Source organism: Lepidochelys kempii, chromosome 19 (assembly GCF_965140265.1).
Source record: "Lepidochelys kempii isolate rLepKem1 chromosome 19, rLepKem1.hap2, whole genome shotgun sequence".
NCBI lineage: Eukaryota > Metazoa > Chordata > Testudines > Cheloniidae > Lepidochelys > Lepidochelys kempii.
In genome coordinates this window covers 3,517,560-3,624,514 of record NC_133274.1, presented here as the reverse complement: position 1 = coordinate 3,624,514, position 106,955 = coordinate 3,517,560, and the positions used below count along the sequence as shown (strand labels likewise).

General features: G+C 43.4%; 1 protein-coding gene and 1 long non-coding RNA gene across 4 annotated transcripts; one reads left to right on the top strand and one right to left on the bottom strand.

Moving 5' to 3' along the window:
• Positions 1–17,336: 17,336 nt before the first annotated feature.
• Positions 17,337–42,228, bottom strand: PSMB2 (proteasome 20S subunit beta 2). Of its 2 annotated transcripts, none has more exons than XM_073317978.1 (6): positions 42,146–42,228; positions 36,216–36,338; positions 33,761–33,831; positions 21,877–22,039; positions 20,010–20,059; positions 17,337–17,568 (listed from the first exon to the last, which is right to left on the bottom strand). In XM_073317978.1, the coding sequence occupies exons 2-6, from the start codon at positions 36,325–36,327 to the stop codon at positions 17,461–17,463; spliced, it is 504 nt and encodes a 167-aa protein (XP_073174079.1). In that variant the 5' UTR covers positions 36,328–36,338; positions 42,146–42,228; the 3' UTR covers positions 17,337–17,460. The 2 variants fall into 2 exon arrangements, with proteins under 2 accessions (XP_073174079.1, XP_073174078.1); XM_073317977.1 differs by lacking the exon at positions 42,146–42,228 and adding an exon at positions 41,765–41,990.
• LOC140900541 (uncharacterized) lies at positions 42,074–87,321 on the top strand. 2 transcript variants are annotated; one of them, XR_012155659.1, is made up of 3 exons: positions 42,074–43,791; positions 46,798–46,965; positions 87,304–87,321. It is a non-coding gene; the product is annotated as an uncharacterized lncRNA (long non-coding RNA). The 2 variants fall into 2 exon arrangements; XR_012155658.1 differs by lacking the exon at positions 87,304–87,321 and adding an exon at positions 56,908–57,226.
• The last annotated feature ends 19,634 nt before the right edge of the window (positions 87,322–106,955 follow it).

The window sequence follows — 106,955 nt, the reverse complement described above, 5'->3', positions numbered from 1 at the left end:
TCAGGAGACAAAGACCATTGTGAAATTCAGACTGGAATTGGGGTTCAGATTTTACACACACACTTGCCAAGTTCTAGGGTGTTCAGATCTGGAGTTTTGGCTCAGGTGTCTTGGTTCGGGCCTTTGTCTGCTTTATAGATATAGTTTTCCCTTAGGAATATAGCAGAGGCTGATGGAAAGTGTAGAGAAACCCTCAAATGATCGCAACATAAACATCCTTAAAAGGGAGACGTTTGGCAATTTAAAAGGAAACGTGAATTTTTTTATATTGAAATCCTCTAGGGATGGGCCCAAACTGGAGCCATTTTTCCAAATCATCATCCCTCCAAAACGTTCAGCATTCACATCAAATGGAAACTGGTGGAGAAACAGCACTGAGTTTGTAGTTTGCAAAACTAATCCCTAAACGACAATGCTCTGCAAAACCAAAAGAGTCCTGACTTTGCTACATTGGTGGCATCATCTTGCCCACATTAAGAGAGAGACTTCAGAACAGGGAATATACAAGAACTGGTTGGGGATATGGGAGGCATATCTGCTCCATGGCATCAGAACAATATGACATGGATGCTGATATATAATTATAATCTATAAACATGCAAAGGTGAGTATAGGGGGATTGAGAAGTCATTTCATAGTCATAGTCATACAGATGTTGCTTGCGTGAATAGGCCACTCTGCATATACCAACTAATTCTGGTGAGTGTTCTTGAAATGCAACAGAGAGAGACATGAGACAGCATGAACATCAGGTTATAACGTACAGTAATTATTCAATTTGTCAAGGAGAAAAACTACCTCCTCTACTGTTTTCCCCTTTGGGCTGCTGCTAAGTCCCTTGAAAGTTTCATGAGCCAAAGCCTAGCTCCCTAATGTCTCGGCTGGGAACTGCTTCTTTGTAAAGTGTGTGGGAGGTTGTGGGCTCTGCCCCAGACTTCCTGGCTGCTTTTGCATAAATCACATAAAGTCTGGTTGTCAGAAGCACCCAGACCTACATTTTCAAAAGGGACTAGTGATTTTGGGTGCCCAGCTTGATACCTAAAAAGAGCCTAGTTTATAGAAGGCAGGTGTAGGCACAGTCTTCACATACGGCTCCTAAGATGGCCTCAAGTTGGGCACACAGAAATGGAGGCACCTAAAATCAGTAACCACTTGTGAAAAGTCAGGCCTGAGTCCCGCAACTGCAGCAGAAATCAATGGGAGAGGCAGGCGCTCAACGCCTCTGAAAAATCTGATTTCTAATATTGCTGTGCTTTAGTGGCACAGCAGGAACCTGGGTGTAATAATACCTCTCAGCCTCTTCGGGGGTGAAGATAAGCCCATAAATACTTGGTGATGGGGCCATATAAATATCTAGATATACAGAAAATACTGTTTTAACTCATTGATCTCCACAGAACAGAGAAAGATTAGTCACATGCCTCTCCCTTATGCTATTAAACCTTAAACAAAAATCAAGGTATTCACCCCAAAACATGTGACAGTTAGGTGCTTATTGTTGGCTTCTCTCTTTCTGCTTCACACCATCTGCATGTCTTTCCCAGGCAAGTGCAGCAAATCAGAGCAATCCAAAAGATCAGTGTTGGCCAGGAGGGTGCTTTTTATTCAGTATCTCATTAGTGCTAGAATTCACCTGCCAGGACCCCTGTCCTGTAGGGACCCCCAGTTATTTTCTCCACCTTCCCATCCTCAGAAGCCATGAGGGTCCTTTCCACAATCCAGGACCTCCCCTTGTATAAATTCCCACACTGACTACATATATCATCGTGGGGAAATATGTGACATTACTGTTGGCAAAGTATATTTCAAAACAGATTGTCTCATGATTTCTACCCGTTATGGGACACTGGAATTTCAATCTAAAATGTTGTTTGAATTAATTTTGTACAAACAACAAATCTAGAGAAACCACAAGACAGTCCCTGACATGAAACGCAAAAGTGACCTGTAGACTAAGACTCTAAGTTCCCTAATACTGAGATATCTCACGGGTTAACTATGGTTAACACTGAACTGCAACTCTGTATTTTATCATTAACATAAAGAAGAGGCTGTAGTTATGTGCTGCTATTCTGCATGCCTTTGAACAGAATGAATAATTCACCTTAATAGGATACCTTAAAAATGACAGGATGGTAATCTCTCTCTGTAGTACACCAACACAATAAATAGACTTTTGCAAGTTGCTGACTTGTGTCTGGTGCGTCCTTTCATTTATGACAGAGTCTTTGAAGTTCCAATGTAACAGATAGAGCATAAAGGAGTCAGACAATCAATAATCAATGGGAGTGTTTCTGTTGACTTTAATGGGATTTGAATCAGATGAGGGGGAGGGGAAGGGAATCCATGTAGTGAAATTGCAGGACCAAAATCTCCTTCCAGTGGTAACAAAATAATCAAATATAACCAATATGCTCAGGGGAAAAGTAAGTGGAGGAAGTAGCCTAGACAGCATAATGTCCTAGACAGAGTCCCACCCCAATTTTATTTGTTCCTGACCCAGATTTTCGGAGAACCAAACTTGAAGAATTCATCCTTTACTACACAGGATCAGAACTCTTTGCGGGAGTTTAGTTAGATTTAATAGATTTTAAGGCCAGGATGGACCATTATGATCATCTAGTTTGACTTCCTATATAACACAAACATCATCACTTGGGCCACCAGGGACTCTTGGTGCTGTAACTGAGAATAATATCTTTAAACCAACCGTTAGACTTTATCCCTCACTATTAGGGCATCCCCCACATTTGAACCGACAGCCTCTAGCACAGAAAGAGCCAGTGAGCCACTTAGTGGTACACAGACATCCAACCAGAGTGGAGGTGTTCAATGAAGCTGATAGCTCCTTACCGTAAACTGAGCCTAAGCATATTTATTCTGATGCCTCCAGGATATGTTTCTGTTTGATCTTTTCTTGCAAGCAGGAGTTTGAAGACATATCCTGGAATATAGAAGTGTTCCCTTAAAAATGACGTTCAGTTTAGCAGCATAGGGCATAGCAGACATCATATAAAAAGGCCGGTTTGAATGCAGATAACTATCCACTCCCTTTTGATGGTAGGACTGAGGTCAGATGAGATCAAAGTATTGCTCCAAATCAAACACTGGAGTGTGCCAAGATGTGTTTTGATCTCATGTCCCTCTTACTAAAACCCTATAGGATGGATCTGTGTAGATGGGATTTTCTTGGGTATCTAGTCCTATTTTGTTAGCATACCGTCTACTGCACAGTCTGAAACTGACTTGGGAATCTTCAAGAGGCAAAGTTTTCTTGTCAAGACTCAGTGGTCTAGTGACCCATATTCTGCAAACTAATAGAATGGCTTCTCTCCCAATTTTTTCCCATGTCCAAAATTCCAGCTGCTGTGTGTGCTCCTGCTCATTATTCCATGCATATTAGATTAGACTTCAGCCAATTCTATTGCAGCACCTCCACTTAATTTAAAACTTCCCCTTCTCAAATTTATGCCTTAAAGGGTGAATCACCCCCACTGCTAATGGCTTGCCAATGGCCAAATTCCTCACCTAAGTCCCATGTTATGGACATCATTAAGGTTCAGTGACGCGTTATGCCTTCCGCTGGTTCTCTGCATAGGGGTGAATTTCAACCTAACTCAGGAAGAAGCATTTCTAAAAAGTTGCAGTGGACTTTCATCATGTTGAGAAGTAGTCAGCTTTAGTTTCTTTATGGGCTGCTTTGTGCCAAGTGTCTCAAGCAACTTTGATAAATGTCAATACAGCTATGCTGATTTACACCAGGGGAGAAAATGGCCCACCGTATCTTCATGTTTTCTTGACCAAAATGCAAAAATCATGCATGGATCTCCAAAGGGTCAGGAAGCAAAAGTTTCAACAAGATTCATTAATATTTTTAAATGGCTTTTGTAGGAGATTACACTCAGAGAAGACTGTCAGGTGAAAACTGATGGCTTCCAGTACTTAACTCTCTCTTGGGGGTGTCCAGATAAAATAGTCTTGGTTTATTTGAGGATGCTTTCTCTATTAGCTGGTGCTGGAGACTGAATCTGGGCTCTGAAAAATCCTGTTGTCCCATCTATCTCCATCCTCCAAGGCAAAGAAAATTCTGCAGCCAGAACTCAGCTCGCAACTTGATGATGGACAAGAAGGACCAGGATCCAGCTCACTCTCAAGTAGTCACGTGAATGTTTCCAGGGCTAGCAGTATGACTACTAGGCCAGTCTGAGCTAGAGGCACAGGGAGCAGATTCTGTACGTTGAATAAGAAAATGTCTATTATGGCCATATCAGCCCTTCATAATGCTTAGTGGTCGTGGTGTGGGAGCAGACTAGCCATGGTGTAACCCACACCCTGCTATCCCCTTTAAATACAAGTTTTATGTGAAGTATTCCACAAACACTTTTTTGAGATGCCTAGGACATTTCTGGCTGTACTTTCTTGTTTTCGCATGGTGGAAGGTGCCAGGTTGCTTAACAGGAAGAGCTGCCACTAGAAATCTTGGAGGCCTTATTAATTCTGAAAGCTAAGTGGAACTGCAAACAGAAGTCATTGCTGTATTTCCTGGGCAGATTATATCATCCTCAGATGACTTCTCTCTTTTTATTTATTTGGCTATGTTTGCATCTGAGCATGCAGAAAATATCTAATATAGATATATAAACCACACAAAAGGAGCATTTCCTCTTTGCATTTGAAATATGTTCAGCTAAGCTGTCAATATGGTCAATTTCTCTGCAGAGCAACTTATTTTTTAGTGATTATTTATTCATACTCCAGTAGTACCTAGAGGTCTCAGCTGAGATTGGGGCCCCATTGTGTTAGGTGCTGTACAAGTACACAATAAGAGATAGTCCTTCCCTGAAAACTTGTAGTCTAAATAGACAACACAAAGGAAGGATTATTATCCACATATTACAGCTGGAAGCACTAGTTCCTGTTAAGATAGAATGTTTCAATTCATTGCTGATCCCTAATCATCAAAGAAATATTTATGCTTTTAAACCGTCTAATTCTGATAATCTGTACATGGGCAAATGACGAGTCTGATGAGTTGGCTGACAGCAGAGGCTGTTTCAGGAGAATGAGTTATAGCCCTGTGTAACTGAACTTGGAACCTTTGTGTTCCAATAAAATACTTGCTAACAGATACTATTTATCCACAAGAAATATTTTAATTTAGGCTGATTTTCACCTTCACTGTCAGTATAAAACTCAAAACCCTGCTGTTGTGACAAATAACACTGTAGAGCAGAGATTCTCAAACTGTGATGCATGGATCACTAGTGAAACAGGCTTCAAGCAGGTGATAAATGGGTTGGTTTAAGAATAATATCAAAATAAGAATCTATTGTATTGACACTGGCTCAAATTATGAAGGTGATACACTCAGTCCTTCTGAGCTGCTGGTGTAGTATGCTAGGCCTTAAATATGAGAAATACTGCTATAGCTGATTCAAGTGGAAGGGATAGTTACACAGCTCATTTAATTTTCTTGGCTTTTTTTTGCATTTTGGACAATGAACACAGAATGGGCACTTTTATTTCCCAGTTCTGCTCAGTATCATTGTTTTGGTTCTCCCAGGGCTGCTGCTGTGATGGAGTTTCCAGCAGCAGAAGGGAATGTTTTAATTCAAGCCTACCCCTCCATCCAGGTTTCCATTTCATTCCCCTTCCACACCTCCCCAAAAAACATCCCCATAATGAACACAGACCTCACTGCTTCTTGCGAACTCTTCCATCATAGGTTGCCTTTAGCAGGACATAGGAATTGCCAGAGTAGATCAGACCAGCCATCCATCTAGCTCAGTAAACTCTCTCTGACCAGTGCTGCCAGAGTTTCTTAAGCCAGAAGCCCATCTGAGATTTACAGTACCCTCCCTGACTCCAGGGCAGCCTCTGGACAGTGTGGCTAGCCCCATTATGTTTGAGGCTCGAACCCTCTTATGAGAGCAGGGTGGGTAAGTTCCAAATCACAGAATGAGTAGCCAGCTTCCCCTGCAGGCAGGTAGGGTGGGGGTGGGGGGAGAGGAGGCATGGAAAGGGGAAAATGTCACAGAAATCACAATCCATCTGCTACCCCCACAGCAGGAATCCCATGTATATTACTCATGGTAGATCTTCTATAATGCATTGGGGATGAGAAAAAAAAAGAAAAGAAAATGTTTCCTGCACGGGCATGGAGATGTCCATTCTTATTTAAGAGAAGTCACCAATCACACCCTCTTTGAATCTGCTGAGCTACAGAAGCATTTGAGCTTCAGACCAGCAAGGAAAATAGTGCAGTTTGATTTTGTCCAATTTTTCCCCCTGTTAACACCATGCACCTTGTTTAATAAGCGAGTACTGCTCTGGGATAGAAGAAAGCCATCTTTTTCACAACTTTTGAACATAAAGGGCCTTTTGGTTTCGCTCTCTGAAGTTTTTAGAACCAACCTAGAAACCAAAAAAGAAAACCATATAGCTTTATAGTTCCTAAATACACGAGAAGAGGTTAAACTCAAGTCTTTCACCAGCTTACATAAACATTTCAGAGCTGAAGCCAAGCTGACCCCTGGCAGCGTTCTCACAGCCAGCTTTCTTGGTGTTCCAATGAAGCATAGACAACAAATACAAAGGTAAATACTAATAGAAAAATGTAAGTATCAGATGCACTCAGACCAAAACTCTAAGTGAGATGGTTTGGATAAACTTCTTTATGTTTTTCTTGCATGGAGAGTGTAAAACACATGTGATTTACAAAGAAAACAATTGTAACTGGATTTTTAAAGGGGCAAAATCATATATATATTTTAAAAAGGATGAATTGTAAAGCAAAATTTAAGAAAATAGATTTTGAACTTTATTAATTCTTTATGAGGAACAAATAAATGGATCAGACTCCTGGTCCAACTTGTCCTGTATCCTAACTTTGACTGTGCTCACTACCAGAAGCTTCAGAAAATGGTGCAAGAAACCCCACCATTGACAAGTGTGGAATTATTTACCATATGAGAAGTTTCTTCCTAACATCCATGAGTTAGAGGTTCATTTAAGCTAACTGGGGATAGTCTCATTACACACATAAATGTCCAATCCTTTTTTTTTTTTGACAAAAACTTTGTTATAATGATTTCTTCTGGAAAGGACCTTCATAGAGGTGCTAGATCTTCTTAATGAAGCAGCTGCAAAACATTTGTTAATATTAGCAAGACACTGTTTTTCCTAACCAGGTTCTCAGAAAGAGCTGAACCATTTTAGCTGAAAGTTTCCCCCCATCTCCCATTCTCCTTCCCCCAAAATTTAGCCTGAGGCAGATACCCAGGATGGAAAATTTCATCCCAAACCCTTAAAGCCCAGCAACGTTGCAAGCAACTGAAAACAGGGTCTAAGAGCGAAAAGAAGGGGATAGCACTGCCTAGCATTAAGATTACCAGCTCCACCTATAATTAGGACCCTACCAAATTCACGGTCCATTTTGGTCAATTTCACAGTCATAGGATTTTAAAATAATAAATATCATGATTTCAGCTCTTTAAATCTGAAATTGCACGGTGTTGTAATTGTCGCATCCTGCCCCAAAAAACAGTGGTGGGGCGGGGGTGGGGGGTGTCCCCACAAGCTGATTTTAGGAGGGTCGGAGTACTGCTACCCTTTACTTCTGTGCTGCTGCTGGCAGGACACTGCCTTCAGCACTGCGCACCTGCCCAACCTAGCTCTTAAGGCAGCGCAGAAGGATGGCAATACCGCAACCCCCCTAAAATAACCCTGCGACCCCCCTGCAACTCCCTTTTGGATCAGGACCCCCAATTTGAGGAACGCTGGTCTCCCCCGTGAAGTCTGTATCGTACAGGGTAAAAGCACACCAGAAACCAGATTTTACGGTCGGTGACACGTTTTTCACAGCCGTGAATTTGGTAGGGCCCTACCTCTAATCATCACCGACTTGGCTTGGTAATTTTTCACTGTAGCTGAGCTAGCTGGTGCAGAAGCTGCCACTGAGTACATGAGACACATCATGTTGGAATTCTTGATTCAGAAATCCTTTTACCATTCATCTTTACCAGAGTGGTTACATTTGACGCCTGCCAATGCCACCCAGCCTTCTCTGAGATCATTAAGGTTGGCTCCCTTTTTATTGCTTTGCTGCCAACGTTTGTATATTAATTTTGAATTTTCCAATTAGGTCACTAATTCTTCAACAGTTCCTGGGGTTTCTTGCCATATGCTGCTGCTCACTTACCTCCTGTTCAGCACATAGGCCCTGCAACCTTCTCCCTGAAATCCATTGCAAGGGAGTGATTATTGCAGCAAATGACCCAGGCCACAGGGCTACAGCCCAACTCTAGAATCTCTATCCTAGTCAGATCCATAGAGCGATGTCAGCGTTCCCCCATGGCCTTGTCCCTTTGTTTGCAATGTGGAGTATATCCTCAAAAAAACAAACTCTTCTCCTTTCTGTCTTCATCTCAAACCTTGATGCTGTCATTTCTGAGATGCTTCCAGATACACTGTGTACAATTGTACGAGCAGCCTTACCTGGAAAAACATAAATCACCACATTCCACACTTTCCGTAGCACCAAAAACTCCATCCGCTTGTTTTACATCCACAAGACAAAAAGAAAAGGAGGACTTGTGGCATCTTAGAGACTAACAAATTTATTTGAGCATAAGCTTTCGTGAGCTACAGCTCACTTCATCGGATGCACGCAGTGGAAAATACAGTAGGGGGATTTTATATACACAGAGAACATGAAACAACGGGTGTTACCATACAGACTGTAACGAAAGCACCATTACACATTCACACAGGAGTTCTCTACTTGGTCAAATGAAGGCTTTAATTTGGTTATGAAACAGAGCTGAGGTCCAGTTTACAGCACAAAACTGTAGCTATGGTCCTGCTCCTGCAATGGGACTCCATAAGGTTCTGCTTATGTGGATCCACCAGCATTTGTAACCATGTTGCAATCAGGTTCCCTGATATGGTTGAATTTGCCATGTAGGCAGGGCTACATCAAAGGTTCAGTTCCAGAAGTGACCAAGTTCTAGACGTGTCTTCCTTTCCTCACGCCTCTTTCGACCACCACAATTTAAGTCCAATGTAAATCCCCCCATCCCCAACTCTATTACGCACAAAATCTGTAGGTTTAGCATCATCTGAGATATTTTAGGATTAAGGCCATTCTTCACTGCTGTCTGGCCATTACTTCTATATAATAGCCTGATGCTATTCAGAGGTTCCCTTCCAGTAGCTCTGTAACAGGGTGGGGCATGGATCCTCGATCTCTTCTGGTTGGAATATAGGAGATCTGTTTGGAATCGTGACATCGTACTTAAGATAATTCTACTGACTGTTCCTGCTTTTAGAGGCTTGGGTTAGGGGCTTTGTTTTGAGCCAGTTGCCTCTGTGTAATGAGACGGCCGTTTTGGTCCAGTGGTCTAAGTACAGGCCTGGTAGCCAGGAACTCTTGATCTCAGCTCTGAAAATGACTCCCTTTGTTGAATCACTTAGGGAAACTGAGGCTGAGAAACTCGCTGTAAAATGAGGATAATTCTTACCCACCTCACGGGCCAACTTAATGTTTGCAAAAAATCAAGAGAATTACTTGAGAATTACTGACGAGAAAAAACATTAATTCCCAACTATTATTTGGCAATAGATTATTACAGACAGGGCCTTGGATGTCAGACTGAATTCCTGAGAACCACAGATCATCTGTACAAGGTCTTCTATAGATGGAGAGGCAAGTGCAAGTGGCTAGGTGGGGCATGTGTCTGATATCACCACCTCCTGTGGAACGCAACAGGCTTGCTTGCACACAGGTTCTTCTTGCAGGCTGAGCTAGTGAAGCCAAAGTCAAAAGCTCTGACAGAATGGAAGTGGCATATGTTAAATTTCAAGTGAAACACCTTTAGCAACAGGAGACCAAAGCATCAGTCAAGCCCACCAGTGCTTAATGCTGCTGTGATATCATACTGTCCATATCCCTGTTAAAACCCTAATAAGAGATGGCAGATGACAAACGATAGGGCAGGATTTTTTTTTAAATTTGACTAGTTATAGAAATAATATCCGGATATCTTATATAAATGAGACCATTACATAGTTACAACTGATATTCAACTTGTATGTTAAACATGGACTGCTGATTTTACTTCTGTTTGAAAGTCTCTGCTCTATTTGTCAATCAGAATAGCAAAGTGCACACTGTAAGGGTCCTGATTGTGATCTTCCTTGCACTTGTTTTACAACAGTGTAATGCTACTGCCTGCAACGAGTTACTCCTGTTTGACACCAGAGGGACAGCAGAATCAGGACTTAAATTCCATAACATAAATCAGATCTCACATTTTATTTCCATTTAATAAAGCGTGCCAGCTACAGAGGAAGGTTCTTTGCTCAATATTTATTACCATTGAGGCTGCTTTGGGAAGGGTGCTACAGGATCGCCAATCAGCAATCTGAAACGTTTTATCTCGTTTCACTGACCTTTCTAGAAACATCTCTGCATCCTCCCCCAAAACATCATTTAATTACTGTACTTTTTGCAGCATTAATCCAGTGATATATAGGGAATATCCCACCACCTCCCGCAGCAAACATGCAGTAGGAGAGGAGCTGTTTTTCTTCTCAGATCACCGCGGTCACAAAAGTCTGCGCTACATCAGGATGCCAGCCCTCCCACAGCCAATTACTCGCTGGAGACCTCAAGACCAGTGCAGAACTAGTGCTTCCCCCAAGTGACTCTCCCTGCCTCCCCTAGCAAGAGTCTGGAGATGCCACCTCTGCCATTGGACTCAAGCCTGCCACATGGCAGCCTGTTCTGTGCTCCGGGGCAGGGAGAAATGTGACTGAAAAAAATAACGCAAAGGAAATTTTCGAAGTACAAAACTGCATTTTTCTATTTAAAACCAATTAAGAGGCAAACCTGAATCACTTCCATTTGTAACTTTTCATTTTCCATTCCAATAGGATGGTGCCTGTGCTTTCTCCAGGAACCAATGCTGCCCATGCCTTTCCTTCTTTATCAAAGTGTCCAATCCTGCAAAATGCTACGCATTCCTAACACTGGCTGGGTACTCATCAGAATCAAACCCTAACCTATTCCTAACCATTTAATTATGCACCCACCATTATGGTGTTCATGTGCCAGATTTATAATACAAAACTACATCTGATCAGAGGGAACATTAGGACAGCAGCACAATTTGGCAATGGCCAAACGAGGCCTTTAAAACTATAGATTTTTGCAGATCTGAGTTGTTTAGTTGGGCTGCAAAACAGGAGAAGAGGAAGATACAGGACCCAAACAAATGAACCTACAACAGCCTTCATCCAGAAACTAAGAGGAGTTTCTTCCAGACCACCTCATAGATGGACCCAAGTTGTAATGTTCAGTATGTCCGGACCATCCCATTATAGTTAAGAATCAGCCCAATCTCCCACCACGTTTAGGGTTGCTCAGAGTCAGGGTGTATTTTAGTTCCACCGCTATGCAGAAATAGATTTAGCACAGTGTGCTTTTTAAACTGATGCTAATCTTTAATGGTATAATACTTTACTGAAGGAAAAGTACCTACTCATAATTCCAAAACAGATCCTTCTAAAACACTCCTTTCCCCTCACCCTTCATAAACAGTAAAGGGTTTTCTATGCTACTTCCACAGCTGTCTTGAGTTAGACTACATGAATAAGCTTATTGGATAACTACCTAATGGCACATTAGCACGGAACCAAAACCCTTAAAATGTCACTTTACATTTTCAAGATGACTAACTGTTTTAATTGTTAACACAGTCCACAGAGGGTCATCAGGATGCAGTGATTCAAACCTAAACTAGTCAGGAGAACAGAGCAGAAAGAGGAATAGGATTTTCTTTATTTCATCATTCACTTTTCCATTAAAAAAAAAAAGTCTGCTGAAGTGACTAAAGCCTCAGTTTAGTTTGACTGGTGCTCATATGTGAATTTCCTGAGCTTAGTTACTGTTGATTACACTGACTGATAAGGACACATGGAACCTCAGTGTACGGTTAAACCCTTGTAGAAAGAGGGAATTAAGGATGACATTTTGAAAATTAAACTTATTTTTACGACTATATTGAAATGTACTCCCCAGTCACACACCAGACATCACGTGTAATAATACGACTGCACTGATGTAGCACTTTTCACTCCCTACATCTCAAAACATTTTACAAAGGGGAGTTTTATCTCCATGCTGCAGCTAGGGAAACTGCTGCACAGAGAGCTGGAGCATCTTGCCCCAAGTCACAAAGTCTGTGGCAAAACAAGCAGCAGAACACACCTGCCCTAGCTCCAGATCCTACCTAGCAGCATATTGCACTGCCTTCTGTTAGCACTTTACCGAAAGTAGTCTTCATTTTGTTTTCAAGAAACTGAAGTGACCGAACAAACCTAGCTGTGTGCATTTGAGAGATGCTATTGCCATTCTTTACCCTTGTTTTCTACACCTTTGAAACTAATTGCTGATGGTTCCATTGTGTACCAGACATTCTGGGATCTCTCAGTATACATTCCAGTATTTTACTAGGGATCCAAGTTGGACAGTAATTACCAGGATCACTCTTTTCCTTTCATGAGGACTGGCACCAAAATCCCTTTATTACAATACCTCCCAAATTCTCTTGGACTTTGATCAGATTGTTCCAGATTCCCTTATACAGGTCAGCTGATTTGTATACAGTAAACCTCAGAGTTACTAACAGAGTTACAAGCTGACTGGTCAACCACACACCTCATTTGGAACTGGAAATATACAATCAGGCAGCAGCAGAGACAAAAAAAGCAAATATAGTACAGTGCTGTGTTAAATGTAAACTACTAAAAAATAAAGGGAAAGTTTAAAAAAGAAAATGTGACAAGATCAGGAAACTGTTTCTGTGCTTGTTTCATTTAAATTAAGATGGTTAAAAGCAGCATTTTTCTTCTGCATAGTGAAGCTTCAAAGCTGTATTAAGTCAATGTTCAGTTGTAAACTTTTAAAAAAAAAATTAAAAAAAAAGTTTAGTTCAGAGTTCTGAACATTTCAGAGTTGCAAACAACCTCCTTTCCCGAAGTGTTCGGAACTCTGAGGTCCTATTGTATATGCTGCTGTTGATAGTGGATCCTTGTCTACTCTTAATGTGCAGCTAAAAAGCATGTTCTCACTACCTGCAGGCACGGGTGTTTGAACTGTGAACCCACCGTATTTAACAAGCTAGACGGAGTAAACACTTGGATAGGACAGGCCGACAGAAAACTTGCATGAAGTGCCTTGGTGACGCCTTTAGTGGTGCTCTCGCCTCGGCATCAGTAATCAGCTTGATGTCTGTGCACAGAAGACTGAGCAGCCACATTATTTTCAATGATAATGTACAGCTAGCTCTATTATTTACCCTAGTTTTGCTTAGGTAAGAATCTTCTTTATCGCATGTCCTAAGCTATTGTGTGTTCACTGGGCACTGAGCAACTGCCATACCCCATTCCACATGCACAAATCTATTACCCAGGAAGGGCTCCCAATGATTTTCCAGGCAGTAAAATGGTCCTAAGGCCATATCAACATTACAGACTTCCTCTACATGGGTCAGGGTGTAATCTCTGACTCGCATAACTGTGCTAGAAGCAGCTCCTAGAGTGGATAGTTTACACTGGCAAAGCTACACTTTTGCAAGTACATCTTATTCCCACCCCCTTGAGTGAAATAAACGATATGATCAAAAGCAGCTTTGGCAGTATAATCTGTATCCACACTAGGAGCGCTCTGCTGGAATAGCGTATCTGTATACATATCCCAAGCACTCAGTGTAGACATGGCCTGAGGCACAGATTCAGTTCCCTTGTAAACTGATCTTAAGGCAAACTCTAGCCCCACAAAGAGATGAGCTGGTGCACTGATCTGTTACATGCACACAGTCCTCAGGAAAAGACCATCTTTAAACAGGAAATCTAAAATGAGAAGAGTGCCTTGTTAACTCTTTAGGCCCTGAGGCTTTGGTAATAAAACATATGGTCAGGATTATTAGCCAAAGCAAAGCAAACAGCTCAATGTAGATGTTCCAATAACTTAGAAATACTTTAACCTGGGTCACAGCATTATAATTTCTCTTTATATCAAACTTTTTGTTTTTAATGGAAACCATTTTATTCTGCAATAGTTTAATTCCTTCAAAGAATATATCTGATGAAAATTAGACCTGTGTTGTTAGATTTAGATCTCTCAGCAGGATTTCTGAAGTTTAGGATCGAGGACATTTTTTATAAATGAAGTTTCATGGGCTTTGGAGTAAAGTTGACACAATATTTATATTCAAAAAGACAAAGTTCTCCCCCACCCCCTTCAGCACACAACTGGGGTGGGAAATCTGACTTCCATCTACTCTGACCAATTTGCAACTCGAAATTTGCTAAGCCCATCAAGAGATTTACAGCTGCAGCATTCATATAAATCTAAAAACAATCCAGCAGATCTTTAAAAAGACCTTTGGATACATTATTTTAATGAAAGAAATTTCAATTTGCTTTAGAAATCGAGTCATACGTATGGAAACTGGAAATAAGTGTAGGTAAAATCAGCTGCTTAAATTTACTTGGTGCAATTCTCCTTGGAACATTGAACACAGGGCTTGTTCAATGAGAGGTTTATTATAATAGGACTTGGTTATCACTTGGTTCTAGGAGATTAAATATTAGGGCTGGCCTTCAGATAGGTGGCAATGACTTGTTAAATGCTACATCACTGTACGAAAAATATCCAGCAAAAAGTAGGACTCTTCCTCTCCTTCAAAGTACGAGTCCTTAAAAAAAATGTAAAACTAAGATCCCCCCAAGAAGGACAAAATGCTTTATTACAGTCGAAGGAGCATTTTAAAAATTTCTGCAGATTCTTTGTTCAATTGCTTTGTGGGTAATGGAAGTCCGTATTTATTCCTGGAGGTTGCTGCTCTGTTGGCTCTTGATGCAACTCCTTGTATCCCTCAGTCAGTGGGGATTCAAAGCTTGGTCCCTGCCCTCAGGCGAAACATATGTTCCACTCTAACCTGACTCCACCAAGGCTGTTTGGAATGGAATAATTGTTTTATGTTTATTAATCACCTGCGTGCAGATGGGTGCCAGTAATAAATAAAAAACAAAAAGAAAAAAACCCCAACAAAACACAAGGCAGATCCTTTGCCAGGACGTAACCGGGGTTTAATGGCACAACCATCACACCCATATGTTGGTGTCTGTTAAAATAGTGAGCCTCCTATCAGGGGATAGTTAAACACTTTTTCTATTTGGTATGCAGCGAAGAAAACATCATACCAGCTCAGCCAATCTGTAATGAGCTCTTCTAAAACAAACAGGAAACATGCAAAAACATTCAAGATTGGTGGTAAAATAAATTAGAGATGCTGCTTACAAAAAGCTAAAAAAGACAGTAATGCAACACAGTGAGGGTGAGATTTCAACCACCAAAAAGTCAGGACATTCCAAGTTAAGGATCCTCCTATCACGTTAAATGTGACCTGCCAAGAGAAAATAATTTGGTTGAAATCTTGTTGCTTTACAATGTACAAAGTCTGAAAAGTTTTTTAAAAATCTGAGTTAAGTTCAGCCCAAGATTGTTTCAGAAAGGTTTAAAAATAAAAGCCACTGTTGCCACAACTATAATAAAAACAGCTGATAAATAAAGGCAGACTAGCAAAGCCTGATGGTAACAGAGGTCAAAATTAGATACAACTAAGGATGGCCTAGAAAGGAAGAATTGTTTCCTAGTTAAGGCACTGAACTCGGACCCACGCTCTGCCACAGACTTCCTGTATACCTTGGGCAAGTCTCAAGTTCTCTTTCTGTAAGATGGGGATTTAGTACTCTCTGTTATCTATTTAGACTGAACTCTTTGAAACCCTGCCCCAATGTGAAATCCTAGCCCCACTGAAGTCAATGGGAGTTTTGCCACTGACTTCAATAGAGTCAGAATTTCACCCAAAGCATATGCGGAGCACCCACAATAAGGCCCAATCTCAGGTAGGGCCTCTGGGTCATACTGGAAATACAAATATGTTCATAAAAGGATGTTTGTGTAGGGGATCAAGAATGCTTTGGAGGTTAAGGTTGCCAAGTCTAAGCCACTCATCTTCCTATCTGTCAGAAGGATCAAATATCTGTACTTGGGAACTAGACCATGATGGGTACAGTGCTGAAAATACTATCCACTGTAAATAGTTTTTCACATGGCCACCTTTATTTCTGAGCAAAAAAGCACAAGTCACATGTACCATCTGAAGATTTTAATCAAATGTGTAATTATCCAAGCACAAAACAAGCATCTGAACAGAACATTTGAAATGGTTGAAAACCGCTTCAGCCCCAGATTCAGGTAACTCACATTTCTGTGTGAAGTTTGAGCCTTTATAAATGTTCAATTCTAGGCCAAGATTAAACAAATGTCAGCCACTAGATGGCAATTATTTGAGGAAGTTACATGACAGATAATAGAATGGATAATTTAGAATGGAAGCACCATCTTAACCCTGGACAGGTTAGTGATTGTTCTCATGGAATGAAAAAGGCTCTCTTTATTTAGCGCGGAATAGTTCACAGAAGCTCCATGAGAGGCACAAGTAACATTTAAAAGTTCCCTACTGTGCATATTATAGTTAAGCCCAATTCAAAACAAGTGTTAAAAATGGATTCAGTTTAGCACACATTCTTTTGGACATGCTGACTCGTGGTGCTCTCCTAATTCACATGATTCATACTAAAATAATTATACTGTTAAATTTAGAGTGGCTAAGATCCAACTGGCAAGCAAAACATTACTTTCCAGAAACTGGATTTCTTCCCCAACCACTAAGCCATAAAGGGTACCAGTTTCTCCGGACACTCATTTTCTATCCCTACATATACTCTTTCCCAGAAAAACCTCTTCCCTCAACTTCAAGATGGTCTAAATAACAAAATCTAAGAGACCAAGAGAACTCTATTAAGATGTTCTGATAGTTGACCCCTTTACTATAAAATAAAATTGGATAAATTCTTGTAACTATTCTATAGATCAAGTTAAGCTGTTTAAGACAAGTGGAACGTTATACCAGCTGCTTGCTGGACTGCACCACGTACTGACAGGATGGATGATGGATACTTAACTGCTAAAAGGGAAAATTAATATTTGATCAAGAATTTAAGAGGGAAGACATTTGGAGCAGCAAAACTGGAACAAGCTGAGAAAGCACAGAGACACACTGATAAGGGCGCAGAACAGCAAGGAAGGAAGTTGCTATCTGCACAGTCAAGGATTGGCAATCCCAGAACCCATCTGCAGAGCGATGATGATTTAATTTACTTTGGGAGAAAAGGGTTAATGGAATAAAGTGATAAGATTGATATAGCCAATGTCAATCTTTATTTGAAGTCCCCAAGTGCAGTACATTAATTGTGTAGTACATCAAACAAGTAGAAAAAAACCCCAAAAGTGAACTGAAAGAAAAATCCCAGGAAAGATCCCACGGGTTAGGATGACACTTTCGGAAAGGGTATGTTGTCCACTTCGTGGATGCCGTCTTTGTCAATGAACCGGACGCTGAAAGAAGGCAGGTTCAGGATGAAGCGTTTCTGAAGCTGTTTAACAGACAGAGAGAGGGGAAAGATTTGTTCAATGCTTAAATAAAAAAACATTTCTTTGAGAGAGACATCGTTGCATGTCCTAAAAGCATTAGTTTCTCTCCTCCAATTTCTCCTGCTTCCACTTTGTTTCTGCAACATCTCTGGACACCAAAACTGAGAAGTGCCTTTTATATTCAGAAATCCTGGAGAGCTAGAATTGACTGTGATCTCTGTGGAAGTCAGTTTGGAAATTAAATAGAAATCGGAGGGTTTGCATAGTCACCTTAAAGAATTACATGGATTTTACAAGTAGAAAAAAGCCACTAGCAGCAACGTTTTAAGCCTACGAACTTGCATAAGCAAATAAATATATTTTAATTCTGCTCTTATGTGAGTTTTAGTGTTTACCTAAAATTCCTTTTGAACAAATCTGAAGCAGGACTTGGGATCTGAATAAGGAGCTTGCACACCCAGTAATGTAGTATGTTAGACTTGATAAGAGAATAAACTTGTCATGCCCAAATTTATCTTGATGTACATCTTAAAGAATCTGTCTTAAACTAGTGCCTAACAAGAGAACAACTCTGTTGAAAAAATTCACTTGACTATGTGCCAGGGCTAAGTATTTAACAGGTCCCCACAGTACACACTGCTTGGGATATAAACTTCAGTCAATCGTGCATGAGACGTTGGCAGCATGAGCTCCCTCTCCCACATGCCTGTTATTTCAGCATGAATTATCTCAGTTCTCTAACAAAATTTTTCATTCAAGTGAAAGTGGAGAAGATTACAATCATTTTCTACCATTACACTTAGATACAAACAGGCAAACATTTTAGAGGGGCCTGAGCTCCTCTGCTTGTGATGTATTTACATTTTTAAACTTCTCCACCCAATAACCAACACATATGAGTTAAGGTCAAACCCTTTCTTAGGCAAATGCTGAAGTCACCTTTAGGGTAAGACACTTATGAGCTCATAATAAATGGTCAGTTTGATATATGGAGGATAACGCCACTTCTTACCTTGCTTGAGAGCAGGATGCCTTGATTATATAAAATACAATGTGGTATTGTTTGTTCCTTGTATTAGGATGAACTGCATTGAGTAAAGAGGCTCTGCTGTCACATTATTTTCTTTTGTAGCTTATTTGTACATTCTGAATTTTTGGGTTAGGGTGCATTGATTACTGAGGGTGCACCAATATAGTGAGCATTTGTGACATTCTTGGTTTTAATTTTTTTTAGCAGTAGTGATAATTATCTATCTTAGACACGGTAAGCATAGATATGAACTAGACTGCTGAGGCAAGACATGGAGGGCAAAATGTCAGCAGGTCCTCCATGTAGCACTGTATGGTAATATACTAGTCTTCTTTTAAGATGATTCTTCACATGCTCCAAGTGTGTTCTTGGTTTATACATAGTTACCTAGTAGGCCAACTTCTAGAAGAACTGGTCCCGCAGTTCTTGAGGCATATTCAAGGCAGGATCCCTAGATTTATGCACATTTCTAAAGTACATTTACAGTGGCATCCAAAGTTAAGCAAATTAGTGGAACTTGGTAGTTCTTGCTGTGTCCCAGAAACCATGAGCTCAATAGCATATGACAACAGCAAAGCTGCCATGTACTTATCTAGCTACTGAGTTACCATGCGAGACTATCCTTTCAACTCACTAGCTGTAAGACAGGTAATGGTCAGAGAACTATACAACACAACTTCTTTCAGGATAGGGTTGGGCAGCACCCACCAAAGTAATTTGTAAAGTACTTTGCTAACTATCAGACACCATGATTGACAGGAAAGCTAATCTACTAAAAACCTTACACATCACCAAAATGCTTGTAAGGCCCTTTGCAGAAGACTTCTCCCCAGTAACACCAGTTCACCTCTTTAACCTCCAAGAGACAATGACACCGAATACTGCTCTGATAAAGATTTATGATGTGAAAAGGATATTTTTGCTAAAGCTGCTGATCAACTGCTTCAGTGCCTGAGGTCAAGTCATTATTGGAGTTAGACTTGGTTATTCAACTTATGAACTAAGGGGAGAAAGCAGTTTAAAAATGTCTAGTAGAAAAATAAACTTACCACAAGCACAGGAGGATAAGTATCAGAAGGATAAAAACATTTTAGGCAGAAATAACATAAAAAGACAAAGTCAAGGGCTGTCTACATCAATATTATGTTAAGTATGGAAGGACCAGAAGTAAAGAAAAGCAATTAATCTTAAAGTTTACATTCTGGAGGACATGAACCATACTAAGACAACGTAAGTACGCACAAATCCTTTTCCTCAGTAGCTGGTTCCACATCTGGCCAATGTATATTTATTACCCCTTCTGGCAAAGGCAGGGAAAAAATGTGACAGAGGAACAGGAAAAATATCAGTAAATGAAGGCAAACAAACATTCCTTTCTCAAGATCACACAGGCCCAAGTCTTTGGTGACTCACCTCCTCTAGACATTTCTTTAGGAGCTCCATTGCCTCCTCGCGTGTGATACCTGAAGGAGAAAACACCCACAGATTGCTTTAGTTAGAGGCCATCTCTCTCAAGTCAATCTTTTTATTAAATTTAAACAACTTTTCAGCTGAGCACCAAAAAAAACCCTCCTTCCCAGTTCACAGAAAACACATTCCATATGTACTGAGGATGCCCTGCACTGAAGCACTCGCGCTGCAACAAGCCATTGAGAATCGATTTGTTATACCAATGGGAAGCATGACGGAATTTTGCCTCCCATGGCCAGGGACTGGGCTTCGGAGAAGTCCAGCCGTCTCTCTTTCCTTGAGTTTATTACAGCTTTAAATCAGCTCCATCTGTCCAAAGCCGGCTGCAAGTCAGTGAACGTGGGCGGGGATTGGTTTTAGTGCTACATTCCCTGCTGGGTATGAGCTTTAATAATGGGAAAGGCACGTGTGTGATGCCCCTGCTAGTCTCACACATTAGGATTAAAAAAAAAAAAAAAAAAATCAGCATTCAGTGGGGATGGCCAACTGTGACAACATATTGTACTTAATTTTTTTCCTTTTGGAAGGGGTGGGGAAAGAGAAGAAAGGCAGCATCGCTTCCAGAAGACGCAAGTAATGAAAAAATTACAGAGATGCATGCTTAGCATGCAGCCTACTTGGTTCAAGGGCTTTTGTTCCCAACTCACACCTGCTGCTCAGGTGGAATAAGCTCCAATTAGAAGAGAACTGCCAGATTCCTGCTGCACTGGTTGCAGGAGGCAGATAGAAATACTGCTAAAGGAAGGTCTCTGCTATGAGTCAGTAAATTAAACCTTGCACGCAAAATATTGCTGCCAATGGGAAAGGTGCTTTTGTGGCTAAAGTACAAGGGAGTCAGAAAAAGCTTAACTCTATTCCCAGCTCTGCAGATTTCCAATGCGGACAAGTCATTTCAGTTGTGTTTCAAGTTTCCTCATCTGTAAAATGGGGATAATGCTGCCCTGTCTTTTGGCAATCAGAGAGGCTAAGTTTGAATGCTTTAAAAACATTGAGAGCTACAGATGTGCAAAGAATTATTCTGATGTAAACATTAAACAGTAGGAAAAGGTTGCAAAGCAGCCAAAACAAAGCATCCCCATACACCAGATCTGCAAAAGGATGAGATAAACATATTAGAAAAGAGTGCAGTTTTATTTTTCTGGTTTTTTAATATGCTATGAACTGAGCGGATGCAGTTATGGAGAAATGGGAAACTAGACTGCACTCTGAAGAGGGACACGTCAGGAGATAATTGTATGCACATCATAGCCAGCAAACTAGGTAACATACAGCAGCAGCAGAGGTATTTGAACTATAGCTTGTAGAGGCAGATGCTAGTTGAAGACATCTTCCTGCCTCACGGTTTAGTTTCGAACAGCATGATTTAACTACCATTTGTTAGTCTCTTGGTACAGGATGATAGAAATGCTAAGTAGTAAATTATCAGTGCAACACCTGGGGCAAAAAGTCAGTAGTACCCAAAATACTACAGTAAAGCCATCAAAACATTATTTATTAGATGAAGATGGCCAGGAACTAACAGGTCAGTTTAAAAAAAAACAACAAAACTTCTTAACTTTACAACAGGAACAGCAAGCACTTGGAAAAAAGTCTAGTTTCACTGCAGCCTCCATTTCTGCTGAAAAGCTAGTCTATAGATTTTTAGATCTTTACTCCTCAATGAATATCTAATCTCTGTGCCTACTACAGCAACAGAACTGGCTAGAGTGACTCAACAGGATTCACAAGCGTGAGATCCCACTTTATTAAGCCTTTGATTTACTAGTCAGTAGAAAGAGAATGGTTTCTTTGCCACAGGCTTCATACTTACTTGGCTTGTAATAGCGGTCAAGAATGCTCAGGGTTAGGAATGCACCATATCCATGTGCTGCAAAGGGAGCTTTAGCCAGGGCTGCAAGGTAATCCATATAATAAAGGGCAGGGCCTTCGTGTTCATCGTAGCCGGCCAAAAGAAGATTGACATGGTAAGGGGTCTGCAAGCAGAAACACAGAATTTTGATTAATGCAGCAATACTAACCACCCTCCCCTCTACTGTCCCCCATAACATGTAGAGACTGGTAATCCAGCCCGTTTCAACATGCTCCTTTGGACACAAAATGTCTCTAGTAACTGTGCAAATTGCTTCTGAGGAACACATTTGAATTCAAAACCCCGGAGTGGCTGAAGTTTTTTGTTGTTGGGAAGCAAACTTCTTTGCCCACTGCATTCCTTTAAAACGTGTAAGACTTTTACTTTCCCTTCAATCTGCTCCTTAGGACCCTTTCACAGTTAGTGTTTCAATCTTATGGGGACAAATCATAATTAAAAATACTTTCCCACCACTGTCCATCTCAGAAAAATGCTTAGATTTTTGACTGTCAGCATGCAAGCAAAATGTGGACTTTTTTGGCAGGTACAAAGTTTCTGTTAATTTAATATGCTGTTTATTTAGTTACACTGAGTTAACCACGCAGCATTTTAAGCCAGTATGAAAACAGAACACAGTGTGAACAGTTTTATATATAATGTTGCATTGTAACATTAATTGCCAATTAGACTTTTATTCCACCTACCAGATTTAACCTAAAAAATCACTAAGCTTATGTGAATAAATTTGCTTCCATCTAAGACTGAAGACTCTGGCCCACTTTCTTGTTATCATAAGATCAAGATAATCCAAGTCCCCCCCGCATCACAAACATTTAAGAATTAAATATTTTCACGTGTGTCTTTTAGGTTTCAGAAATGGTTTGACAGATGCAGAGAATTAAGTGTTAGTCTGCTCCAGTTTAATTCTTTCCTCCCTATTCTTGTTTAAGACTTTAAACACAACCCATTAAATAAAGATGTTTTCATGTTTATTCTTTAGCCAAGAGAGACCACCCATTTCCACTAATACAACCATGCCTTTTACTGGGTTATAAATACAGATCTAGTAATTCTGCAAAGCCCCAGGAGTTTGCATCATGTTTTATATGGGTTATCATTTGCTTTAAAAACCCATGTATTCTTATTGCATTTTCCACAGTGGGAAAGTGGTTGTGTAAGCACATAGCTATAGATATTCCAAACACATGTGAACACATTATATGTGATTCCATACCCACCCCCACACACACACGATTACCAATTTGTGAAGCATAGGCTCATACAAGAAGTACATGGAATCACCATATGCCTGCTCAACACTTTTACACTTTTAGTAGTTCCATACTGATTTTAGTACTTGGCATTAATAAGAAACGGTCATTGAAAACAGCATGTTCATTAGATTTTCAGAAAACGTAGATCAACAAACCAGCCAGCCAGAGTAGGGAAGATTTCAGAGTAGCAGCCGTGTTAGTCTGTATTCGCAAAAAGAAAAGGAGGAACTTGTGGCACCTTAGAGACTAACCAATTTATTTGAGCATAAGCTTTCGTGAGCTACAGCTCACTTCATCTGATGCATAAGTCAGGAAGAATGACACCTACTACTAGTGCCAGAGCAGAGAGCAAACTCATTTTGAAAGTCTGGGATATGTGCTGTTGGTAGGAGCTTGTTTCTTATATACTTGAGAATGTAAGAAAGTGGTTAAATCCTTAGGAGCAAAACTGATTCCTTCCTTCCCAGAGTGCTATCTGCAGTTATTCTGTCACACTGATTCCTTCAATGAGAAGTTATTAAAAATCTTAAAATAATAGATTGGTATTACATGGTTGGGATAACATTAAGTTGAGACCAAAAAACCATGACAGTAAAGGACATCACTGGATACAAGTGTTACAAAGAACCTTGAGTTGAAAGAGTTTTTAAAATGAAATGACAGTGCTATAGTTTGAATGCCCTCCTCACAAAAGGAACTGAACAGGCTGCTGATCTTTCCCACTTCATGAATCAACATATCCTTATAAAACGGGTTAGCAAATTAATTCACGCAATGGTTTTGGATATTCTATTTCACTACACTGTTTTTATTATATACATTTTAAGGGTCCACCAAACTTTTAAAAAGCGTTATTGAAAGATATTCCATGAAAGATTGTTTCAGTCATTCCAGAATCAAGTTGCTACACAAATGTATTAGTTTAATTAGCCTGTGTATTATCATTTATTTATGCTTAAACATCTCACATGCACACCAAAGTTGTCATTTAAAAGCCATGACGCGCACAGAAGACAACTCACAAATTATTGTGCTACTTCGAATTACCAACTTTTGCATGTGTGAGAAGCTTAAGCATAAATAAGTGGTGTCACAGACTAATTAAATCAATACAGCTGGGTAACAACTTGCAGTTTCCGAAATTCTTCTGCAGAAGCTCCATGAGCTTTTAAAAAAATCTTTTGTTTGTGCTTTTTAAAAAATTTCAAATGTAAATAAATCTTATGCTATTTTACTACTAGAGCAAGGTGAGGCTCAAACATTAGATAATTATTTTCACATTTTATTTACTATTTCTACATCTTTTCTAACTGATTAACACCCTTTGGGATGCACATAGTTCCTGATCTGTTTCAGAGCCTATGCTTACAAAGAAATGCAATATTAAAAGGGCATTTTCATACATCATTTTGGGGAGTAAAATTCATGTCTTCCACGGAAGAGGTTTCTTTTCAAGGTACGTCTTTTCTTGATATCTAAAGTCATCTTCGCTTCCTGCTGCAGCGCCCACAACACTCACCTACTGCTAGAATTTTAAAGTATGCCAAGATTTGTTTCAAATCTAGCAGTTCAGGACTTGAATCCAAGGTCCCACAAGACTACATTTTGGAATGTGGCATTTTAATGGGGAATTGTTTTGGGTTTTGCCATGACATTTTACTGGTTTTAAAAAAATATGTATTTTCATAGGTGAAAGTTAAAATGGTTTAACTTGATTAACCTTAAAACATTTAAACTGCAATGGTATTTGGAGCAAAAGGTAAAACACTAACCCAAGTGTTGTGCCTTTAATGCCAGGTGCTGCAATTTTTCCTGTTGTGAAGGCTTAAGGAACCAACTTCTAAAAGACACTGGACCACAAGGAAATACTAAACTCTACACTTGTTGAATTATGTGCTCCTGACCCATCAACCCCACAATATTAAAATCAAAATTTGTCCTACTCTGCTTTTTTTTAGTTTTGCTGCAAATATCATGTGAAATATGAGCCTTCCAGTATCCAACGACCTGACACTCCCATTTACCAGACATGCCAGCCAAACAAATAAAATCAAATCTTGCAAATGAACCACCTCAAATAGCTTTTACCCCCAAAAGGGAGGAGGATCCAGAGACTCTAGAAGTCCACTAGGAACTTTGCACTTTCTCTGTAAAAATTAAGACCACAGATACTATGGTGACTGGCAGCATTACAAAACCCCAAGAAAACCTTCATATGAGCATTAATGTTACGCTTTTTAAAATGCCTGGTTCTAATCTTTCATAGCATGGGTAGGCATGGTGGAAGTTTCCCCTACTATAGATCACTGCACCTTAACATGGACCGACAACAACCTTGCTAGTCTAGTACTGGGGTCCTCTTGCACCCTCAATTCTTCTATGCCTAGTCTTCCAACTCTGAGGTTTTGAGCAGAAAAGCACCAAGTCAGACATTTGTTAAATACTCTCTACACTGAACTTTAGTTTAGTAGCAGGATGTTTATCAATTTCAAACTAGGCATGGAATTTTGTTGCTAATTAACATGAGCAAGAGCTTTGAACTTTTTAGAATGTTACTGTGATTACAAAGGTTTAACATGAGAGATGATGGGCTAACACTTTGGGACGGAGTCAAAACAATCCATTTTTTCGTCTCTCAAGAAATGCAAGCTTTCCCTTCAGTTAAAGGAAGTATTTTCCATCCCCATCTAGCTTTGCACTCTATGCCATTGGATTTAAAATAACTGCAGTGATTAAGAAGAGCGTGAAATTCTTCAGAATTTACAGCTGAAGAGAACAGTTGTGAGAAATACACTGAAACAACAAGATCAGCGATGGGAGGCTGGGCGGTGACAAGCAGCGGTGTGACATCTGGCGGAAGCCAAAGTCACAGCAAGGGGGAGAGAGGTGGGCGTTAGGAAGCATCCTGCCAAGCGTGGACAGCAAGGGAGGAATTGACAGTCTTCCTTTGGACTCAGTCCAGACCCTGTCACCTATAATTAAACAAAACAACACAATAAGAAGCTGCACTTTAGAATTTGGGTTTTTTTTATTTAACAATGTGCTGCAACTTAGTAAATATACAACCTTGGCACTGGCATTCCCAGCAGGTAAGTCACCTGGGAGATTGGGGAAGGCAGTAGGTCGAGAAAGGAAACAGCAATAGTTTCTGCACCAATAAAAAATGGTACCAGAGAAGTATGCATGTAGATTTGTGCTGCAGCAGCCAAATAGGCACTGACAAAAGGTCTTTTCAGAGAGACACACGCTCACACAAATACACTGATTATGGCAAAGTGTGTCCTCATCTGCGAGGGTGTATACCCAGTATGAGGAGCACAGCACATCAGAAGTGATCAGTCAGAATTAAAAACACTTCCTTAACCAGTACAGTGTCAACAGTTTGACCTGGGAGACATTTACAATAAAGCCTTTTGACTCCTCCCTGGGAGTGTAAAGGGGCCTTCAAGTGAGTGAACACTGCCAGAGTAGCGTGAAGAGCCCTTCCCGTAAATAAGAATCAGGTTCTATGATCCCAAAGGAAAGTGTGACTTCTACTCTGAGCTTAGGCAGGGTTCCACCAGAAATAAATCATGGACCCCCTCCCGTAAGCTAAGGGTATGTCTACATGCGGGGGGTGGGGTGGTGAGTGGTGGGGGGAAAAGCTATACAATTCAACTTGAGTTAGTAACCTGACTTGCCATGTCTTCACTGCTATACTAACCTGACTTAAGAACACACTTTCTATTTTTGCAGGGTAGATACACTATATTTGGCTTCATTTTCACAATCCATACAGAAAACTAAGGTCTTGTCTAGACACAGTTTTACACTGTTTAGTTAAACTAGTGTAAACCCAGGTGGAGGTTCTTATTTTGGTTTAAAAATGGCTTACTTTAATTCAGCTGTTTCTAACAGAATTAAGCTAAATCAAAAGAAGCCTGGTTTAAAAACAAAATAAGAGCATCTACACAGCATTAACCCAATTGAAACTGGTTTAAAAAAAAAAAAGAAAATCACACCTGAAACTAAAAGAGCACAAATGCACATGCAGACAAGCCCCAAGTCCAACTGCCAATGAATTAAGTGTCAGAGTGTAAAGTTTAAAGAGTTGGAAAGCTACCAGTTACAGCTATTGCTGTGCATCTTCAGGACTGCAGTGAAACACTACAAACTTGACAAATTAATATTAGCTATTGTCCATCAGCAAAGAGGTGGGCCATTTTCTTGTTGCTACACATGATGTTATACTCCGGCAGCAGCTCCAAATTTGCGTGCTTTCTTGTTAAAGGTGCAGCCATGTTGTAATTAGAGAGGTTTCAAAATTTAATGACTTAAAATGCAACATGGCACAGATGCCTTATTATACCAGCTAGTTAACACAGTATTTGTTTTCTCCATTCATTTCACTTGCTAATCCAAAACGCTGTCTCTACCCAACAAATAAAGCTCACAGATAAAATCACTGACTGTCCAATGGCAAAATGTAACCCCTGTGTTTATTAATCGGTAGTGTTTTTAAGGGGAATTCAGGCAAAATTCAATATTTTGGGGCAGACTCCACATGTTGAAGCAGAATTACATGCTGCAAGGTAAATGTAGCAAGTTATGAATGCTAAACACTCAGCAAGTGCTAGAAATATGAATAACTATGATTGCAAAGCATTACATTAATGCTAGTTCATCCATAGAGATAGACAAATGAATTCAAACTAGCTGAAGTGGTGAGGGACACAGATGGTGGTTAATAGCGTAGAACATGCCTCAGTTTGGGTTGGGCTGTAACACTCTAATACCCTGCAGAATATTGTTTCAATATAACACACAGAGACTCAAAATAATCTATTTCAGTTGGTGACATTTCACTGAAGTAGACCCAGTGCAAAACACCAATGTCCCTGTGTTGCCTTCACTGCATAATGTGGACAGCCATAAAACCAGGAAAAAGCTATGAAGGGAAAAGATTATATAAGATGTCCCCTCTCTCCTCCGCATCTGGCACTTTTGTAAACACACAGTCAGCAAAAAAAGGGGAGGGGCCAATAAGGAGGACAACTACCCAACCAGCAAGCTCCACCCCCTCCATACACTAAAGGACACAAAAACAAAGATTCCTTCATGCAGCTTCTCTGATCTGCAACCCCCACCGAAGAGGTCAGAGCACAAAAGCTGCCCAATGCCAATTGCCATGGGGGAGCGAGTTGGGAACAACAACTGAATGGCGCACACAGGAAGAGTTCCTATGGCCAGGGCACCTTGGGACTGAGGCATTCCGCAGGTGAATGACCTTCTGGAAATTTTCTGGTCTTACCCCTGCTTGCAAAAGAACACTTACGGGTCCCTCAAAGTAAGGAGTAGGAGAGTACAGCCCAGCCACATAGCTAGTCCCATGGTATTATTCTGTCCCTCACTGTGAGTTTTACCCCCCCAACTCCTTTACTTTTCACGTGAAGGAATGTCGATTACTAATTATAAACAGGAAATTCGGAGTTGGACCCCTGGGTTGCATTTCTGACCGACCTTGGGCAAGTTGCTTCACCTCAGTTTGCTCATTTGTAAAATGGAGATATTATTTATTCACCTTCCTAAAGTGATCGGAAACCCCTGAGTGGACGCAAAGCATTGGCATGAAGTTAGACCAAGACGTCAATAACAAAGCAGCACCGAGTGAGTGCAATGCTCAAGCTCAGATTATAGCAAGCTCTTCTACATTTTGTAACCCACTAAAATGATTTAAAGACTCCTGCATGTTAATGACCAAGAGTCCTGCTCATACTCAACTTGCTTCCTGTTCAGACTTGTACCTTGTAACATAATTAGCTAGAATAAACCCAATAATTGGAGGTATCCCAGATACATGTGAATGGGGCCCAAGCACCTTTTGGCATGGAGCCATTTCACAACCTATTTGGAAAGAAGAGGGTAGTGTTGAGAAATGTTCTGGATTTAAGTCACCAATTTCAAATCGTAAGTATTAAGACAAACAGTTTCCAATACCACATTCTCAATAGCTGAAGACAATTTTTATTCTGAAGACAATTTTTCTAATCAGTTTATCTATTGGTTTTAGAGTTAAAAGTTACAGATTTAAGACAGTTGTGTGGGATTAGTGTGCAACTCCTTAACGAGTAGAGATTCAGAAAAATTAGGGTTGGAGTAGACCTACAGAGGCTTTTTACAAAGCCAAAATCTTTGATATAATAATCACTACACTTCCAATGGGACTATTTAGCACAGAAACAGGGATTTCTGATCTCAGCAGGCACCTAACTGGGTAGCACACACACTCTAGGAGTGAGAAAGCAACACCTTCTCACATACAGTCCTCCTGAGAGAGGGGATTTACACCTGAAAACTCATAACTGTATCAGCACTGTGATGGGCAAAACAGCAAGTTAAAAAAAAAAATTCTAGTTAATTTAAACCAGTATAGCTCAGAGTATAACCTCCAAAAGCATTACTGAGACAGAACAGTGATTCTATAGCCTGGCTCTTCATAAAGGCCAGCCCAACATAAAAGGTAGGACTTTTGAGGGTACAAGTAAAGGAAAAAACAGAAGGGATCATGGATGAACTACACCCAAAAGCTGGAGAAAGGCAATATCAAAATACAAATTAGGGGATGTTTTCTAACTTGCCTGCTCTCCTGCCCCCAAAATTAGGGAAATAATCACAGTTTGGTAGGGTCATCATCTTTTATAAAACTCCAGTATCAGGTATTCAACCCACTAAGGTAACATTTCCCATTGCCAGACCTAGACAATCCCTGCCAATACATGATCCCACGTTTAAAATGCTCCCTTGTGTCAGCACAGAGCAGAAGACACACGCAACTCAGGTTCAGTCATAAGTGACTTTCCAAAATATTAAGAAATAAACTGGATTTGGGCAAGGCAAATTGTTTTACATAGCCAAGAATGGAATATCTTAAAAAACCTCTTCATATTGGCCTGGCCAAGTATTAGCTGCTATTAGCCAAGGGTCTAGGCTCAACTCAGCTTGCAGGGAACTTTCCACACCTTGCTGTGCATCAAGATGAAAATATATATTTAAACATGTAGGTAAACAACCTAGTCCCCTCCTCTTCCCTTCCCCATAAAGTATAATTTAGCTTGGCACATATATTCTGTTTTATGGCTATAACCAACAGTATTAGATTAATAGACTTCCAGAGTCTTATGTGAATGATTTCTTTGTACAAAGCACTATTGGCTATATTTTTATTGATTCTAACTGGGTCACAACAGGCACAGAAATAACAAATATCTGACAAGTGATTGAGCAAAGAATACAACTTTCTGATGCCAATGTTCGTAACTTCGTGTTGAAAGCTCCGCACTTTCATACGAGCACTAAGTGCAAAGTTTCAAAAGATGATAGTGTTCTCCCTACAGCACAGAGATCCCTGTAGTGTGACAGCGGTGTCAAAGTGCGCCATTTGCTCAGGGGCATTGCCATCTGCAGCAGCACAACATTTTGTCTCCGGTAAATAAACACATCTGCCTTTGCCAGTGTCCTCCCCACTGTGTCGCCCATCTGGAGCAGGTGAGCTGGAAGGCAAGCCTGGGCACAGGGAGGAGGGGGGGTGCAGAGAGGATCAGGCCTCAAGGGACATGGCACATAGAGGAAGAAGACAGTGCCGCATCATGTCACATCCTGCTAACCGCATTTGCCAAAAAGCATGTTAAATTATTACCCTCGTTAGTGATATTTTTATCATATGTAACAAATGGCTGTCTGTGCTTAAGTAGGCAGGACATTCAAAGACAATTTCACCTATGCCATCTGCTCTGAGGGTCCTGTGACATTGAGACAAATAATCAGCCTCTTATGCAACTGATAGACAAGTCTGTGTATGCACAGCAGAGGGAGGAGAATTACAATACTGTTTCTCATGGCACTCATGGAAACTCAGAACAGCTCCATGCAAACATACAAGCCTTTCAAAATGTGAACACTTGAATGAAAGTTAAAATAAATATAATTTTTATAGGACTAACATCTACAGTCCAATTTGTATCCATTTAATTTGCAAGAGGTATATTACACTGATTTCTAAATAGAATGAGGTGTGGTTTAAACAGAGGACTAGGAGTCAGGACTCCTGTATTTTATTCCCAGCTCTGTATGAACTTGGGCTAGTCAGAGCCTCAGGTCTCCCCTTCTTCCACCCCTTTTTTGTCCTGTTCATTTAGACTGAAAGCTCTTCAGGGCAGGCTCTATGTACATATGAGGCCCAACAATAGGGCTCTGATCTGGGTTGGGGCCCACAGGTACTACTCTACTACAAATAAGAAGACTGACGGCAAGCCTGAAAAAGGTTCCCTGGGAAATTTCTATAAAATGTCCTAGCAATAAACAAATCTCATCCCTGTTCCTCCCCATACTAACATATTTGCTCAACTTAATTCACAGCATCATCAAGTCCTCTTATTTTCCCTGCTCTTCTTTTGTGTGGAGAATATACATGTGCCAGGCAGAGGACTCTTGAAATCCCAAAACTTGTATATTTAGATACCACTTTGCCTTTCTGTAACAACTTCCAGCAAAGAACTTTATAGCACTTTACAAGCAGTGAATTAAGCCTCCTCTCCCTGTGAGGTACCCAAGGATTACGTATTTATATCCAATACCCATTTTACAACTGGGGGAAAGTGAGGCACAGAAGTGGATATTTGACCTTGAACATGTCGCATGGCAAGCCAACAGCAAGTGTAGAACCCTGAAGTCCCGACTTCCTCACTATAATTGCCAAGCATCAAAGGGCACTTATAGGAGGCATCTGAATGATGAATGAGACAGCATTTATTAGCAATGCTTTGAAATATTACCTTAAGTTAGTCCGTCATTACACTCTGCTAATTCGAAAAAAACAGCTTCCACTTGGTTTTGATATTTACTGAAAGCTTCATGTCTGTTTACAAAAGGGGCTTGTTTTGCTAAGTACATCAAATAGTTTCGCTCTATTAAATCATTTTGGGAGAAGATTAAATGGATTCAATGCATTTGCATGAGAAGTGTTGGCCTTATCTCGATTTTAAAGGGGCTTAATTCACTTAGCTGTCTGGTATTTATGGCAAAATGTTTACTGGGCCCAAAGCTGGAATCTTAACACTGTAGTTGTATTAGTTTCTGATAAGTGAGGTGATAGGCAATTTAACGAGAAGAAAAAAAAAAGCAAACCATAGCTTACAATTTCCATAAAACAGACCATTTTGAGGAGGAAAAGCCATAGGTGAAGAAAGAAGAGACCTCTTGATTAGAGTTCATCCATCTGCAAGTGAAAGTTATTCCCTAGTAATTCATAGTGGGTAGTTAGCGGACATTTGGTCTTCACCAAGACCCTGGATTCTGGGCCATATCCCAACTTCTATGCCACACTCTGAAGACAATTAATCAGATCGTGATCAAAACAAAATCTGAAGTTTTTCCACAGGTTGAAAACTTCCCCCCTCTTATATTGCTTCTATCCATTTTTCATTTGGAAATACACAGATATAGATCATTTAAATGAACAGTAGCAGTGCTAACAGGGTAGCCATTTGGGGAAAGATATTAAATGATACTTCAAGTTTTTCGTGTCCTTAACATGAAAACACAAGCAAGCCTATTATAAAAATTGGTAAAAATTCCTTTCACAGGTAACATTTTACAGAAAATAGAATAGTTGTCAATGTCATCTCCTTAAAGCTGAACACAATGTTATTGTAGCTATTTAACTAGTAATACAGGAGAACCTTAATTTGCCAAATGTCTCCAGGGTCCCCGAACCAATAGGGGTTTGTTAAAAAGAGAACATGAAACAACGAACACAAGCAGACAAAGTGGGACAACAGGAGGCACTACTGTGGTACAGTAATACTTTATTCATACCACTGAAATTATTTAGGGCGTAATATAGCACGTAGTATAATTAAGACACAGGAACCACAAGGGTGGATCTTAACACATGTATCTCATAATGGCAGCAGTTTTTAAGGTACTTTGTGAGGTTTATATTTTTCAAATAAGGCATTTCAGAAATGTGGGTTTAGGGAAAAAAAAATCACATTTTACTGTACACAAGTTACATCAAACAACTGAAGTAAAAATCTAGTTATGCTAAATGAGAAATTGCTAAAATTATCTGCAGCAAGCGTAAGAAGAGAGCATGGAATTATGAAGTGAAAATGAACTATATAAAACTGACACAAAAGGGAAATGTCTTCTCCACCCCTTTTGTAGCAACAAAACCTGATCGCTCTCAAGGGTCTCAGTTCCACGCGACTCACTGTGGGGAGCCTATGGCTTCACTAACTCAGACCATACTCAAATCATTTGCTTATTTCAGAAGGAGAGAGAGAAACTTGGCCAGTCACATGTTATTTTCATTTTTATTTTGTGTTTGCTGCCCTGGAGCATTCAGTCATGTGTAAGCAGATGTTTAAATTGTGAGCCTGAGGGAAAAGAATGAAACAAAAACATTGCTGAGAAGAAAAACGCTGTTGCAGCAGGAAGGGATGTAGGGAGGGAAAAGGGCAAACAGTGTTTGATTTTTGCGAGAAGCCCTTAGTAACTTCAGCCATTGCTGGTATGCCTCAGTTATTACTTACCCGACTGCGCAGGTAGTCTGCCAAGTTTCTGCGTGTAAAGTTTGCTGCTGCAGTAGGAGACAATTCATACCCTGATATAAGAAACAAATGCATTGATGAGGAAACTGGAGTGCAAAATGCATTCTTCTTACTGCTTTGCTTTCACTATTTGTTTCATAATAAAACAGAAAGGCAACATGATCGAGGGCAATTCCAAGTTCCTATTCTGACTCTGACAACTCATTTATTATGTTCCCTTTACCTCTGTCTCCATTTTCCCTTTGTTAACTGGGAATAATTATACTGACCTATATCTACAGGGTGCTAAGCATTCAAATTACTCATATCTATACAGGGATTCAAAATACAAAGCCCTAGAAAATTGCAGAATATTACACATCTGTATTCTGAAAATTTTTTCATACAAACTGTAACCCAAAAAATGGCGTGGAGTTAAATAGGAGAGACACGAAGAGGGACAGAGAAGATGTTTTTCACCCAGGATTTGAAGACCAATGGAAAGTTCCTACATTTCTCTAAATCACAGGGTATGCCTACATAGCAATTAAACACTCACAGCTGACCCAGGTCAGCTGACTCGGACTGTGGGGCTATAAAATTGCTGTGTAGATGTTCGGGCTTGAGCTGAAGCCTGAGTTCTGGGATCTCTCAATTTTTAGCCCTGCAGTCCAAGCCCTGCAAGCCCAAGTCAGCTGACCCAGGCCAGCCACAGGTCTTTTATTCCAGTGGAGATATACCTTCAAAGGCCTGGACTGCAGAAACAGAAGGCTGTTGCCCCACAGGCAAGACTGTGGACAGGAGAGAATTCTGAAACTAATGCTGAATCTTTTTTGGGGGGTAAAAACCAATCCTTTAGATGTGTAATTCCATTTTAGTGTGTGTACAGGAAAGAGACTTAGTAAAAAAGCATGTGAAATGTTCTACAACCTGTGACAATGAATAAAGAACCAAACGACTGATGGCTTCTATAAATAATACAAGACACTTGATCAAAAAGCCTAATGCTAAGGAGAGCAGAACAAGTTATTACATGATATCCTACTGTCATTAGAACCTTTACCCTGCCCTAAAGGATAAAAGTTTTTTCTAGTAGTCTTTGCTTTTTTCTTTTTTCTTTTTTTTTAAAGTGATGACATAAGGTGCTCAATCTATTGCTTCATAGAGATATAAACAGTGGATTTCACCAAAATACACAAATACTTTTACAATTCAGTAACGCCTCATCTATATACTGAGTATACGTGAACCAAAGATTATTTAATTAAGAGTTCAAACATTTGCAGTCACTCTAGAAATCCAGAAAGCTGAAAGACCATAAGGCCAAACTGTCTGCTCTTTTCGACTAGGTCAGTACAAATCTGATTAGAGATCTGAACACACCACAGGAGATGATCAGTGCTTGCAAAGGCAGGAGGAAAGATTTTACAATGAATTGTATATAGCATATTTCACTAGATGATCTCAGAAGTGCTCTGCAAACTAATTGCAAGTACTCTCATAAGTGAAGTATTTTCTTCTCCTTTTGCAGATGGAGACACTGAGGCAGAGAGGTCAGATGACTTGCTCAAAAATCAACCCACATCAGAACTAGCAACAGATACAAGAGTCCTGATTTCCTGCCTTCCCCTTTCTAACAGCTAGGCTATCTTCCCTGTTTTGTACAGACCCAAGCGTACCAATTCTGATGTGTAGTTATACTGGGACATATTGTTGATAGGGAAGGGAAAAAACTTTTTTTTAAAACTCATTTAAGAAATGAATTATTGAAATCAAAATGGAGACGTTCATATACATATTACATACACACACACACACAGAGCAGGAATTAACTTTTTATGAATATATAAATCTGGGTGGATTCAATGCCAAGTATTCAAGCCGCTAACTACCTATCCTGCCCTCATCACCATATTTACTTGAGCCCCTAAAAGGCAGAAATCCACAAACTAGACAGACTAAGAAAATGAAGTGTCTCTCCCCTCCCCAACCCCACGACACCAACCTGAAATAATCTAATAGTCATCTTTAAAGGAACAACAACTTTATTAAGAATCACCCCCTATGTCTGAATGTTTTTGAACTACTTGTTAGAAATAACTCCTAACATTACGAAAACTAAAAAAATTAGTACATTTCACAGTACTTTTTATATAAGTTTTATTGTTTCCCTTGTAGAGAATCTGTTTATTATTTTTTCCTGTTTGTGCCAGTTCTTCACTCAGCAACAGGAAAGGTCTTTTTAAAAAAGATTAGCAGTAAACTGTAAATCCACAAAAACTGGCATGGTCACTAAGGGCCACTGTAATACTCACAAATATATTTTATTTAAAAAAAACCCAAAAACTAGATTTCTAGCTGTCCTTTAAACTCTCAGTACCTCTAACAACATGCAGCCATATTAGCTCTCATTCATATAATTATAAAACATGACCTCTTGTTCTGGTGTTGTACTTACCATTTCTCATTTTATAGAGCTGAACATTTTTCTGGATGTACTCTGCAAACTGCACAGTGTCTCCAGCTTCCCCCACACACAACAGCAAGATCTTCTCACTCATTTTAAACATCTTATCATGGTCTAGGCAATGAGACAATTACAAACACAACAGTCATGCTATTTTGCCAATACCATAGCAGTTTCACAATTTATTTAATAAGTACCAAATTAAAGGATTTTAATCACTCAATTATGCTAATCAAAGCATCCCAACTAAATTACAATATTCAGCTTCTCTCAGTCTCCCAAATTAATCTGTTGCATAGTGTTCCTATGTGCCGTTAAAAGCTGTCACACTTCAGAGAGGTGACTGCATTTCAGTGATTAATGTAGCGCCCTACATCTACTCTGTGAATCAGTGTATGATCCCAGTTGTGCAACTGGATCCATGCTGACAGCCTCTGCACCTGCAGGGAGCATTCATGGAGACAACTGAGCTCAACAAAAGGGTCCACATGTGCAGATCCAAGAGCAGAAGCTGGAACTAAATTTTGAAGTGCTTTGATATTCTTCAGGAGGGAAGATGCTACAGAAATGCAAGCTGTTACTCATGTACCAACGTTGGTTAAAACTGCACAAATACAGAACAATACATTTTAAAAAATTAAGTATTAGCTCTTTCATTCTATTATTTACTCACCAATAAAATATTCAAGAATTTTGCTTGATAAGCTGTTAGATTTTGCTTTATATAAATACATGATAGTTTAGGGCAAGTGTAATTCTGGGTAAGTTGAAACATGTGAATACATTAAGCAAAGAGAAATTATGAAAAATGTAGGATCAAAGTGTACGTCAAAGAGACTTCCGTTTCCTAGGATATCCAAATCCACTAGTAGCTGTTTCAGAAGGGAGTAATTTGGATAGACAACCCTTGACAAACAAAACCACTTATTTTAAATACGGGGTAGTCAATAGCATGACTGAACTGTATTAGAACACTGGTAATAGGAAAAAATAATAAATATTGATTACAAATTGCAAAAATAGCCCATTGAAAAGCAACAAAATCATTAAACTCTAAAACAGAATTCTTTCCTTGAAATCAAAACTTTAAAACTGTAATTTTCTGAGGTATTTTTCAAATCTCAGCTATAACAACAAAACTATAGGAACACAATTTTGTACTACTCCTAATACTGTAATCTTATCTGACCACCAGTCTGCTTTAACTAGATAAGATAGATAAATATTCAAGCAGCTGTTAGTGCCTAGGGAAAACTGCTTCTCCACATTCAGGCTAGGTCTACAGAACAACAGTCTAAATCTCCATATCTGAATCTCACTTTCACTTTCAATTTACTAAATACTGCTGAATAATCTTCCCTGGAAGACATTTTTGAAAGCTTCTGAAATGTCACAATCCTTTAATAGGATTTGGAGAGTATTATGCAGTTGTTAAATACTTTAAAAGTTGCTTTTGAGTGTTTAGGGATTGCTATTCAGATTGATAATTCTCTGCAATCTGTTTACAATTTGAAGGAAAAGACTACCAAATACCAATATGACTACTACCTACAGCTTACTATTTTTCAAACTAGGATTAATAAATCCCACATCACTATGTTTGCCTAAATAGATTAAATAAATTCCAACAGGAATTAAACACCATTAGTTTACAAACCAAACTTTTTAAAAAAGTTGACTGTATTTGGTAATATTTAGAGTACAAACTGCAATTTATTACAGAGATTTCTCCCTAACTTGGTGTCCTGCTTATGAAACAAGATCACCACCTCTGTTCATTTCTGTAGCCATGAAGTAAGATATAGTGGTCAGATTCATCTAGCAGCATAGCCAACGTTTGCAATTTTATTGAAATACTCCCAATATTTGCGGGGAAGGCATGGTGTTTAGTTTGCTTTATTTTTGAAGCCCCAACTGCTGCATTCATGTGATTATGTGAGAATATACATTTTTAAAGAAAGGAAGTTTAACTCTCCATGTTGAAGAAAAACACTTGGAAGTGGAACTGCATTAACATAAAGGCTCAAATGTGAACATGAAGGCTGAAACCCAAAGTCAAATTAAAAACTTTTTTTTTAATCTCATGGTTTTGGGGGCCTGACTCATGACTTCTCCATGCTTGTGGCTGACAACACAGATCTAGTACAACTTTTTAAGAGGAAAAAATTATATGTGGAACTTGAACATTTGACTGCACTTGTTTTACTTTGCTAACATAAAACTCAGTCCCACAAACATATGTGTAGCTTTGTGCGTGCGAGCAGTTCCACTGACTACATGTAAGTGCTTGCAGGGTCAGGCCCTGAAACCTGATGTGCAGTGGGGAAATTTTAAAGTGTCTCCACCACCAGCTCTAACACCAGTTCAACCGAACCCCAGTGAAAGTTGGTCGGAACCCTAATGTTGATAAGACTTTTGTGTCTGGACCCATGTTTTCTACCCTTTCAATTAGGCTTACTTTTAAATAGGGTTAACTAAAACAGGTCCAGCCAAGGAAGCCTTGGGTCCCACTAGTTCAAATGAAACTGTGTTAAAATTGCTGGGGGAAATATTTTATATATTTTTCTAGTGAAGACATAGTCAATTGCCTTTGGATGAAGGCTCAGAAAGGATGTAAAACCTGGGAACATGTAGTATCTGTACTCATCTCCAACACTCGAGCAGATAAAAGGTACACATAGATTCATAGAATATCAGGATTGGAAGGGACCTCAGGAGGTCATCTAGTCCAACCCCCTGCTCAAAGCAGGACCAATCCCCAATTTTTGCCCCAGATCCCTAAATGGCTCCCTCAAGGATTGAACTCACAACCCTGGGTTTAGCAGGCCAATGCTCAAACCACTGAGCTATCCCACCCCCCCCCCCCCCGCCGTTCATGTTCAGGTAACTGTTATTGTTCAGATGGCTCAGCATTCTAAATTTTTTCATTATTTAAAAACTGTTGCTAGAAGTGAAAAAAACAAATAATGGGTGCTTTATAAATCCTAAAGATCAGCAACAGCTCCCCATAATATCTTTTCATGTTCAGTTGTTACATGTGCACAATCTGAGACACAAAGTTACCTCTTTTGGTCTTGCTCAGCTCTCTCACATGAGCAGTTATGGATATTTTTCTATTTGAAGTAACTTAGAAATGGGTGGACAACTTGGCTCTTACATCTTCCAAAAGCTAACTAACACCGAACACTTTACAGATGTTCATTTGATTAATTTCTGCTGAATAACCCTCAACTACCTTTTCACTTCTATGCCGCTTCTCATGTAAGGGAGAAGAGCCAATAAAAGTCAGAAAAAAACACTACACTGTCAGCCATGAAATCTCTCCTCAAAACTCACCTTTGCTGTGATGCCTACGCATTGCTCAACAATGGTATACTGTGACTACTGCTTATTATACCAACCATAATCATTTCACCGATACCTTGACCTCCCTGCTGATTCTTTTTCTCCACCCGTTGCCTCTCATCTTATATTTAAATACACTATGGGGCTGGGATAGAGTTTTCTTTTATAAAGGTGTGCAGTGCCAAGCACAAGGGAACCCTAACCTGGGCCTCTAAACTCTACCGCAAGAGATTGAGGCGACAAATACATGAATTCACTGTAGAACCAATACAGAATAAATAAAAATATCTAAAGTCACAGCAGAGAGACTAGGAGATCAATTGCTTTTTGAAAACTTTTCCCCTCTGCCAAGTTTGCTACATCGTGAAAATACCTTTCCAGTGGGAAGTTAGCAGCTACACAATACACTCTTTGGGGCAGGGGCCAGGCCTTCCTAGGTGGCTGCACTGCATGCAGCCTAATGGAACCCGGATTCTCAGCAGGGCCCCGGGGTGGTGTCACAACACGCCACCACAGATCTTGGTGAATATCTTGGGTTTTTGTTTGTTTGTTTTTAAATAAGAAAAGCAAGTTCCTTCGGAGTCTTCAAGGTAACCTGCTTCCCAGTGCAAAGGTGCATAAATAGTAAATGGTGACACAGCAGCAGGTGCACCAAGAAAACCGCCATCAAGGGGGCAGGGATCTCCCGGACGTGTACCAGTCCCCTGGGCTCTGCAGCAGGGGGGAGGGTAAAGAGATCTTTACCCCCCCCCGAGCAGCTGGCCCCCCCCCATCACCTCCCCCCCCCCGAGCAGCTGGCCCCCCCCATCACCTCCCCCCCCCCGAGCAGCTGGCCCCCCCCCATCACCTCCCCCCCCCCGAGCAGCTGGCCCCCCCCCATCACCTCCCCCCCCCGAGCAGCTGGCCCCCCCCATCACCTCCCCCCCCCCGAGCAGCTGGCCCCCCCCCATCACCTCCCCCCCCCCGAGCAGCTGGCCCCCCCCCATCACCTCCCCCCCCCGAGCAGCTGGCCCCCCCCCATCACCTCCCCCCCCCGAGCAGCTGGCCCCCCCCCATCACCTCCCCCCCCCGAGCAGCTGGCCCCCCCCATCACCTCCCCCCCCCCGAGCAGCTGGCCCCCCCCATCACCTCCCCCCCCCGAGCAGCTGGCCCCCCCCATCACCTCCCCCCCCCCGAGCAGCTGGCCCCCCCCATCACCTCCCCCCCCCGAGCAGCTGGCCCCCCCCATCACCTCCCCCCCCCCGAGCAGCTGGCCCCCCCCATCACCTCCCCCCCCCCGAGCAGCTGGCCCCCCCCATCACCTCCCCCCCCCCGAGCAGCTGGCCCCCCCCATCACCTCCCCCCCCCGAGCAGCTGGCCCCCCCCATCACCTCCCCCCCCGAGCAGCTGGCCCCCCCCATCACCTCCCCCCCCCGAGCAGCTGGCCCCCCCCATCACCTCCCCCCCCCGAGCAGCTGGCCCCCCCCATCACCTCCCCCCCCCGAGCAGCTGGCCCCCCCCATCACCTCCCCCCCCCGAGCAGCTGGCCCCCCCCATCACCTCCCCCCCCCGAGCAGCTGGCCCCCCCCATCACCTCCCCCCCCCGAGCAGCTGGCCCCCCCCATCACCTCCCCCCCCCGAGCAGCTGGCCCCCCCCATCACCTCCCCCCCCCGAGCAGCTGGCCCCCCCCATCACCTCCCCCCCCCGAGCAGCTGGCCCCCCCCATCACCTCCCCCCCCCGAGCAGCTGGCCCCCCCCATCACCTCCCCCCCCCGAGCAGCTGGCCCCCCCCATCACCTCCCCCCCCCGAGCAGCTGGCCCCCCCCATCACCTCCCCCCCCCGAGCAGCTGGCCCCCCCCATCACCTCCCCCCCCCGAGCAGCTGGCCCCCCCCATCACCTCCCCCCCCCGAGCAGCTGGCCCCCCCCATCACCTCCCCCCCCCGAGCAGCTGGCCCCCCCCATCACCTCCCCCCCCCGAGCAGCTGGCCCCCCCCATCACCTCCCCCCCCCGAGCAGCTGGCCCCCCCCATCACCTCCCCCCCCCGAGCAGCTGGCCCCCCCCATCACCTCCCCCCCCGAGCAGCTGGCCCCCCCCATCACCTCCCCCCCCCGAGCAGCTGGCCCCCCCCATCACCCACCACCCCCCCTCCCCGAGCAGCTGCCCCGCGACTTTCGTATCCCCCCCGCCCCCGGGCCCCACCGACGCCTCCCACCGTGCTTCATCTGGACGATGCTGGAGGCCGCCACCGTGTCGGACGCCACCAGGATGTAGTCGGGGCCCTGGATGCCGATCAGGTACTCCATGGCGGGGGCGGGGGCGCGCGCGCGGTTCTTCCTCAGGCCCGGGCCGGCGGCAGCTCCCCTCCCCTCCGCGGCGCGACGTGACACAGCGAGGCCGCACGGCGGGCGCAGGGGGGATGACGCGGCCGCCCGCTCTCGCGAGAGCCCCGCCCGCCACGTGACCAGGCCCGCTCCAGCCCAGCGACCTCTGACCTCTGACCCCCGCCCCTTCCCCCGGGTCCGGGGACTCCGCCCGTCTTCCGCCCTCCCCTCCCCTCCCCTCCCCCGCGCTGCGGCCTTGGCTTTTCCGTTACCGTGTCTCCGCCTCCGCCCCTTCCCCTCCCCGCGGGGGAGACTGAGGGCTCTGGGTCCCCTGCCCGGTGGGGCCCCCTGGGCTCCCCGAAGCCCGGGGTTTCCTGCCGTGCCCCCCGCGGTGTCTGAGCACCTGGCCCGGCTGCAGGCTGGCCGCGGAGCGGGAGCGGCCCGGCTCGCCTCCGCTCCCGGCCGCCTCCGGGCGTGCCTTGGCGGCGGGCCCTCGGCGGGTTCCTGGCGGGCCGGGAGGAGCCCGCCCCCGAGCGGGTGTCCCTGGGGCAGCCTCCTGGCTGCGGGACGAGGACGGGCCTCGCCAGGCTGAGCAGCTCACCCACAGAACCATAGACTGTCAGGGCTGGAAGGGACCTCAGGAGGTCATCTCCTCCAACCCCCTGCTCAAAGCAGGACCAATCCCCAATTTTTGCCCCAGATCCCTAAATGGCCCCCTCAAGGATTGAACTCGCAACCCTGGGGTTAGCGGGCCCATGCTCAAACCCCCTGAGCTCTCCGTCCCCCAAACGTGTCGCCGTCCCCCCCGAATCACACCCCGTCACCGCCTCATGCACCGTACCGAGCGGGTCATAGCGTCACCCTCTGTTACAGTCAGCCCCCCGGTCAGCCACTAGACCAGACTGTTGTTGATCTGACAATAAGAAGGTCAGAATGGGTAGACTGGGTCAGGCCAATGGTCCGTCTCGCCCAGTATTCTGTCTTCCTACGGCGGCCAGTGCCAGGTTTTTCATAAGGCGTGTACAGAAGAGGGAATTTATTGCGTGATCCATCCCCTGTTGTCCAGTTCCATTTTCTTGTAAGTTGGAGGTGTAGAGCACCCAGAGCATGTGGTTGTGTCCTTGACCGTCTTGGCTAATAGCCATTGATGGACCTATGCTCCATGAACTTATCCGAACGATACGCTTCCTGCAGTGGTTGTATGCCAGTCAGGAGTACTCCGTGCAGGCCAAGAAAGTATTCAGCAATCACAGCCTGAAGGGACAAATAGCCACTCTATAATCTTTTTCTACATCAAACTAATCTGGTGAGTGTGACACCCTGGCACCCCAGAATTCACCACTGTCATGTAATTAGCATATGTTTTGTACAAAGTATGCCTTGTGAGGTATTGTTCTAAAAGTCTTGATCTGCTAGACATTAATATCTCGTTGGATTGTATGTGCTATCATCATATGTGAAGTTATGAAGTTTAGCTATATATGTGTTACTAAAACATGTTAGGTTGAAAACACCCACAAGCAGCCTTTCAGGTACAACAGTAAAAAGGCCAAACAACATTCATGGTTTATTGAGGAAATGCACACAAGCACAAGGATTACCCCAGAAACTGTGTACAATAGAAACCTCTCAGAGATAGCACTACACAATGGGAACCGTTTGATCCAGGTCACAGCAAAAGAGCTTTCCAGCAAGTGGTAAGAAGATATAAAAGGGGAACAATGACATCATGATGATACCTCACTCCCCCTACAACAACACACCTGGAAACACCTGAGGAACAAAGACAGAACTGGGGGAAGTGATGGTCCCAGGCTAGAGGGATTTCTAGCCTGCGTATGAAAACCTGGGAAACCCAAGCTTGAAAAGCCAAGGCAGCTTGTGCCTTAAGAATCTGCCAGCTTGTTGATCACTCAGGGTGAGAATTTGCTAATCCATATCCTACCTGTCTAGTATGTTAAACTCAGTTTGTGGTTTTATTTACTAAGGTAATCTTTGACCTATTTGCTATCACTTAAAATCACTTAAAATCTATCTTTTGTAGTTAATAAACTTGTTTTTGTTTTGTCTAAAACCAGTGTGTGCAAATCCTAACTGGGGACAGAAAGCTGTTGCATATCTTCCTCCACATTGAGGGAGAGGGCGAATTTCATGATCTTACGCTGTACAGTTCCCTGTGCAGTGCAAGATGGTATAATTTTGGGTTTACCCTTCAAAGGAGGGTGTGCACTTGAGTAACTGGGCAGTTCCTTAGCTGAGCCTTCCCATGCAGAGCTGATCTCAGGATCTGTGTGAAGCTGCAGCTGGGTGTGTCCCTAACTGTATGTGTGCTGGAAGGAGCTTGAGAGCCTGTCACAGCAGTACAGTGAAAAAGTAGCCCAGGTTGGTGGGTTAGGCAGGCTTATTGGTATTCCAGTTCCAGGTGGCACCCCAAAGGGGTGAAGGGCCCATAACCGTGAGGACACTAAATAAAGTTAGACACAACTTCCAAGCGATCCTAAACACCGTTATGTATGCAGGTATGCAACTGTCTTTTCATGCCATCATCAAGTGCTAGTCCCTGATGTGGCAAAATCTATGTCACACTGAGGTGCAGTTATACTCCAAAATGTATAAAATCACACTGTGAGGTTCCCTGTTGATTCCTTTGGTGATTCCAGATCAAATGTGCAATGGTTACAGATCAAAAGGTTTTTCCCACTGGGAAAAAAAACCCAGCAAAAAACTGGGATCTGAGTCGGTCTTTAGTTTGTCTCCTACATCATCCTGAGAAACGAAGACTGCAATTAAAATTTAGCAGGCAATTTTTGTGATGATGTGTGAGACAGGATAGCCCCCAGCTTGTTTTTTGGTCTCTAGCTGTCAGCTCAGTAGGATTGCAGGCAGGAGATAGAATTACTTTGTCAAAAATCAAGATAATCCTGGAAAAAAAATTAGCGATGGTGACCCCAATTATAGAAGAGCTCAGGTCAGGAAAGCATTTTCCACAATAATGACACACATCTTAACTTTAATAAAATATCTTATTTACACAATACTTAGAACTGGTTGGGGGAAAAAGTGATTTTCCCCCCTCCCTCACACCATTTTTCATGGAAATTTTACTTTTTTTATCACTTCTGTTATTATTTGTATCAGTGTAGCAGCTCGAGGCCCCACCATGCTAGGAATTGTACGTATACATAGTGAGAGACAGCCCCTGTCTCAAAGAGTTTACAATCTAGAAAGACAAGGTAGACAAAGGGAGTAGAATTATACCTCTTTTACAGATGGGGAACAGACACAGAGAATAAGTGACTTACCCAAGGTGTCTGTGGCAGAACCAAGAACCGAGCCCAGATCTCTTGAATCACAGTCTAAAGCCACAAGACTTTAGTCATTCCTCACTAATCACACTTTTCACCCCAAAGGCCTGGGATGGGAGGATGGCAACTAATAGGTGCACAGTTTGCTGTAGAGCAAAGAGATTTTGTCCAAGGACCACTTTGGTGAATGTGTTGATCAACATGTGGATTGTGTGATATGTTGACGAGTGTGTCTAAATGCCTGAATAGTAAATTTGCCTCAATATCTCCCTGATCTCTTTTCCTGTCTTTGAGTTCAGGCCCCCAGGCACACTGAAATTCTAAGATGTTCAAAGGTTTTCTTTTAGAGTAGCAGCCGTGTTAGTCTGTATTCGCAAAAAGAAAAGGAGTACTTGTGGCACCCTAGAGACTAACCAATTTATTTGAGCATAAGCTTTCGTGAGCTACAGCTCGCTTCATCGGATGCATTCAGTGGAAAATACAGTGGGGAGATTATAAATCTCCCCTCTGTATTTTCCACTGATAATCTCCCCACTGTATTTTCCACTGAATGCATCCGATGAAGCGAGCTGTAGCTCACGAAAGCTTATGCTCAAATAAATTGGTTAGTCTCTAAGGTGCCACAAGTACTCCTTTTCTTTTTGCAAAGGTTTTCTGAGGGTGGTGTAGTGTAGAAGGAAATGTTTTTGCGTCAGGAGCAGAACTGTGTGAACGAAATAGAAAACCAGTTAATTCCCCTAGTTTCTGGTTTTGTTGTGGACCTGAAACTTGGTCCAGGATAATTGATATATTCCCTGAAGTTGATGCACCTTTCAGGCAAATTTGGGTTTAGTACCAGGAGAATCCCAAGGATTTAATGACAGGTGTAAATCTTGTTGTTTTGGCACCAAGCATTTTGGGATATAAATGTACAAACCTCAAAGCAAAACTCAGAAGGAGAAGGAAGGGTGATTGAATTTGTGCTGTCTAAACATCACCGCTCTCTAAGAATATAGAGTTGCCAGCCCTTCTAGCAACATAAAACTGAAAAGGTTTGGTCAGCTCTACCAGAAACAATTAACGAGAGTGATTAACCTACTTTCTAGTGAAGCTTTTTGACGCTCCAAATAGAAAGGAAAATTATGAACCCTGTTTGTAAGGTAAAAGTTCTTTGGGCATGAATTCTTTCTGAAAGAAATGACTGTTGCTTCCACAGCCTCCAGTCGTTGTAGTCAAAAGGAACTGAACTGAGAAGAGAGCCAGTGAAATCATTCCAGGAGTGAGGGAGTAATTTATCTATTGCCCAACTTTGGGTCTGAAATAGCCAGCAATGCCAGCTGCACTAGAGGTGTCTGCCCATGTCTCTTAGTGACTCTCAGCATACTTAGTAGTGAGAATGCTGAATGAGCTAGAGCAAGCAATTGAAAACGTAGATTCAGACATTCAGCCACTGTCCCCGTCTGACCCCAGTAACACACCTCCCCCCCGCCCCATCTTTCAGAGCAGCCCATATTATACACTTCATATAATAATGATCCTGCTCTCATTTAAGTCAATGATAACATTCCCTTTGGATTGAATGGAGCAGGCCCTAAATTTTGACCCATCTGGTTGTTCATCAAAACTTTGTTTTCCTGCAGAATTAGTCTGTCAGAGTCAGAAACGGGACATCAGGGGAAAGCTCCTGAACTCAAGATGTCAAAAGCAGCGGGTCTTCTACTTGAACAGTTTACTGATGGAGCCAAGGACATTTCCTACTGTGACAGTTATTTGTCGATTTCACTCCATTGGCTTGAGCTTGAGTTTCCGTAAGTAAACACACAGCTGATGTTCAGCAAGTGGTGATTTCCATTGTACCCCGCATAATATTTCCAGCGTTTCTCCCACTCTTCATCTGTTTAAATTGTAAACTCCTCAGGCCAAAAACTGTCTCTTATTATGTGGATGTACAACACCCAGCACGTGGGAGGCTCTAGGTGCTACTGTGATATAAATAATAACAACAACAACCAATGTTCTAACTGTCTGGCCACTGAAAAGCAGTCACTGACTTGAGGTGCAGAATAACCCCAACTGGCACTTAGTTTATTAATTGCACTCCACCATAAGTTAGGACCTCATCTATTATGCTCACTGAGGCTATGGCTACACTACAAGGCTTTAAGCAACACGGCTGTGCCGCAAAAAGGCATGCAGTGTAGCTGCTGTTTGTCGGCAGGAGAGAGCAGTCCTGCCAACAAAAAGCTTCCCCTCGCACAAGCGGCAGCAGCTTTGTCGGCAGGAGAGTGCTTTTTGTCTGGCGCTTTTCGTCTGTAAATCTTTCGTCGTTCAGGGGGGTGTTTTTTTTAATACCCCGAACGACAAAAGTTTTGTCGATGAAGTGCCAGTGTAGACAAAGCCTAAGAGTGGTTCCATAAAGATTTAGCCGTCCGTTAACAAAAGGGCCCATTGAAGCTTTAAAAACCCCATCACTAGTCACCATACCAGTCACCGTAAGGAAAACTGTCCCAGGAAATAATATACTGGACGCTGTGCTGCATGGCATATACCCGACTGCAGCTAGGCCAACACATTCACCATTCAGTGGTGAGAAGTGGACATTGTCCTTGTGGGTTAAAAAAATTCCAACCATGCCAAAAAGCTACAGCAAATTGTCTTTAGGAAACAGTTTCAATGAAAGTAAGCAGCAAATTCACCATTTTGACTGTTTTCCAATTGCCCATAGCTACACTTGTTAAATTGAGTGCTGCGTGCATAAATCAAAACAGGATGTTTTCTTTTACCTAACAATGGCAAAGCTCTGTGCCAGTTTTTAAGTGTGTTTTCCTGTGTGGATCCAATTTGAAGTTTTAAACACATTTTTCCCTATAGGTTTCTGTGCATATTGCACATATACACACAGCCAGCCGGTCTAACTTAGCAGGTTTGGGGGTTTTTTAAGAGAAGGTTAACAAAAAATCAACAACTACCATCCTTGTTGATTTTTATTGTGCCCTTGGGTGCAATTAAATGTTGAGATGGTTATTGAATTTTCATGACAGATTGAATTTTCCTGTTTAGAAAGCACATACATACACTACATACCTACATCCCTTTCTGGGGCTAAGGCAGTTCAGAAACAATTGTACTGTTGTGATAAAGACAATGGTGCATCTGTGCCAAGGAATACTCAGGAAATGGAGACATCCAATAATTAAATGGACACTATCAGGGCAGCTGTGTGTTTTAAGATTCGAATGGCTGGAATTTTTTCCTTATACTTGTTTGCAAATGTTATTTATTTCTAGCCAAATATTTTAGGATTTTTTTTTTTTTTAAATTTTATTATAGGGGGTGTTGTAAATAGCCCAAAATTTATATGCAACGATCTATTTAGATATCTTAGGTACTTATATGGCTTCCCACTGCTCTAGTATCTGAGCATATCACATTCTTTTAATGTATTTCGCCTCCCAGCATCCCTGTGAGGTAGGGAATAGCTACCTCACAGGGATGAAAAGGGCAGAAAAGGTGGGGGAGTTACACTGTGTATGTAAGGGAGCAGTATGACTGCTCAGAGCTCAAGTATGAAACTGCAGAAAAACCTGAGTGTCTCTGGATTAAGTTGAGAAGTGTGAGCAACAAGGGTGATGTCGTGGTTGGAGTCTGCCATAGACCACCAGACCAGGGGGATGAGGTGGACGAGGCTTTCTTCCTGCAACTCACGGAAGTTACTAGATTGCAGGCCCTGGTTCTCATGGGAGACTTCAATCACCTTGATATCTGCTGGGAGAGCAATACAGCGGTGCATAGACAATCCAGGAAGTTTTTGGAAAGGGTAGGGGACAATTTCCCGGTGCAAGTGCTGGAGGAACCAACTAGGGGCAGAGCTCTTCTTGACCTGCTGCTCACAAACCGGGAAGAATTAGTAGGGGAAGCTAAAGTGGATGGGAACCTGGGAGGCAGTGACCATCAGATGGTTGAGTTCAGGATCCTGACACAGGGAAGAAAGGAGAGCAGAAGAATACGGACCCTGGACTTCAGAAAAGCAGACTTTGACTCCCTCAGGGAACTGATGGGCAGGATCCCCTGGGAGAATAACATGAGGGGGAAAGGAGTCCAGGAGAGCTGGCTGTATTTTAAAGAAACCTTATTGAGGTTACAGGGACAAACCATCCCGATGTGTAGAAAGAATAGTAAATATGGCAGGCGACCAGCTTGGGTTAACAGTGAAATCATTGCTGATCTTGAACACAAAAAAGAAGCTTACAAGAAGTGGAAGATTGGACAAATGACCAGGGAAGAGTATAAAAATATTGCTCAGGGATGCAGGAGTGAAATTAGGAAGGCCAAATCACACCTAGAGTTGCAGCTAGCAAGAGATGTTAAGAGTAACAAGAAGGGTTTCTTCAGGTATGTTAGCAACAAGAAGAAAGTCAAGGAAAGTGTGGGCCCCTTACTGAATGAGGGAGGCAACCTAGTGACAGAGGATGTGGAAAAAGCTAATGTACTCAATGCTTTTTTTGCCTCTGTCTTAACGAACAAGGTCAGCTCCCAGACTACTGCACTGGGCAGCACAGCATGGGGAGGAGGTGACCAGCCCGCTGTGGAGAAAGAAGAGGTTCGGGACTATTTAGAAAAGCTGGACGAGCACAAGTCCATGGGGCCGGATGCGTTGCATCCGAGAGTGCTAAAGGAGTTGGCGGATGTGATTGCAGAGCCATTGGCCATTATCTTTGAAAACTCATGGCGATCCGGAGAAGTCCCGGATGACTGGAAAAAGGCTAATGTAGTGCCCATCTTTAAAAAAGGGAAGAAGGAGGATCCTGGGAACTACACGCCAGTCAGCCTCACCTCAGTCCCTGGAAAAATCATGGAGCAGGCCCTCAAGGAATCAATTCTGAAGCACTTAGAGGAGAGGAAAGTGATCAGGAACAGTCAGCATGGATTCACCAAGGGCAAGTCATGCCTGGCTAATCTAATTGCCTTCTATGACGAGATAACTGGCTCTGTGGATGAGGGGAAGGTGGTGGACGTGTTGTTCCTTGACTTTAGCAAAGCTTTTGACACGGTCTCCCACAGTATTCTTGCCAGCAAGTTAAAGAAGTATGGGCTGGATGAATGGATTATAAGGTGGATAGAAAGTTGACTAGATTGTCGGGCTCAATGGGTAGTGATCAATGGCTCCATGTCTAGTTAGCAGCCGGTATCAAGTGGAGTGCCCCAAGGGTCGGTCCTCGGGCCGGTTTTGTTCAATATCTTCATAAATGATCTGGAGGATGGTGTGGATTGGACCCTCAGCAAGTTTGCAGGTGACACTAAACTGGGAAGAGAGGTAGATACGCTGGAGGGTAGGGATAGGATACAGAGGGACCTAGACAAATTAGAGGATCGGGCCAAAAGAAATCTGATAAGGTTCAACAAGGACAAGTGCAGAGTCCTGCACGTAGGATGGAAGAACCCCATGCACCGCTACAGACTAGGGACCGAATGGCTCGGCAGCAGTTCTGCAGAAAAGGACCTAGGGGTTACAGTGGATGAGAAGCTGGATATGAGTCAACAGTGTGCCCTTGTTGCCAAGAAGGCCAATGGCATTTTGGGCTGTATATGTAGGGGCATTGCCAGCAGATCAAGGGACGTGATCGTTCCCCTCTATTCGACATTGGTGAGGCCTCATCTGGAGTACTGTGTCCAGTTTTGGGCCCCACACTACAAGAAGGATGTGGAAAAATTGGAAAGAGACCAGCGGAGGGCAACAAAAATGATTAGAGGACTGGGACACATGACTTATGAGGAGAGGCTGAGGGAACTGGGATTGTTTAGTCTGCGGAAGAGAAGAATGAGGGGGGATTTGTTAGCTGCTTTCAACTACCTGAAAGGGGGTTCCAAAGAGGATGGCTCTAGACTGTTCTCAGTGGTAGCAGATGACAGAACAAGGAGTAATGGTCTCAAGTTGCAGTGGGGGAGGTTTAGGTTGGATATTAGGAAAAACTTTTTCACTAGGAGGGTGGTGAAACACTGGAATGTGTTACCTAGGGAGGTGGTGGAATCTCCTTCCTTAGAAGTTTTTAAGGTCAGGCTTGACAAAGCCCTGGCTGGGATGATTTAATTGGGGATTGGTCCTGCTTTTGAGGGGTTGGACTAGATGACCTCCTGAGGTTCCTTCCAACCCTGATATTCTATGATTATCTCCATGGTAGAGATGGGGAACTGAGACACAAAGAGGTTAAATGACTTATCCTATGTCACACAGGGAGTCTTTGGCAGAGGAGGGAATTTAATCTTGTCTCTCCCAGGTCCAGGCTAGCACCAATAAGAAGCAGTGCATGTGGCTCTGCTCTTATAAGGAATCCAACAATTAAAAAAACCCCTGTGTGGGTGTGACTGACTTAGCGATCATGAACGACTCAGCAACCCTGTGTGTGTATCCAGCCCTCCCAAGTAATTGCATGATAACAGATCAGCTTGGTCTTATGATCTATCCTGCAATTACAAACCAAGCCCATCTCTCCAGGGCAACCCTACAATAACATTGACAAGGAACTTTACAATAATAAATCAGTGTAATGTGTGAAAAGTGAGTAGAAAGACAGGCTAGGATGAAAAGTTGAAGTGTTGTCTTCTACACCAAGGTGGATAGGATATTTGACAATACTGGAAAAGCTATAAACCAGTAAATGTCAGTAAAAAGAACACTAACACAGGTCCACAATCTCTCCTTTTTATATGAGTAGGGGTCCCGCAGAGCAATGCTGATTTACACCAGCTGAGGATCTGGCCCAGAGAGTGCCCTTTTGTCCTCTTCCACTGACATGGGCAAAACCCCCTATTTACTAATTTAAGATGGCATTTGCAGGGAAAAGGAGAGGAATAAATATCTGTTTACTAGGTGCTGATTGCCCCAGCCGAGAGCCAAAAGTGAACAAGTCATTCCACCAACAATTGGAAAAAGATAGAGTCCATGGAGTCGTACACTGTTTTTTCAAACCTTTCAGCAGCTCTTTTTTTATCCCTTCACAAGTTGTCCACCCAATATTACAGTTGTTATTGTTACACTTACCCAACAAGCAAACAGTTAACCTGATCAGATTGCAGTCTTTCCCAGAGTATCTGTCCATCAGCTGTCTAGCTATCCTGGAAGATGTCTGTGAGCAATAGCGCACATCAGGATGTGTGGTTGTAATAGTAATACTGAATACTTCAAAAGCACTTTTTACATTTGTAGCTCACAAAGCATTTAACAAAGGCCACCCCAAAGGATCCTTCCCAGATTTTACACAGAATCTAGTGCCCACCAGGACAGGCAGTATCGTGTGAAAAGTCATGCAATACAGACATGACCAGTTTTTGTAGTTGTGGAAACTGAGGCTCAGAGCAGTTGTGTGTCACTCAAGGTCACACAGCCAGTCTACATTAGAGCCAGGTATAGAATTCAGGCCTTTACACTCTTGGGTCTGATCAAAAACTCCCCCACAAACATATTAGTTTATCAGGCATAGTATAGGGTTAGAAACAGTGTTATCTCTTGGCTGGAGCAGGGGATTGGGAATTAAAACGTCTGGGTTTGATTCCTGGTTCTGTCACTGATATATCATTTGACCCATGGCTATCAATTAATCTAGCCGTGCTTCAGTTTATTCAGTAGTAAATGGGGTGCCACTGTTTTACCTATCTTACAGCAGTGCTGTGTGGTTTAATCCATGATTATGGAATGCTGTAGGAACACTGAGCAAGGGATGTTTTGGAAGAGCAAAGCACAAGGATTAGAGTTTTTATTTTCTAGATGATTTAATTAGTATTTCTGTTATGCTGCTGCCCCTCGCTGTTGTATGTTTCAGCATTGCATTTGTAGAGATAGTTTTATAATGGTCATAACTCTTGGCACTTACACCTCATTTTCTAATGAGAATCCCAAAGCCCTTCCCAGAAGTGGGAAAGTATTGTTATCCCCATGTTACAAATGGGTGAAATGAAGGCACAGAGAGGGGAAGTGACTTATCAAAGGTGACACAGTAAATTACGGGCAGAGCTAGGAATAGAACCCAGGTTCACAGGTTCCAGCTGAGCTGCTGGACCAGGCTACCTTCCCATCATGTAACACATGAATGACGCTTTATGAAGCTGAGATGATTCCTTGTTCTTATTTAGCCTGTCAGCCCGAGCTCCACAGATGCAACTTTCAGCCTCACTCCTTCATCTTGCTGTGGGCTTAAATAAAAATAAAATTAAAAATGGAGCTTTTCTCTAATCAAACGGGAAAGGACTCCTGCAGCAAGAAACCTCAGGCTCCTCCTCCACCCAGGGGAGGTGAGGATGGTGAGATCCCTTTGTCATGCAAGTAAACTGATTTTGCCCAAGCTTACTTGAGTCTAGCTCACCTGTGGTGAACTGTGCTTGTCGAGGTTTCAACTGGCAAGGTTTCCATTGCTGAGCATTTGTTTCATGTGTTGTTTGTTTTGACAGATGGGTGTTAAACACTACCGAGGTGAAGGGGTTTTGTCAGTTTATATTTAAATCATGAGTTTGGTTCTCCTGGGATGCAGAGTGAACTATTAGCAGGATGAAAGGCAGCTCACTGCAGTGCTCGCTTTCATGCACACAGCAGCTTTGAATTGGGTGTCCTATGAATATGGAAAATCTCCTGTTCATCTGACCCGCGCATCCTGAAGCAGTGGTGATTATTGTTAATATGGAAAGAATGTGCCTTCCCCATATAGAGACGGTAAAGCTCCTTGCTGAGGGCCCGCTCTCACACTGAAATTGAAGGAGAAGCTAAATGGGAACTGGATGCTCCAATAATGCAAGATGTTGAGCACCCAGAGCTATCACTGACTGGCATGCAGTGGGTTAACTGGCTCCTCTGCTTGGAGCTATAACCGTTTCCTGATCTCCAGTCATCTGTAGAGTGTTTACTCTACACCTGTGATGGCAAGAATGGAGAATCGATTGGAGTTTGCAGGTGAAAATGGATTGTAACCTGCTGTCCATAGTGTCAATGGAGCTGATTAGCACGTGCGTCTATCTCTAATGGATTGTTCTCACAGGTGAGAATCATTCAGAGACCAGCTGGGGCCATGGCTCACCTGTAGGGTGTTCATTCAGTGCAGCACTCACTGTATCATTGTTCACTCTGTGTCGACAAGGGGATGTTCACTGCAACAAAGCAGCAGAATGAGTGTAATTTGGACTTAATATAGCCAACGATCACTGGGACATGGGAAATGTCAGTGCTACTGTACAGGATTACTTTAAAAGACTCCCCAATAGCATAGCAGGATGCATTCCCTTCCTGCTGTATTACAGCTCAAAAAGAGAGCAAACGTTAGGGAGAGTAATAGGATGCCCGTCTCATATTACTGACAGGGGTTAGAATTGTATTTGCTTTTACCTAGGACCTTTCAGGCCCCAGGTGTCTCAAAGCACTATAGAAAGCAATTTATTAGCTAGTGATGCTGTTATTATTTATATTCCATGGAACATGTAGAGGCCCTAATTAAGGTTCAGGGCCCCATTGTGCTAGGCACTGTACAAACATGTAGTAAAGAGTAAAGACTCTCTGCCTTAGAGAGCTGAGAGTCTTGTGCAGTGGCTCTGCTGCAACTTGTGGCTGCCCTTGCATGCTTCTTGGCAAGAGAAGGAATTTAGATGGAGGCACCAGGGGTGATATCTTAGGCCCATTGAAGTCAATGGCAAAACTCCCATTGATTTCAATGGGGCCAAAATTTCAGCTCTAGATTCTGTGTCATGGGATTTTTAACGGCTGCTATGGATAACCCACTGGTGTTGGACAAGAAAGGGCTTTGCTTTAGTGTAATCTCCGTTGACACAATGTAGTAAAATTGGAGCAATATTACATCAATACTTGCATCAGCAAGGTTAGTGATTGTGATTAAGGAATCCCTTCACCCACAAGTGCAATGCAGCCACATCTTGGGTGGAGCCTGTCAGCTATTAAACAGCATTTAGTAACTCTACACAACAGGTAAAGACAGGAATAGACAAAGAATCCCGTATCCAGTTGAAACAGCAAGGAGGATTTAAATGGGCAGAATCAGTGACCCAAAATGGAATTCAGTCAGGAGACTGGGGTTAACATCCTTGCTCTTGGAGAAGTTGCCATGGTGTGATTGTTCAATAGGGACAAGCGCTCAGTGAGACTACAGGATAAATCAGGAATGTCCAGGTACTTTAGTGAGATAGCTGCTCGTAACTAAGGTAACCCCAGGAATGCCTGAAGTACTTGGAGATCAGGAACCACTTCATCCCTGGTATGAATCCACTAAATCAACACCATATTAGTACCTTCACTCAACTGAGGCCCCAGGACTGGAGTAACAAGAGCAGGTGTAGGTCATAACTGGAATGTATCCACAGAGCTGTCTGGGGGCTCAAGTCAACTGGGGGCAGATCAGGACTGCAATGCATTGATAGAGCTGCAGGTGGGCTCAGAACTAGAATGGAGGTGGCAGGAATGCTGTGGGCCAGGAGCAAGGTATTTTAGGAAAGGTTTGGGGGAAAGTCTGCCTGCGCTGTACTTCTTTCTAGCCAATGATCTCAACTGTTCACTTTCCTGAATGCCAAGTACACAGAAATGTTAAAAAGAAAAAAGCCCACATCACAATATGGGTCAAAGGATCCCTTTCTTTTAACAGGAAGAAGCTTTGCAAGTTGGTACATAGACTGCTTACTTTATAATGATATTCAGAAACATAGAAGTCATCTCTACTCTCAAGAATAAGAGCCAAGAATAATCTAGTTTCATTGCACATTGCAGGAGAATTGCCACAGTACAATCCACTCCTATAGATAGATGCTTCTACTGTGGCCGCTTGCTAATTCCAGAAAGACAGCTACTTCCACACATGGATGCTGCAATAGACGAGGTGGTGGGACACACACTCTGGACCATCATGTACCAAGATGTAGCAGGACAATCTCAACACTCAAGAGATAAAACATGCAGTGGGAAAGGTCATTTAAAATGGCCATTTGCTTAGTGCTGCTACAGCCTTGAAAGGAAGAAATCTGCAAATGAGAGTTGGGGAACTGTTGGGGTTCAGAGCTTTGATTTGGTTCATTATATAGACAGGGGAGAACTGTAGCATTCAGATCTGGATTCAGACTTTCCCAGAGTTTTGGGATGTTCCGATCTGGGATTTTGCCACGAAACCGCTTCACACTTTTCTACTGCACTCTCCAGAGAGCTTCCCTCGTAGAACTTTTTTCATGCAGGTCCTAGTCTTATGCCATGTAGGGGCCAGGCAAGGAACTGAAATGTGTTCATTAAATCAAAGAAGTGGTGTGAAGTATATCATCTGGGTTGTCGTGTTTCACTCATTTTCATTGTATCCCCCAGCTTGGTGCTCCTGTTTGATCTTTTTGGGGAGCCTGAGAGGTACAATGCAGAGCACACTTGTACTCCAAGAGCTGCATGAGGTGAAATAGTTCAGTGTGTCCAAAAATGATTTCCAGTTTCGAGCAGCATGAGCCGTAACTGTGGAGGTCTGGGGAGACCAGTGTAATGATCAGATTTCACAATCAGTTGCTAAGCTTGAAATCAAGCCATGAGAGAGAAAAAAAGCTGCTTCCCGTTATTTGATACTTTTTCCCCATTGAGAACAGACCAGACAGGAAATCAAGACTCAATGAGCTTTTAACAAAACAAATGGAGACTTCTTTAATGCTCTGGATGTTTCATAGACAGCAGCATCAATTCAAACCTTCCTCTCCAATTTCTCTCTAACTCTGTCCTTCTGTTTGAATTCCTGCAGGTCACTGAAATGTCTGTCTTCTCACCATTTCCTGTGTTTCAAAATTGGGGAAAGCACAATCAAAACGTCATCATGCTTATTTGGTTAACTACTCGCTTAGTTACTTATTCAGCTAATTAAAAAGACTGGCCACTTCCAATTCTAAGGAAATTCGGAGACGCAGTTCGGAGACAGGATACAGGGTGAAATCCATTACTCCAATCCAACGTGTAGCAATTCTTTATATTCCTTCATTTCCACTGTGTCACTTCTGTACGTAGTTCATTAAGGATTCTGGACAACCACAAGAGAAAAATAAATCTTTGGCTAGAGATTCTTATTATTTGTTAGGATCCATTTAGCATTAATCCAAAGCGGCATAGAAGACCAGACCACATACTTTAGGGTTCCTTTTTTTGCTGAGAGAAATGCACTGCTCCACAGGTCATAAGATGTCTGTAATTATGACCCTGAATAGATAGAAATGTTGTTTCTTGAGACAAATTCTATCTGACAGTTTTTACAGAACGTTCGTTCAGAGCAAAATGCCCTGTCCCCTGTCACCCGGATTGAAATTATTAAGAAAGACAGACATTTCACTGACAACTCTAGCCTCAGGGGGGAAAATATTCCTTCTGTTCCCCTCTGAAGGTCAGAGCTCACATAATGCAAAACACTTACAACACACACACACACAAAATAAAACTTTCTCTTCACTGGAGCTCTATAGCAAACAGGAACCCATTTCACACACATTTAATAGGAAATTCAATAAAAAGGGATGATCCTTATAATTTTTTACCATAAAGCTGTTTTTCCAATGTAATTTCTATCTATTTATCTATTATGTATGAACACACATATAAACACACACATAAATATATAGTCATACATGCATACAGACACACACACATATATATACCCATATACACATTACAGAGAGAGAGATTAAGTAGCTGAGCAAATAATTCAATGTGATTGTTTTTCTCTGACAAATTTCACCAGGGAGAAGATCACAATTTCTTTGTATTTCTTTGTTATTTGAAAACAAATTATGATTTTCTTTTTTTTGCCATTTTAAAAAAATATCTGTGATCGAATTATATTCGCCGTTCACTAGCCAAGTTATGATGCTGACTTTTTATTGGCCAGATAAGTCACATGGCATTGTTTCCATGCCAGGATTGGATGAGCACACATGTGCTTTCCATCTGAACACTTACTCATGTGTCTCTATATTTGAGAGGCTGTTTGTGCTGTGGAAGACACAAGGCATGGATGGCTCCTTTCTCTATCCACAGGTCTGATTGCATGTGTTAATATGAAGGTACACGGCAGCATATGAGCTGTCATTCACTAAGACTTGTGTGGGCAGCACTCAGCTCACTTAATTTAGGGCTGAAAATTGGACTTGAGCCAAGGTTGCTAAAGGTGAGAAACTGGAGTTCAGTTCATTAAACTCCTTCCATTGCAACAGTTAAAGCAATATCCCCATCTTCCAGCTCAAACCAGCTCCTCACCACGCTGACCGCAAGTGTGTCCTCTTGGTCTTGTATCATTTGTACTAACTATCTTTGAGCCTGAACAAAACTGGGTGTATGTGTTAGCCCTTCCTTTGTGAATGCTTTCTGGATGAGGGCATAACAGCCTGGCTTTATGTTCAGAATTCTGAAGTCAGTTTTGCTTGGGAGCTTGGGGCCACCCTTTGTGATTTAACCATGCTATGCTATGGTCTTCATGCCCTTTTAGTCAGTAATCCTCTGCTTGTCTCCTGAGCTCTTTTAAATGTTAGTGAATTCAGATGACACCCCTGTGAAGTAGGTCAGTATCATTATCCCCACTTTATCAATGTCAAAAGTGAGGCACAGCAAGGTTTAATGGAATACCCAAAATCAGCAAGCGAGTCAATGGTAGAGATGGAAATAGAACCCAGGATTCTTGGCTCCCAGTTCACATCACTGGACCATACTTGCTCTCAGCCACAGGGGAGTCCTGATCCTTAATCCCCTATTCTAGGCACCACTCCGTACTCCCACCTAGCATTAAAGACAGAAACCAGGAGTCTGGTCTCCCAGTTTCCTGCTGTAACCACCAGATCATGTTTCCTCTCTGAAAGCTGCATATAAATTTTGTTGTGGAGAGCAAAATAATTTCTAGTTGTGCCTCAGTTATTCCACTTCAGACATATCCAGGCCCTCTGTCCTCCTAACATCCTACAATCCCCTCTTAGAGCTGGTGTCTTGACATTTCTTACATTGGTGGATGCTCTTGAAGAGAACAGAGGTGATGTTAAATGGGATTCAAGGTGCCAGATCCAGAGCTTTGGGCCTATGCTGGGGATAAACCTCTCCAGATGCATGGCTTTTGCATTTGTTTACATGCTGTTGTTATTCTTCACTGAGTGCCATATGGACACAGGGTGCTCTGGAAACATGACAAAGGTCCTCCCCTGAAGAACTTACAGTCCCTTAAGTATTCAGTCCTCCAGGCTGCTGAGTGCTTCCTCGAAGGCGCTGCTCCCATTCAGCTTCTTGTGTTGAAGTCAATGGGAGTTGAAGATGCACAGCTCTTCCACAGGTTCAAGCCCTAACTCAGACTGATACAATGCACTGGACGCCAGCTGAGATGCAAGACTATGAGGAACTATTACAGATGAGAGAAGCAAGGGCAAGTTGTAGAGTGGCTTGAAAGAGGAATTGGAAGGTGCTTCTCACATGAGGAATGGGACGTTCTGCCAGGCATGGGGAGGTGGAATGGAAGAAGGAAAGAAGCTAAGAGTGGGAGAAGGGCAGAGAGGGATAAAGGCGGCAGCAGTTACAGAAGAACATCTGGGAGAGCATAAGAGCTCTGGGATCTGACCTTCAACACCAGCGATCTAGCCCTTGTGGCCTGGCTTCCCCTCTCTCAAGGAAACCCCAGCTCCTGGACAGCATCATCTTTTCAAATTTGTAAGAAACTTAAACTTTTCTTTCTTCTTCTTCTCTCTGTTTATTTATTTATTTAAGTTTAATTCTGAACAGCCGGCTGTGTTCAGCCTGACTGGTTTGTTATGGCTTATAATTTGTGTTAGGATTAATTAACTAATTACCGACAAATGTCCGTTGGCAAGATTCTGCTTCTGCTTGTCAACTTGAAGTATTTAATTATTTTAATCATTTACTTTCATCTTCAGAATTTATGCTCTTCCAAGACCGTTTCTAGGCATCTTTTAATTATTATTCTGGGTTTTTTGTTCTGGGGTGGTGTGTGTGTATAGGGCTCGGGGATGGTATAATTTCTCATTAACTATTTCAGCAAGTCAATGTGCACTGCTACATCCTAGAAACTTGTCCCTGATTCTTAAACCGTGGCTCAGAGGGAGACAGGCTGAGATCAGAGTTGTGTGGGTGCATAAGAAGGGATGGGTGTATGTTACATAAGCACTAAGCAGGGGCTAGCTTACCAAACCTGTTTCAAAAGAGTCATCCCTTTCCTGGAAAAAGATTTTTACAGGGATTCTTGGGAACAGACCTTTGTCACACCACTATATTCAGCTTCTTATTCTATGAACCCAGTCCTACATAGATATATGCACATGATTGACTTTATTCACTCTGAGTGGTCACACTGCCTAAAGTTAAGCACATAAGTAAGTCGGTTCCTAATTGTCTTTGGATTCCAAACCAAGACCCTCCTCTCCACTAGTAATAAAGTAATAAAATAAAATAATGGGGAAATATCCATTGATACAGCATCTTTCATCCTTAAAGGATCCCCCCCCCTTTTTTTTTAATACGGTACAAGCCAAATTGCATGCTCACTTACACTCCATTGACTTTAATGGGGGTGCAGGGGGGCATATCAGTGAAGAATTTAGCAATATAGACATACTCCTATAGCAAATGCTACTCCTCTGAAATGCAGCCAGCTCTGCGGTGGGAGGGAAGCAGACAGCTAGCTGAATGACAGCGCGGCGAGGGGAAATCTCAGCAAAGAGCAGATCCCTCTGTTCTTATTGAAAGCGCTATGGGATCATCAGTGTCATGGGCCCTTCCTAGGAATCCCTGTATTAAAGGGTGATTTGCTATTTTTAATACATCTAGTAGGAGAAGGACATCCATTTAAACATATATGCAATTTACTCAGTGAATTCTGTGTCCTTCAGAACATATTGAACCCTTAATGTTCCTTCCTGTCTTTCGGGTTAAATTCACAACAAGGCACCTGCTTACATCATAGATTTCACTTGCCATTCAGTTTGTACACAAAACACATGCTCATATACAATACACCGATATATACACAATATGTGTACTGGTACCACATATAGACATGCTGGGTGTCCGATCAATATGCATGTATAAGGTACTCATGTATAAGGTGTACACACAATATGCTGGTATACATACAATGCATTTGCAATATACCGTACCCAAGTCTGCATGCACAGATATGTGTACAATATCCCACTATATATACACAAATGCATATGGTCTATGGAAGCATATACACAAGCACAGGTATACATAAGTATATATACACAGGGGCACATAGAGTTTGCAGATACACCTACTGCATAGCAGCAGTGTTGTCCAGTTACTAGTGCTAAGCACTCACAGCTGCCATTCTCTTCAGTGGGTATAATGGATACTCAGCACCTTTAAAAAAATATAGATAGATAGATGATAGATACACCCATACGCACATACACAGTGCCTAGGTATATATAAACAGAAACATAAAATCAAATAAGCATAAACACGTAAAGCTAAACACCAAAAAACATCCGATGAAGTGAGCTGTAGCTCACAAAAGCTTATGCGCAAATAAATTTGTTAGTCTCTAAGGTGCCACAAATCCTCCTTTTCTTTTTACCAAAAAGATCCAATCTCTCTCTGCCTGTCCCTTTCTCTGTCTTTCACATATCAGGCAGAGGGCACTTCTAAAGGGTTAAAAAATGAAAAAGGAAAACAGGATGAGCTGATAAAAGAAATAGAAAGTCACTAATGTTTTCATTATTATGGTTCATCTGATTTTCCCCCCAAAATACTTTATACTGCCGATGCCCCAAATCCTGAGGTCCATTCCGAATTTTTACTCTGTGAGCAGATTGTCAGCTGGTGTAATTCAGCATAGCTCCATTGAAGCTGATTTGCACCTGCTAAGGATCTGGCTCACTGAATTCAGGAGGAGTTTTTCCCAAATAAGGATTGATGAAGGATTTGGCCCCAAGAATTTTTCTTTTAGGAAACAAATGAGTCCCTTGGACCAGAGCGCTGATGAGACCGTGCTATTTAAAAGGTTTCTTCAGGGTACATAATTATATGGAAAATAATTAGGGACAATGCAGCAGTATTATTACTACGTATCATATCACTTGAAAGTTAATCGAGAGTGATCTGCAGAAAGGCCCCAGAAGAACTGAAAATGGAACTTCCTTAACTAAGGTTACTCCATAATGCTGCCAGCTTGCCAGACCGATGTTGGTGACACTGGGCCAAGTTTATCATAGGCATAACTCCACTGAAGTCAATGGGCTTACACCAAGGATGAATTTGCTCCCGTATTTCTAAGGCCCTAATACTAGATTGTGCTCAGCACCCTCACCCCTAACCCCCAGTGGAAATTGAAGATGCTCCATTCCTTGTAGGTGAGACTCTAAGCATTGTTCCATCCTGGGATCAGAAACATGCTAGTTACAATGGTCTTTGAATGTAGTTGGCACTAGATGAGTCCTAGAATAACTTCCCCAAGCAAGGGTTTTACTAGCCATTGTTGTCAGTTGAACGACATGGATTTATACCAATTAAAGAGCTGCAAATGAGGTAGTTACACATCTAATGCTCTCATTTCTACCCACAAAATTGCAGTCACAAAATGAAATGCTGGTTTGAGAACCCTTTAAAATGTGGGACTAATTGTCTCCACCATGACACTCTATTGATGAACGCTTTAGAAATACAGATAAGATAAATAGGTGGTTGACATTTGGCCTGTTCATTTTGTGTTATTTTTTAAATGTGCCCAAATGCCCAAAGACTTAGTCATGAGCTAATTTTGTCAAATTAGTAAATCAGTGCATCAATCTCAGAGCAGGACTTATGCTACAATATAGCTCCATGAAGCCTCCACAAATATACCATGATACACATTGTAATTGACATACCTTTTCCTATACAGTACTATTTCCTTAGATCTGCATTTCAGAAAGAACAACATCCACTACACCAAGAGACTTGCCTATTGACTCACAGCCAGATTCTGTCTGGGAAACTCTCTACAGTCCATCAGTCCTATTGCCCCAGTTTAGTCTAATGCTAAATTTGCATTGAAGCACTTTTTCCAATCCCAGATAAAGGTGTGGACATGGTGCCTGATGGGGCTACCTGTTGAGGAGTTTGTTCGACTAGGAAGCCTATTCTAAATGCCAATGTTATTACAACCCCTTGGCTAGAGCCCCTGATTCCTAGGGACAGTGCAGTGAAAAGCTGAAATGCAATACTGGACATGCTGGGGTATTAGACATACTATGCATTGTTATCCCTTCAGACGAGCATACGTTTGTGGATCTGTCAATCTTTTCAGATGACATTCCAGTGCCTTGACTTGAAACATGACAGATCCTGCAGTGTGTACTTGGAGGGCTAATAAGGGCTCCGTAGCAGCTCACCGAAAGCGACATTGCCCTGGTAAACTGTAAAGGAGAGATCTAAATGAGATTAGAAAGATTGTCTTAATTAACTTCAAAATCCCATTAATTAGAAGCCTCACTGCATTAAAAATTGCTTCAATGACCTGGCCAAACCACAGCTATAAATGAAGGCTGATACAAAAATGGCACTGGGGCACAGGCAGGAGCTGGATTGCATCCAGCTCTGGGGCTTTTTCAGTTTGACTGTTGTATTCCGGACAGTAACTTTGGACTCTTTCATGCAAAGTGATGTCTATAATGCATGTGAGAGAGGGGAATCTGCACACAGACACTATTGTTTTCTCCTCTTTCCCAGCCCAGAAACCCACTCAGTACACCCTTCCCCAAACAGACAAAGAAGCTCAGACATACATACATGCAGAGCTCCCACCTCCTGCGCAAACTCAAACCTGTGAAGACACCCACACACATATACACATACGCAGAGGCATAGAAACACACAGAGAGAAATGCACATTCAGAGACTGACACATAAATGCAAGTCCACACACACAATCCCTTTCCATCGCCCACCATCACACGCATGTGCACAAACACACACAGCACACACACAGGGCCCTGCACACGCACACACACAGAAGAATCACTCCTGCTCACACTTCCACCTGGGCCATCCACCCACACAGACAACCGCGCTCACAGTGTGGGTGTCCTCCACACAAAGGACTCTACACTAATTTTGTCTCTTTGCAGTGTATCTGGAGACCTGGACATTTCGGCACTACCCCTTTAGTTATTTATACATATTGGACCAGATTTTCAAAAGTGCCCAGTACTCCGCAGCTCTCAGTGTGACAGTCATTTAGGTGCCTAAATGGGATATGGGCTTTTATTGAAAATCTGGTCCACTGTTTTATCCCTTACAAAATATTTCCATCCTGGTCTTTCTACCTGCCTATCTGCCTGGTCTTGTGTTATAAGAGAAGATGAATAAAAGGCCCAATTTACCTTCTCTATCCCATTCACTGTATACCTGTACCATGCCCCCTCTTATTTAACTCCTCTCTAAAGTAAAGAGTCCTGAGGAATCAAAGACAAGAGAGAACAAATATGATTTCCCCTGATGGGACAGCAAAATACAGGGTGGCTGTTGCAAACAGCAGCAAGGGAGAAGGCTCTTGAATCCATAATGACGATGGGTGTGAGGGAAGGGGAGGTAGAGAAGTGCCGGATGAGCAATGGGTGGGAGGAACAGAGTGGAGATCATGATATAGGCCTTGAGGTTGCTGGTGGGGATTGTTGGATGCAGGAGACCGAGGCTCAATTTCCACCTCGGCTGCAGATTTGCTGTGTGACCTAGGACAAATCACTCAATCAACCTGGGCCTTGATTCCCCATCTGTAAAGTGAGATAATAATGCTTCTTTTCCCCCATCCTTTGTCTGTCTACACTGTAAGCTCTTCGTGGCAGGGACTGTCTCTCACTAGGTATCTGAAGAGTGCCTGGCACAATGAGGCCCCAGACTCTGTTGAAGGCTGCTACGTGCTACTGTAATGTAAACAGTAACAATAATGGAAAGATTTAAAAAGAAAACAGGATATGCTGCGCTGGGAATAGATGGATGTGAGTTTATGTGACACCCTGTCTGGTTCACTCTCTGGCACTGCTAAATGTCATACCGTTCAAAATCAATTCGAACCACGCCTCCTCCGAAAACAGCGCTCCTGCATGTGAACATGGGCCTGACTCAAACTCCATGGACTCCTGTCCATGTAGTGTGGAAGAGCAGAGCTGAGTTCACAGGGCTGCAGCAGAGTGTAAATACAGCAGAGTGAGCGGAGGTGGAAGGAAGCAGCATGCTTTTGAACATCAAGAGGAAGAAACCACTGCAAAGCACAATGTCAAATGTAGCTAAAGGAGCAGAGAACACCTCATCTGACCTAGTTTTAATGCTGCTGAGGAAGGAATCTTCCAGCCATGCTTCAGCAGAGCTCTGAGTCGCGCCTATGTGCTATCTACCAGGAAGAAAAGAAAAGTGTAGGAAATAAAATAACTGAGTGTGTCAAAGGGGGAAGATAATTCACAAGTCCAATAATTAGCTAGAACAGAATCAAAAAGCTACACCCATCTTCTATATATGCCAACCAAAAGACCTCTTCTTAGGTATTTATCTATTTATAGGCATTTCTGTGGCATTCATCCATATAGGCAAGAATGAATGAATGTAGCCTCCCAGTCCCTCAGTGAGGTAGCTCATCACGATCCCCATTCATCAGATAAGGAAACTGAGGCACAGAGAGAGGAGGAGGTGACCTGGCCAAGGTGACACAGTGTATCAATTGCGGCACTAAGAATAGAATCTTAGTCTCTGGGCTCCCAGTCCTGTATTTTAACTATCCCTCCCTTACACCTGAAACCAGCCGTATAGAGAGCATGATGGGTTTGCAGAAATCGCCATAGGAATCTATTCTCTCTCCCATATAGAACTTGAAAAATCACTGCCGCTCACTGAGGTGCAAGGCTAACATTGGCTCTGAAGGGTATATATGTGATTCCTTATAGGAAGGAATGCCTTGCCCTACTGCAAGCTGACAGAATGAACTTCAGTTTTTGCCCCTGGCATTTTTTTACAGCTCAGCTATTCCATTTAGGACTTCAGAGCCAGTGGAAGGAAGCTCAGATCGCTTCACTGACCAGCCATAACATCTAGCCAGTACATTAACTGCCCTGTTGCCCTGATCTGATGTGGTTTTACAGACAATAGCTACTGGCTATTTAGGCAATGTATAAATTAACATATTCTGCACAAACTAGGAACATATTTAAATTAGGGGAGAGTGCCCTTTATTTGTCAATCACTCAACATCCACATGCAAATGTTCGTTCAAAAAGACAATTCCAGCCTTTTAAATTATATCTCCAACTATTTGTTTTAACAAGGGGAAAACATTGTTTGATTGTTCAACTGTTTCTTCTGCCTCTCCTCCCCATTCCTGCCCCCCCTTTAATTAAAACAATAGCAATCTGCCCCCCTGGAATTTCGTTCCCAGTTTCGCTCAGTAACTTATGACCTTCGAGTCAGAACACGCTTATTTCTGATCGTGCTGAAGTTTGCCTGGCGTTTCAGGGTCACAGATGCAGAGATAAGGAAGTCAGATAACAGATTAGCAGACAGAATATGGATACCCAGTAGAGTCTATGGGACGCTATAGTTGAATGTTATGTAGATGAGATCTCTAAGGCTGTTTCGGTCCCAAACCTTCCCTGTCTTCAGCCATTCTGCTTGTTGCTTGTTGGTGTTATGTAGATGAGATCTCTAAGGCTGTTTCGGTCCCAAACTTTCCCTGTCTTCAGCCATTCTGCTTGTTGCTTGTTGCTTGTTGGTGTTATGTAGATGAGATCTCTAAGGCTGTTTCGGTCCCAAACTTTCCCTGTCTTCAGCCATTCTGCTTGTTGCTTGTTGGTGTCTGATGCTGCAGAGAAGCTAGAAATGGGCCAAGACTGAAGTTGTGCATTTGGACAAAATGGAACTCAGTCCTGAAAGCAAAACCCAAACATGACCCACAATATTTTGCAAATCTCAAAACAGGCAGGATTTTGCCCTTCTCTGAAGTGCTATTGCAAATCAGGAAGCTGTTTTAGTTTGGTGCAAAATTCAAAATAGCATCTGTGGGGACAGCCCTGGAGCCCCAGCTCACAGCCAAACTCCTACTGAAATCAAGGGGAAGTTAGCATGAAAAAGGACAAGGTAGTGTGTACTGAAAAACATAAACTATCTGTAATGATGAGGTGCAAGGGAAGGTTCTGAGCTGTCTATCCCTGCCATCTACCCAAATGAACATGGTGTCCAGTGTGATGACTAAAATGAAACCTTTGCTCACCTTTCTCCCAAAATGGAAGTGAACAGCAGAAAGAATTCCATTCAGATGGGAACCTTGCGCCTGCCTGTCCTCATATATCAATCTACCTTCACTTGGACCAGCCAGGCAGGCTACGGACAGGACGCTGTCTCACTGTTCTAAGAACTATATCAAGGTTCTAGAACGCCCAGCCACCCATGTCATTGCAGAACTCACAACACTGCCTCAGGGTTCTGGAGCACAAAATACTGTGCTGCTTTTTAAGGGACAATAGGCATTTTTGAGAACACACCTTGGTTCCAAGGAGCAGCATTCACTCTGTGTTCCGAGTGCCCTCAGCATGCTAGAAACATGTGCCCATGTTTACAGATGCATCAGACTTCAGGAACATAAAGATGCACTGCGTTCAAAGGGGAATGGCTATTCTCGGACAGACATGCAGACAACACATTCTAGGTGTCATCCGCATTCTAGAACACACAGTTACTCTGTGTCCTAGAGAGGACATTGACAGTCTAGACATCACAGGCTCTCAGTGTTCTGGAACACAATTATTCAGAATTCTGCATGTCATTTCCTGGGGTTTCTATCATTTCCCTGAGAACTGTAAATCCAGTAGAAGTAAATTTCTACATCTTAACAAATTATCTAAAGGTCTTTCCTTCCACAGCAGCTGTCATAGGGCACCTGCTCTGTCTGGCTAATCTGACCAATCAACAACAAAATACCTGAGAATGCTCAGTGGGAAAATAACACTAGATACCAGTTTCCCCTGCAATTATTTCTCTTTGTAAAGAAAACACAATTTAGCTGGGAAGATCCAGATCACCCATGTCTCCAAACCTTTACAACTGTCACATCCTGGCTTTTCCAGATCTTTCCCCAGCATCTATGCAGTAATGCTGTTATGGGTGGGTGGGGGGTGGGAAAGGAAAAAATAGCTCTCTGTTGAAGAAAGAGAAAATAAATGTATATTTTGCAAAGCTTGCCCCATCTTGTTCTCTCTAAACCAAATACTGACACCTCGCGCTTCCCCAGGAAACAGAGGCCATTGTGTTTATGTAAGATCAAAATCAGCATCGATCAGGATCTTTCAGTCATTACCCTGGAATAAACTGCTTAGGATGCCAGCAGCAGGTTTTGTAAAACAGGGAGACAGTAATGGACGCACGCTTGAATGAGCTTCCAGCCATTCGACTGATAGCCCCAAGGCTGGGATTTTTATTATTATTATTATTATTATTTAGAAAATAAACTTTTGTTTGTTAAGAAAATAGATTTAAAGGAGCTGAAATGGAGTGTCTCTTTAATACCAAGAGGCCTCTCTCATAAACAGCCTTGGAAAGAGAGACCCTCATCCAGGCATCCTTGGAGGTTATAATGTGAAAAGCACATTAGAGCCACATTGTGAATTACCTTCCCCTTTCATAAAACAGTAACCCTTCCAAACGTGCTTTTAAGCTAATGGTTTGCTTTGTGTAAAGTGATCTCCGTCCCTGATGGGTTCGTGGTACCATAGCCATTTCGGACACACAACACTGATCAGTACAAGAGAGGGGAAGCAAATGCCTTTCTTTTTATTGCATGTGAAAGGCACCAGATTGACACCCCCAGAGATTGAAGTCTGGTGTTTATCCACAGAGCACAGACAGTGTGGACAGTATCAGTACAGGCTTCCTTCTTGTTCTGTCGATGCATCTCAACCCAGACCTAAATGCAGTCACATTGCATGGTCCATTCAGCCTTTTGCCAGGATTGCTGACAAGGGGGTCAATTAATGTCGGCCACAGAGGTATTTTTTTGTAATGTGAGCACTGGGAATGGCCTGAGACCCTGCCAAACTTATTTCACAGGCTGCTTCTTGGTAGCAGCTATGTGGATCTATCAGCTGTTTCCCCACTCATTCACCACAGATATCAAGCAAGATATTGTGGCGATTACCCCAGCCCTGAATTTGGAGTGACCTCTGTGGTAGAATTCCTGGGATCTCCCCAGCACACATAATGACTGCTCAGGCTGTGGGTTCAGAATTTGGCCTGAAGACCATCTATGCTTGCAGATATTTCTCAGTGAATCATATCCTGATAATGTTGGCCAATGCTGGGTGCCAACTCCCAGACTAAAGCATTGCAGGCTAGGTAAGTACCTAGACCAGAAGCTAGAACCGCTGGGATCCAACCACTGAGCAGCTTCAGCAGAGTGGGGAGAGGAGAGCTCTTCCTTTAGAAGGACAGCAAAGATCCCTTAAAGTTTTGCAGGGCTCCCAGATCCCACAGGGATGGGCATGTTTGAAAGGCACAGTAATAATGAATGATCACTCAGGGACAATTACTCGTTAATAACCTGTCCAAGAGGTTTTAACACTGGAGCCTTTGGGAGACAGCAAATTACTAATAAACAAGTAAAAACAACAACAGAAAAAGCCCAACTGATTTCAAAATGGTGCCTTTCTCCTCCCTGCTTCCTCCCACACTCCCCCCCCCACTTCCCCAACACCCACCTGCCTTTCATTTCTCTCATGCATGGAAGGTATTAATTACTAAACTTGCTTTAATAGCTCACAGGAAGTTCCCTGCGGCAATTCCAGTGCAGAGTCAGCTCTGTCCTGCGCTGCTTCCTAGCCTGTACGGCTGGCACAGCTCTTTGTGACTTTTGCTTCCTAGCGGGCAGGGGGAAGGAATAGCCCGGTCTGCCCATTGGCCTGCCCATTGGCCTGCCCTGTTCTGTTGTAGCTTCCAAGTTGCACATGCAGAAGGCTGAGTGAGTTTGGTAGGAATTTTTTTGTGTCTTAAAGAACAGCTCCCTCCATGTCCGGCTCAGTGACTTTTCACAAGAGAGTTTAGCGTGGTCACGGCCTCACTCTTACAACCACTTCTTTAGGCAACAAAACAGTAACTCTTGTGAAACATACTCGAACAATTGGACCAAACACACAGCTGGATCCTAAACAGGAAGAGTGATCTTCTGCTTAAGGCATCAGACTAGGACTCAGAAAATCTGAGTTCCAGCCGTCGCTCCGCCACGGACTCCTTGTGTGTCATTGAGCAAGACAGTTAGACTCTCTGTGCTTCAGTTCCCCATCTGTAAAGGGGAGGTAATAATCCTTGCTTTCTCCCACCTTTTGTCTGTTTTGTCCATTTAGACTGTAAGCTATTTGGGGCAGAGGAGCAGAGTGGTGGCTCCAAATGTCCACCAGAGACAGCATGTTGTGTGCCAAGGAAAAAGGTAGAGAAAACAGAGTAGACAGGCAGCTGTCACCTGCCTGCAGTGTGAGCACTGACATCCTGAGAGGGCCTCTGACAGTCACACCAAGCTGTCTCAAAGTGATCTGGATGCAAATGATCCTCCAGTAGAGGGTGGATGATGCATATTGCTCAGGGTCTGCAGATCGGGAGATCTATACAAGAATGTTCCAGGTACTGTTCTCATTGCCCTGTGCTGGGTGCATGGGAGGGAAGCAGAGAGAAGGAGGGAGGAGAGGTTATTTTGAGGATGGAGATTTCCCTGTGAGCTTATTGAAGATGGTAGAAAAATGAAAACCTATTTGTGCAAAAAAGAAGTGAAATTTCTAAGTTGTCTTCACTTCCAAGTGTTTGTAATGGACCCATTTTTCATACTTTCAAAATAATTTTTGTAGACTCTTTGCAATTTCTTCTATCAAACACATTGAAATCTTTCCTGTATCACAAACCTGGGTTTTGGTCAATAAAAAATATGTTAACATTTTGATTTTTTTTTTTTTTAAAAAAGCATGAAATTTTTCTTGAAAAATCAATTTTTTGACAATGTTGAGAGAATTTTTTACAAAAAAATTAATTTAAGGAAATGACTCCATGAATGAAAAAAAATTTCCCCCCAAAACTTTCAACTAGCTCAGAGATTATGCCACTTTCTTATATTTATTCTTAATTCCATCCCATTATCAGATCCTACCCTGTCCCATGTTAAATAATTCCTCTCCCTTCTTGATGCTTACTCTTTTACACCCTGTAATGGACATCTAGATACCACAGTGATGGGCTTGCTGGCAATACATGAAAGCAAGCAAGCAAGAAGTTAGCTTGATGCCAGAGATGTATGTCAGGCAAAACTCCTACTGCCTTCAATGGGAGTTTTGGCTGAATAAGGACTGCAGGTTTGGGCCCAATACTGAAATGTTTATTCCCCCAGGAGTAACACTCGCTAATATGCCAACTGATTTTCTCAGTGATATGGTCAACATGCCTGCTCTCATTAAAGAGATCCTAATGTCCAAGGCTTTGTGTGAGTTATTGGTGAGTACAGAGGGGCTAGCTCACACAGGCTCTGCAATAGCAGTATCCAACTCCCTCCCCAGCCAACACATATAGACACACTTTGAGGCCTCTTGTTCTTTGTTTTGTGTTTCTACAGCACCTGGCACAAGAGGGTCCCAATCTATGGCTAGGGCTCCTAGGCACTACGGTAATAAATAACTAATAAAAATCTAATTACATTCTTACGGTCGTCCTTAGTGCGTATGCAGTCATACCGGTATACAGGTGCCTTTTACTGCTATAGTTTATTCCCTTTCCCATACTGGAATAGCTATACCATTATAAGCACCTTTGTAGCCATATATCCGCCCTAGGGAGTCTAACTGATTTATCTGTTCTGTTCAAGTTAAAGTGGTAGAACTTTGGAGTATAGATGAGCCCTAGGGCTCTGTTTTATTCTAGTAGCCTTCTCTGCTACCTAACTTTGTCAGATGTTGATGGCTCTTGTGTGTGGTTAGTTGGTTAACCTTGTTGACATGACAATGCGTTAACCTTTTACCTCCTCAGTAATAAGCATTGCAGCTTGGTCCCATTGACTAATTTATTATTCCCCAGCACTCATCTGTGCCTAACCTTGTTAAGCTTATCAGCTAGAGCAGTGTTTCCCAAACTTGTTCCACCACTTCTGCAGGGAAAGCCCCTGGTGGGCCAGGCCGGTTTGTTTACCTGCCGCGTCCGCAGGTTCGGCCGATTGCGGCTCCCACTGGCCACGGTTCGCCACTGCAGGCCAATGGGGGCTGCGGGAAGGGCGGCCAGCATGTCCCTCGGCCCACACCACTTCCCGCAGCCCCCATTGGCCTGCAGTGGTGAACCGTGGCCAAAGGGAGCCGCAATCGACCGAACGTGCGGACGTGGCAGGTAAACAAACGGGCCCGGCCCGCCAGGGGCTTTCCCTGCACAAGCGGTGGAACAAGTTTGGGAAACACTGGTCTAATCCAAAGTTTGTCCTAACGCTCGGACCCAAAGCAGATTCCAGGCAGATCCAGCGCATGGCAAGCTGGGCTGTCCATTCTGCCTTCCCCCTGCTTCTCCCTTCACAGTCTCTCCATCCCTCTTGCTCTGTCGTCCCCAATGACTCTCGGCTGTCCAATGGCAGCCATATCTGGTCAGTAACTCAGCAAGGCAATCAGAGGGACAGACAGAATGACTATAATAGTACCTAGCTCTTACACAGTGCTTTCAATCTGTAGAGCTCAAAGCACTTTACCAAGAAGGCAAGGATCATTATACCCATTTTTACAGGTGGGGAAACTGAGGCACAGAGGAGTGATATGACTTCCCCAAGGTCGCTAAGAAGGCCAGTGGCAGAGCTGGGAATAGAGCTCTCCTGATTCCAAGTCCAGTGCTCTATCCAGTACGCCAGACACACCAGTGAAGGGGGTGGAAGAGAGTGATGGGAAAACACCTATAAAGTTCCCTGCTTTACACCAGCAATTTTGCAATTTAATAAGAAGGGAGTAAGAGAATAAACAGGCAGAGCAGCAATGAGAGAAAGGGAGGGGGGCAGAGAAAAACAGGTGCTCCATCCCCAGTATCTGCTGTCTGCATAGACACCGCACTTGTTAAATTCTCTGGAGATGTAACTAACCCACAGCCTTTGATCCAGGTGCTCACCGTGCAAGGGCATTTAGAGGAAATTACCACATGTAAAATGATTAAGCAGTGAATGTCCATAAGATAGGCACAAGAGATGCACCATGGGAAAGGCATCATTTCCAACAGTGCAGGTCCCTTGGCACTGTCCTGCATGCGACCATCACTGGCAGTGGGTGTTATTTACTCCTGATTAGTATATCATGCTTTGTCCTGCTCTTTACAGTAGAGAAAGCCAAATGTGGAAGCCATTGTTCCCATTGGCAACATCTGGGTCAGTAACATGGGGCAATGGTGCTGTTGGCAGTTGCTCAGACACCTGGAGGACGGTCGAGTAGTTTGGCTGCCTGTTTGTGTTTGGGCTGCCCCCGGGTGCCACTTTATTTATACCAGCCTACAACAGTGGGTAATGTCTCATTGTATTGACATGTGTCTGTAATATCTAATGAATGTTATGCAAAGCTTCCCACTCCCATGCGACCCTGCAGCTGACTCTTCCGGGGCAAGCAGTGAAATAGTCCCAGATCCCAATAGAAAGCTATGATAGAGGAAGGATTTTTCCAGCCCTTAGAAAAGCTGCAAGTTACAAGTCCTGGAGGGGATGGTTTTGGGTCTAAATTTCAGGTCTGGAACTCGTTGCCTACCTTCAAAACATCCCATACAGCACTAAGTTATTGTAGAAGGTAACGCTGCAGTCTTGTAATCTTGCCTATGCTCTGTGCAAGATACTACTTGGCTAGGAAACTTTCAAGGAGCACTTAGATGCTAGAGGACTTGGTGTTTGTGATTCAGCAGGGGTTGCTCTTCCCTATGAGTCACACTGAACCTGAGCACCCTTTTCCCAAGGGAAGATGTTTTAGTGTGGGAGCCCGTGCCAATTTCTTAGTTAATTACATCCTGCCTCACCATTTGGATACAAGAGTCTCAAAGATTCACTTGATGTCCAAAACCACCCTTACTGATATGGCAGGCTCCATTCCAAGGGGCCTTTATTTCCAGTCCTGGGTAAAGTGTGTTGGGATCCTTCAGGTCTATAAAACATAATAAGAAATCTGCTCTCCCTTGAAAGCCTTTTAATTTGTAGACTCTATTCCATGCTTAGAGGCAAGGCCCTCGGTTTGGGTCCTGACTTGCCTCTCTTTTCCTGCTCAGTCTACTCTGTCCCTGCTCCCTGCACCAGGGAAACTGAGCACTATCAACTGAAAAGCCAATTTGCTTCATGCACACACGTATGGCACCTGCAGAGACAGCATTACAGAATGTTGGGGAGAAAGGCAAAAGAACATAACAGTGAAACACAGGACCAGAAGGACATTAATCACCTCACCACGATTAGGGGCTCACTGAACACAGGTTGCCTCAGGGCCTTTCTGCTTCTGTACCTCCGAGTGCCCCAGTTTGCAGCACTGTGAAACAAATGCAGCCCAGACGCATGCATGAACTTTAAGTCTTGGAAACACTGGCTGGTTTATAATTCAGCTCTCAGATTCTGGTTGCTTTTTCTTCCTGTGCCTCCTTCTCCCCATCGGTTCCTAAAGGCTGATGTGTCCCCATGGTGTAAATGACCATTTCTTATTGTTTTTGGTGCTTTGCCATGTGACTGATCAGTAAAATAAGGAACATTTCTACAGAGATGGTTATTCCTTGGGCAAGTCTAGACTGGGACCCTACATGGCTCCAGCACCTCTTTCCATTATCCTCCAGTGGCTTGAAGCTTTAGCACAGGCCATGAGATTGGTGTCTTGCTGACAGCCTCAGGACTTGTAGGTTGGGCTTTTCCCCACCCTTACCCGTGTCTGTTTAGCAGAGAGCCAATTCCTGGGGCCCAACGCATCTCCCACTGAAGTCAATACAAGTGTTTCCCTTGACTTGCATGGGAAGTGGTTTGGGCCCTGGGATAGGAAAGCAATTAGGGCCCACTCAAACACAAAACTCCTGTTGATTTCCATGAGAGCAGGAGCAGGTCTTTGCCTGGTGGGGCTAGTGCTTTCAGAACAATAACCTTGTAATTAAAGAACAAGCTCAAAGGGTGAAATCCTGGCTCCCCCTGAAGCCCGCAAGAAAACTTACATTGACTTCAGTGGGCCAGGATTTCACCGTGGGGTTTAGTTTAGTTATGTCAGTGCTGAAATCTCACAAGAACAGGTCTACCAGTTTCAGTGGTGTCACTCCAGCCCTAGTGGCAACGCATCCTTAAGTCTAGAAGCCTAGTCTGAGATTGCATCCCAATGCTTCCGCTTCAGCCCTTGTGTAGGAAGCAGTCTAGGCATGCTAGGAACGATGCATATCTGGACTGCAGTGTTATACAAGGAATAGCCGGGGGTGCAGTTCTGTTTGCTTAATGCTCTGTGTAGGGCTCTGAGGATGGATGGGTTGCTTGAAGGACAATCTAAGGATGTGCCAAGCCATCAGAAGGTTGGAGCATGGGGGGTAGGGACTTGCAGATGGCTCATAGGGAATCTCTCTGGCACTTTTCTCACAATGAAGGCCAAGGACAGCTGGAATAGGGGTTGCTGGAGCAGGAATACTTGAGGCAATCAGCTTGACCATGGCAAAGAGCCAGGAGCCAATACACATTCTAAACCACAAGTTAGAAGAGATGGTCCCCTGTTCCAGGAGTGGACCTGATGAAAGAGAGGGGGTTTGGAAGGAGACAGAATAACAGAGGGAGGGAAAGAGAGACAAAGCTGTAGAAAGCGAAAGGAAGAGGGTTGGGAAAGAGAGACAGGATGCTGGAGACCAAGAGAGAGGGAGACCCAGAAGAAAAAACACCATGACATATATCCCTGGGAGCACATCCAATCCTGCAAGGCCATGTGTCAAAAAATGCATCAATGTTTTTCCATGATGAAAGATGCAAACTCATTTATTTAGTTCCATCCATTTATTGCATGGAAATGGATGTATATGCACATATTATTTTAACTTAATGGTTCTCCCATCTGTACATAAAACAGCCCAGGGAGTTGAGGTTGATTCATCTGTTTGCCACAGAAGATGGATCAGTTAGCAAATTATTTTATTGACCCGCAGCTCTGCTCAAGGTCATTTGTTTCAGCGGACAAGGCAACCTGCCTGGCATGGCAAACAGGGACTGGGGAGGAAACCACCTTATATTAAAACCTCAGCATGGCTAGGTCTGTAGGATTTAAGCAGGAGCCTTGCCTCATTACAAAGCATATCCAGTGTTGTGCTGGACCATTCACAAATCCTGTTTGTTCTTCTCGGTATAAATTCAGTGCTCCGACTTTAATGCTGTGGATATCTAAGATCATCTGGGGCTTGCATTCATTATTGCCTTGCTGGGATATAAAAATCTCTTTTCTTTATAAAAAATATGCTTTCCAATTTTTGGTGTTTTAAAAGCAAAACATAATTTGGATTTGGGAGGGTCAAATAATGAAAGGGACGTAACCCTCCATCCCAAACTCAAACCAGATTCATAGCTCCATAGATGTTGAGGCCAGAAAGGACCATTGTGATCATCTAGTCTTACCTCCTGTATAACATAGGCCACAGAACCTCGCCCAGTGCAATACCAGTCTGAACCCAGAGAAAAATTCAGTTAACAACCTTGAAAATTCCACCCTAAAAAGCAATGCTTCCAACTCCCATTGAATTTCAATGGGCCTAACTCCCTTGGGCACCTTTGAAAACCCGTGCTTTAGATGTCAGTTTTGTAGATGGGCTGATGCACTCAGCCTGAATGGAAGATGTATTCATGAGCTTTGAATAGCTGCTTGGTTTGGGGCTGGCTGATGTCTTTAGTCTGCTGGAAGGTGCATCTTGGTCCTCTCCATCAAAGATGGATATAGTCCCCTATTGATTTTCAGTTTAACATTGCCCTTCATTGTGCAACACAAGGAGTCAATGGTCAGCAAGGCTGGGATAAGGGTGATATTCATTAAAAACAATGTAATGCAAGAGATACACCACAAAACCAAACTTAAAACAAAGCAAAACCTCTCTGTCATCATCTTAACCATACCTCCTGGATCGATCTAGCTATCTATTCCCATACACCCCCTCTATCTATCTATCTATCTATCTATCTATCTATCTCTCTCTCTCTCTCTCTCTCCATCCACCCGCTCTATCTATCTAATCTATCCCCATACACCCCATCAATCAATCCCCATACACTCCTCTATCTATCTGTCTATCTATCTAGGCTGATGGCTTAGTGGCCTTTGTGAAATTAACTGCAGGGTCTCAGTTTGCTTCTTAGGGCACGTGTGTCCACATCATCAAATCTCCCCGCCGCCTAAAGGAAGAAATTGGCTGACACAAAAGAAAAACCTGGAACTGAACGGATCATGGACAAAGCCAGCACTGCACCCATTCGTGGACAGGATGAGCACTTCACTCCCCAGGGCTATCAATCTGAATTCACTTCAAATATTATTTACGGACAAAAGCTAAACACTTGTCCTTATGGCCAAGGAGTGATTTTGGAGGTGTCTCTGTTGCAATAGAGCCTCATGTGCTTCTCTCTTGCAGTAGCTGCCTCTCATCCTTTTGAGGTTCCATCCATTCCACCCTCAAGAGAGGAATCCAGTCATTTCAACCGTTCACATTCTGGCTACCCATGTTCCAGCCATAGGCTGCATTGGCCAATGTCTTGTTGCCCAGCAGGTCTATCTCAAGAGTTTCCTGACCACTTCACTGCTTCTTTGCTGTTCATCATTTGAGTTCCTTGTTGAGCTGGATCCTTACTACCTGCATGACTTTTAGCCTCCACATTTATTAGTTGATTGCTGTAGGGTTACCACAGGCTTCTGCAGAAATTAGATGTCCACTGAGTATCCTTGCATGAACTCCTGCCATATTTTCATCAACACTTGTTTGGTTCTGCATCTGTTATTCTTACTGTTGAAGGAGCTTTTAAACAAAGACATATGGGTCCCATTAACACAGCGTTTTGCTCATTTGAAGCGCCTGATCTTAGGAAACCCCAGTTGATTTTCAGTTTACGGTGAAAATTCTTTGGCCTACATCTTCACAACTAGGTGTGAAAGCACACACAGAGAGAGAGAATTTGTGCATGCAGTTACTATAATCATAAAACCTGAGCAGCTGGCCATTTGCACATGCAATTTTGTCAGGATAAGGCTGATTGGTTGGAAAGATTATTGGGATCCTCTCAGATGAAAGTCACTATAGAGCAAAACAGATTAATTATAATGAATGTACAGCTCTTACTTATTTTATTCTCCCTTTTTGCCTTAGCTTATGACAGACCCTTCCTCTGTAAAACATTTTCATTTTGCATACAAAGGATGCTGGATGTAGCTAAATTATAATGTTGATACAAGATGGTAAAAGATTAAACTCTTCCATTTGTCTCTCTTGTCTGACCTTTTAGATAATGGGCTAGACAAATTACACAAAGGAGCCAGATTCTGGCCAGAAGTGATAGCAAAAAATTCCCCTGGTGGTTGGGAACTCCCTGATGATGGGAAGCCAGTATAGCTAGCACCTGTGCCAGCTTTCCCTGCCTACTCCCATATAGAGGGAACATGCTGGGGGGAGGGAAGGGGCATGCTCGAGATGAGGCGGAACTCTGTTCCCCTTTGCCAAATCTCCCCTAGCCTATGGCCCTTGGGACATTATGCCAATGATGTAAGTGAATGTAGCCTTTAGGCTGCTCTCATTGATGCTGGAGCGAGGCGGCACAGAATAAGGGAGTTGAATGTGGCTCCCTGGCAAACCTCCATCCCAGCCACTCCTCACCCCATGTGAGCAGAGCTCAGACACGGTGAAGAGCCAAAACCAATGTTTTCTACTGATGAGAGCACATCTAATCAATACTCTTTGGAATGTTTCAACATTAAACATGGGCAGCCTGTTTGATATTTATGCCCATAAGAGTTCAGATGTTCTGGTGGTTGCTGGGGTTTGGTAATTGTGTGTTGAAATAGCTCCGACTCCGGGGTAAACAGCAGATTGCTCTTACCTTGATGGCTGCCATTTCCCGAGATTTGGAAGTTGGTACTAGTTTGAAATCTGTATCGCCTAAGGGAGATCTTGTCTCACCTGCTGTCTGTTTAAATGATGGGGATTAGAATATTGAGTAACAAAAGGACTACAGGTTTCAGAGTAACATCTGATGCATCCGATGAAGTGAGCTGTAGCTCACGAAAGCTTATGCTCAAATAAATTGGTTAGTCTCTAAGGTGCCAAAAGGACTACAGAGGCTCACCACATTGGTTTGTTTAGAAGAAAATGGTCCTAATTAAAGCTATCTGCCTGGGACTAATAACGAACCCTGGGAATAATCATATTGCATTATTTTTCAGGAGGCCTCTTAATCCCACCTCAGATACTTTTCCAAAGTGTGCTGTGCCTCAGAAGGTGTCTTACGGAGGGACTGGGAAGAACTGGTTGTAAAATGGCAATTATTTTTCATGGAAAATTTGTACAGATTTTCATTTACTTTCATTGTCATCTGAATTTCCCATAAAACATTTTTGGGACAGGGGATTTTTGCAAAAATAAATAAATTGGTTTTTTTGGTACAAATGTTGAGTTTTTTTTATTTTAAAAAGTGTGTTTTGGCTTTCAGTTTCTCATTGAAAAACTAGAAAATTTGCTTTCAAACAAATTTTTGGTGAAAATTTAATTTTCAACTGAAAAGCCATTTTTCCTCAAAATTATCTTTCCATGAAAAAAATTAAACCAGTTTGAGTTTTAGGGTTTTCCCCCCAAAATTTCCAAATGAACTAGGAAGTAAGGCTGAGAGTTGCAAAGCCACCCAGTTCCCATTAATTTTAATGGGAACTGAGCATCTAAATGCCTCTGGTGTCTTTGAAAATCTCATTCTTGTGAATAGAGCTCGAGCATCGGGAGAAGCCCAAACACTCAGGGTCAATTTAAATTGTAAATTGTCGTAGCTCAACTGATGTCAATGGAGCTGGGACATTTAACACCAGCTAAGGAGCTGGCCCTTGGAGTTCAGGGGCAGAAGATATGATGATTATCTGGACAATAGTCCTGATTCTTCATGGCCTTCAGGCTTGTATGATCACCTGTGCTAAGAAGATGTGAAATTGCTCCCACCTGTGGCAGACTGGTGAATTCTTAATTGCGGGGGAGGCATTTTACACCCACTGTGCACAGATGTAGATGATGATCCAAGGTGTAGGGTGATGGAGAGTCAGGCCCTAGCAGTCAGATTCTGGGGTAAATCCAGATGAATGTCTTTTGAGGACCAGAATTTGGTCCCATCTGAATTAGAAATGGAGCAGAACCACAAATCACTTATCATCTGTCAGACCAAATTTATCCTGGGCATAAAGTGGTGCTGCTCCAAGCCAAATGGGTGTGGCACTGGTTTACATCATAACTGAATTTAATTAGATTGTAAACTCATTGGGGCAGCGATGAGCTTTGTTTTATATGTGCATACAACACCTAGCACAAGACCCTGATCCCTAACTGGGTCCTCCAGGCTCCATCACAATACCTAATAATAATAGTAATAATCCCTAGTGTTTGCCTTACTGGGCTGGAATTCTTGCAATTTTTCTGGTCCTTTCAGCATCCACCTGGGCTGGAAATATCATGAAAACAGCCTTTCTCACCGTGCTTCCGAAATTCTGGCCCATACCAGCCAGGAGCAGAAGATGCAATGTGTCTTCAATAATAATGATGTGTCATGGGGTGTAACAGGAGGAGAAGGACTTACGTAAACATTTCAGAACCTTCCAAAGAAGTTTGGTTCCAGAAAATCCAAAAAGTTTGTGAGTTGCAGAGGGATGGGTCTTATTCTTTTGAAACTGGTTAAGCCATTCCTGGTGATTGTGAACTTACTTTTGTTAATTCTCAGTTAGAACCCAGATACCATAGAGATAGATAGATCTTTGGGCTAGGACATGGACAATTTCTGTGTGTCTCTACAGGGCTAAGCACATCACTGGTGCTTAATAAATTCAACGAAATATTGAGGCAGACAGAATAGTGTTCAGCTGGTATAAAGAAAGCTCCCCAAAGAAGCCAATTTTTGCTCAGTATGTCCCTGCCTTACAGGGATGTTATCAGGATGAATTCATGTTTGTGAAACACTTTGAGATCTCAGGGAGAGGTGCTAAGTATTATTATTTGGAAACTATTTCACAGGCCTGTCCTTGGAGCTTTTAGGAAAAGGTTTCTCTTCTCATCAGTCTTGTGTGGCAGCAGAAAGAACAGGGCTAAGCTCTTGACCTGTCACGAACCATCACCTCTCCCTGCAATTGCTACATGACCCTTTTCTCTTTCTCTCTTGCATGAGATAGAACAATAAGTCCTAGTCTGCCCAGAGTCAGAGCTTTCCAGCCTTCTGCCACATACGAGACAAAGATTTTCCCCCTGTGTCATGTGCCAGTGTCATGAGTTACAAAACCAATAAGGAAAAGAAAGTAGACGGAAGCCGCATTGTTAGGGTGACCAGATGCAAGTGTGAAAAATCGGGATACCTTTTTGGAGGGAGGGTGGGTAATAGTTGCCTATATAAGACAAAGCCCATAATGTTGGGACAGGCCCAAAATATCAGGACGTCTGGTCACCCTACACATTGTAGCTGGACCCTCAAGATCCACAGGCAGCATGCTGTGTGTCCAGTGAACTAAAAGGAGCCTCCCCCAGCTGATCTGATGAGAGCTTCTGCTGAGGTTTTCTAATTCAAAGTCACTCTCATGCACAATAATCAGTTGCCATTTCCTGCTCTAGAGGTGGCTGCCTGTCAGTGGTGGGCACTTGGAGATCCTTCAGAACTGAATGAATCTGGGGATAATCATGCACCCTGCTCCCTCAAGCATTTAAGGCCCACTGTGCAGTGGAAATGGTGCATTCTATTGCCTACCTGTGACATGATGCCAAGAGCCTGCACAGGTGTCCCCATTTCCAATCTGCTATAGATCTGAGCTTTGTAAGAGTTTCTTCCCTCCCAGTTCATGGGGAGAGGAGCAAGCAAGGGCCCAGGGAAGAGCAGGGATGTGGCTAGTGGAACCTTGACTACACAATCCCACCAGCCCTCGTCCTCTGCACCAAGCGGAGAGAAACAGTAGCTATCGAACAGCCTGGGGGGGGGGAAGCGGGGAGTCCATTGCCCTGGCCCCTGAGTGCTACTGAACCAGCAATGACCAGGCCCATTTCCTGGGTCTTGGTGCAGGCTCTGGGGCTTGGTCTGCTGAAAACACAATGCTGCTTAGCAGTAACCATCAATGGAACAGGTGTCAGACTGAACAAGCACCTGGCAAAATTGCTAATCAACCCAGGAGATGCTTCAAAGCCTTAGTGAATAGGCTTAGAGACTGCACAAGTAAAGCAGCCCAAGAGGGGAGGAAAGAGTGGAGGGAACGAAGGGTACAATCCTTCTGTCTCCAGGGCACCAGAAAAATGACTGGCGGAACTCTCCCCTCTGCTCCACAGCATCGCTTCGGGCCCATCGCAGAACAACACAAAGTCAGCTATTCATGGGGGAGGAGGGGAGGCTCTCCCCACTTCTGTCCAGACTCCGTCCTGCAAACTGCTCCCCTGAAACTCAACCAGTGAAAAAACAAGGGACCCCGTTACCCAGCAAAGCGTAACAGAGTATGTGTGGACAAATTAACAAAGTGTGTGGACAAATTACCCTCCTTTCCCCCCCCACTCCAAAATATCATTTGCAGTAAAATAAAAGTGAGAGTTTTTTCATCCACCCGCCCCCCCACAATTTTCATGCTTTAAAAAAAAAAAAGACAAATGCTCCAGATTTAAAAAAAAAAAAAAAAAAGCCAAAGTAGCACATCCCTTTGTGCAATGCTTTTTTAAAAATCCCTGTTAAGTTCCTGTACATGCTGACAGTTTTACAATTTACATGACAGCTGGCTTGCTTGGAGGAGATCTCTGTTAATTAAAATAACACAAAGGGAAAGAAGCGAAATCGTGTCAGCGGATAATTAATTCGGAGCAGGGCACCAGGCTGCGCGCCTATCCCGCGAACAAAACTCTGCAGGAATTCACAGCTTAACGGGGCACAACTCAGCTACACCTCCCAGAGCAGTTCTGCCCTCGGTGTTTAATATCCCGCCCTCCACAACCTTGCTGTCAGCATGGTGTGGCTGTACGGTGGAGAGTCATTTCCATACCAGAGGAGGCCACACCCCTCAGCACCAGCCACGCCACTGAGACCCCGCAGAGGGATATATGTTGCCTGCAGATATTATCGTTAATATCACGCCACTGAGACCCCGCAGAGGGATATATGTTGCCTGCAGATATTATCGTTAATATTTGTATTACAGTCGAACCTAGAGACCTCTTTGTGCTAAGTGCTGTATGTTTCTATAGTTTGAAGGCGTTTGGATCCATTTATTATTATTTATATTACAGTAGTGCCTTGAACTCCAGCAAAGATGGGGGTCTGTTGTGCTGGATGCTGCACAGATGCATAGGAAAAGACAATCCCTGCCCCAAAGAGCTTACAATTTAAGTAGACAAGACAGACAAAGGATGGGAGAAAGGAAGAATCATTATCCCCATTTTACAGATGGGAACTAATGCCCAGAGAGACCCAGAGTCACCCAGGGACTCTGTAGCAGAGCTAGGAACTGAGCCAAGATCTCCTGAGCCCACATTCCCTTAACAAAGCTGATGGGCCAGTCTAGCTCCTATTTAAGTCAATCCCAAGAATCCCACTTTAGAAGCAGGGCCCAGAAAGAATACAGCTTTGGCGGAGTGAAGCATGTGGTTGTTTGCTCAGGAATGGGCTAAACCAGTCAGAATTGACTCCAGCTTTGGGCTGAAACTTGGACTGTTTCAGATCTGAACTTTCTCAAAACTCTACATTCCTCAGCTCCAAGGATCTGGTTCAGGTTCAGCACTACTAATTCCATCATCCCAGCCCTGCCTCGCTCTGCCAAGGCCCCTTGCCATCATTATTATCTCAGATGGGAACAGGTTGAGTTTGTATCAAAAACACAAAGCCAAACAGAAACCAACTAGAGCTCCCTGGCTTTCAGTTGGAAGGCTCAGTGGCCAGAAAGTGTAGGAGCCACTTGCTGTACCTTGCAGCCCATCCAGCTTGACTTGCCATTGGCGTCAGAGAGAGAAAAGCCAGCCAACCACCTCCATTGTTCTACTCACTGGTCTTTTCAGTGCCACCAGCCCTGGGCCAGCTACAGTGGAGGCCAATCGTGTTTCTCACAGCAGGCTGGCTTGGTTATCTCCCTGTTCCAGCACTGATCATCTCAGGGAAGGCTATCAGAAGTGGATCCGGAGACGATGGAGCAGTGCACTCACAGAGATGAGCTATGTCCTTCTTGGCCGAACTGCAAATCTTCCAGGGTCTGCCCTTCCCACTGAGCCATACAGACAGTTCCTGAAGGGGGCAGGAGCTCCCAGGTGGGCATGGATGTTATATGGCACCATGATCCCAGAAATGTTGCTCAGCTTACAAAATGAGTACTATCATGCAGTATCTATCTATCTATCTAATCTATCACCGCACACATCATCATGGTGTTATTTGGCTGGGGCGGTGGAGGAGGCAGGGAAACAGAGCTGTGCTGAGACACACGGTTGCAGAAAGGAGAGCTGATGCATTGACTGGGCATCCCTCCAGGGTGCCTGTGCTGAGCAGATTTCGTTAGGTCTGTCTTGGGAGTGCCAGCAGTGGTATTACAAAGAGGGAAATAGCTCCTTCAGGGAAGGACTCATAACAGGATTTAACTGGGGCCGAACTAAGCTCCCTTAGCCATGACCCTTAGGCTGCCTGCTGAGCACAGGATCGGGGAGCAGGCTGAGTGCATCCCCAAGCTTTGGGTAGGTGTTACTCTGCCAGCTTATCCTTAACCTCGCACACTATCTGCTGTTGCAGCCCTTTCACCTAGTCCATGCCCAGGAAGCTGTCTCCTGATCTAGCAGCAGCTGCTGGGATGGCAGGGGAAGCCAGCTCTGTCATCTCATGGGTGACAGGAGAGGTCCCGGACGACTAGGGAAGGGCTAACCTGGGGCCCATCTTTAAAAAGGGGAGAAAGGAGAAACTGGGGAACGACAGACCACTCAGCCTGACCTCGGTACCTGGGACCTTACTAGAGCAATGTCTAAAACATTCAATTTGCGAATACCTGGAGGACGAAGAGGTGATCGCTAGCAACCCGCCTGGATTTACCAAGAACAAATCTTGCCAAACCAGCCTGATTTCCTTCCTTGACAGGACGACGGGTTTGGTGGAGAGGGGGGATGCGGTGCACATAATGCCGGACACCAGCAAGGCTGTTGACACATCCCACGTGACATCCTGATGGGTCAGCTGGAGAAATGTAGAACTACCACTAAGAACAACCAGTGGTAAAACTGCCATTAAGTGGATCTGTAATTGGCAGCCCCAAACAAAGAGTAACCATTAATGGAATGATGTTGGATTGGAGGGAGATCTCAAGTGGAGTTCCACAGGGATCTGTTCTGGGTCCGGTGCTGTTTAACGTCTTTATTAATGACCCAGATGTAGGAATAGGGAGCATACTGATCAAACCTGCAGATGACACAAAGCTAGCGGGAGTTGCCAATACTTTGGAGGACAGGGCTAAAAAGCAGAGGGATCTTGATAATTTGGAGAACTGGGCTATAGCCAACAAAATGAAATTCAACAGAGACAAATGTCAGGGGCTCCACTTAGGGAAGAAAAACTAAATGCACAAATACAGAATGGGGGAAAACTCACTTGGCAGCAGCACTGCTGAGAAGAATCTGGGAGTTGTGGTGGATCACACCTCAACATGAGTCAGCAATGCGATGCTGTTGCAAAAAAAGCAAATGCAATTTTGGGTTGCATTAACAGAGGCATAGCATGCCAGTCACAGGAGGTGAAAGTACCACTCTACTCAGTGCTGGTTAAGCCTCAGCTGGAGTACTGCGTCCAGTTTTGGTCATCAGTATATAGAAAGGATGTAGAGAAATTGGAAAGGATCCAGAGGCGAGTGACAAAGATGATCAAAGGGGCGGAATGCCGCCATATGAGCAAAGGTTGAAGGAACTGGTACGTTTATTTTGAAAAAAAGGAGATTAAGAAGGGATCTGATAGTGGTCTTCAGACACTTGAAAGGCTGCCATAAAAAAAGATGGAGAAAAGTTGTTGTCTTTTCCACAGAGGGCAGGACAAGGGACAATGGGTTCAAACTACAACATAGCAGATTTAGATTAAATCTCAGGAACTTCCTAAGTGGAAGAACAGGAGGACAATGGAACAGATGCCTAGGGAGGTGGTGGAAGCTCCTTCACTGGGGGTTTTCAAAAAGAGGTTGGAGCCATCTGTCTTGGATAGTTTAAACGCAACAAATCCTTCATCTTGGCAGGGGGTTAGACTAGATGACTGTTGCAGTCCCTTCTAATGCTAGGATTCTATAATTCTATGATCTCAGACAAGGATGCACTCTCCGTGTCGCTGTAAGTGCTGGGGCTGAAAAGAAAAGTCACCATCACACCCTCTAAGGAATGTAACAAGCCCTCTGCAGTTTGATGCTATGGGATTTGCACCCAGTCCTGGCAGCATTTCGGCAGTGGCTTGTCTAATTGGGTGCACTTGGGGTTCTTTCCATGTATTGATTAGGGTGTTGCCAGATAACTGCATTCTCTGCAATGGGACTGAATTGTATGCACTTCAGTCACTTCAAATGTATGCATGTCTCAGACTCAGCATCCTCAGATTTTATTTGTTTTTGAAACTTTGGGGTTTAATTTTGTGTCTCTTAAAATAAAGGTATGGAAACAAGGAAGGTGCAGGGAGGTGCTGGGCAATGTTCCCTGTGAGACTCTGCCAGTGCATCTCAGTCCAGACCCACAGCCACTCATTGCTATGCCAGTCCTGCCAATGAATATCTATATCTCCAGCTGTTTGTCTATGGATTTCTAACCCTGACCTGCAATTCCCCCAATCTGCACTTCCAGGCACAAGCTGAGACAAAAGCTGAGTGAATAGTGGTTTATTTTCCTCCTAAACATTCATCTGGATTCTTCTTTTAAACAAATGTGCTTCCTCTGTGTTTTCAACTCTTGTGTTTGCTTTCCATATTTGTTCTAGCCAAAGAGTTTGCTGGCAAGAAGGTTTGCTGAAAGAACAAATGTTAAGCAAACGTTGCAGAATTTTCATGGTAAGTGAATTTCATATTCATATTCATGTGCATTTCCACCAGAAACAGGATTTGAAGAGGAATGCTTATCCAGTCAGGGAACAGAGATGATACCATGTGACTATACATTCAATCAGAACAGTTCAAACTGTAATTTTGAGTATTAAATATTTATAAGGAGGAAAACTGACAATATAGCAGGAAATTGCAAACACAGAGAGGCAAAATTGGTTGTATAAATCACCTGTTACAAACTATTCCCAGAACTCTATGTCAGACAGTCAGGGTGGGGTTTCAGAAGCTCCTAAGTGATTGAGGAGCAAAAGTCCTGTTGAAAGTCAGTGGCACCCTTTTGCTGGTGTACTGCACTATCCGTGTGTAGAACTGCACCATTTGCCCTCTTACATGCCCATCTATTTCATGTCTGAAATCTGGGGTGGTCAGTTGAAAAAAAAACCTTCTCCAAACTCTTAAAATCAACTCACACCTCTGCAGGCTGGGAGCTCTGGGAATGATCACACCCTTGATAATAACTGCTTTTTCTCTTAAGCTAAAACCTTCAGTGTCTCTACATTTTTCTCTCAGCAAGAAGCTAGAGGGGGAATGATTAACTAACAGTGACAAGGACCCTGCTAATACCATGTGCATATCAAATACTCCCACATCACACCCCTAAACCCATTCATCACAGACACATACCCCTCTCACACACATGCATCTCCTCTTGCACAAACACCTGCCCCCACTCACATTCCCCACACGCTCCTGTCACATTCACATCCAGCACATACGTCCTGTAACAGTAGCTCATAAACCACACTTGCACAAGCTCTCATATCCATCACAGATACCCCCATCACACACACACACACTTTCTGCATAGACTCACACGCATTTCTCAGGGTTCACAGTGCTTGTGGCTGCAGAGTGGGTTTTGCACTGGGGGATTAGTGAGCCCATGCATAAACCCAGCTGTGACTATCTCATTCTCCTGTGGTTTCGTTTTCTATGGTCACAAAGCAAATTCTGACATTACAATCCAGACATCAGCCCTCATGGGTCAAGATCTTATTGTTGTGATTTCACCTAAGAGGGCCCAAACGCTCATAGAGTCCACTGTTCAGCTCCAAACCCAGAACAAGAGGGTCACTTTAAAGTCTGGAGCCAAACTGATTTTTACACGTAAAGGATTTGCAACCACACATGCCACAACAGAGGAACCTGCTGCACTGGCAGGAAAAAAACCTGGCTGCCTTGGCATCTGTTCCAAGGAGAAACTCTGAAAATGCAGGAGGCCTCTCAGCTGGTTCTGGATTCAGGAACCCAGGAGACTGGAAAAGGGAGACATCTCGGCATGAATATCTGAAAGAGAGAAAAACAACGAGGGTAGGGTGACCAAACTGCAAATGTGAAAAATCAGGACAGGGGGTGGGGGTAATAGGAGCCTATATAAGAAAAAGACCCCAAAATTGGGACTGTCCCTATAAAATCAGGACATCTGGTCATCCTAAACGAGGGACAGAGGGAGGAAAAGCAAGCAAGCCAGTACGATGCTTGTCTAGAGCTTGCAGTATACCTGGCTCCAGTCAGTAGTATCACTCAAGATAGGCTGAAGTCACATGATGTGGAGGTTTATAAGCAGAGTGCGTGGGTCTGGGGTTTGAGTCTGATCCATTCTAAAATTCAGACCCAGAACTGGATTTTGAAGGCCTGCAAAGTTCTGAGGGGCTTGGGATGATGATTTCAAGTAATCAGACCTTCACTCTTGTGAGCACTAAACGTAGCCTTTCCCGACCCCCAGACGAACTCCTTACACTAGTGAATCACAGTGAGATACACCCCGCCACTGCCAGAGCAGACCTTACCCCGGATGTGCCCCTAGTGCCCGGATCCCGAATGGGACCTGCACGCGGTTTGCAAACAACTGGGCTTGGAAAATGAAACCCATGTTCCCAGCAAACCAGTCTCCTTCTGTTTACATCAATATATGTAAAACTGACCACTCAGCAAGTTGGAGTTAAAGTTATGCTTAGTTAACTATTCTGCTGCTTTCTCTTGCAGCCTTTTAGTGTGCTGATCAGGCGAGCTTAGAGATGGGGGAAAGGAGAAAAAAATAAGGCAGAAAGGAAAGAGAAAGAGAAGCCCAGGGCTCCAAAGCAGCTGAGGTGTCAAAGACAAAGATTTAATGAATGTGCCTGCGGTTCACCTGAACAGATGAGCACAAGCTAGAAGGAAAGAACGAAGAAAATGGAAAAAAGAAAGGATCATTTTTCAGATTGGCAGCTCCCCTCGCAGACATCTTTTAACAAGAAAAAAACGGACTCCAGCCTTGCTCTTAAAGGGCCAGCGTTGTTATTCTGTTTCACGGCAGCGGGTAGGGTTCTCCGGTCCTACCAAGTGGAATCCGATCTTGTTCTAGTTAGTAGGCAGTGGACGGTGGGGTGCAGCAAGAAGGGTGTTATGGGTCCAGATTTCTCCTCCCGGTCATATTGATTGGTTGGGTAATGATTCCCCTCGACCCTTGGGTGTCCTTATAGAAGAAAAGTAACAGGAATGGACAGTGCATCACTCCAGACCCTCCTTGGCTATGATCAGTCTACACTTCAGCTCCTTCTTCTCACATCTGCACGGCTAGGGCAGTGTTGGCTTGGGAAGGCCAGTGTCCCCACTCATCAGCGTGTACTGGCAATGGCAACGTTTTTCTGTGGTGGCTGCCATCTTGGCCAACGCCCCATGGATTGAACTAGGTACCTCCAGAGCTGAACGCAGCCACCTCTTTAGCTGGGGGCTGAAAGAGACTCAGCCACTGTGTGTCAGGGGGCACGTGCGCACTGACAGAGGGCTACACTTCCGCGGCTGGTGAAAGAGGAAAGGGAGTCCCTGCCCCCCCCCCATTACCAGCCCATGAGCTGCTGAGCCAGCAGGCATGGAGAGGTCTCTTAGGCTTTGTCTACACTAGCACTTTTGTCAGCAAAACTTCTGTTGTTGGGGGTGATTTAATTATGCAGGTGGGAAAGCTCTACACAGAGGAGGTACACAGGAGACCACTGTGAGGTCCATGGTGTAGACATAGCCTTAGTGATTGTAACAGGAGGCTGGGGAGGTAGGATTCTCCTGTTAGTGCTGTTGGTTGGAGCCCTGCAGAGAGCTCTAGGTTAATCAACACCTGGTCACTGGGGTCAGGTGTGGTTCATCTGACTCCACCCTGAACAGAAGGGAGGTGGGAGCAGCAGCCCTCTAGCAGAGGGAACTAGGGTCTGGAATAGGATCTCTGGGCTGCTCAGCCTAGAGGAGATGATATGGGTTAGGGGAAGAAGAAGCCCTAGGATCAGCCACGTCTGTGGCTTAGTTGGGATTTCATGCAGTGCTATTTTGGAATGAGTTTTTAGTTAATAATACTAGCCCCCAGCAGAGGGTGACTTTCTTACTCCAGGACAAGTGCATAGGTTTTGTTTGGAGCTGGGCAAGGACTTATTGCCTTAGGAGCATGGCTGTGAGAGATTACATGGTAGCGTTTCAGAGATGGATGGAGAAGCACTCGCAGAAGCTACAGCAAGATCAGGCAAAGCTGTCAACTCATGTATCACAGCACCCACAGATCCCTTTCCAAGGCAAGAGAAATTCAATAAGTAGCCTGCTGGGAACATTAATCTGTATCCTGAGCATTTTACTAAATATGTTTTAGAAAAAGCCAGTGCAGGTCACTGGTTCTTCACATAGCCAGAAAGAGTAACTGTGTGCGCACACAGCCCAATGCATGCACCCGGCGCCCACACACTGTGTGCACACACAGCCCAATACATGCACCCGGCACCCACACACTGTATGCACACACAGCCACGCAATACATGCACCCGGCGCCCACACCTTCGAGCAGGCAGATCCAGTCTCAGTAATGCATCTGCGGCAGGGTACATACAGACATCCTGATTGCCAACTAATCTGCAGACATGTGACACAGACTCTTTCAACTCCAGAACGCTTGTGCTAAAGAAAAATCCTCCATTAATTGCTGTAGTTAAGGCCTTTCTTCTTTTGTAGGCTACAACATGGCATGCGATGACCAGGTCTGACACTCCATCTAGCAGAGGGTAGGGCTGCATGCTCTCTAACCAGAACCTGACATAACATACCTAGCCACATAGCATTCGTACAGACACACATGCAGTTCCAATCATACCTACATGAAGAGGTCTGCACACTCACACAGATAACCCCACCTCCATTTGCTCGTGAACTCACACGCCCGTTCGTGTCTTGATAGGCAGACACTTTCCGCAGATGGACAGCCTCCCGTCACAGATACCTCTGAGATACACATGATTTATTGTTGGGTTTTTTGTTTGTGACTTATTCCTCCAGAAGGAAGTTAAAAGTCAGAACATGAGAGAGATTTGGGTATGAGGTTCCTTTGCAATTCACCAAAATAGAGATTTTTCCCAGTGGCTCTTCACAGATTCTTTTCTGTGTCTCTTCAGAACCATTTCTCATGGATATCTTATTCTTCTCTAATCTGTTCCATATCCAGGTAATTGGCCATGATTTTTATCTGGCTTTTCTCTTTCAAATGTCTAGAGAAAACTATTTTAATGAAACTATATTTAATACAAAGGGTTCCAAGCCTGCACCCTCACTTCCTCTCTGCTCAAATGTCCACCCAGGATCATCTAGCTAAACTGGGGAGAGAGAGATCAGCAAGAATAATCCCTTAGAAAACCCACAGCCACAAGGGTGGCAAATTTACACCTCTCAAGGATCCTCCAGGCACTAGGAGGTGTAAAGAACATCTCAATTCCTCCAGCACTGCCCATTCTAAAAGATCCCAAAGCAAATTTGAACCTATAACTACAGGATTCAATTCACTCAACTACCAAAATACAGCCACATCTGGTGTGCAAGGTGGTAGCTTTCTGCAGCACTACATGTCACACTTTGGAGCAGGAGCTTACGATGAAACCCTCAGACGTTAGCCTGTTCTCACTCAAAAATTGGCCACAATCCAGAAGCTGAAATATGTTCTCTGTACTGGAGATGAAGACTTGAATTCTCAATTACACTAAGGCCCCATTACACTGCTCTGGTAGTATAAAGGTGTTAGTACAAGGGTATGTCCGTGCTTCGAGCTGGGGGGTATAATTCCCAGCTGGAGGAGACATACTCGCACAAGCTTTGATCAGGCTAGTGTGCTAAAAATAGAGTGTAGCTGTAGCAATGTGAGCCAAGGGAGGGGCTAGTCACCCCAAGTATCTACCTGTCCGGGACCATTGGCGTGTACCTGGGGTGGCAAGCACTCTTTCAGCTCGTGCTACATTAGCTACACTCTATGAGAGCTAACACAGGTATGTCTCCTCGAGCTGGGAATCACACCCCCCACTCAAAGTGTAGACATAACCTGTAGGAAAATCAGACCCAAATTGAGCAGATGGCTCAACTGATGATCCAGGTAAGGCCACATCAGTAGTCAAAATTCCTATTCCACAAGGTAATGCAGATTTATAGAGATTTATTGGGAGAGGACAATGTTTGTTTCACTGTAAATGTCTGATCAAAAAGCCCTTTCAAGTAGTCGCTGGCAGATGCTAAAAACACTGATCCTCGGTTTTCACATATTAGGCTTTAACTACTGATAAGTTACCTGCATTGTTAGGAGATGCATCTTCCATCGGATAAGGTGCATGATGCTTTATGCAGAAATTGCAGCCTGTTGCACTTCCGCTGAACTCTCTAAGCAAGGCAGAAAGAAACGATGCCCAGTTTGTAAAGCAAATGCTAGCAACAGAGATTAGTAACTTCAAAGTCCACTGGTATATAAGAGAGAGGAAAGGTACATGTCAAAATTGACTGCAAACCATTGGAAAAAGAAAAGGAGGACTAGTGGCACCTTAGAGACTAACCAATTTATTTGAGCATAAGCTTTTGTGAGCTATAGCTCACATGCATCCGATCAAGTGGGCTGTAGCTCACGAAAGCTTATGCTCAAATAAATTGGTTAGTCTCTAAAGTGCCACAAGTCCTCCTTTTCTTTTTCCGAATACAGACTAACGCGGCTGCTACTCTGAAACCATTGGAAAGTTTATTTGTGTGAAATCTGCCTGGCCTCATCAAAGTCAATGGACATTTTACCAGAGACTTCACCGGGACCAGGATTTCATCCCATGTGTCTTTAGCACCATCTAGAATCCAGAGCATCACGGTGAATCTGCAAAAATATGCTCTCTGTGTGGAGTATCAATCAGATAAGGCACTGTACAATAGCAGGGCAGTTAACAGATCAACACCTGGCAATAGTGGTGAACATGAAAGACATACAGTGAGAATATTGCTTTTACCACCTTAAAATGATAAGGATCCTAGATCACCAACCCAGCACTCTTTCTCCCTTCAAGTCCTTCCCTAAAACTCGCTTTGTCCACAATGTCCAACATGAAGTGAACATGGATTAATATGTCTACCCTGCAAAGTTGACAACAAAAGTTTTGTCTTTCACAGGTACTTTAAAAAGCCCCCCACAGCGAAAGACAAAAGTTTTGCCGATGCAAGTGGCAGTGTGAATGCGGTTTTGTCGGCAGGAGCGCTCTCCTGCCGACAAAGCTAACACTGCTCACAGGGCTGGAAGTATTTTGTTGGCAAAAGTGCCGACAAAGTACCAACAAAGAGCATTTACACACTCTGACTTTGGTGTAAACAAGCCCCTTAGTATAACCTGACAATTGACTCCAGTTCTTAAGTGCAGAATTTCAGGAATTCACTAAGATTTTCTAAAAAGAAAAGGAGTACTTGTGGCACCTTAGAGACTAACCAATTTATTTGAGCATAAGCTTTCGTGAGCTACAGCTCACTTGCATCCGATGAAGTGAGCTGTAGCTCATGAAAGCTTATGCTCAAATAAATTGGTTAGTCTCTAAGGTGCCACAAGTCCTCCTTTTCTTTTTGCGAATACAGACTAACACGGCTGTTACTCTGAAACCTAAGATTTTCTAGTTATCCTGTCACAAAATGTCCTCTCCAAATTACTCACAGAGGAATGGAATGGCCAGGAGAGCTGATCATCAGCGAAAAATATCCTTAAAGGGAGCAGAACACAACAATAGAAGATGTGTAAGTAATCCTATTGGATCTTAGAAGTGCACCAGCAGAAGCAGTGGCTTCACAGAGAAGATGCTACTGAGAAGATACATAAGGAATCCGTTTTCCACAAGGGTGCTGGGTCCAAGTAGCCTCAGGTAGAAATCACAAGATAATTGGACTGGAATGAGAATTGTTTGCTTTCCCCCATCTCTAAAATGGGGATCTTGATATTGGCCTGCCTTTGTACAGGTAAAAAACACTAGATAAGAGGTAGGTAATGTTACAATTTTAAGTCATGTTAGTGACCATCTCTTGAGACAACCAGACAGATACACACGGGACTCAGATCAAATCTATGTGACTTTGAAAAATAGTTTCAGCATCTATTGACCAAACTGTACATTAAGATATTTCATAGTAAAAAATGCTGCCTTGGGGGAATTAACATAGATAAAAAGAAAAGATATATAAGGATAAGTATCAAGTTGCTGATATCTAGAGGTAGCCCAAAATGCCAATTGGGTTTTGAGGAAAATTTCAGGAAAAAATGTTTCTTTTCCCCTCAAATTTCTTGGAATTTTTTTTGTTTGTTTTTTATTTTCCAATGAAAAACTGCAAGCCCAACGTTTTTGTTTTTTTGCCCCCCGACCCCTTTTCTCTCCCTTTCTTCCACTGGTAAAATGGAAAAAGGGAGGTGGGAGGGTGCAAGAAAACTGAAATATTTAAACAAAAAATGTCTCAGTTTGTGGTGGGGTTTTGTTTGTTTTTTTCAATTTTTCAGTGAAAAAGCAAAACATTTCCAAATATATTAAAAATATCAATGAACATTTTCATTTCAGGAAATTTTTGATGAAAAATGGTCTGGGTGGAAAATTTTGCGATAGGACTCTGAGGATGCCCGGTGTAAAAGGTATTATCACATATATCATGTGGTATCTATAGAGATACAAGTCAATATCTACACACATGTCTGATCTAAATCTAGATCAGCCAATCAATCTCTACACAGAGAGAAAACTGGACTTTTTCAGAATCCTGAGCAGACTAAGGATGAGCTGAGTGCTCATCCAATTAATAAAAACTGCTTTCTTTACCTCCTCTCCTGACAGACTTGACTTCTGAGTGCTTATTAAACATTACAGATGAGGGAGTGAGGCTGAGGTGAGGCAGAAGATAGCTAGTATTTCAGGTGCTCAGGGCAGGTAAACACCTGCTTGCAATGCAGACCTCTGCGTTCCCTTCGCGTGATAATCAGCCCAAACAGAATTTACTTGCCCAGAGGCAGCCAAAGCTCGTGAATAACTCTTGATCCCAGAGGAATTGCAGAAGCAGGTCACAAGGTCAGTGCAGCTGAGCTGAGGATGAACAAAGTCAAATCAGAACAGACTTGCTAAACTTTAAACACTTGGCTTAGTGTTTTATATTCCAGCCTGGGCCCTGAAGCACATGGATTCTTTGACAGGATGTAATAAAATATGCTTATGGATGCTAGCAGATTGGGGTTTCATTTTTAATGTATAGAATTGAATTTGTTTGCAGTAAGATCTGGACACCTGTGTCCAATGACTGGATGCCTCACCCCGGGACCCTGCCAACTAAATGATATTTTTTAAGCACGTAAAGATTTAGGGCTTGATTCTCCCTGCACCTTGTACAATTGTTTACGACAGTGAGAAGTCAGTGTAAAATGCTTCCTTTCTGATTTTGTAGTAGTTGACTCCTCCTCCCCCTTTGCACGGGGATGAATGGCTGCACAAGGTGCAGGACAATGGTGAATAAGTCCTTGGGAAGTTTATTTTGTATTTCTTTTCATTTTCATGCAGCCTCTGAGCTTCCTGGGACTGCTGGGTATTGGAAGCAGAAATGCCAAAACACAAGCAAGCAGAAATCCATTCTCAGGGCCTGTCTATGATGCATCTTTCTCTAAATTAGACAGGGCTGCAGGCTCTTTCCAGACCTTTCCTTAATTCAGTTTTACTCCTGGGGGAATTCTGCACAACAGTGCATGCACCAAATTTATGTGCCCCGCAGATTTCTTTGCTTCCCCTCAGAAAAATGACTTTCTGACGGGGAAGCAAAGGGAAGCCAAAGAGTGGTCATGAGACCGTCCCCAGCAGTATGTTTCAGGACAGCCGGCAGAGCGGTAAATCACTGTGGGGCTGGGGGCAGGACTGGGGAAGACCAGGCTGGTTGCTCCTACCGTGTGCCGGGCTCACTGCTAATGCCGGCTGGGCTGGGGAGGATGGGACTTCCTCTTCCCCCACACGACATCTGGGGCTGGGTCAGACCTTCCCCCAGATTTCTCCCCAGCTGCAGAAAGCTCTGCAAACTCCCACCTCTCCTCCCCCACCCCCGCACTTCCTGCATCCATGGCTCCTCAGCTGTAGGGGGAGGGATCAGTGTCAGGAGAAGCTGGTGATGAGGGGTTTCTAGGACATCTCAATGGTTGTTAGGGTTGGGTGCAGTCTCCCCACTGAGTCTGTGTCCCAGGGGGTGCTGCACGGTGATCTCCAACTTCTGTGCAGCCAGTGGCCTGTGATCCCCACTGCTATGCTTGAGCCTCCACATTTATTTGGCAAATAAAATTTGCAGAACTTTAAAATATTGAGCACAGCATTTTTAATTTTTTGGCGCAGAATTTTTAATTTTTGGTGCAGAATGCCCTCAGGAGTAGAACTTCATTCTAACCATCTTGTGCCTAGCTCCATTTCATGTGGGTGTTGGCACCTTGGATGCCACACTGTGAAGAGTTCAACCAAAGCTGTGAATTGGAACACTTTGCGCTGCCATTTTAAATGGCCATGGCCTACAGATAAATGGAATGTTAAAGGCAAGTGAGTCTGGCTACACAGGAGGTGCATTTGGTAGCACAAGGAGTGCTCATTGGCCACAGAGAGCCTAGGTGAGGTAGCACCAGACATACCCATGTGCCAGATGTACACCGTATTTCTGGCAATATGAAAGATACGCATTTGCCAGTCACACCCAGAGTTTAACTGATGCCATTTGCTGGTCACGCCCATCCCACATGGCATTGGTTAAATCTCTCCCCTCACTGTAACTCACACTAACCCTGGGAATTAAAGGAACAAGAACAGAAGTCAGAGCCCTCCTGTGAGAACGTCCACTTCTCCTGCTTTGCTTTTAAACCTCTTGCACGTTGTTTCCCTTGACTGTCTGGAGAGTCTGCGTTCAGCTGCTACAATTAGGGCTATCTAGGTTTCTGTTTAGCTGCGGGACAACATTTTTGAAGGCAGACTTTGATCTTGTTTCCTAAGAGTTTTTTCTTTCCTTTTCATGTGTGTTTTCCCCCTTTTTGGTCTCATTACTCAGGTGAACGCTGATATTCCTGAAGGCACAGAGGCTGCAAAGCCAGACTCATTGCTCTGGTCCAGTCCGGAATGCTGTGGGCCCAGTTAGTCCGCCCCCCTTCGCACACCCCACATGACAACCCCAGTCACCATAACCTGGAGGCACAGGGTTGAGATATAATTTAGTCTCCAAGCAAGTTTGTTTGCGGGCTTCTCCTGGGCAGAGGTTGCCAATTATGCTCAATATACTGAACTCTGTCATCTTAGGTTCTTGTCATGCAAAATACTAGGGTTGTTTTTTCTCTGCTGTTTTAATGACATTGTCTAGGAATCCTAAAGATGGAGCTCAGGGGATGGGGATGGATATGCTCTTAGGCCTCCTGCATGTCGTCTGCCTTCTGACCCAACATCCCCCGGGCCTCTGCTTCTGCCTGCGGTGTCTGGAGTTCACAGATACCACGCATGCCATATGGGTAACTGAATGCATGGTCATGAATGTGTGTCCTGATGTGTGTGCACAGCACTGCCCTCTCTGGGGTGGAATGAGTATTGCTCAACAGAGTGTAATAGACCCTATGCTGCTAAAAGGATTTGAGGTTCTACTTCAGCTCACACAAGAGAGAACTGTGCTTTCATGTCAGAAGACATGTCACTATGAACTACTGACTGGTCACAGTGTACAGCGCAGTGGCAATCGAGACTGAAGTTTTACAATAAGGTCTCAGATTTGACTGGTCACCTATCCTCTTTGATATAAGGCCTGACCTATCCTATGTTGGGACTTGAACACACTTCCTAGGCTATCAGTCAGGAGTTGAAAGTTGTGCCAAATATTGGAAAAGAGGATTTTCCCTGACACTTGCCATTAGGCCTCTGACCTGACCTAGGACCTCAGTGAAGAGGTATTAGTGAGCTCCTCCTTAGCAACCAGCTCCAGGAGTCCTGCTGTAATCATTAGAGATGACATTGGGCTGCTGACGAGAGTTCAGGAGGTTTGAAGCCAGTGCCTGGGTGAAAACTGCACTGGAGCTAAAGCTGATCAGAAGTAAACAAGTAAGGAATAAATTCTGTGTTTGGAGAGAAGTCAGTGTGGGGGACACAAGTGAGGGCAGAGTTTGGTCCTAAGTGCGAGGCAGTGGGATCTAAGGGCCTGATCCAAAGTCCGTGACCTAGAAGAATTAGAAGCCAAGTATTGGATTCAAACTCTTGGTTCACCATTGACTTGCTGCCTGTGGTCTTGAGCAGGTCACTTCAGCTTTCTGTGGCTTCGTTTCCACCTCTGTGAAGGGTGGCTAATGGTATCTAGTTCCAACGGGCGTGGGGCGAGGGAAGCACTGTTGCAAATGAATTAATGAATAAGCTACATTTGTCTCTGGTGCAGTTCACCCGTGCTACAGCCCAGATGAATGTGACCCAAAGCCCGTATGACACTTTAAACATAAATGGTCCTGCCAAGTTCTGCACTGAGTTGCACCCTCTGCCTTCCTTTGGGGCAGCATGCTGAGGGAAGCAGAGCCAAAGCTGGCCCATAAAGTTATGTCAGAACTATTTACAGTGTTTTAGCACAAATACGGATGCCCAGCTGTGGCTAGATCTCTGCTGGCCAACCCAGGGCCCAAATAAAGCATTTAAAGCCCTGGAAATACAGAGGTCAAGAAGAAGAAACATCGGCTGAGCTGTAATAAGGGTGGAGTTCTTCCAAATCTGTCGATCTTAGTTTACATAAGAACATGAGAACAGCCATACTGGGTCAGACCAAAGGTCCATCTAGGCCAGTATCCTGTCTGCCAACAGTGGCCAATGGCAGGCGCCCCATATGATTCCTGTTACTATAGTATCTGAGTGCCTCACAATCACATAACGTATCTAATTAATTCTCAACACTACTCCCCCACCCACAGGCGGTATTATTGGTGCCTTTTCAACACCTCTGTGATGTATCGCGATATTATCTCCATTTTCCAGATGGGAAACTGAGGCACAGAGAGGCTAAGTGACTTGCCCATGGTCAAAGTCTGGGATTTGACCCCAGGTCTCCCAAGTCCTAGGTTAGTCCCCTACCCACTTGAGCATCCTCCATCTCTCCTTCCAAAACATTTGTGCCCTTCAGCTTTGGTTGTGCAATTGTAATGTCACACCTTTGAGCGGACCACTGATAGATGGGATTTGAACCTGGCAACCTCTGGATGTAAGAGCAAGAACCTCAACTGCCTGAGCCAAAAGCCCATAGCAAACCAATACACCTCTCTGCAGTCTAGCCATTCTAGAGGGAACAGATGCACTGTGTAGGTGCAGGTTGCAGAAGTGCTTTACTTTATCATCATTATTATTGCTGATCATATGTTTTGTGGTAGCACTTGGAGTCCCAGTCATGGACCAGGACCCCACTGTGCTAGGCGCTGTACAAACTTTACACATGGAGAGAAGTCTCATTGACTTCAACTACTCATATGCTGAGAGTTCGGTGTGTGAAAAATACGTAAACAAAGTAGGGACATCTTGAGACTTTTGTATTTCAGTATTATCGGGCTTGGGGCCAGGAAATCAAAACTAGGCCCCAAAAATATCATGTCCCTCTAACTATAGAATTTCCTCCCAGAACAGGCCAGGCACCCATGCAGCCGTAATCTCCAGTAAAACCAAGCTCTGATTAAAACTCTGGTATCAAGTGAGTTGTAATCCTTGCCACCTCAGGGCCATTTTTATTTTTTTTTTAATCTATTAAAAACTGTTTTCTTCAAATGAAATTTAAAAAAAGGATAAGATAACAAAACTCATTGCTTTTTCATATAAAAAAGGAAGAAAAATGTCACATTTAAAAAAAAAAAGTTAATAAATGGCCAAGCCCCAACAGATGGGTGTGTGTGTGCGGAATTTGCATTTTTCAGATTAACATGCACGAGCGAAGATAGAAAACGCACTCGCCCCTAGGGAAATAATTTGAGAAATCTTTGCATATTTTATTTAAAAGCATGCCGCGTTAGGCAGGGTAATAATGCAGAGCGATGGTGATTAGGTTAGGCCTGAAGGGATCACAGCCTGGGACTGTCCCTCCCTTCCTCTCGCTCATCCGCCCTTCAAACTCCCCTCATGCCGTGGTTTACTCCCCCAGACAGGGCGAAGCAATATTACACTTTAGGGGGCTTAAACCACATTCTGACCAGCGTGCAAGGCCCTGGGGGCAGCATAAGCCCCTTTTCAATCCCTATCATGGGGTTTAGGTGGATAGAAAATAGGGCCTGTGTGAGACCTGGGAGGGTGAAATTTATCCCTGTGCAGAGAGACCAGTACAAGCCCTAGACAGCACTTAAATCCTGCTTCACCCCATAGGTGCTGTGGCCTGGAAGGGCTGAATTTGGATGTAAGCAGGGCTGAATTTGCTGAACAGTAGGGATTCCCCCTTGTGTGCGTTTTATAAGTGGCACCCTGCCTCATCACTTTCATAAATGACTGAGAAATGTTTCCCTGTGTTTTAAACTCCCCATCACCACCATGGCCCAGCCCTGCACCGACGCTAACTGTAGACAGGCCATTGACAGGCAGGAGACCAATGCTGACTGCCCAGTTAGAGCTAGGGTGGGAAGCAAGTTTCCCAGCCTCTGAAAATGTTCCCAAACTGGACTGAAAAATTGAAATATTGAAAATTTTCACAAAACAAAAATCTGAAAAATGTCTTGGTTCAGGCGGATCAAAACATTTTGTTTTGATCATTTTGAAACTTTTCATTTTAATTTTGACCATTTTTAAACATTCTAATTAGTTTAAATTGCAAAAGGGAAAGTCATCTTGTACCAGAAAAACAAAACTTTTCATTTAGAAAACATCAACATGTCCATTTTGAAGCTTTTTTTTTTTTTACTTCTATTTTTTATAATTTTGATTCAAGAAATTTGTCAAAAGTTACCCTCTCCCGGGGCAAGTTTTAGTGTCAATGAATCATCATTTTGCAACAAAAAAACATTACATCATAAAGTTTCCTGACCAAGTCTGCACCAAATCCTTTGGAGTTGCAAAGAATTCTGTCTCTCCTGACTGGCAACAGGAGGGTTCATTAACACAGGGGAAAGCCTGGTCACACTCCAAAACGGGTGACCTAAACTGCATGTCTCAGTGCATATTAAACTAAGAGCAGCTATCATTTACTATTAATATTCAATATGATGGAATAACTGTGTGGCTCTGTAATAATGAGGAGGATTTATTTCTGTTATGGCAGCACCACTAGGTATGCCAATCAAGGATCATCAGGACCCTACTGAGCTAAACATTGTACAGACCAGTAGGAAAGAAGACCACCCCTGCCCCAGGGAGTTTACAGTCTGGGGTGTCAAAAAGGATGCAATTGGTGGGGAGGGATAGCTCAGTGGTCTGAGCATTGGCCTCCTAACCCCAAAGTTGTGAGCTCAATCCTTGAGGGGGCCATTTAGGGATCTGGGGCAAAAATTGGGGATTAGTCCTGCTTTGAGCAGGGGGTTGGACTAGATGATCTCCTGAGGTCCCTTCCAACCCTGATATCCTATGGTGGAGGATAAAGAACAAGTACTTTGCAAACATTAACTGACTTATCCACACAACACTCCTGTGACTGAGAGCCAGGCAGTGTTACCCTTATAATGCATGTGAGGGATCTGAGGCACAGAGAAGTATTTATCTGGCCATCATCACTGTAGTATCTGAAAAAAGAACGAGGAGTACTTGTGGCACCTTAGAGACTAACATATTATCTGAGCGCATCATATTTACAGTATTTATCACAGCACTGCTGTAAGTTAGGGCAGGGCTTTGATTTCCCTTGTACAGATGGGATCTAAGGCACAGAGAGACTACACCAAGGCTACACAGGGAATCTTGACAGGGTGTTGAATCCATGTCTCCTAAATCCCAGGTTAGTGCCCTCACTGGACCATCCTTCTTTTCCCAAGATATTAAGTGACTTCCTTAGGGCCCAAGAGAAAAACAAATCTAAGAGCTGGAATTGGGGCTCACGAGTTCCTGGCTCCTTGTCCTGTGCTCAGGACATTAGTCCGTGTCTCTCAGTCCCTCCTCCTCCGCAATAAATCTTCCCATTATATGGACAGAATTGGGATGTTCCTGTGAACCGAAGGCAGCATCACTGGGTTCCATGATGGACAGATCCAGTCAGCCATCCCCTTCTCCTTCCTCCTCTTCTTTGGTACAGACACGGTGCTATAACTAGATGTGGGATTGTCGCTGTAGAGTCATGCTTCAGCAATTTAACCTATAATGGTTTCTAAACTGATTTAGTGGAAACACCCATGTGGATGCTCTTATTTTAGTATTAAAGTGGCTTAGCTTAAATTGATGCCTAATCGACTAATAACCAGTTTAAAATCACATCTTAGTTAAACCAGTGCAACTTTCTTGTGTAGACAAGACCCATCCCTGTATCTCCCTTTCTGGAGTCTCTGGGCTCTGTTCTCTATTGCCCTCATGAAGTCATTCAGACCAGGGCAAAGTGAGCATAAATGCTGCCCAATCTGAAAGGTGAGGGCTTACCCCCACTTGGCACAGGTGTAGATGCCAGTACAAGGCACAGGGCATTGGTACGCCAGGCCCTTTTCTTGACCCAGGATTGAAAACCACAAAGATGTTATTAGTCTAAACATTGTTGAAATGTATTTGACTGCATCATATATGTGGATTTTCTATGACAAGGATCCAGTAGCCAATGGGAGGCAGAATCCACTCGCTGCTAAATTGCCTCCCCAGCTGCTTTTGTACAGTGTACACAGATGGGGCAAATATTAACCTTCTTAAGCACATTAAACAGCGGGGAAAGTGCATGAACAACCCTTGTGTTTTGCTAATTGTAGCTGGTTACTTATCTCCCATATGGTGCATGGAGGAAGCATCTTTATGATGATGAAGGGTATTTTCCAGTGACACAGAAGAATAGATCCCTCTAAGGGAGAAACGATAAAGACTCATCCAAAATAGACAGGAGAAGACAGTTTTACTCTCAGTTCTCCAGGCGAATTCATCACCTGGGCTTGAATTTCTGGTCTAATCTCTCCTACTCATCCTTGTTGCTCTGCAGAAAGAGATGATTTATAGGATGGCTGATCCAGAAGTTTGCGGGGAGGGGGAAATAATTGAATGCCACAATTCTCAGATCTACTCTGTGAGATGGCTCATGCAGAAATCATACTGCAGCGCCAGCATTGCAGATTGGTTCCTCAGTGGTGACATCATCCAAGAAAGCAATGCCTTCTCAAGGTATTGCACCTATTTTATGTAACTCTGGGGTGTTCTCTTTATCCAGATGAAAGTCTATTATTTTTTTGAATCTTTGTGAGCAACTTGCCACAGTGATATCATGTGGCAGGGAGTTCCACAGGTTATTTATGCTCCATTTTAAATGTGTTGCCCTTCAGTCCATTGGGTGGCCTCTTGTTCTTAGAGGATGCCAAAGGGAAAGCATCCACATTACAAACCATCTCCCACTGCAGGTAGCACACAGTGAGAGGAAAGGTGGCTTTGTGCTGAAAGCACTGGAATAAGACTCAAGACAATCTGAGTTCCTGGCTCTGCCACAGTCTTCCTGTGTGATCTTGGGCAAGTCATTTAGTCTTGGTGTGCCTCAGTTTCCCCATCTGTAAAATGGGGATAATAGTATCTCCTTTGTCCTGTTGATTTAGACTGTCAGTTCTTCAGTGCAGGGACAGTCTCTTACACTGTGCATGCAGTGTCTAGTGCAGGAGTGCTGCATGAGAAGCTTGCAATGCTATGTACATGGTCTGCAGATACGGAGGAAGTTGTATAGCACAGCTGCCAATCTAGCACCTTTCACCAGCAATTCACTTCAGCTACGTAAGATGCCTGGTCTGGCTGCCACCATACAATCAAACATGCAATATCTTCCACTGAGAATCCCCTCAAGTGAGAGTTTTGCAGATAGCCCGGTATTTACACAGCAGAACAAGGGAATTAGGAATTTGGGTACACAGACCCCTGAGGCTCCTTTGAAAATCCCAGCCTCACAGTTCAGCCCTGAAAACTCCAAGCTCCAATTTCTGCAGGAAGATGAATCATAAAGTGAGCATGAGTGTCGTTAAAGCATTTGTATCATCTTGCCCCCTTTTGAAATCAAGTAATAAATCAAGGATCATCCCTTAAAATACTTTGAAACACTGATGAAGGATGTATTTTTAACAACACGGCCCTTTGTGGGAGCTTAAGAGAAATGGAATTGCTTCTCATAAACTGTTTCCGCTTGTGTAGAGCTTTTAATCCATGATATATCTGAGAGCACTTGACAAAGGTGCTAACATATATCCCTGTGATCCCCCACAGGGAAACTGATACACAAAAAGGTGAAGTGACTTGCCCACGATCATAGAGTAAGCCCACAGCAGTGATGGGACTAGAACCTAGGAGTCCTGGCTAACAGAAGTGTATGCTGTCCTTTGGACTACAGAAGGGGAATTGGCCCAAGATTGTCAAAGCAACCTGCAGAATCCTGCATTCTAGCCCCAGCTCTGCCACTGGCCTGAAGAGTGATTATGAGTGAATTACTTCCGCCTCTGTTTGCCTCAGTTTCCCCATGTATAAATAGGCAGATGATGGCAGCTACCTACCATCCTGATTCCCTCCACCCCCAAGCTGAAGTAGCTGGCTAAAGAAGCTGGGAGGTGAGGGGAAAGGAATTCTCTCCCAGGCTTCTCCATAGCTATAGAGCCCCCAACCCTGCAGCTGCCCCTGCTCTAAAGAGTGCAATGGCTAGCAGATTTTCATAAAAAGAACAGGAGGACTTGTGGCACCTTAGAGACTAACAAATATATTTGAGCACAAGCTTTCGTGAGCTACAGCTTACTTCATTGGATGCATTCAGTGGAAATTACTGTGGGGAGATTTATATACACAGAGAACATGAAACAATGGGTGTTACCATACACACTGTAAGGAGAAAGAAAAGGAGGACTTGTGGCACCTTAGAGACTAACCAATTTATTTGAGCATGAGCTTTCGTGAGCTACAGCTCACTTCATCGGATGCATACCGTGGAAACTGCAGCAGACTTTATATACACACAGAGAATATGAAACAATACCTCCTCTCACCCCACTGTCCTGCTGGTAATAGCTTATCTAAAGTGATCATCAAGTTGGGCCATTTCCAGCACAAATCCAGGTTTTCTCACCCTCCACCCCCCCACACAAATTCACTCTCCTGCTGGTGATAGCCCATCCAAAGTGACAAGTCTCTACACAATGTGCATGATAATCAAGTTGGGCCATTTCCTGCACAAATCCAGGTTCTCTCACCCCCTCACCCCCCTCCCAAAAACCACACACACAAACTCACTATCCTGCTGGTAATAGCTCATCCAAAGTGACCACTCTCCCTACAATGTGCATGATAATCAAGGTGGGCCATTTCCAGCACAAATTCAGGTTTTCTCACACCCCCCCCCATACACACACAAACTCACTCTCCTGCTGGTAATAGCTCATCCAAACTGACCACTCTCCAAGTTTAAATCCAAGTTAAACCAGAACATTTGGGGGGGGTAGGAAAAAACAAGAGGAAATAGGCAACCTTGCATAATGACTTAGCCACTCCCAGTCTCTATTTAAGCCTAAATTAATAGTATCCAATTTGCAAATGAATTCCAATTCAGCAGTTTCTCGCTGGAGTCTGGATTTGAAGTTTTTTTGTTTTAAGATAGCGACCTTCATGTCTGTGATTGCGTGACCAGAGAGATTGAAGTGTTCTCCAACTGGTTTATGAATGTTATAATTCTTGACATCTGATTTGTGTCCATTTATTCTTTTACGTAGAGACTGTCCAGTTTGACCAATGTAAATGGCAGAGGGGCATTGCTGGCACATGATGGCATATATCACATTGGTGGATGTGCAGGTGAACGAGCCTCTGATAGTGTGGCTGATGTTATTAGGCCCTGTGATGGTGTCCCCTGAATAGATATGTGGGCACAGTTGGCAACGGGCTTTGTTGCAAGGATAAGTTCTTGGGTTAGTGGCAAGAGTGATCAGGTAAGGTGAAAAGAAAAGGAGTACTTGTGGCACCCTAGAGACTAACAAATTTATTTGAGCATAAGCTTTCTTAGAACTTAGTAAGTAATCTAGCTAGATATGCATTAGATTCTGATTTCTTTAAATGGCTGAGAAAATAAGATGTGCTGAATGGAATGGATATTCCTATTTTTGTGTCTTTTTGTAACTTAAGGTTTTGCCTAGAGG

Bases quoted from the DNA above. Each gene is read 5' to 3' on its own strand.
- PSMB2 (XM_073317977.1), bottom strand. From the start codon at position 41,855: ATGGAGTACCTGATCGGCATCCAGGGCCCCGACTACATCCTGGTGGCG. The intron at 20,060-21,876 runs GTAAGTATGAAG...TTTCTCCTTCAG, and splicing joins TGACCGCTATTACAAGCCAA to GTATCACACGCGAGGAGGCA. The intron at 17,569-20,009 runs GTGAGTCACCAA...TCTGTTAAACAG, and splicing joins TAAAGAAATGTCTAGAGGAG to CTTCAGAAACGCTTCATCCT.